This window comes from Rhinoderma darwinii, chromosome 1 (assembly GCF_050947455.1).
Source record: "Rhinoderma darwinii isolate aRhiDar2 chromosome 1, aRhiDar2.hap1, whole genome shotgun sequence".
NCBI classification, from domain to species: Eukaryota; Metazoa; Chordata; class Amphibia; order Anura; family Rhinodermatidae; genus Rhinoderma; species Rhinoderma darwinii.
This window is the reverse complement of record NC_134687.1, coordinates 7976178-8115560: the sequence shown is the minus strand read 5'-3', so window position 1 is coordinate 8115560 and position 139383 is coordinate 7976178. Positions and strand designations below refer to the sequence as shown.

Here is a 139383-nt window from a genome sequence, read left to right as displayed (position 1 = left end):
CATTATGCTGTACCGGGGCATTAGGCTGTATGGGGGCAGCTATGGGGCAATATACTGCATTGGGCAGCTATGAGGGCATTATACTGTATGCGGGCATGTGTGGGCATTATACTGTATGGGGCAGTATACTGTATTGTGGCAGCTATAGGGACATTACATTGTATGGTGGCAGCTATGGGGGGCATTATACAGTGTGGGGGCAGCTATTTGGTATTATACTGCGTGGGAGGCACTATGGGAGCATGATACAGTGTGGGCTGAACCGGGTATGTATGGGCGGGGATTGGGTGGGATTAGAGGCGTGGCTTAAAAAAACAACTTGAAAGTTGGGATGTACGCCCTTTGGCACAAGTACTCAGTAATGACTGATACCTCAGCACCCCCCATTGCTTCGCTCCTGTCCAGCACGGCCCTGATTGGGTTGATCGGGTCTGTTTTCCCATTTAACTGGCGCTTCTATGACTGAAGAAATATGCAGGGAAAAGATAAAAATAAATATATAAAATCAGATCTTTCCTAACCTTCTGGAGTAAGGCTATGTTCACACAGAGGTTTTTTTGCAGGCAGAAACTCCAAATTCCGTCTGGTATGTCTGTGTATCAGAGCTCTGTCTTGTAACGAGCCGTGCACCTGTGTGTCCATCACATGACCAGGGACAGAGGGTTAGGCCCCGCGCACACGACTGTATTTTTCATCCATAATTATGGACCCATTCATTTCTATGGGCTACTGACACCTTTCCGTATTTTTAGGAAAATTCTAGAACTGTAGTTTTTTTGTCTGTAATTACGGCACGGACTCCCCATAGAAGTCTATGGGCACTTCCGTAATTACTTAATACCTAATAATAATAATACTTATACTAATGATAATACCACTAATCACAACAGCGATACTAATAATAATGATAATACTACTACTAATGATAATACCACTAATCACAACAGTGATACTAATAATAATGATAATACTACTACTAATGATAATACTACTAATCACAACAGTGATACTAATAATAATGATAATACTACTACTAATGATAATACTACTAATCACAACAGTGATACTAATAATAATAATAATACTGCTACTAATGATAATACCACTAATCACAACAGTGATACTAATAATAATGATAATACTGCTACTAATGATAATACCACTAATCACAACAGTGATACTAATAATAATGATAATACTTCTACTAATGATAATACCACTAATCACAACAGTGATACTAATAATAATGATAATACTACTACTAATGATAATACCACTAATCACAACAGTGATACTAATAATAATGATAATACTACTACTAATGATAATACCACTAATCACAACAGCGATACTAATAATAATGATAATACTACTAATGATAATACTACTAATCACAACAGTGATACTAATAATAATGATAATACTACTACTAATGATAATACCACTAATCACAACAGTGATACTAATAATAATGATAATACTACTACTAATGATAATACCACTAATCACAACAGTGATACTAATAATAATGATAATACTACTACTAATGATAATACTACTAATCACAACAGTGATACTAATAATAATGATAATACTACTACTAATGATAATACCACTAATCACAACAGTGATACTAATAATAATGATAATACTACTACTAATGATAATACCACTAATCACAACAGTGATACTAATAATAATGATAATACTGCTACTAATGATAATACCACTAATCACAACAGTGATACTAATAATAATGATAATACTGCTACTAATGATAATACCACTAATCACAACAGCGATACTAATAATAATGATAATACTGCTACTAATGATAATACCACTAATCACAACAGTGATACTAATAATAATGATAATACTACTACTAATGATAATACCACTAATCACAACAGTGATACTAATAATAATGATAATACTACTACTAATGATAATACCACTAATCACAACAGTGATACTAATAATAATGATAATACTACTACTAATGATAATACCACTAATCACAACAGTGATACTAATAATAATGATAATACTACTACTAATGATAATACCACTAATCACAACAGTGATACTAATAATAATGATAATACTACTACTAATGATAATACCACTAATCACAACAGTGATACTAATAATAATGATAATACTTCTACTAATGATAATACCACTAATCACAACAGTGATACTAATAATAATGATAATACTACTACTAATGATAATACCACTAATCACAACAGTGATACTAATAATAATGATAATACTTCTACTAATGATAATACTACTAATCACAACAGTGATACTAATAATAATGATAATACTACTACTAATGATAATACTACTAATCACAACAGTGATACTAATAATAATGATAATACTACTACTAATGATAATACCACTAATCACAACAGTGATACTAATAATAATGATAATACTTCTACTAATGATAATACCACTAATCACAACAGTGATACTAATAATAATGATAATACTACTACTAATGATAATACCACTAATCACAACAGCGATACTAATAATAATGATAATACTACTACTAATGATAATATTACTAATCACAACAGTGATACTAATAATAATGATAATACTACTAATGATAATACCACTAATCACAACAGTGATACTAATAATAATGATAATACTACTACTAATGATAATACCACTAATCACAACAGTGATACTAATAATAATGATAATACTACTACTAATGATAATACCACTAATCACAACAGTGATACTAATAATAATGATAATACTACTACTAATGATAATACCACTAATCACAACAGCGATACTAATAATAATGATAATACTACTACTAATGATAATATTACTAATCACAACAGTGATACTAATAATAATGATAATACTACTAATGATAATACCACTAATCACAACAGTGATACTAATAATAATGATAATACTACTACTAATGATAATACCACTAATCACAACAGTGATACTAATAATAATGATAATACTACTACTAATGATAATACCACTAATCACAACAGTGATACTAATAATAATGATAATACTGCTACTAATGATAATACCACTAATCACAACAGTGATACTAATAATAATGATAATACTACTACTAATGATAATACTACTAATCACAACAGTGATACTAATAATAATGATAATACTACTACTAATGATAATACCACTAATCACAACAGTGATACTAATAATAATGATAATACTACTACTAATGATAATACCACTAATCACAACAGTGATACTAATAATAATGATAATACTACTACTAATGATAATACCACTAATCACAACAGTGATACTAATAATAATGATAATACTTCTACTAATGATAATACCACTAATCACAACAGTGATACTAATAATAATGATAATACTTCTACTAATGATAATACTACTAATCACAACAGAGATACGAATAATAATGATAATACTACTACTAATGATAATACTACTAATCACAACAGCGATACTAATAATAATGATAATACTACTACTAATGATAATACCACTAATCACAACAGTGATACTAATAATAATGATAATACTTCTACTAATGATAATACTACTAATCACAACAGCGATACTAATAATAATGATAATACTACTACTAATGATAATACCACTAATCACAACAGCGATACTAATAATAATGATAATACTACTACTAATGATAATACTACTAATCACAACAGTGATACTAATAATAATGATAATACTACTAATGATAATACCACTAATCACAACAGTGATACTAATAATAATGATAATACTTCTACTAATGATAATACTACTAATCACAACAGCGATACTAATAATAATGATAATACTACTACTAATGATAATATTACTAATCACAACAGTGATACTAATAATAATGATAATACTGCTACTAATGATAATACCACTAATCACAACAGTGATACTAATAATAATGATAATACTACTACTAATGATAATACCACTAATCACAACAGTGATACTAATAATAATGATAATACTACTACTAATGATAATACTACTAATCACAACAGTGATACTAATAATAATGATAATACTACTACTAATGATAATACTACTAATCACAACAGTGATACTAATAATAATGATAATACTTCTACTAATGATAATACTACTAATCACAACAGTGATACTAATAATAATGATAATACTACTACTAATGATAATACCACTAATCACAACAGTGATACTAATAATAATGATAATACTACTACTAATGATAATACCACTAATCACAACAGTGATACTAATAATAATGATAATACTACTACTAATGATAATACCACTAATCACAACAGTGATACTAATAATAATGATAATACTACTACTAATGATAATACTACTAATCACAACAGTGATACTAATAATAATGATAATACTACTACTAATGATAATACCACTAATCACAACAGTGATACTAATAATAATGATAATACTACTACTAATGATAATATTACTAATCACAACAGTGATACTAATAATAATGATAATACTACTACTAATGATAATACCACTAATCACAACAGTGATACTAATAATAATGATAATACTTCTACTAATGATAATATTACTAATCACAACAGTGATACTAATAATAATGATAATACTACTACTAATGATAATATTACTAATCACAACAGCGATACTAATAATAATGATAATACTACTACTAATGATAATATTACTAATCACAACAGCGATACTAATAATAATGATAATACTTCTACTAATGATAATACCACTAATCACAACAGTGATACTAATAATAATGATAATACTTCTACTAATGATAATACTACTAATCACAACAGTGATACTAATAATAATGATAATACTACTACTAATGATAATATTACTAATCACAACAGCGATACTAATAATAATGATAATACTTCTACTAATGATAATACCACTAATCACAACAGTGATACTAATAATAATGATAATACTTCTACTAATGATAATACTACTAATCACAACAGTGATACTAATAATAATGATAATACTACTACTAATGATAATATTACTAATCACAACAGCGATACTAATAATAATAATAATACTACTACTAATGATAATACCACTAATCACAACAGTGATACTAATAATAATGATAATACTACTACTAATGATAATATTACTAATCACAACAGTGATACTAATAATAATGATAATACTTCTACTAATGATAATACTACTAATCACAACAGTGATACTAATAATAATGATAATACTTCTACTAATGATAATACTACTAATCACAACAGCGATACTAATAATAATGATAATACTACTACTAATGATAATACCACTAATCACAACAGTGATACTAATAATAATGATAATACTACTACTAATGATAATACTACTAATCACAACAGTGATACTAATAATAATGATAATACTACTACTAATGATAATACCACTAATCACAACAGTGATACTAATAATAATGATAATACTACTACTAATGATAATACTACTAATCACAACAGTGATACTAATAATAATGATAATACTACTACTAATGATAATACCACTAATCACAACAGTGATACTAATAATAATGATAATACTACTACTAATGATAATATTACTAATCACAACAGTGATACTAATAATAATAATAATACTACTACTAATGATAATACCACTAATCACAACAGTGATACTAATAATAATGATAATACTACTACTAATGATAATACTACTAATCACAACAGTGATACTAATAATAATGATAATACTTCTACTAATGATAATACCACTAATCACAACAGTGATACTAATAATAATGATAATACTTCTACTAATGATAATACCACTAATCACAACAGCGATACTAATAATAATGATAATACTACTAATGATAATACCACTAATCACAACAGCGATACTAATAATAATGATAATACTACTACTAATGATAATATTACTAATCACAACAGTGATACTAATAATAATGATAATACTTCTACTAATGATAATACCACTAATCACAACAGCGATACTAATAATAATGATAATACTACTACTAATGATAATACCACTAATCACAACAGTGATACTAATAATAATGATAATACTTCTACTAATGATAATACCACTAATCACAACAGTGATACTAATAATAATGATAATACTACTACTAATGATAATACTACTAATCACAACAGCGATACTAATAATAATGATAATACTACTACTAATGATAATATTACTAATCACAACAGTGATACTAATAATAATGATAATACTACTACTAATGATAATACCACTAATCACAACAGTGATACTAATAATAATGATAATACTACTACTAATGATAATACTACTAATCACAACAGTGATACTAATAATAATGATAATACTACTACTAATGATAATACCACTAATCACAACAGTGATACTAATAATAATGATAATACTACTACTAATGATAATATTACTAATCACAACAGTGATACTAATAATAATGATAATACTACTACTAATGATAATACCACTAATCACAACAGTGATACTAATAATAATGATAATACTACTACTAATGATAATACCACTAATCACAACAGCGATACTAATAATAATGATAATACTTCTACTAATGATAATACCACTAATCACAACAGCGATACTAATAATAATGATAATACTACTACTAATGATAATACCACTAATCACAACAGTGATACTAATAATAATGATAATACTACTACTAATGATAATATTACTAATCACAACAGTGATACTAATAATAATGATAATACTTCTACTAATGATAATACCACTAATCACAACAGTGATACTAATAATAATGATAATACTTCTACTAATGATAATACTACTAATCACAACAGTGATACTAATAATAATGATAATACTTCTACTAATGATAATACCACTAATCACAACAGCGATACTAATAATAATGATAATACTACTACTAATGATAATACCACTAATCACAACAGCGATACTAATAATAATGATAATACTTCTACTAATGATAATACTACTAATCACAACAGTGATACTAATAATAATGATAATACTTCTACTAATGATAATACCACTAATCACAACAGCGATACTAATAATAATGATAATACTACTACTAATGATAATACCACTAATCACAACAGTGATACTAATAATAATGATAATACTTCTACTAATGATAATACTACTAATCACAACAGCGATACTAATAATAATGATAATACTACTACTAATGATAATACCACTAATCACAACAGTGATACTAATAATAATGATAATACTACTACTAATGATAATACCACTAATCACAACAGAGATACTAATAATAATGATAATACTACTACTAATGATAATACCACTAATCACAACAGCGATACTAATAATAATGATAATACTACTAATGATAATACTACTAATCACAACAGTGATACTAATAATAATGATAATACTACTACTAATGATAATATTACTAATCACAACAGTGATACTAATAATAATGATAATACTACTACTAATGATAATACCACTAATCACAACAGAGATACTAATAATAATGATAATACTACTAATGATAATACCACTAATCACAACAGTGATACTAATAATAATGATAATACTACTACTAATGATAATATTACTAATCACAACAGCGATACTAATAATAATGATAATACTACTACTAATGATAATACTACTAATCACAACAGTGATACTAATAATAATGATAATACTACTACTAATGATAATACCACTAATCACAACAGTGATACTAATAATAATGATAATACTACTACTAATGATAATATTACTAATCACAACAGTGATACTAATAATAATGATAATACTACTACTAATGATAATACCACTAATCACAACAGTGATACTAATAATAATGATAATACTTCTACTAATGATAATACCACTAATCACAACAGCGATACTAATAATAATGATAATACTGCTACTAATGATAATATTACTAATCACAACAGTGATACTAATAATAATGATAATACTACTACTAATGATAATACCACTAATCACAACAGTGATACTAATAATAATGATAATACTACTACTAATGATAATATTACTAATCACAACAGTGATACTAATAATAATGATAATACTACTACTAATGATAATATTACTAATCACAACAGTGATACTAATAATAATGATAATACTACTACTAATGATAATACCACTAATCACAACAGTGATACTAATAATAATGATAATACTACTACTAATGATAATACCACTAATCACAACAGCGATACTAATAATAATGATAATACTACTACTAATGATAATATTACTAATCACAACAGTGATACTAATAATAATGATAATACTACTAATGATAATACCACTAATCACAACAGTGATACTAATAATAATGATAATACTACTACTAATGATAATACTACTAATCACAACAGCGATACTAATAATAATGATAATACTACTACTAATGATAATACCACTAATCACAACAGCGATACTAATAATAATGATAATACTACTACTAATGATAATACTACTAATCACAACAGTGATACTAATAATAATGATAATACTGCTACTAAAGTGTTTCCCCTTCTGAACGCACGAGACTTCCATGATGGGGGCAGATCTGCACAGGCATCCCTATGTATGGGACATTTGCCTCCTTTCATCCCATATGTAGTGCAGGGCCAGGCCATCTGATACTTGGTTCTGTACCCGTCATAGCTTTACTTTCCATAAATACCCTCAGCTGTTGTAAACTGCAAAGTCATTTCTGTATACTGTACTCCCCCGTCAGAAATCCCCCTACAGAATCCCAAAAAGCCTCTTACCCTGGAAGACCACCGAGCAGTATGAATCGCTGATGTCGGTGTCAGGAGTCTGCACATTCTCAGCGTGGAGGATGAATACTCTCAACATTGCAGCTGATTATGGCAGCAGCAACGTCGTTCCTGACTGCACTGAGCTGGGAGTGGTCGTCCCCCTCCTCTGTCCCAGAGATACGTCCGTGCTCATCTGCTCTGTCACACAGCCGGCCTATGACCGCTCAGCGGAGCAGGTGTCGAGCCCACTCACACTAAAATAGACATCAGCTCCCTTTATAACGCTGCACTCATGGGGCCCACAGCTACAGGGACACATTCTATAAAAATGAACAATGCAAATTGGCTGCGTTTCCAGGAATTACACTATGTGAGAACCTACAGTCTCCTACATATTCACAACATTTCACTGCCTACCAGTGGGGTCCTTATCACTATATACAGGAAGATGTATAACTTATACCAGCTGTACATATATAATTATATACAGAAGATACCCAGGTTATACCAGCATGCTACATATCACTATATACAAGAAGATGTATAACTTATACCAGCCGTACATATATAATTATATACAGAAGATACCCAGGTTATACCAGCATGCTCCATATCACTATATACAAGAAGATGTATAACTTATACCAGCTGTACATATATAATTATATACAGAAGATACCCAGGTTATACCAGCATGCTCCATATCACTATATACAAGAAGATGTATAACTTATACCAGCTGTACATATATAATTATATACAGAAGATACCCAGGTTATACCAGCATGCTCCATATCACTATATACAAGAAGATGTATAACTTATACCAGCTGTACATATATAATTATATACAGAAGATACCCAGGTTATACCAGCATGCTCCATATCACTATATACAAGAAGATGTATAACTTATACCAGCTGTACATATATAATTATATACAGAAGATACCCAGGTTATATCAGCATGCTCCATATCACTATATACAAGAAGATGTATAACTTATACCAGCTGTACATATATAATTATATACAGAAGATACCCAGGTTATACCAGCATGCTCCATATCACTATATACAAGAAGATGTATAACTTATACCAGCTGTACATATATAATTATATACAGAAGATACCCAGGTTATACCAGCATGCTCCATATCACTATATACAAGAAGATGTATAACGTATACCAGCTGTACATATATAATTATATACAGAAGATACCCAGGTTATACCAGCATGCTACATATCACTATATACAAGAAGATGTATAACTTATACCAGCTGTACATATATAATTATATACATAATATACCCAGGTTATACCAGCATGCTTCATATCACTATATACAAGAAGATGTATAACTTATACCAGGTGTACATATATAACTATATACAGATGATACCCAGGTTACACCAGCATGCTCCATATCTCTATATACAAGAAGATGTATAACTTATACCAGGTGTACATATATAATTATATACATAATATACCCAGGTTATACCAGCATGCTCCATATCACTATATATACATGAAGATGTATAACTTACACCAGCTGTACATATATAATTATATACAGAAGATGCCCTGGTTATACCAGCATGCTCCATATCACTATATACAAGAAGATGTATAACTTATACCAGCTGTACATATATAATTATATACAGAAGATACCCAGGTTATACCAGCATGCTCCATATCACTATATACAAGAAGATGTATAACTTATACCAGCTGTACATATATAATTATATACAGAAGATACCCAGGTTATACCAGCATGCTCCATATCACTATATACAAGAAGATGTATAACTTATACCAGCTGTACATATATAATTATATACAGAAGATACCCAGGTTATACCAGCATGCTCCATATCACTATATACAAGAAGATGTATAACTTATACCAGCTGTACATATATAATTATATACAGAAGATACCCAGGTTATATCAGCATGCTCCATATCACTATATACAAGAAGATGTATAACTTATACCAGCTGTACATATATAATTATATACAGAAGATACCCAGGTTATACCAGCATGCTCCATATCACTATATACAAGAAGATGTATAACTTATACCAGCTGTACATATATAATTATATACAGAAGATACCCAGGTTATACCAGCATGCTCCATATCACTATATACAAGAAGATGTATAACGTATACCAGCTGTACATATATAATTATATACAGAAGATACCCAGGTTATACCAGCATGCTACATATCACTATATACAAGAAGATGTATAACTTATACCAGCTGTACATATATAATTATATACATAATATACCCAGGTTATACCAGCATGCTTCATATCACTATATACAAGAAGATGTATAACTTATACCAGGTGTACATATATAACTATATACAGATGATACCCAGGTTACACCAGCATGCTCCATATCTCTATATACAAGAAGATGTATAACTTATACCAGGTGTACATATATAATTATATACATAATATACCCAGGTTATACCAGCATGCTCCATATCACTATATATACATGAAGATGTATAACTTACACCAGCTGTACATATATAATTATATACAGAAGATGCCCTGGTTATACCAGCATGCTCCATATCACTATATACAAGAAGATGTATAACTTATACCAGCTGTACATATATAATTATATACAGAAGATGCCCAGGTTATACCAGCATGCTCCATATCACCATATACAAGAAGATGTATAACTTATACCAGGTGTACATATATAATTATATACATAATATACCCAGGTTATACCAGCATGCTCCATATCACTATATATACATGAAGATGTATAACTTACACCAGCTGTACATATATAATTATATACAGAAGATGCCCTGGTTATACCAGCATGCTCCATATCACTATATACAAGAAGATGTATAACTTATACCAGCTGTACATATATAATTATATACAGAAGATGCCCAGGTTATACCAGCATGCTCCATATCACCATATACAAGAAGATGTATAACTTATACCAGGTGTACATATATAATTATATACAGAAGATGCCCAGGTTATACCAGTGGGGTCCTTATCACTATATACAAGAAGATGTATAACTTATACCAGCTGTACATATATAATTATATACAGAAGATACCCAGGTTATACCAGCATGCTCCATATCACTATATACAAGAAGATGTATAACGTATACCAGCTGTACATATATAATTATATACAGAAGATGCCCTGGTTATACCAGCATGCTCCATATCACTATATACAAGAAGATGTGTAACTTATACCAGCTGTACATATATAATTATATACAGAAGATACCCAGGTTATACCAGCATGCTCCATATCACTATATACAGGAAGATGTATAACTTATACCAGCTGTACATATATAATTATATACAGAAGATACCCAGGTTATACCAGCATGCTCCATATCACTATATACAAGAAGATGTATAACTTATACCAGCTGTACATATATAATTATATACAGAAGATACCCAGGTTATACCAGCATGCTCCATATCACTATATACAAGAAGATGTATAACTTATACCAGCTGTACATATATAATTATATACAGAAGATACCCAGGTTATACCAGCATGCTCCATATCACTATATACAAGAAGATGTATAACGTATACCAGCTGTACATATATAATTATATACATAAGATACCCAGGTTATACCAGCATGCTCCATATCACTATATACAAGAAGATGTATAACTTATACCAGCTGTACATGTATAATTATATACAGAAGATACCCAGGTTATACCAGCATGCTCCATATCACTATATACAAGAAGATGTATAACTTATACTAGCTGTACATATATAATTACCCAGGTTATACCAGCATTATCCATATCACTATATACAAGAAGATGTATAACTTATACCAGCTATACATATATAATTATATACAGAAGATACCCAGGTTATACCAGCATGCTCCATATCACTATATACAAGAAGATGTGTAACTTATACCAGCTGTACATATATAATTATATACAGGAGATACCCAGGTTATACCAGCTTGCTCCATATAACTATATACAAGAAGATGTATAACTTATACCAGCTGTACATATATCATTATATACAGGAGATACCCAGGTTATACCAGCTTGCTCCATATCACTATATACAAGAAGATGTATAACTTATACCAGCTGTACATATATAATTATATACAGAAGATACCCAGGTTATACCAGCATGCTCCATATCACTATATGCAGGAAGATGTATAACTTATACCAGCTGTACATATATAATTATATACAGACGATACCCAGGTTATACCAGCATGCTCCATATCACTATATACAAGAAGATGTATAACTTATACCAGCTGTACATATATAATTATATACAGGAGATACCCAGGTTATACCAGCTTGCTCCATATCACTATATACAAGAAGATGTATAACTTATACCAGCTGTACATATATAATTATATACAGAAGATACCCAGGTTATACCAGCATGCTGCATATCACTATATACAAGAAGATGTACAACTTATACCAGTTGTACATATATAATTATATACAGAAGATACCCAGGTTATACCAGCATGCTCCATATCACTATATACAAGAAGATATATAACTTATACCAGCTGTACATATATAATTATATACAGAAGATACCCAGGTTATACCAGCGTGCTCCATATCACTATATACAAGAAGATGTATAACTTATACCAGCTGTACATATATAATTATATACACAAGATACCCAGGTTATACCAGCATGCTCCATATCACTATATACAAGAATATGTATAACTTATACCAGCTGTTCATATATAATTATATACAGAAGATACCCAGGTTATACCAGCATGCTCCATATCACTATATACAAGAAGATGTATAACTTATACCAGCTGTACATATATCATTATATACAGAAGATACCCAGGTTATACCAGCATGCTCCATATCACTATATACAAGAAGATGTGTAACTTATATCAGTTGTACATATATAATTCTATACAGCAGATACCCAGGTTATACCAGGATGCTCCATATCACTATATACAAGAATATGTATAACTTATACCAGCTGTACATATATAATTATATACAGAAGATGCCCAGGTTATACCAGCATGCTCCATATCACTATATACAAGAAGATATATAACTTATACCAGCTGTACATATATAATTATATACAGAAGATACCCAGGTTATACCAGCATGCTCCATATCACTATATACAAGAAAATATATAACTTATACCAGCTGTACATATATAATTATATACAGAAGATGCCCAGGTTATACCAGCATGCTCCATATCACTATATACAAGAAGATATATAACTTATACCAGCTGTACATATATAATTATATACAGAAGATGCCCAGGTTATACCAGCATGCTCCATATCACTATATACAAGAAGATGTATAACTAACACCAGCTGTACATATATAATTATATACAGAAGATACCCAGGTTATACCAGCATGCTCCATATCACTATATACAAGAAGATATATAACTTATACCAGCTGTACATATATAATTATATACAGAAGATACCCAGGTTATACCAGCATGCTCCATATCACTATATACAAGAAGATATATAACTTATACCAGCTGTACATATATATATATACAGCAGATGCCCAGGTTATACCAGCATGCTCCATATCACAATATACAAGAAGATATACAACTTATACCAGCTATACATATATAATTATATACAGAAGATACCCAGGTTATACCAGCATGCTCCATATCACTATATACAAGAAGATGTATAACTTATACCAGCTGTACATATATAATTATATACAGAAGATACCCAGGTTATACCAGCATGCTCCATATCACTATATACAAGAATATGTATAACTTATACCAGCTGTACATATATAATTATATACAGAAGATACCCAGGTTATACCAACATGCTCCATATCACTATATACAAGAAGATGTAAAACTTATATCAGCTGTACATATATCATTATATACAGAAGATACCCAGGTTATACCAGCATGCTCCATATCACTATATACAAGAAGATGTATTACTAACACCAGCTGTACATAGATCATTATATACAGAAGATACCCAGGTTATACCAGCATGCACCATATCACTATATACAAGAATATGGATAAATTATGCCAGCTTTACATATATAATTATATACAGAAAATACCCAGGTTATAATATACAAGAAGATATATAACTTATACCAGCTGTACATATATAATTATATCCAGAAGATACCCAGGTTATACCAGCATGCTCCATATCACTATATACAAGATGTATAACTTATACCAGCTGTACATATATCATTATATACAGAAGATACCCAGGTTATACCAGCATGCTCCATATCACTATATACAAGAAGATGTATAACTTATATCAGCTGTACATATATAATTATATACAGAAGATACCCAGGTTATACCAGCATGCTCCATATCACTATATACAGTAAGATGTATTACTAACACCAGCTGTACATAGATCATTATATACAGAAGACACCCAGGTTATACCAGCATGCTCCATATCACTATATACAAGAAGATGTATAACTTATATCAGCTGTACATATATAATTATATACAGAAGATACCCAGGTTATACCAGGATGCTCCATATCACTATATACAAGAATATGTATAAATTATGCCAGCTTTACATATATAATTATATACAGAAAATACCCAGGTTATAATATACAAGAAGATATATAACTTATACCAGCTGTACATATATAATTATATCCAGAAGATACCCAGGTTATACCAGCATGCTCCATATCACTATATACAAGAAGATGTATAACTTATACCAGCTGTACATATATAATTATATACAGTAGAAACCCAGGTTATACCAGGATGCTCCATATCACTATATACAAGAATATGTATAACTTATGCCAGCTGTACATATATAATTATATACAGAAAATACCCAGGTTATACCAGCATCCTCCATATCACTATATACAAGAAGATGTATAACTTTTACCAGCTGTACATATATAATTACATACAGAAGATACCCAGGTTATACCAGCATGCTGCATATCACTATATACAAGAAGATGTGTAACTTATACCAGCTGTACATATATAATTATATACAGCAGATACCCAGGTTATACCAGTATGCTCCATATCACTATATACAAGAATATGTATAACTTATACCAGCTGTACATATATCATTATATACAGAAGATGCCCAGGTTATACCAGCATGCTCCATATCACTATATACAAGAAGATGTATAACTTATACCAGCTGTACATATATAATTATATACAGAAGATACCCAGGTTATACCAACATGCTCCATATCACTATATACAAAAATATGTATAACTTATGCCAGCTGTACATATATAATTATATACAGAAAATACCCAGGTTATACCAGCATGCTTCATATCACTATATACAAGAAGATGCATAACTTATACCAGCTGTACATATATCATTATATACAGAAGATACCCAGGTTATACCAGCATGCTCCATATCACTATATACAAGAAGATGTATAACTTATACCAGCTGTACATATATAATTATATACAGGAGATACCCAGGTTATACCAGCATGCTGCATATCACTATATACAAGAAGATGTATAACGTATACCAGCTGTACATATATAATTATATACATAAGATACCCAGGTTATACCAGCATGCTCCATATCACTATATACAAGAAGATGTATAACTTATACCAGCTGTACATATATAATTATATACAGGAGATACCCAGGTTATACCAGCTTGCTCCATATAACTATATACAAGAAGATGTATAACTTATACCAGCTGTACATATATAATTATATACAGAAGATGCCCAGGTTATACCAGCATGCTCCATATCACTATATACAAGAAGATGTATAACTTATACCAGCTGTACATATATAATTATATACAGAAGATACCCAGGTTATACCAGCATTCTCCATATCACTATATACAAGAAGATGTATAACTTCTACCAGCTGTACATATATAATTATATACAGAAGATACCCAGGTTATACCAGCATGCTCCATATCACTATATACAAGAAAATGTATAACTTATACCAGCTGTACATATATATTTATATACAGAAGATACCCAGGTTATACCAGCATGCTCCATATCACTATATACAAGAAGATGTATAACTTATACCAGCTGTACATATATAATTATATACAGAAGATGCCCAGGATATACCAGCATGTTCCATATCACTATATACAGGAAGATGTATAACTTATACCAGCTGTACATATATAATTATATACAGAAGATACCCAGGTTATACCAGCATGCTTCATATCACTATATACAAGAAGATGTATAACTTATACCAGCTGTACATATATAATTATATACAGAAGATACCCAGATTATACCAGCATGCTCCATATCACTGTATACAAGAAGATGTATAACTTATACCAGCTGTACATATATAATTATATACAGAAGATGCCCAGGTTATAGCAGCATGCTCCATATCACTATATACAAGAAGATGTATAACTTATACCAGCTGTACATATATAATTATATACAGAAGATACCCAGGTTATACCAGCATGCTCCATATCACTATATACAGGAAGATGTATAACTTATACCAGCTGTACATATATAATTATATACAGAAGATACCCAGGTTATACCAGCATGCTCCATATCACTATATACAAGAAGATGTATAACGAACACCAGCTGTACATATATATAATTATATACCAGAAGCTGCCCAGGTTATACCAGCATGCTCCATATCACTATATACAAGAAGATGTATAACTTATACCAGCTGTACATATATAATTATATACAGAAGATACCCAGGTTATACCAGCATGCTCCATATCACTATATAGAAGAAGATGTATAACTTATACCAGCTGTACATATATAATTATATACAGAAGATACCCGGGTTATACCAGCATGCTCCATATCACTATATACAAAAAGATGTATAACTTATACCAGCCGTACATGTATAATTATATATAAGAAGATACATAACATTGTATACAAGAAGACGTCTAACTTATACCAGCCGTACATATATAAGTATATACAGAAGATACCCAGGTTATACCAGCATGCTCCATATCACTATATACAAGAAGATGTATAACTTTTACCAGCTGTACATATATAATTATATACAGAAGATACCCAGGTTATACCAGCATACTCCATATCACTATATACAAGAAGATGTATATCTAACACCAGCTGTACATATATATAATTATATACCAGAAGCTGCCCAGGTTATACGAGCATGCTCCATATCACTATATACAAGAAGATGTATAACTTATACCAGCTGTACATATATAATTATATACAGAAGATACCCAGGTTATACCAGCATGCTCCATATCACTATATACAAGAAGATGTTTAACTTACACCAGCTGTACATATATAATTATATACAGAAGATACCCGGTTTATACCAGCATGCTCCATATCACTATATACAAGAAGATGTATAACTTATACCAGCCGTACATGTATAATTATATATAAGAAGATACATAACATTGTATACAAGAAGACGTCTAACTTATACCAGCCGTACATATATAAGTATATACAGAAGATACCCAGGTTATACCAGCATGCTCCATATCACTATATACAAGAAGATGTATAACTTATACCAGCTGTACATATATAATTATATACAGAAGATACCCAGGTTATACCAGCATGCTCCATATCACTATATACAAGAAGATGTGTAACTTATACCAGCTGTACATATATAATTACGTCCCAGATCAAGGCCTAATTGTAGGAAGGACAGGATTCTAGATGTAGAACTTACCATAGGATCAATACTACACAGTTCACAATAGAAAAAACAAGTCGTTCATGTACGGTGGTACACCTTGGTTAATTAAGGCTATCTGGCCTTCAACATTGTCTGGATGACTTGCTCAGAGAGACCTTGGGCTCTCAGAACCTCGGCTTCAACAGCCATGCTGTTAAATGCTTGTGATACAATGCAAGGTGAAATAGCGGAGTTTTTGAAAGGAGTTCGGGTTGAGTTGAAAGATGCCAACAATAGTCTGCAGGCAGGTAGACTATGTTAGCAGAGCAGGCCTGGCAATGCCAGTCTGGAGCCACCAGTATTGTGGTCTCTTGAGCACCCTGGGCAAGAGCGAAAGGGGAGGTAGGAGATACAAAATGGAGAACTCGTTTCACAAGCACGACGATATGATGGCCCTGGGATCCCTCGTCTTGGTCAAGTAGGTTGGAACCCTGTGGTTTAGATGTGAGGCGAAGAAAACCATGTCTGGGGTGCCCCTCTTTTTGCAAAGGTGATGGAATACAACTGGGTGTAGAGACCACTCTCCTGGGGCACAGTTGTCCACTGGTATGTGGACCGCTGACAGCGCTGGTACATGACACTCCACCCATAGAAGAATCTGAGAGGACTCACTCAGAGGCAATTGATTCCTGGTGCAGCCTTGTTGGTTCATATAAGCAACTGCCATGTAGTTGTTGGTCTGGAACCTGACCGGGGACCCTAGAGAAGGGGAGTCCAATATGAAAGAGGGCCAGGAAGATTGACTTGAGTTCCAAAAAGTTGATCTGTAAGGTTGACTTGGTCCACCAAGTCCTGGACCGTTTGGAGACCAAGAATTGCACACAACCCGGACAGACTGGTATCTGTTGAGAAGCCACTGGAGAAGGAAGGACCATTCCAGCTTTATTGCCCTCGAGGTCTCGCACAGCCAAACCTCTGGAGAATCCGAGAGGGCAGGGAAATCAACTTGTTCAAAGAAGGATGGCTCTCTGGAGGGGCCTGGAGTGGGATTGTGCATACGGAACTGCCTCGAATGTCGATACCATCCTGCACAGCACACGCATGCAGAAGCGGATAGAGAAAGAGTTCCGTCAAAAGAGGGCCACTTCTGCCTAAAAGGTCTTGATTTTGTCCTCCACAGATCTGGTGTTGAAGATCATTTCCAGAAACTCCATGTTCTGAGAAGGGACCAAGGAGGATTCGTCCTTGATTATCCAGCCAAACCTTTCCAACATGTAGTGATGTGGAGACTGTGAAGATTGTCCTATCTGGCGGGGGCCTTCACCAACAGGTCATTCAGAGATGACATTGACTACCCTAGCGCAAAACCCCAAGAGAGTTGCCGGGAGCTTGGTTTTCTTCTTAGAGCCTTAGCAAGCCCGAAGGAGAGGGCGACATACTGGAAATGTTGAGACTACTGCAAAATGAAAGAAGCACTGGTGGGTCCTTGCGATAGGGATGTGGAGGTATGAATCGTGAATGTCAATGGACGAAAGGAACTCACCTTGTTCCAGAAATGCGACTAAATCTGGGCTTGAAGAAAGGGCATCTGGGCTCGGTGGGGAGACCAGTTGTAACGTCCGAGGTCGCTGATCACGTAATCCTCCCATCCTGTTGAAGCCCTTCTCTCCAGAGATGTCTGCACATGCGGCTGTCCTGTTCCGCAGCCACCACCAGGGTGCGCTCGCGAGCTTAGTCCAGCCTTAAGGAGCTAGAGCGCACACGTGTGAGATTGAGCTGATGGCTCCCAGATCACCCTGGACTATAAGAATGGCTCTGCCCCTCCCTGCATTGCCTGAGCTTTGTTGTCGTTACCCTAGTCTGTCTTTGCAAATGGTCTCCTCCTAAGTGTTTTCCAATTCCCAGTGTTTCCCGTTCCTGCTACCTGTAACCTGTATCCCGTGCTATCCTGGTCCAAGTGCCGTATTGAGTTGAAGACGTGCTGCGCTGAGTACCACGCCTCTCCTGCTACACCACGCCTGGTGCCTGCCTGATGCCTAGTCCCAGCCGAGCCTGTCTTGCTACTGTCTGAGCTACCACAGGTACCCTATAAGAACTATAGACTGTGACCTGTGTCCTGTTGACCAGCTGCCATACCGTTAAGGCGGTACGACCCAGTGGATCCACGTACCAAACGTGACACCAGTCTTCTTCGTCTCTAAGAAGAAAATGAGACGAGTTAGGAAAGGCCAGAAACCTCTTGTAGCGGAGGGAACACTGATGGCGGGGGCACTTCTGAGGCAGAAGAGTACTCTTACCGCCAGTAGCCTCAGAAATAATCACGTCCAAGTGTTTTCCAAAAAGTCTGCCACTATCAAAGGGTATGCCTACTGTGGCTTTTTTGGAAGCTTGATTGGCCGGCCAGGATTTTAGCCAAATAGAATGCCACGTGGCAAACAGATTAGCTGATGTACCGGCATTGAATCAGGCTGACTCAAGGGAGGCCTCAAATAGGAGGTCTGTGATGTCCTGTTGTGGCATACAGTGAAGGAAATAAGTATTTGATCCCTTGCTGATTTTGTAAGTTTGCCCACTGTCAAAGACATGAACAGTCTAGAATTTTTAGGCTAGGTTAATTTTGCCAGTGAGAGATAGATTATATAAAAATAAAAAAATAAAAAAATCACATAGTCAAAATTATATATATTTATTTGCATTGTGCACAGAGAAATAAGTATTTGATCCCTTTGGCAAACAAGACTTAATACTTGGTGGCAAAACTGTTGTTGGCAAGCACAGCAGTCAGATGTTTTTTGTAGTTGATGATGAGGTTTGCACACGTTAGATGGAATTTTGGCCCACTCCTCTTTGCAGATCATCTGTAAGTCATTAAGATTTCGAGGCTGTCGCTTGGCAACTCGGATCTTCAGCTCCCTCCATAAGTTTTCGATGGGATTAAGGTCTGGAGACTGGCTAGGCCACTCCATGACCTTAATGTGCTTCTTTTTGAGCCACTCCTTTGTTGGCTTGGCTGTATGTTTCGGGTCATTGTCGTGCTGGAAGACCCAGCCACGAGCCATTTTTAATGTCCTGGTGGAGGGAAGGAGGTTGTCACTCAGGATTTGACGGTACATGGCTCCATCCATTCTCCCATTGATGCGGTGAAGTAGTCCTGTGCCCTTAGCAGAGAAACACCCCCAAAACATAATGTTTCCACCTCCATGCTTGACAGTGGGGACGGTGTTCTTTGGGTCATAGGCAGCATTTCTCTTCCTCCAAACACGGCGAGTTGAGTTAATGCCAAAGAGCTCAATTTTAGTCTCATCTGACCACAGCACCTTCTCCCAATCACTCTCAGAATCATCCAGATGTTCATTTGCAAACTTCAGACGGGCCTATACATGTGCCTTCTTGAACAGGGGGACCTTGCGGGCACTGCAGGATTTTAATCCATTACGGCGTAATGTGTTACCAATGGTTTTCTTGGTGACTGTGGTCCCAGCTGCCTTGAGATCATTAACAAGTTCCCCCCGTGTAGTTTTCGGCTGAGCTCTCACCTTCCTCAGGAACAAGGATACCCCACGAGGTGAGATTTTGCATGGAGCCCCAGATCGATGTCGATTGACAGTCATTTTGTATGTCTTCCATTTTCTTACTATTGCACCAACAGTTGTCTCCTTCTCACCCAGCGTCTTACTTATGGTTTTGTAGCCCATTCCAGCCTTGTGCAGGTCTATGATCTTGTCCCTGACATCCTTAGAAAGCTCTTTGGTCTTGCCCATGTTGTAGAGGTTAGAGTCAGACTGATTCATTGAGTCTGTGGACAGGAGTCTTTTATACAGGTGACCATGTAAGAGCTGTCTATAATGCAGGCACCAAGTTGATTTGGAGCGTGTAACTGGTCTGGAGGAGGCTGAACTCTTAATGGTTGGTAGGGGATCAAATACTTATTTCTCTGTGCACAATGCAAATAAATATATATCATTTTGATTATGTGATTTTCTTTTTTTTATTTTTTTTTATTTTTTATATAATCTATCTCTCACTGGTAAAATTAACCTAGTCTAAAAATTCTAGACTGTTCATGTCTTTGACAGTGGGTAAACTTACAAAATCAGCAAGGGATCAAATACTTATTTCCTTCACTGTACCTTCCAAGATACCACAGCATCTCCTTTGAGGACTAGCAGGGGACCCGGAAAGGGAACCTGAAGAGGAGCAGGACTTGTGCCTAGTACTTCCGTCCGTTATGGATCTACCACGAGAAGTAGACGATGTAGTGTCCATCGGTCGGGAAGGAGAGACATTGTGCTCGGCCGCTATCTGGGAAGGCAAGCTCTCCAAAGACTCAACCGTGGTTTGGAAGAGTCTGAACACAAGTGATGCCTTAGCAAAGAACCTGGCCAATTTAAGGGGTGCACATCCCAGGGTTGTAGCATCCTTGGTGGTCCTGGGTTGCAGACACTGTGGGCAGAATGGGGTAGAATGGCTGTATGAAAACTTTTTATTACACCTGACAAACTTATAGTACGTAACCAGGGCTACCTGTGCCAGTTGCCTCATGGGATCCTCCCGACATGTCACATGGGAAGAGGGACAGAAGAAAGACAACTAACAGAGAATTAACAGTGTCTGAGGGAAGTGAACCTCTGGAGGGTGCTGCAACAGTGATGAAAAAATAAAAAAGAGACATGAGAAAAAAACAGATAATGCAGCTCTTAGGCTAGCAGACCCCAGGTGCTGTGTACCGCCCGTAAGACTGGGGTCGATCTGAATATGGCCCATAGAAAACAAGGTGAGGCAGAAGCACTCCTGGAGATGGCACCGTCACCCAGAGTGAAGAAAAGTGATGCCACAGGATGGAAAAGACAAACTCCCTAAAACCTAGCGGACTGGTTTCCATCCCGTTCCTAGAGCCCGCCTCCTGTGGAAAGCCTCCCTTCAGGGTGGCCAATGTAGCAGTGGAGAGAGGGGGCAGCGAACATCAAATTGTGCAGCCTAGGTACTCCGACTGGGAAAGGCGCAAGGGACCGAGTTAAAAGTCCAGGCCAGGGCGCTGACTGAACAAGCGGCACAAAATGGCACGCGTTCAATCACCACCAGGAAAAGGCAGAAAATGGGCAATGCCAACTATGGAAGGGTCCTCGGAGAAAAAAACTTCCCTAGAAAAACTGGTGCCAGCCTGTTCCCAAGCCGACAAAAGGAATTCATTGCACCAATAACGAACATGGTTCTTACATAGATCAGGATCTCCACTGTCAAATACATAATCCCCCACATAGACAGGCTTAGGTTTCTAGTAGGGTGGGGAGGGAACTGCCTGGTTTCCCGGGCCCCACATTGAGTTGGTGAACAGGCTGACAACCCACTAGCGCTAAGGATAGAGAAGAACTTTAAAAAAAAAAAAACGGTAGACCTGAGAATAAGGCCATGTCTGCCTCCTACAGACATTAGACTATAACGTATTTGGCCAGTGTCTGTGTGGGAGGGTACAGCCTGCCTGGGAAAAGCCAAGACTTTTCCTACCTAGTGTCAGCATCCTAGTGGCAAGGGCCTATACCCGTGGTGCTGTGCCATTTATGCTAGCTGAACATATACAACTATATACCATTAGTTTCTCTGGTTATACCACATCTGCACTTTTTCTTTAAAAATAACTATGACCAATTTAAGCTACATCTAGTGCGAAATTTTGATAGAATGATTATCAGTGCGGTGATGCATTAGACAGGATCAGAGCGCTGTTTTTTTGTAAGGGCATGACCACATGTGGCGGATTTCCTCCGCAACTGTCCGCATCAATGTTGCAGATTCTGCTGCGGATCTGCACAAAATGTGCAGTAAATTGATGCGGACTAGCTGCTGCGGACTGCGGTAAAAGTACTTCCCTTCTCCCTATCAGTGCAGGATAGAGAGAAGGGACAGCACTTTCCCTTGTGAAAGTCAAAGAAATTCATACTTACCGCCCGTTGTCTTGGTGACGCGTCCCTCCTTCGGCATCCAGCCCGATCTCCCTGGATGACGCGGCAGTCCATGTGACCGCTGCAGCCTGTTATTAGCCTGTGATTGGCTGCAGCCGTCACTTAGACTGAAACGTCATCCTGGGAGGCCGGACTGGAGACAGAAGCAGGGAGTTCTCGGTAAGTATGAACTTCATTTTTTTTTACAGGTTGCTGTATATTGGGATCGGTAGTCACTGTCCCGGGTGCAGAAACAGTTACTGCCGATCGCTTAACTCTTTCAGCACCCTGGACAGTGACTATTTACTGACGTCTCCTAGCAACGCTCCCGTTATTACGGGAGCCCCATTGACTTCCTCAGTCTGGCTGTAGACCTAGAAATACATAGGTCCAGCCAGAATGAAGAAATGTCAAGTTAAAAAAGCAAGACGGATCCGCAGCACACATAACATGTGCATGACAGCTGCGGACTTCATTGCGGAATTTAGAATCTCCATTGAAGTCAATGGAGAAATTCCGCCATGAGTCCGCCACTGCTCCGCAACAGACAGAGCATGCTGCGGACACCAAATTCCGCTCCGCAGCCTATGCTCCGCAGCGGAATTTTACGCCTCGTCTAAACGAACACTGCTAAATTAAAGTGTAAGTCAATGGACAAACGGCTCCGCTGCGGATTAACGCTGCGGAGTGTCCGCAGCGGAATTTAAGTGAAATTCCGCCACGTGTGAACCCAGCCTAAGGGGTGAAGACTTTCTGTTGGATATAACCTAGAATGTGGAATATAGAGGAGTTGCAGCCTTTCAAAACAGTAGCCCAGTGAACTTATAGCCAGGGTCATGTCAGCATGAGGACTCATTTCATATGGCCCGACAGTAAAGCTTTGATGTTTCCTATTGTGTATCAGCCATAACATTAAAACCACCTGTCTAATATTGTGTAGGCCCCCTTAGTGCCACCAGGGGAGCTCTGACCCATCGAGTCATGGACTCCACAAGACATCTGAATGTGACCTGTGGTATCCGGCACCAAGACATTAGCAGCAGATTCTTTGAGTTGTGAGGTGGGGCCCCCACGGATCGGACTTGTTTTATCAGCACTTCCCTAAGACGTTCGATCGGATTGAAATCTGGGGAATTTAGAGTCAACACCTTGAACTCTTGGTCATGTTCCTCAAACCTGGTTGTCCACATGATGTAAAAGAAAACGGGATTCATCAGACCAGGCCGACTTCTTCCAGTGCTCCATGCACCAGTTCTGATTCTCAGGCGCCTACTGTACTGCTTTTGGCAGTGGACAGGAATCTGCGATGCTCTGCATGTTCTGTCATAGTCCGAATTAAAAAAAATTCCAGCAAGTTGTGCCATAGTAGCTCTTCTGTGGGATCGGACCACATGGGCTAGCCGTCGCTCCCTGAGTATCAATGAGCTTTGGACGCCCACGATCCGGTCACGGCTTCACCGGTTGTCCTTCCTTCGACCACTTTTGGCATGTACGAACCCCTGCATACCGAAAACACCCGACAAGACCGGCCGATGTGAAGATGCACTGACTCAGTTGTCTAGCCATCACAATTTGGCCCTTGACAAAGTCGCTCAGATCCTTACGTTTACCCATATTTCTTGCTTCTAACACATCAAGAACACTGTTCATTTGCTGCCTAAAATACCCCCTTCATGGCTCAATGTAACCAGATCATCGTTATACACTGCATCGGTCAGTGATTGTAATGTTATGGTTGATCGGTATATATGCACATTCAGCCCTAAATAGGTTGTCCCAGAATTAAAAAATGATCATCTATCCACATGATAGGTGATCGTTTTTTGAGCGCTGGGGTCCCAACCCTTCAGATCCTCCTCCCAGCACTCCCCGCAGCGCTGTACTCTGCTGTTTTTATCATTCCCATAGACTTTGAGCGGAGCTGCAGCACGCATGCTCGACCGCCACTCCATTCAATGTACTCATCACTGCGGTCGAGGAGTAAAGAGGAACGGGAGGTTCGAGATCCGCGGGCAATTAGTGAGGGTCCAAGCGATAAGAAAACGATCACCTATCTTGTGGATTTGTTATATTTTTGATTCTGGGACAACTCCATTTAGCATGTTTTAGGATTTGTAATGAAGCCCAAAGCGATGGGCTCACCAGCAGACGTTTTCTGGCCTCAGCATGCACATTCATCGTCGTCCCCATAAAGGGTTTCCCAATTGACTGCGAAGTAAACGCAGCTGCAAAACACAACCGATCCAATCTGTATAAAATCCACACATTAAGGCCCCATGTACACGACCGTAAAAATTCTCTGTAATTGCGGACCGCAATTACAGACCCATTCAGTTCTATTGGTCGCAGACACCTTTCCGTATCGCTATGGATGGGTGTCCGTGCCGTACAACTGTGCTGGGAATTATGGCGCATGTCCGTTCGTTCGTGTTTCACGGGCCATGCTCCCATGCTTTGTATGGGAGCACGGCCCAAAAATGCGGCAGCCGTCAGCAGCCAGCCGTGCCCGCAATCACGGCCGTGTGCATGGGGCCTCACAGAGTCCACTTAGCAGAATCCGTGCCGACACTACCACAGAACATTGAGCCTCTTAACATCAGGTTATGTGTACAGTATATGTACGTGAGATATATGTCACAAAATATAAATACTTAGTATCACATACTGGTCACTTGGTGTCACACCGTGTGAGACGATAAAGAGGCCTCTCCTACAAAGCACGTCACTCCACAGAACACGCCACATAGAGAAGCGTCACTCCACAGAACACGTCACATAGAGAAGCGTCACTCCACAGAACACGTCACATAGAGAAGCGTCACTCCACAGAACACGTCACATAGAGAAGCGTCACTCCACAGAACACGTCACATAGAGAAGCGTCACTCCACAGAACACGTCACATAGAGAAGCGTCACTCCGCAGAACACGTCATATAGAGAAGCGTCACTCCACAGAACACGCCACATAGAGAAGCGTCACTCCACAGAACACGTCATATAGAGAAGCGTCACTCCACAGAACACGTCATATAGAGAAGCGTCACTCCACAGAACACGTCACATAGAGAAGCGTCACTCCACAGAACACGTCACATAGAGAAGCGTCACTCCACAGAACACGTCACATAGAGAAGCGTCACTCCGCAGAACACGTCATATAGAAGCGTCACTCCACAGAACACGTCACATAGAGAAGCGTCACTCCACAGAACACGTCATATAGAGAAGCGTCACTGCACAGAACACGTCATATAGAGAAGCGTCACTCCACAGAACACGTCACATAGAGAAGCGTCACTCCACAGAACACGTCACATAGAGAAGCGTCACTCCACAGAACACGTCACATAGAGAAGCGTCACTCCACAGAACACGTCACATAGAGAAGCGTCACTCCGCAGAACACGTCACATAGAGAAGCGTCACTCCGCAGAACACGTCATATAGAGAAGCGTCACTCCACAGAACACGTCATATAGAGAAGCGTCACTCCACAGATCACGTCACATAGAGAAGCGTCACTCCACAGAACACGTCACATAGAGAAGCGTCACTCCACAGAACACGTCATATAGAGAAGCGTCACTGCACAAAACACGTCACATAGAGAAGCGTCACTCCACAGAACACGTCATATAGAGAAGCATCACTCCACAGTACACGTCATATAGAGAAGCGTCACTCCACAGAACACGTCATATAGAGAAGCGTCACTCCACAGAACACGTCATAGAGAAGCGTCACTCCACAGAACACGTCACATAGAGAAGCGTCACTCCACAGAACACGTCATAGAGAAGCGTCACTCCACAGAACACGTCACATAGAGAAGCGTCACTCCACAGAACACGTCATATAGAGAAGCGTCACTCCACAGAACACGTCACATAGAGAAGCGTCACTCCACAGAACACGTCACTCCACAGAACACGTCATATAGAGAAGCGTCACTCCACAGAACACGTCACAGAGAAGCGTCACTCCACAGAACACGTCACATAGAGAAGCGTCACTCCACAGAACACGCCATATAGAGAAGCGTCACTCCACAGAACATGTTATATAGAGAAGCGTCACTCCACAGAACACGTCACATAGAGAAGCGTCACTCCACAGAACACGTCACAGAGAAGCGTCACTCCACAGCACACGTCACATAGAGAAGCGTCACTCCACAGAACACGTCACAGAGAGAAGCGTCACTCCACAGAACACGTCACAGAGAGAAGCGTCACTCCACAGAACACGTCACATAGAGAAGGGTCACTCCACAGAACACGTCACATAGAGAAGCGTCACTCCACAGAACACGTCACAGAGAAGCGTCACTCCACAGAACACGCCATATAGAGAAGCGTCACTCCACAGAGCACGTCAGAGAAGCGTCACTCCACAGAACACGTCATATAGAGAAGCGTCACTCCACAGAACACGTCACATAGAGAAGCGTCACTCCACAGAACACGTCATATAGAGAAGCGTCACTCCACAGAACACGCCACATAGAGAAGCGTCACTCCACAGAGCACGTCAGAGAAGCGTCACTCCACAGAGCACGTCACATAGAGAAGCGTCACTCCACAGAGCACGTCACATAGAGAAGCGTCACTCCACAGAACACGTCACATAGAGAAGCGTCACTCCACAGAACACGTCACATAGAGAAGCGTCACTCCACAGAACACGCCATATAGAGAAGGGTCACTCCACAGAACACGTCACATAGAGAAGGGTCACTCCACAGAACACGTCACATAGAGAAGCGTCACTCCACAGAACACGTCACATAGAGAAGCGTCACTCCACAGAACACGTCACATAGAGAAGCGTCACTCCACAGAACACGTCACAGAGAGAAGCGTCACTCCACAGAACACGTCACATAGAGAAGGGTCACTCCACAGAACACGACATATAGAGAAGCGTCACTCCACAGAACACGCCACATAGAGAAGCGTCACTCCACAGAGCACGTCAGAGAAGCGTCACTCCACAGAACACGTCATATAGAGAAGCGTCACTCCACAGAACACGCCACATAGAGAAGCGTCACTCCACAGGGCACGTCAGAGAAGCGTCACTCCACAGAGCACGTCACATAGAGAAGCGTCACTCCACAGAGCACGTCACATAGAGAAGCGTCACTCCACAGAACACGTCACATAGAGAAGCGTCACTCCACAGAACACGTCACATAGAGAAGCGTCACTCCACAGAACACGCCATATAGAGAAGGGTCACTCCACAGAACACGTCACATAGAGAAGCGTCACTCCACAGAACACGTCATATAGAGAAGCGTCACTCCACAGAACACGCCATATAGAGAAGCGTCACTCCACAGAACACGCCATATAGAGAAGCGTCACTCCACAGAACACGCCATATAGAGAAGCGTCACTCCACAGAACACGTCATATAGAGAAGCGTCACTCCACAGAACACGTCACTCCACAGAACACGTCATAGAGAAGCGTCACTCCACAGAACACGTCACATGGAGAAGCGTCACTCTACAGAACACGTCACATAGAGAAGCGTCACTCCACAGAACACGTCACATAGAGAAGCGTCACTCCACAGAACACGTCACATAGAGAAGCGTCACTCCACAGAACACGTCACATAGAGAAGCGTCACTCCACAGAACACGCCACATAGAGAAGCGTCACTCCACAGAACACGTCACATGGAGAAGCGTCACTCCACAGAACACGTCACATGGAGAAGCGTCACTCCACAGAACACGTCACATAGAGAAGCGTCACTCCACAGAACACGTCACATAGAGAAGCGTCACTCCACAGAACACGACATATAGAGAAGCGTCACTCCACAGAACACGCCACATAGAGAAGCGTCACTCCACAGAGCACGTCAGAGAAGCGTCACTCCACAGAACACGTCATATAGAGAAGCGTCACTCCACAGAACACGCCACATAGAGAAGCGTCACTCCACAGAGCACGTCAGAGAAGCGTCACTCCACAGAGCACGTCACATAGAGAAGCGTCACTCCACAGAGCACGTCACATAGAGAAGCGTCACTCCACAGAACACGTCACATAGAGAAGCGTCACTCCACAGAACACGCCATATAGAGAAGGGTCACTCCACAGAACACGTCACATAGAGAAGGGTCACTCCACAGAACACGTCACATAGAGAAGCGTCACTCCACAGAACACGTCACATAGAGAAGCGTCACTCCACAGAACACGTCACATAGAGAAGCGTCACTCCACAGAACACGTCACAGAGAGAAGCGTCACTCCACAGAACACGTCACATAGAGAAGGGTCACTCCACAGAACACGTCACATAGAGAAGCGTCACTCCACAGAACACGTCACAGAGAAGCGTCACTCCACAGAACACGTCACATAGAGAAGCGTCACTCCACAGAACACGTCACATAGAGAAGCGTCACTCCACAGAACACGTCACAGAGAAGCGTCACTCCACAGAACACGCCATATAGAGAAGCGTCACTCCACAGAACACGTTATATAGAGAAGCGTCACTCCACAGAACACGTCACATAGAGAAGCGTCACTCCACAGAACACGTCACATAGAGAAGCGTCACTCCACAGAACACGTCACATAGAAGCGTCACTCCACAGAACACGCCATATAGAGAAGCGTCACTCCACAGAACACGTTATATAGAGAAGCGTCACTCCACAGAACACGTCATATAGAGAAGCGTCACTCCACAGAACACGCCATATAGAGAAGCGTCACTCCACAGAACACGTCACATAGAGAAGCGTCACTCCACAGAACACGTCACATGGAGAAGCGTCACTCCACAGAACACGTCACATAGAGAAGCGTCACTCCACAGAACACGTCACATAGAGAAGCGTCACTCCACAGAACACGTCACATAGAGAAGCGTCACTCTACAGAACACGTCACAGAGAAGCGTCACTTCACAGAACACGTCACATAGAGAAGCGTCACGCCACAGAACACGTCACATAGAGAAGCATCACTCCACAGAACACGTCACATAGAGAAGCGTCACTCCACAGAACACGTCACATAGAGAAGCGTCACTCCACAGAACACATCACATAGAGAAGCGTCACTACACAGAACACGTCACATAGAGAAGCGTCACTCCACAGAACACGCCATATAGAGAAGTCACTCCACAGAACACGTCATATAGAGAAGCGTCACTCCACAGAACACGTCATATAGAGAAGCGTCACTCCACAGAACACGTCATATAGAGAAGCGTCACTCCACAGAACACGCCACATAGAGAAGCGTCACTCCACAGAACACGTCACATAGAGAAGCGTCACTCCACAGAACACGTCACATAGAGAAGCGTCACTCCACAGAACACGTCACATAGAGAAGCGTCACTCCACAGAACACGCCATATAGAGAAGAGTCACTCCACAGAACACGTCATATAGAGAAGCGTCACTCCACAGAACACGTCATATAGAGAAGCGTCACTCCACAGAACACGTCACATAGAGAAGCGTCACTCCACAGAACACGTCACATAGAGAAGCGTCACTCCACAGAACACGTCATATAGAGAAGCGTCACTCCACAGAACACGTCATATAGAGAAGCGTCACTCCACAGAACACGCCACATAGAGAAGCGTCACTCCACAGAGCACGTCAGAGAAGCGTCACTCCACAGAACACGTCATATAGAGAAGCGTCACTCCACAGAACACGTTTCCGCTCCAGAGTCCAGTGGCGGCGGCTTTACACCCCTCCCGTCCATCTGACGCTTGGCATTGTGCTTGGTGACGTTTCTGCACTTGCTCCTCAGCACTCTGCCTCCCGCCCTGTAATGTTATGTGGTCTGCACTTCGTGGCTGAGTTGCTGCATTTCCTTCCACTTTACAATAATATCACTCACAGATGATGGTGGAAAATCCAGGTGGGAAGAAATTTCCGGAACGGACTTGTTACACCGGTGACGTCCTATTACAGGAGCGCGCTGGGTCAGTGATCTCTGTACTACGACCCGTCCGGATGTTATACACCGGGGGGGGGGACGGACGGACGACGGGGACTGAAGTTAACACCGGAGCATGCGGGGGAGGAATACTTTTGTTCGTATAGTTTATATACTGAACACAAACGTCCACTTTTAGTTGCATTGTAACTTTATCACTACATTCACAGGACAGATCAATGAAAGTTTAATAGGTTACATTTATATAGACATAGATCCTAATTCCCAGTGTTTGGCTGAGGTGGGGTGATCTACTGCTGGACCATAGGCCCCCCCCCCCCCCCATTATCGTGATGGAGCCCGGTCCCTCCAGAATATCATCTGGTAGGGTTGAGCTGCAATACCGGACGCAGCACACGGACAATAATGTTTAGACAATAACTGTCCCGCTCCCTTCTATCGGCGTACACCCGCTGTAATTCCCTTTCACTTTATGGAAAGTTTAAGAAAATTGAAAGTGAAAGCGTCAGGAGAAATACACACGCGAGGAGGAGGAGGGGGGGGGGGAGGAGGTGGAGGAGGGGGGGGGAGGAGGAGGAGGAGGAGAAGCTGCCGGGACAAGAAAGATGTGATTCACCATCAGTGTAAGGAGTCGGGGTGAAGAGGTCGGACGACACACCAGACAATTGAACACTTTTCTATTTATTTAGAAACTCACTTAGTTACAGCTTTTATTTTGCACATTTTTGTGGCTTTTTTATGCAGGAGAAAGTAAAATGTGCGGCAAAAATAATAATAATTCCCATATATAAGTGTGCCCTAAATTCAACTGTAACTAAGCCGAGGAGTATTAAAGCCACTCGACGGGCGCCCGGAGGCACAAACTATACTTATTATAAAATGATCCTGTTTAAAAACCAAAAACAATAGACGAGGAGACTTTTCTATCCTATTTTTCAATCAAAATACAAATTGGTGATGACTTTCCGGATGAGGGACCGCGAAGTAAAAAAAACCAAAAAAAACCTCAGCGGCTGAGGGCAACAAAGTGTTAATAATATTAACTCTGAAAAGCTTCATGAAATTTACAAATAAAAATCCTGGGGGGGGGGGGGGGGGTTTAGGGGTGATCAGCCCTGACCGAAAATAATCCAATGATGACAGTAATTGAGGCGCGTCAGAGTCCCGGACTAGAACCCCGTTTTCTGCTCTCAACAATGAAATAGTAACACAAATGTAACATGAGAAGCTTCCCTGAACCCGTGTAGGGCTGCGTTCACACGCTTAACAAAAACCGCTGTAACATACGGGAGCTGTTTTCAAGGGAATACCGCCTCTGATTTTCAGCCGTTTTTTTTACGCATCACGTGTTTTTTGATGCGTTTTTTTACAGCCGTTTTTTCTAATGCGACAATGAAAAACGGCTCAAGTGATGGCGGTTTTTTACGCGCCGTTTTTACTGTCTGCGCGTAAAGAGCAGCCCCGTGGGAACGAAACGCCGTTTTTCCCATTGAAATCAATGGTTCAGTCCCCGTATTTTCAGCTGTTTTTCAGGCCGTGTGAACATACCCCAAGAGTCTCCTCCGGCAACGTCTCATAGAATAAAAAATAAAAATGAAGGCTCCAGTAAACGGTTCTGGCCTACGCTAGCGCTTTATATGACAACAAACGTCTATCCTAAGAAAATGTACACAATGGACCCGATAATCCGTCTGACTTCACGATGCGCCGCCGACATATCACGTGCTGGAAGATTTCAGTTCAGGCGAGGAGTCCAGCTTGGCCAAGCGTTTCTAGAAAAAAAAGAAAAGAAAAATATTAAACTAACATTTCACATTCGGCTTAATGGCAAATATGAATGTAGAAGCTGCTTAACCCTTAACCCGTCAGTGACCACCAATACGCCTTTTCACGGCGGCCTCGTGTCCCGCGCAGGCTGGAGCGGGTGCCCGGCTGATGACAGCGACCGCAGCATTTAAGTAGCTTACAGAGGGAGGAAGCTCTCGCTGTCACCCATCAGCGGCCTGCAAATGCAATAGCGGGCCTTCGATGGTGTGTCATGGCAGCCGGGGCCCTAACAAAGGCCCCCAAGGCCGGGCCTGGTAATATGCCTATTAGGCCGTACCAGACAGACGCACATCCTACTAGATTGCCAGTCACGTTTACACTATACTAAGTATACCAAAGCATTATTTATAGCAGCGATCAAAAGATCGCACAGTGAAGTCCCCTAGTGGGACTAAAAAAAAAAAAAAAGTAATAAATATTAAATAAAAATTAGTTAAAAAGTGGTTTTATTTTAGTTAGGCCTCATGCACACGAATGTAAAAACGCCCGTAACTACGAGCCGTAATTACGGGCACAGACTTCTATTGGCCACGGGTACCTCCCCGTATGCTTACGGGAAGGTGCCTGTGCCATTGAAAAATATAGGACATGTCCTATTGCAGGCCGTAATTACGGAAGCGTTGCTAGGCGACGTCAGTAAATAGTCACTGTCCAGGGTGCTGAAAGTTTACTGATCGGCAGTAACTCTTTCAGCACCCGGGGCAGTGACTACCGATGGAGCGAATAGTATTAAAAGTCAACTTACCTGCTTCTTCCTCCAGTCCGGCCTACCGGGATGACGTTTCATCCCATGTGACCGCTGCCGCCGGTCACATGGGCTGCCGCGTCATCCAGGGAGGTCGGACTGGATGTCAAGAGAGGGACGCGTCACCAAGACAACGGTACGTATGAACTTTTTACTTTCAATCGCTGCAGAAACTCTGCCCGAAACGGCTGCCCCTTCTCTCTTTCCAGCACTGATAAGAGAGATGGGGCTGCCGATTAGTGCAGAGAATACGGGTCCGTAAATACGGGTTGAATACGTGTGACAAAGGGCTCGTATTTACGGGAGGAAAAAAATACGTTCGTGTGCATGAGGCCTAAAAGTGTAAAAAAAAACAAAAAAAAAAAACAAAATTACACATATATGGTATCGTCGCGTCAGTAATCACCAAAACAATAAAGTTAACATGTAATTTAAACATCAAGGTAAACATCAGAGCCCTCACGATCACAGGGCGCCGATGGGTTACTTTTTAACCATAACAAAAAGGTCCCCATGTCTGCCCTCTGTCTGTGCCAAGGCTGGGCGATCAAATTAATTTGATCGATCCACCGTTGAGGCTTCTGACTAGGGATGCACGATTCATCGAAACTTCGATACGGTTTCGATACCATGCACCCCCAAACGTTTCGATACCGTCATTTCATGTATTGCATTGTAACACATGAATGTATGAGAGCGGGGCAGCGGCTGTGTGACACATGAATGTATGAGAGCGGGGCTGCGGCCGTGTGACACATGAATGTATGAGAGCGGGGCTGCGGCCGTGTGACACATGAATGTATGAGAGCGGGGCTGCGGCCGTGTGACACGCGAATGTATGAGAGCGGGGCCGTGTGACACATGAATGTATGAGAGCGGGGCTGCGGCCGTGTGACACATGAATGTATGAGAGCGGGGGCTGCGGCTGTGTGACACATGAATGTATGAGAGCGGGGCTGCGGCTGTGTGACACATGAATGTATGAGAGCGGGGCTGCGGCCGTGTGACACATGAATGTATGAGAGCGGGGCTGCGGCCGTGTGACACATGAATGTATGAGAGCGGGGCTGCGGCCGTGTGACACAGGAATGTATGAGAGCGGGGCTGCGGCCGTGTGACACAGGAATGTATGAGAGCGGGGCTGCGGCCGTGTGACACAGGAATGTATGAGAGCGGGGCAGCGGCCGTGTGACACATGAATGTATGAGAGCGGGGCTGCGGCTGTGTGACACATGAATGTATGAGAGCGGGGGCTGCGGCTGTGTGACACAGGAATGTATGAGAGCGGGGCTGCGGCTGTGTGACACATGAATGTATGAGAGCGGGGCTGCGGCTGTGTGACACATGAATGTATGAGAGCGGGGCTGCGGCCGTGTGACACAGGAATGTATGAGAGCGGGGCTGCGGCCGTGTGACACATGAATGTATGAGAGCGGAGCTGCGGCCGTGTGACACATGAATGTATGAGAGCGGGGGCTGCGGCTGTGTGACACATGAATGTATGAGAGCGGGGCTGCGGCTGTGTGACACATGAATGTATGAGAGCGGGGCAGCGGCTGTGTGACACATGAATGTATGAGAGCGGGGGTGCGGCTGTGTAACACATGAATGTATGAGAGCGGGGCAGCGGCCGTGTGACACATGAATGTATGAGAGCGGGGCTGCGGCCGTGTGACACATGAATGTATGAGAGCGGGGCTGCGGCCGTGTGACACATGAATGTATGAGAGCGGGGCTGCGGCCGTGTGACACATGAATGTATGAGAGCGGGGCTGCGGCCGTGTGACACGTGAATGTATGAGAGCGGGGCTGCGGCCGTGTGACACGTGAATGTATGAGAGCGGGGCTGCGGCCGTGTGACACATGAATGTATGAGAGCGGGGCTGCGGCCGTGTGACACATGAATGTATGAGAGCGGGGCTGCGGCCGTGTGACACATGAATGTATGAGAGCGGGGCTGCGGCCGTGTGACACATGAATGTATGAGAGGGGGGCTGCGGCCGTGTGACACATGAATGTATGAGAGCGGGGCTGCGGCTGTGTAATATATGAATGTATGAGAGCGGGGCTGCGGCTGTGTGACACATGAATGTATGAGAGCGGGGCTGTGGCTGTGTAATATATGAATGTATGAGAGCGGGGCTGCGGCTGTGTGACACATGAATGTATGAGAGCGGGGCTGCGGCCGTGTGACACATGAATGTATGAGAGCGGGGCTGCGGCCGTGTGACACATGAATGTATGAGAGCGGGGCTGCGGCCGTGTGACACATGAATGTATGAGAGCGGGGCTGCGGCCGTGTGACACATGAATGTATGAGAGCGGGGCTGCGGCCGTGTGACACATGAATGTATGAGAGCGGGGCTGCGGCCGTGTGACACGTGAATGTATGAGAGCAGGGCTGCGGCCGTGTGACACGTGAATGTATGAGAGCGGGGCTGCGGCCGTGTGACACGTGAATGTATGAGAGCGGGGCTGCGGCCGTGTGACACGTGAATGTATGAGAGCGGGGCTGCGGCCGTGTGACACGTGAATGTATGAGAGCGGGGCTGCGGCTGTGTGACACATGAATGTATGAGAGCGGGGCTGCGGCCGTGTGACACAGGAATGTATGAGAGCGGGGCTGCGGCTGTGTGACACATGAATGTATGAGAGCGGGGCTGCGGCTGTGTAACACATGAATGTATGAGAGCGGGGCTGCGGCCGTGTGACACATGAATGTATGAGAGCGGGGCTGCGGCCGTGTGACACATGAATGTATGAGAGCGGGGCTGCGGCCTTGTGACACATGTATGTATGAGAGCGGGGCTGCGGCTGTGTGACACATGAATGTATGAGAGCGGGGCTGCGGCTGTGTGATAGTCATTGCCCTCCTCCCGAGTCATGACAAGTGCGCGCCGTCAGGATGATGTGATGTGACCAGCGCTGCACTAAAGACAGAACACGGCGGGCGCGCTGCAAAACACCCCCATGTTCTTTCCTCAGTGCCTGAACCGCCGCTCATTAGTGCAGCCCCGGCCGCATCACCTCATGTGACCGCGCATGCATTACGGTCAGGAGCGGGGCAATGACTGTATTACTCAGCCGCAGCCCCGCTCTATAACGGCGGAGATCAGAGAAACCTCTCATCTCCGCCGCTATTCTCCTGAATGCTGCGATCAAAGCGGACTTCAGGGGAAAATGAGAAGGGGGGGAAGCCCCTGGATCGCGTCACAGGAATCCCTGTGACGCGATTGAGGGACATACCATATATGGGCAGACAGCCCAGGGTCCATTGAAGGCCCCCAGAGCGGTCTGACCATATTTCCTGTTAGTACACAGGCACTTAGGACAGACCTCAGTATGCTCTATCAGTATATAGATATATGCCTGTGTACTATCAGTATATAGATATATGCCAGTACATTATAGTTTAAAAATAAAGTAAAAACATAAAGGAATATTAAAATAAATAAAACACACACATGCACCTTTCTTACCATAAACATTAACAAGTCTCAATACATAAAATATACACATATTCGGTATCGGCGCGGCCGTAATAACCTGCACAATCATTTTTTAGCGTCATTTATGACGTGTACGCTGTAAAAAAAATAAAATAAAAACTTCTTTCTATCACTTATTGTGAGGCGCGAGGTGCGATGATGAATTTAACCTCCGTGTGCCTCACATTAATAGTAATTAACCCCGTCATGTGCCTTACATATTATGACTGAGAAACATGATGGGATTGATTACTTTTAGTGTGAGGCACATTCAAAATTCTTCATCGCACCTCGCGCCTCATCGGAAAATGGAAGAACTTTTTTTTTATTACTGTTGGCGAAGTATCGTTTTGGTATTGAAATCGCAATACTACAAAGTATCGGTAACGAAGTCCAAATTGTGGTATTGTGACATCCCTACTTCTGACTATTCTGTTATTTGACAGAATTATTGAATCAAATCCCTAATGGCGCCGTCCCACATGATTTATAGTATTTTGCAATTGCAATTACCTGTAGAAAAAAAGGTAACGTATTTATACCGCACGGTGCATAGCGCAAAAAATAAAATAACCCCAGAGAACAATGGCAGATTTAAAAAAATAAAATGACTACAACTCCTATAGCAATCATGACGGAAAAGTAAATTTAGTCGTAGCTTTGAACAAAAATACACTCGGACTCCGTACAGCCTCAAATGACTGATAACAGAGAATCAATTTCATTCCACTGCATAGTAAATAAGCATATGACGCCGTTTAAGTACAGTGCCCCTACAGCACAATAAAGTTGGCCTTAAACAAGATGGTTTTCATTACGTGCCCCAACTAATCTATAAATAGGATGGTATATCAGTTAGGGGATGGGAATAGACAGCTTACAGAGACCTCAGGGTAGCAGAGGAACTAATGAGTTCAAAATAAAATACAAGCAATCTGACTTCCCCTTCCAGTGGGTAGGTGGGGGATAGTGGAGTGCCCTCTTACATATGGAGTAGGAGTGTCAGACATCTTGTGTGTAGTCCCGGCTTTAGTTGGTGTGAAATGCTGCAGTGCCATCTAGTGGTGAATGTGTAACATAACCGCAGAATATGAACATCATACCTCAACTGCTTGGTAATGTTTCAAAGTTCTGCAGTGCTTCAGCTTCGACGAATCATCCATGTAAAAGAGTGAACACAATTCACAGAAATAACCGGTTTTAGGTACGAGAAATTCCAACCCTGCAAAACAATAAAATAAAGACTTTATGTTCACCAGCTTCTGCTGTCTGGATGACCAGGCACCAAAATGAACATGGGCAAATCCAAGAAACGTTAATGTACAATTGCTGTAGAATAGCGGTAAATGAAGTCCAAGAATAAATATAATTACTTCACGTTATTGCCCTCCTACGCGGTTATGCGCGTTTTTTTCCTAACACAGGGGTGAGGAGATGGGCAACTGCACATATAATCCCGTCAGCTCCATGACATGAAGACCCGTCCGCTCCATGACATGAAGACCCGTCCGCTCCATGACATGAAGACCCGTCCGCTCCATGACATGAAGACCCGTCCGCTCCATGACATGAAGACCCGTCAGCTCCATGACATGAAGACCCGTCAGCTCCATGACATGAAGACCCGTCAGCTCCATGACATGAAGACCCGTCAGCTCCATGACATGAAGACACGTCAGCTCCATGACATGAAGACACGTCAGCTCCATGACATGAAGACCCGTCAGCTCCATGACATGAAGACCCGTCAGCTCCATGACATGAAGACCCGTCAGCTCCATGACATGAAGACCCGTCAGCTCCATGACGTTTATGGGCATCTGGACGGGAGAGATTATTGGTCTCAAGTTCTGGCGATTACGTGAAGATCCGTGCATGTGGACTTAAGTGTCATGTATGAACTCTGCATATCCCGTACTTTTATTTGTTAGGATGTGTTGCGCATCGCACTCTACTCGGGTAGGACTATTAGCTACAAACACACGAACAGCCAAAAATGGAGGCAAACTCATTCTAAGAAGCAGCTAAAATGTTTTTTAAAAGGAAGACTCACACAAAACGGATAAACTTAAGGTCTAGCGTGGAGGCTGTGGGCCGAGTCACATGATCAACGGGACCAATAGAGGCAGCGGCGCTCCCTCTTCCTATACACAGCGTTCATTGAGCGCTGTGTAAAAGAGATCAGAGAAGATAGAAGCAGCGAAAGCTTCTATCCTCTCCTCAGGGTCCCGGCAGTCACTGACAGCCGGAGACCCGACATTCAGCTGCCAGATCGCATGGGCAGCAAGCTAAAACCCGCGCCTTAAACCGTTTATGGCGCGGGTTTTAAGGACCCTGACCGCTGGCTGGAAATACATAGCTAGTGGTCGGGGACCGGTTAAATAACTTGACAGAATTGGAATACTCGAGGGGTATAGATCTTTTTTTTTGAATGTTAGCAGTGGGTGTTATTAAAGCGTTTCAACCTCTGCATCATACAAAACTCATTGCACATGATGGGCCCCGACACCCTAAAGTGATGGGAGAGATAAAAGCCGTAAAACTTACCCATTAAGGGCATGACCACACGTGGCGGATTTCCTCCGCAACTGTCCGCATCAATGCCGCACAGAATCTGCGTTGCAGATTCTGCTGCGGATCTGCACAAAATGTGCAGTACATTGATGCGGACTAGCTGCTGCGGACTGCGGGAAAAGTGCTTCCCTTCTCCCTATCAGTGCAGGATAGAGAAGGGACAGCACTTTCCCTAGTGAAAGTAAACGATTTTCATACTTACCGGCCGTTGTCTTGGTGACGCGTCCCTCTTTCGGCATCCAGCCCGACCTCCCTGGATGACGCGCCAGTCCATGTGACCGCTGCAGCCTGTGCTTGGCTGCAGCCGTCACTTAGACTGAAACGTCATCCTGGGAGGCCGGACTGGAGACAGAAGCAGGGAGTTCTCGGTAAGTATGAACTTCTATTTTTTACAGGTTGCTGTATATTGGGATCGGTAGTCACTGTCCAGGGGGCAGAAACAGTTACTGCCGATCGCTTAACTCTTTCAGCACCCTGGACAGTGACTATTTACAGACGTCTCCTAGCAACGCTCCCGTCATTACGGGAGCCCCATTGACTTCCTCAGTCTGGCTGTAGACCTAGAAATACATAGGTCCAGCCAGAATGAAGAAATGTCATGGTAGTAAAACCAATACGCTCCGCAGCACACATAAGATCTGCGGACTTCATTGCGGAACTTAGAATATCCATTGAAGTCAATGGAGAAATTCCGCCATGAGTCCGCCACTGCTCCGCAACAGACAGAGCATGCTGCGGACACCAAATTCCGCTCCGCAGCCTATGCTCCGCAGCGGAATTTTACGCCTCGTCTAAACGAACACTGCTAAATTAAAGTGAAAGTCAATGGAGAAACGGCTCCGCTGCGGATTAACGCTGCGGAGTGTCCGCAGCGGAATTTAAGTGAAATTCCGCCACGTGTGAACCCAGCCTAATAGGTCTAAGCAATTAATCGAAATCCAACACAATTAAATAGATGTCATCTTCCCAATTTCAGTTTTGTCAATAATTTTATCCCGGTTCAAAATGTATCTGCATCTTCAGGATGCAGATACAGCTGAATCTAATGGTCCAGCACTATGTATGGCTGGACGTGAGGCAGTGACGGGGGGCAGCTATAGGGACGTTATACTGTATGGAAGTCAGTTATGGGGGCATTAAAGGAACAGTGTCACCCCCAAAAAAAAAATTATATCAGTTTGATGTTAATGTTTTATTAAAAACTTTTATATTTATTTGTGTTTTATTTTTTCACTTTTTCTTCCCTATGGGTGCTGCCATTTTTTTTTCCATTTCTGTATGTGTCGATTAACGACACATACAGACATGGAATACGGCAGCTCCAGTCCCATAGTGAATGCGAACGGGGCCATCCACTATGGTGTACGCCGTCTGTGTGGGAACGGCGCATGCGCCGCTCCCACACAGTCCAAGTTGAACTGTGCGCCGTCCGGCGCCATTTTCCTGTGGACCGGAAGTCGCGGCCGGACAGTAAGATTACTACTTCCGGTCGCGGCTTCCGGACTTGTGCAAATGGAGCAGCGGCAGCAGACGGAGCGGACGGGCCGGAGGGAGCGGCGGCGACTGGAGCAGGTAAGTTATTTCTATGTATGTTCGTGTTTCAGTGTGTTTACTACTGTATGTAAACCTACTACACTGTGTGTTAGCTCAAAAAATGGCGACACACAGTGTAGGAGGTTAGACCGTTCAATCCCCTTGTTTATCCCGGCACTAGCCAGGATAAAGGAGGGGGGATTCTGAGAGCTCACTAGAGCGAGGGATTTTTTCAAATTTTGCAGCATAAAGCAATGTGGTTGCTTTACCACATGCAATGCTGCAATTTTGGGAATTGCTTTATCTAGTGACCAGCAATGGGAAATATTATCAATTAGAATCTTGACTCGTGAAAAAAATAAAAAAAAATTAGAGCAATGTTTAATCACCTACACACTAATTGTTTAACTAAAAAAAAAAATACATTTTTTGCTAGCAACACATTCCCTTTAAACTATGTAGAGGTAGCTATGGGGGCATTATGTGTGGGGCAGCTATGGGGCAATATAATGTGTAGGGGCAGTGTCTAAGTATATTATATACAGTAGGCTCAGGGGATAAATATTAATTCAATGGAGCAGCATGTAAATAGGGGCGTGGCATGCAAAAGGGTGTGGCCTAAATAATTGTAATCGAGGTTACATGTTCAATTAATCGTGATTTGGATTAAGGTCATAATTGCCCAGCTCTACCCGCGACCAGTCCTCCAGCTCTACCCGCGACCAGTCCTCCAGCTCTACCCGCGACCAGTCCTCCAGCTCTACCCGCGACCAGTCCTCCAGCTCTACCCGCGACCAGTCCTCCAGCTCTACCCGCGACCAGTCCTCCAGCTCTACCCGTGACCAGTCCACCAGCTCTACCCGTGACTAGTCCTCCAGCACTACAGCCAGGCTGTTCCGGTCATCGTAGGCTGTAGAAAGACCTGAGCGAATATCCCGGTTATTGTATCCCCAGAAATAACTCACCGACTGGGGAGCTGTTGAAAGGTGCCAGTTTTGTCATTTCTGCAGGTGGCGATTCCACTTTCGTCTTCTTGGCCGGAGTTTCAGGTTTCCCGTCAGCTGAACACAGAGACAAAAGGCAGGAGAGTGAGAGTCCACACAATATATAACATATCAGGATCCTGACCATGGCCACAGGTTATACTATGGAGCTTCTGTAAACTAGAACCGACTTAACAAGATCACTTATCAATCTTGTGTTATTTTATTTTGTTGGGTAGTTGGGAAATTAGGCTTGTCGCCTGAGGGCGACACTTTCTTCTCCTGTTCACATGTGTGTCCTAGTTTCCATACATAACGGATCCACGACTGATACTACCGAAACCCAACGGACACCTGGTTAAAATTTACGGAACCTGACGGACCCCATTATAAAGGGAATAATAGTGCTGTATACAGTGACAAACTCCCATTAATTATATTAAAGGTTGGAGAACGGATTACAGATAAGGGAATCTTTCCTAGATCTAGAGACGTCTCACCGGACTCTGGTTTATCTGGGAGTGCAGAGTCTTCTACATGGTCAGGTGTCGCCTGGTCGCGGTCCTTACAAAGCTTCGCTTGAGACCTTGTTGGCGTTTTCTTTGTTGCAGCTCCTTTACTTGCGTCAGGTGGGGTCTGCTGCGAGGAGTCGGTGTTGCCTTGAGCACTTTGAGGGAGCGGTCTTTTTCGTGGCCGCCCTCTTTTCGAAGGTGGTGCTAAAAAAAGATGGAAAATGTTGATTTTGTTTCATATAGAGAGATCATTAAAATTAGAAATGATTGCTATAGTGTTGCTTTACAAAATCTTAAACCAGTGGGTGTGGTTTATTCTGAAGACCCCTCGGTGTATTTTAGAAACTTAATGAGTGCAAACCCTTAAAATAATGTGAAGAGGTTTACTTACTTCCCCCAGAAACAGCGCCACTCTTTTTCATGGGCTGTGTGTGGTATTGCAACTCAACCCTAAATCACTAAAATGCAGCTCAGCAGCGATACCACACACAGACCATGGACAAGAGCGGCGCTGTTTCTGGGGGGGGAAAAAAAAAATCTAATCTCATGCAAACCCTTTCAATATTTTATTCCTATATCTTAAGGAGGCTCTGTCACCAGATTATCAAACCCCTATCTCCTATGGAATGTGATCGGCGCTGCAATGTAGAGAACTGCAAAGTGTTTTTTTTTTTTTTTTAAAACGATCATTTTTGCCCAAGTTATGAGCAATTTTATGTTTATGCAAATGAGCTTTTGAATGGAAAACTGGGCGTGTTTACTCGTTTTACCAACTGGGCGTGTATTGTGTTTTTACTAACTGGGCGTTGTGAATAGAAGTGTATGACGCTGACAAATCAGCATCATACACTTCTCATCGTTCCCACCCAGCTTCTTTCACTGCAGACACACAGTGTTACGTCACTCACAGGTCCTTCAACATTGTTGTTGGACAAAGAATATACATGGGCTCCAGGCGTCCAAAAGGTTAATATGCTCGTCTCTAGGGAGTTTGCTATGCTTACCTGCACATACCCTGCACTGTACTCTCTGACGCCTGGTGTTGATGTGTCTTCTCTCTTCCGACGCCAAGGTTGAAGGACCGGTGGGTGACGTCATCATTCCCAGCCAGCTTCTTTCACTGCAGACACAGCGTGACGTCACCCACAGGTCCTTCAACCTTGGCGTCGGAAGAGAGAAGACACATCAGCTCCAGGCGTCTTAGGGGAAAGTGCAGGGTATGTGCAGGTAAGCATAGCAAACTCCCTAGAGACGAGCATATTAACCTTTTGGACGCCTGGAGCCGATGTATCTTCTCTGTCCGACGCAAAGGTTGAAGGACCTGTGGGTGACGTCACGCTGTATTTCTGCAGTGAAAGAAGCTGGGTGGGAACGATGAGAAGTGTATGATGCTGATTTGTCAGCGTCATACACTTCTATTCACAACGCCCAGTTGGTAAAAACACAATACACGCCCATTTGGTAAAACGAGAAAATACGCCCAGTTGTCCATTGAAAAGCTCATTTGCATAAATATAAAATTGCTCATAACTTGGGCAAAAATGATCGTTTTTAAAAAACAAACAAAAAAAAACAAAAAACTTTGCTGTTATCTACATTGCAGCGCCGATCACATTCAATAGGAGATCGGGATTTGATCATCTGGTGACAGAGCCTCTTTAAGATGATTTTTCTAGCCCCTATGTGAGAAGAGCTGCTCTGCTTTCTTTCCCATCACAACCATTTTCGTAGATATCCCTACAGCAAAGGAGGAGATATTTACATGCTTGTGCTAGAAATATGAATGCTGGATCCCTAATGGTTAAAATGAGCATTAGTTACCCCATAACTGATCTCCAACATGCGGCTCTCCAGCTTTTACTAAACCACAATTCCGATGCCCTGCTGGGTGTAGTAGTTTTGCAAGAGCTGGAAAGACTAAGGTTGCAGATCAATGCCCAATAATAACACGGAGCACCGCAGAAGAAGTGTTGTCATGGGACGTGAGATTAGAAGACTTACATCAGCCTTACGAGAATTCAGCACAGTACAAAAAACAAAAGGAGAGATAGAAAAAATAAAGACGGACTTGCAGAAATCAGATACATCATCGAAACATGTAGGAAAATATGGTAGTCCGTGGTGGTGGAGGGGCCTCATGTGTTTTCTCACACAGCTATTCACTTGAATGAGTGTTGCAATTCCCAAAAGTGCTTAGTAGAAGTGGAGCTATTGCTATAGCGTGTGCCCCTGTGTATGTGTGTGTGTGTGAAACTGGTGGGGGCCCAAGTGGTTGGACCCCCACCAGGCAATGTCGTCATATGTAATAGATGTCATCACCGCCTATAGGGGGCAGTCTGGTCGTTCAGTGGGTGGAAGCTTGAGGACATAATGACATACTTCCGGTTTGCCGATAACACGCTCTGTAACTTACTAGGTTCACAGACTTTGCTGCTGCTGTTGGTTTCTGACGGTTTACTTTCCACACCTGGTTTGGACTTCTCATTCTCCTCGGCTTTCACCTCAGATTCTTCCTCCTCTTCCCCGACCTCATCCACGGTCAAGAACTGGTGCTCAATATCCGCAAAGGACATGTCATCGTCGTCTGCTTTCACCTCATCCAGAGTCAGTAAAGGCGGCTCCGTGATGTCTCCTTGGTCTGCGTTGACCGGGACATCCTGCAGGATCTCATCTTCAGTTTCTAGTTCTTTATCGCCGTCCTCCTCTGTATTCTTTGCAGCTTCCGGCAACTTGCGGTCTACATTTGAAGGCTCGGTCGCTGCTTGTTCCTCGTCTTCCTCATTGACCTCGTCCAGTGTGACGAGCCGATCTTTGTTTAAGATCTCTGGTATTTTTGAGGACCGTTGCCCTGTGGCAGAGTCATGGGCATCGTCCTCATCACTTATCTCATCTAGGGTCATCAACATTTGTGCCTCTTTGGCGTCGGCATGTGGGCCAACCTCCGCGTGCACTTCATCTAAGGTCACCATGGATTGGGCGGTCTGGTCGGCTACATTTTCCGGAGTGCAGTTATTTTCTTCTTCATCACCAACTTCATCCAAAGTGACAAAGGAAGGCTTGTGTGAATCCGTGCTCATCACTCTAGATTTTTTTGTGTCCGAGGGAACAGGGTCGTTTTCTTTCCGCTTCCCTTTTCTGGCAGCTTCAGGCTCTCTCCTCTGCTCTCCTGCTCTTTTCTTGGAGTCTCCGCGCTCCTCTACGATCTCATCAACTGTAACAAATTCATCCATATTGAATGGGAAGTTTTCTTCCTCCTCCTCCTGCAAAACCAAACAGGAAGAGAATAAATATCATCAATTTAGCATAATTGGAGGCATTTTCTTATGTTCCCAGGACAGTTGGTCCTATATGATGTTGGCTGCTTTCAGGCCACCCCATATGACTTTCGTTTAGGGTTTGTCAAGCCCTGAGCTAATCACCATGGAGACTAGAAAATCGTCCCCGGCGGCCAGGCGTATGTCCCTTATGCACTTAGTTGGTGGGTATCTTCAATCGGTGCTGAATGCTGTCCCTGACATCAATGACCCTCCCCTTTGCTTTGACTACTAATGATAGGAGGGATCAGGACCGCAGGGATTACGAATGATAGGAGGATCAGGACCGCAGTGACTAGCAATGATAGGAGGGATCAGGACCGCAGTGACTAGCAATGATAGGAGGGATCAGGACCGCAGTGACTAGCAATGATAGGAGGGATCAGGACCGCAGTGACTAGCAATGATAGGAGGGATCAGGACCGCAGTGACTAGCAATGATAGGAGGGATCAGGACCGCAGTGACTAGCAATGATAGGAGGGATCAGGACCGCAGTGACTAGCAATGATAGGAGGGATCGGGACCGCAGTGACTAGCAATGATAGGAGGGATCAGGACCGCAGTGACTAGCAATGATAGGAGGGATCAGGACCGCAGTGACTAGCAATGATAGGAGGGATCGGGACCGCAGTGACTAGCAATGATAGGAGGGATCAGGACCGCAGTGACTAGCAATGATAGGAGGGATCAGGACTGCATTGATGACTAATGATAACTGATCAGTGAATATCTCCACTTGAGAGAAGACTTCATTACATCTCATTACAAGGGGACTGCAGGGACACTACGCTACACAACTGATGTCCATTGTGGACAAAATAAACCTGATGGGCTGGTGTAGGTACCTGTAAGGGTTAGGTAATCACAAGGGTGTCACGTTACTAAGAGGGGGAGACAATCTAAAAAGGATCACCAAAAACTGTTGAAGTGTTCATGTTTACCCGGCACCCCCGTCCCCCCCTACAAAGTGTGGTCTATCCCGAGTGCCGAGTGCCGTCAGAAAGTGATCTCATGACCGGTCGCCTGCAGAAGGTAAGCTGGAGGAAATCTAGATCAGGCCGGCAAAGGGAGAAATCATGTAGTGCGAGCGCAAGTTATGAACCAACCCCCCCCCATAGAAGCGTTCACTGGCTCACCTCTTTAGATCTTGGACTTCGATTGTTGCTCTTGGAGTTTCGAGCGTAACGTGATGAACTCTGTAGAGGAAAACACTAATTACAAACATGGCATACATATGCACTTTTTATTTTTTTCCCAACCTATATTGTAATTCCCTCCCTCTTCCTACAGTACCCACTGAACGGAGCGCCACTACACGTAAAGATTGCTGCGGTGCTCAAGTATGAAATCTTGACAGGGCCATTTATTTCCAAAGCACTGCGAGAGGAAATGTACTATTAACCAGTTCAGGACCGCGCTATTTTGAGCCTTCAGGACCAGACACCGTTTAGCCATTTTTAGCACGTGTTAGTTAAATGGCTATAGCTTTTTTTATTTGTTGGGCTAACGACGTGATTTTTGCGACGTTTTTTCCGTAGACAATGCAGGTTTCTTTTTTTATCATTTTTACACACACTTTTTTTGGTTTTTTAGAATTTTTATTGATAAAGTTTGAAAATAATAGTAAAAAAAATAAGCTTTTTTACGTTTCAGCTATTTTTTTTGGGTAATAACATAGTTTTACCCTAAAATAGACCTTTTATTTGTGATCGTCATTGTCTACCGTAAATTTTAATAGGTTACATGTCTATATTAGGGTAATTGGGTCAGCGCTAGAGTTACAAAAATGATTGGCGGGGGAGGGGAGGAACGTTTGTTTTTGGGGTGGGTATTGTGTGTATTTATTATTCAATTTTTTTTGCACACTATAGTCTGTCCCTCAAAGGTCAAAAAAGACCTTTGGGGAACTTTATATATGTTTTTTCTTTCTTTTATACCATCTTTTCCACTGTAACTGGAGCTGCACAGCAGGGAAATCAGCCTCTCATAGTGACGATTGTCACTAATAGGGCTGTGCTGGGTCTAGTAAGACCCAGCAGCAGTCTGTCAGTAACGGCACCCGGCGATCATGTGACCAGTCACATGATCACCGGGAGGAATAGAGACAGCGCCGCTGCTGCTGTCTCTATTCCTATACACAGCGCGCATTGAGCGCTGTGTAAAAAGACATCGGAGAAGACAGAAGCAGCGAAAGCTTCTATCCTCTCCTCAGGGTCCCCGGCAGTCACTGACAGCCGGAGACCCGATATTCAGCTGCCAGATCGCGCGGGCAGCAAGTTAAAACCTGCGCCGTAAAAAGTCTATGGCTCGGGTTTTAAGGACCCTGACCGCTGGCCGTAAACACACCCAGCGGTCGGGAACCAGTTAAAGCGGCTCGGTCACCACATTATAAGTGTCCTGTCTCCTATACAAGGAGATCGGCGCTGTAATGTAGTTGACAGTAATGCTTTTTATTTAGAAAAACAATCTATTTTAAACCACTTTATTAGTGATATTTAGCTTTATGCTAATGAGCTTTCTTAATGCCCAAGTGGGCGTGTTTTTACTTTTGACTAACTGGGCGTTGTACAGAGGAGTGCATGACGCTGACCAATCAGAATCATGCACTCCTCTCCATTCATTTACACAGCAGCATCGCGTTCTTACTAGAACGCGATGTGCTGCCACATACAGAGACATTAACGTTAATCAAGTGTCCTGATAATGAATATACATCACTACCAGCCTGGACGGCATGTGTATTCAGAATCCTGACACTTCAGAATCTCTTCTGTGAGATTTCCAGCACGGGAAACGAAATCTCACGAGATTACGATGTAAACGAGATTACGCGTGGCTTGCTGGAATCTCACAGAAGAGATTCAGAAGTGCCAGGATTCTGAATACACATGACGTCCAGGCTGGTAGTGATGTATATTCATTATCAGGACACTTGATTAACGTTAATGTCTCTGTATGTGGCAGCACATCGCGTTCTAGTAAGAACGCGATGCTGCTGTGTAAATGAATGGAGAGGAGTGCATGACGCTGATTGGTCACTGATTGGTCAGCGTCATGCACTCCTCTGTACAACGCCCACTTGGTCGAAAGTAAAAACACGCCCACTTGGGCATTAAGAAACTCATTAGCATAAATCTAAATATCGCTAATAAAGTGGTTTAAAATAGATCGTTTTTCTAAATAAAAAGCATTACGGTCATCTACATTATAGCGCCGATCTCCTTGTATAGGAGACAGGACACTTATAATGTGGTGACCGAGCCGCTTTAAAATCACTGCCTCTTCAGAGCATAGGAGAATCTAGAAATCCAAGTCCAGCAGCTTTACTAGCTGCATAATTCAGAGACTTGGTTGGGGCCACACTTCAGCAATGTCAGAGTCTGATGGAAAGCTACCCCTCCCGGTTAGACTTGTATAACTTACGCTGCCCTTGGTTCGGTCGTCCTTCTTGCTGCTTGACCTGGCATCTTTTTCCCGTAGCTTGGGTATATCCTTGGAATCTCTCTCGGGCTGAGAAGAGACATGCTTTCCAGCAGCTTTCTTCTGAGAAAAGCTGGATCCTGATTTGGTATGACTGGAGGCGCTGTCGGATGGGCTAGACCTGTTGCTACTTGGCCTTGGGGTGCCACTTTCATGCCCAGATGATCCCCTTTCCCTTGTTGGCCTCTTTCTGGACTCCATAGCTTTTGCATTAGCCTTTTGGCTATCCAATGTGACGGTCACCGAGAGCTCCCCCTTTTGGGGGTTGTATTTTGTAGTCCTGACCATGGCTGCACTTGATGTTGCAGCCGTCTTGTCTTTTTCTGGTACCTCCAATTCATCTTTAGCTGGTAGGGGATGCCCAGGTATCTCCTCGCTGGGCTGCGATGTCACCTCAGTCTTGAGTACTTGCTCACCGGGCTTTTCTTCTACAGACTTAAGCCCTTCATTATCAGCGCCAATAGTTTCTGTCTTTATTTCTTCACTCTCTTCAGACTTGGCAGGAGGAATATCTGCCTTACCAGCAAGGCCGAATCTTGAATCTTTGGTTACCTTCACGTTGGAGAAATTAGCAGAGGGATCTTGGACTTTATCTGGGGAACGTCTTTCAATGTCCCTATTCTTATTTCCTACACTTCCAGGTTTTGGTGGCTGACTGGGCTCAGAGCATTCATTCTGGGCATCTTCGTCTGTCTCTTTCCCATCAGAATCTGGGCTGTCACTTCCACCCTCATCAGCAGGCATCTCTGTATCAAGAAGCTCGTCAGTCTCAGTGACTACTAGCGGAGCTTGTGGACCTTGCTTGGTGGCCATGAATACTTGCTGCTGTTCTTCAATTTCCTCTTCATCCGATTCCACCGATACGAGAACTTCCAATTCGTCCGACACTTGAAGCCGACACACTGGATGAGGTTCGTGACATTGAGTCTCTGGTTCTGGTTGTACGTACAGAGGTGACATGTCAGGGGCTTCAGGTGCTTCTGCTGCCTCTTCTTCATAGTCATCATCTTCAGTTGCCACCATGTATGTGGAAGGAGGCGGTTCAGAGCTTGGGGGCTGGGCAGGGGGCTTAGCAGTGGACTGGGCAGGGGGCTTAGCAGAGGACTGGGCAGGGGGCTTAGCAGAGGACTGGGCAGGGGGCTTAGCAGAGGACTGGGCAGGGGGCTTAGCAGAGGACTGGGCAGGGGGCTTAGCAGAGGACTGGGCAGGGGGCTTAGCAGAGGACTGGGCAGGGGGCTTAGCAGAGGACTGGGCAGGGGGCTTAGCAGAGGACTGGGCAGGGGGCTTAGCAGAGGACTGGGCAGGAGGCTTAGCAGAGGACTGGGCAGGAGGCTTAGCAGAGGACTGGGCAGGAGGCTTAGCAGAGGACTGGGCAGGAGGCTTAGCAGAGGACTGGGCAGGAGGCTTAGCAGAGGACTGGGCAGGAGGCTTAGCAGAGGACTGGGCAGGAGGCTTAGCAGAGGACTGGGCAGGAGGCTTAGCAGAGGACTGGGCAGGAGGCTTAGCAGAGGACTGGGCAGGAGGCTTAGCAGAGGACTGGGCATGAGGCTTAGCAGAGGACTGGGCAGGAGGCTTAGCAGAGGACTGGGCAGGAGGCTTAGCAGAGGATTGGGCATGAGGCTTAGCAGGGGGCTTAGCAGGGATTGTGTCCGGCACCACAGCTATTTTATCAGAAGGGGGTGCTGGTGCCTCCTTGGATTCTGCTGTGTCCACAACAATTACGGGCTGGCTGACAGCAGGGGAGGGCTGGGGTTTAGGTTTCTTATCTATAGGCTTTGATCGTTTCTCTTTCTCCTGGTTGGGTTTTGTGGATTCGGCAGCTGCTGGCTTGGATTCAGTTTTCTCTACATCGCTTTCCGTGCTGCTGGGCCAAACAAAACAGAGAAGTTAGACATGTTCCATTTTATTTTTTTTTAAATACCCTTAAAGTTCTTTTTGATGGTTAACTAAACGTTCGACAAACTTCTGACATGTCTTAGTGACATGTCGGAAGATTTGGTTGGTGGGGGTCCAAGCACCGAGACCCCCACCAATTGCTAAAACGAAGCGGCAGAAGCGCTGGTGTGTTTAGTTTAGGCTTTTTCCGGAAATCAATGTATCGGTATACAGACTCAATAGAAGGTCTATGAGCCCGTACTCCGATACATCGGCTTTCCGGAAAAAGACATTTGTCTTTTAATGATGGAACGTATGTTAAAACATTTTTCAAGAAATCAGCGTACGTCATCCATGAGGAGAATATGGAAGGGCAATTGTTTGCATTCAACCTTTAGGTCACACCATATATTTACCTTTGTGTCTCCAGTTCAATAAAAGTCAAATATTCATCCTATAGAGATAAAAATAATAATAATAAATAAATACAAACTCAAAGAAAAAAAAAAAAAATATATATATATTTATACAAAGACTGTGACACGGTAAAACGTGTAGGGTCAGGTATGGTTTATTGCTGAATGTTCTTACTTCGGCTAGCTTAGTCTTGGAGGGGAGGGAGCACTGTATGACATTGTCCCCAATGCTGCATGGATACTGGGACAGAAAGCTATGCATTGCTTTGGCTGAATTGGCATTATGCAAGTGAAGTATAGCCTAAAAATATAAAAGAAATAAGGAGGAAAAAAACCAATAAGAATTCAGTACATAAAAGGCATTTACTGACATAAAACGCAATCAATAGTCAAGCTTTAAAGGCTATGGACACAGAAGAATCCTCTTTTGCACGGCATGCACTATGTATGGGTTAAAAGCATTCATTGTGTTTCCTAAAAAAAAACAATAAAAAGACAAAAACACATTTGCACCGTTTCCCTTCTGCAGCTTGCACATATACCAATACATTGCCTGATGCCGTTCTGTCAGATGGGCTCCCTGTCGGCTCACTCCCCAGACCCTCCCGTCGTCTTTGATTTGTCTTTACTGCACCTCTTCTTTACAGCGGAGGGTCTGTTCACATCAACGATCGGGCTCTGTTCAACTCAGAGGGACTGATGAACGGAAAGCCAATCGAAAACTATAGCTTCAGTTTGTTTGCCGGTTTCAATTCCGTAAAGTGTCCAGGTTTTTTTTCCAACGAAACAATAGCGTACTCTACTACGCAATTTTTTTTTCCCCCCACTGAAACAAACAAGACGGAAACTTTACGGAACGGAAACCAACTGCAATGGAAGTATTACCATTGAAATCAATGGTAATGCAAACGGAAGCTATAGTTTCCGTTCATCGGTCCCTCTGATGGAAAGATTGAACGGCGCCCAAACGCCGATGTGAACCGACCCCTGGACGAAGAGAATTCAGGAGGGTCCAGAGAGGACACAACTGATGTGAGCGTGTAGATTTATGGGGTAGATGGCTCTCAGCTCTCTCATGTGTTTGGCCGGCTCTAAATGTCCACAGATCTACCACATAAAGCTTGTATGGAGATTCAGTATCAGCACTCACCTTCTTCTTATTACTGAGAAACACATGGTGCTCAACTTTTCCAAAACGAAGTCCAACACGAATGATCTCAAAATCTTCTAGATCCTTTTCGGGAAGGTTTGTGAGATAGACAAACTTTTCATAAATTGAAGGTGTAATCTGTAGGGGGAAAACAGTGGATTGTAAATTAGTATTACTGATGGGAGCAAAGTAAGAGCGGAGCGATCAGAAAACAAAAAAATATTGTTTTGAGGGTGGGGGGGGGGGGGGGGGGGGAATCAGAACACTGGTAGGACAAGGGGCATTCACGAAGAGATATTTCCCAGGATATGTCCTAATGGAGCATGTGGACTTTAAATCCCAGGAGTCACGATTCCTTAGGACAGCCAGTTAAGACTTTTTCTAAAATAAATTACTGCAAAAGAAGTGTGAAATTATTAATTTACCTTGTAAGGAGACTGTTCTATGAGATCAGCAAAGATGCGGTCCTAATAATGAGGTAGGATATAAAAAAAACAAAAAAAAAAAAAAAAACTTTAGAAGTTGCCCAATAAATCACAGAAGAAGCAATAGCAAATTGAAGGACGAAAGGGAGGAAGACTTTTACATGTGAGGACCCTTTCTATTAAAGGCTTGGTCTACCAATTGCTTTACCTAAATGATAAAAGTAAGGAACATGGTCTAGATTAAAAATATATAATTTTGTGTTTGCAGCCGAAATGCAGACCTGTGTGTCTCCATGGTTACAGACCCAGTGTAGTCAGATCTTGCAGTCGGGTCCACTACTATAAGTGCAGCACCGCACTAGGCAGAGTTGGTTGTGGGTCTGGATCATAGACACACATTTTTAACAACATTTTTTGCAAAGTTGCTTCATTTTGAGAGAAAAAAAGTTTGCACAGGTGGATATGGTCCAGACATTCTCTGTAAGGAAGAGCAGCTCTCACTTTGGGGGACTGCCAAGTACATTGAGATCAGTGAGTCCAATGTGATTAAGATACAATGGCTTTCTATCCATAGTCTTAGAATGTCACTGCATCATACAATGGTGTCCACGTCACGCCACTATGGATGCAATGTCATTGTAGTCCAGTTATCAAATGTCAACGTAACTTATCTTACAGTGTTAATTCTTGCAACCTTTCACAATTAAAGCTAGGCCGTCATAAAAAAAAAAAAAAAAAAAGCAATTTAAGACCTAAAACAGGCCCATGTGGCACTTAGAAATTTGTGGGAATCCATGGGAACCTCCATACAGCAGTGGTGGGACAGTCCACTTTTTATTTCATTTATTCTGATGCCGGCAGAGCGCGATGGAGAACATTTGTCAATAAGGAGTCTAGTAGGCAGAAATGGGGCCAAATTTTATGGCATAATATATTTGGCAGAACTCGCTTGACATTCCTTTTTTTACCATTTGCCCTATTTAGCGGCTGCTCAGCCAGAGCCCTTCTATCGTGTCACCGTGGTGCATTCTATATGCATCTTATCTTTTCGGACTGGGAATACAGAATCGGTATTGAACATGATTTCCAATACTTGTCTGTTCTGCTGTTCATTTCACTAGACGCGCCTGCTCACCTCATCTTTTAGGTCCTTGTACCTTTGAGCGATGCATATGGTTAACAGATTCCCACTGAGGTAAGTTGGGAAAACATTGTAAAACTTGATCATGGAATCCACAGAACTTCTACTGGTCAACTCCATGTATGCCTGTAAGTACATGTATAACAGAAAAAAATATAACACCAAGGGAACGATCGCACATTCAGTGTTTGAACATATTATTGTATTTGGCCGCAGTTGGTGATTGGTCAGCGAGCCACAACTAAATGAGTTAATAGTCCATAATATAGCTGAGATGGTCACAGCAGCACAGAGGATGTAAGTAGGGGAAAGAGTGTGCCGAGTGCTGCATGTGACTGGGTCATGCCCTAAGTAGCGGAATTAAGACAAGTGGGAGGTCACATACTGGGCATGGGAGGAGCGGGGGCCCCAGCAGCACAGAGTGTTTGAGGGGAGCAGCGTGCTAATCTTGTGAGACGGAGCGTATGGTCCACGCATGATGTGGTTAGTGAGGACAGAGCGGTGTGTAACAGGAGGGGATGCAGGTTGTTTTAAGTCCCAATCTATTCTCTAGAACAGATAGGGACAATTGTATTGAGGCAAGACTCACCTTTTTGTGGTTGGCAACAATTAGAACGTCATTTACTCCTCCAAAAGGTTTGGCCAAGTTGGTAATTTCATCCACCGTGTACTTCCCTTCAGGCAAGTTTGATATAAGTATGACACATTTATCATTATCCTGTAAAGAGAAGTTACCCCTAAATTAATCAGACCTCACACAAGCGTTGAGTGAGAGAGGAAGGAAGAAAGGAAACCTGCCTTCAGCGGTGGATCGTCCAGCTTGTAGAACTTGACAAAGCCGTCAGGAACATCTGGAATAAGAACAAAACATCTACTGGTCAGAAAGAAAACATCAACCACAAGGCATTAGTGAAAGCTGCTACAATGTATCCTAACACCAGCCTCCTGACAGACAAACTCATCCAAAAAGTGCCCACGTCAAAAAAACAACTGTTACTTTATTTTAAATAGAAAGTGTCGGATGAAAACCAACAAAGTAAAAAGTTATTGTTCCCGTGTCCTGAGCGCTAAATCTCTCTCCTCTCATAGTTAACGCAGTGACATTCAGCCCCACCACGATCCTGGTCATCTCACTCGCTACATTACCTTTTCAGAAGTCTGGAGAAGCCGAGTGAAACCCCCTATGGGAGCTGCACTGGCGGCCATTCAGGCTGCCACCCAGCTTTCCCTGTATCTGATAGAACTAAAACATGGCTGAACTGAAGATGTTCAAAAAATGGCCAGATGTTGAAGACACGATCACATATCTATCTGTCCCTGTTTGAGAGGGAAAGGTTTTAACCAGTTAGTGACCGCCCCATCGTGTTTTTACGGCGGCCACTAACGGGCATTATTCCGATGCCATAGACTTTTTACGTCGCTGCATCAGGATAAATAAACAGAGCAGGAGCCGTTCAATCTCCGTACGCTCAGCTTCCAGAGGTAGCTGAGGGCTGGGGGCGTCCCTGCTCTGCTGGGTGAGATCGATATTAGTATCGATCTCACACGTTTAACCCCTCAGATGTGGCGCTCAATAGCGAGCACCGCATCTGAGTGGTTTTGGAGAGAGGGAGGGGGGGAGCTCCCTCTCATCCCACCAACACGATCGCAGAGTGTCTATGTCTCCAATGGCAGCCGGGGGCCTAATAAAGGCCCCCAGGTCTGCCTGTAGTGAATGCCTGCTAGATCATGCCGGAGGCCTACCAGATGCCTGTCCGTTTTGACAGGCATAACACACTGCAATACAGAAGTATTGCAGTGTATTATAAATGTGATCGGATAATCGCATATTAAAGTCCCCTAATGGGATAGTAAAAAAAAAGTTTAATAAATGAAAAAAAAAACACTTTTGCAAACGGTTTTATTATTAACAAACAAAAGTAAAAAAAAGTTCCACATATTTGGTATCGCCGCGTCCGTAACGACCCTGACTATAAACGTATTACATCAATTAACCCGCACGGTGAACGTTGTAAAAAATAAAATAAAAATGCAAAAATTGATGTTTTCTGTGAATCCTGCCTTAAAAAAAAAAAAGTGATAAAAAGTCGCACCTACGCCAAAATGGTACCAATACAAACCAGAAGTCGTCCTGCAAAAAAAAAAAAAACCCTCATACAGCTGCATCGGCGGAATAAAAAAAAAAAAAAAAAAAAAGTTACGGCTCTTCGTTAAATGGTTTTAACTTTGTTGGGCTAGCGACGTGATTTTTGCGATGTTGTTTCCGTAGACAATGCAGGTTTTTTTTTTTTTTTATCATTTTTATACACATCCTTTTTGCCATTTTAGAATTTTTAGGCTTAAACTTTGAAAATAATCGTAAAAAAAAAAAAAATAGGCTTTTACACGTTAACAGTTTTACCCTGAAATAGTCCTTTTATTTGTGATCGTTAATGTCTACCGTAAATTTTATTTAAGATATTACATGCCTATTTTAGGGTAAGTGGGTCAGCGCTAGCGTTACGACAATGATTACTATGGTCTGTCCCCCAAAAGGTCAGAGAAGACCTTTGGGGGAACTTTATATATTTATTTTCTTTTACACAATTTTTTTCTAGTTAGTTAGACCCAGCAGCAGTCGGTCACTAACGGCACCCGGCGATCATGTGACCAGTCATATGGTGCAGCCTCTGTTCCTATACACAGCGTTCATTGAGCGCTGTGTAAAAGAGATCGGAGAAGACAGAAGCAGCGAAAGCTTCTATCCTCTCCTCAGGGTCCCCGGCAGTCACTGACAGCCGGAGACCCGACATTCAGCTGCCAGATCGCGCGGGCAGCAAGTTAAAACCCGAGCCGTAAAAAGTCTATGGTGCAGGTTTTAAGGACCATGACCGTAAAGACACAGCCAGCAGTCGGGAACCAGTTAAGGAAAGGGGAAGACGTCTTTTTAGCGATGTGTTGAAAAGGAAAAAGTGCATATGACTAAGGAACATGCGTATATGTGGGTGTCCGGACCATTACCGATGTCATGTTTGGATTTCTCCTGTAGCTTCTTGTCTGCTGCTTCTTTCTCTGGGGCATCTGCAAAGAGACATTTGTCATTTTTATTTATAAAAGTGCCTGCTAAACCCCCCTCACCGTAACCCACAACAACTATCCTTATTCACAAGCTCTAATCCCATCAACCACTGACAATACCTAATATTGGTCAAATATCATCGAAATGACTCGTTCAACAAGGAGAGGCCCTTACCTTTGCCTTTAACAGGAGCTTTAGGATCAGATTTAGCTGAGGGAGTAAAAAGAGTCAGAATGTAAATATCATCAAACATCAAAGTGTAACATTAGTAACAAAACCAGGCAGATAAAACTACAGGAGGAGAGAAGACAAAAAAAGAAGAAGGATTAACATTCAGCTCGGCACCTACTAGAACAACAAGGGTCCATCAACCTCCAGAAGAGGGTGGAATCACAAACATCCTCAAAACGAGGAGTTTGTAACGTTTTCCCCTCGTTCTCTCTTCTAGGATCCTTTCCTGCTTTACACAATAAAGAACAGGGAGTTACAATATTTAGGGTCCTTTAAAAAGGATTTATCAGCTTTCTGGACAGGTCTGTTTTAGTAAATACTTGCCTTCCCTATAAAACACATTTTTTTGGGTTTTAGATCCCTGCATTGTTCTGCCCCTCTGTTATTCCTCCAGGAAATGTAGAAATAAAATTGACAGCTGGGTGTTGGCATTACCCTTGTCAATGGTGCGGGAACCCTAAACAGTCTGATATTGTCCATTCAGAACTGTTATTTCATGGGGAACACAGTTATTTACTAAAACAGACATGTCAAGAGAGCTGAACCCACTGACAAAGGTTGTCCCATCTGGATTACCCCTCCGCAAACTAAAGCTGCCCTGACCTTTAGCCGTCTGTCACAGGTTCAGGTACAAAAATCCCGGGGGGACAGAGTGTCCCTTGAACCGAGCGAGAATACAGGGTTGTGCCAAGTCCACAGTACTGCCTAATACGGGCCCCAAGCGACCTGCTGGCCCTAGTGATGTCACATGAACGTGTCGACAGGTCCAAGGACTAGTGCACGCAGCTATGGACAGGTCACAGTGGACATGAATGGAAAACATCTCAGATTTTTATTGACCCAGAAGGCAAACATGGTCTCAAGCGGGAAGAGAAATGCATAAAGGAAACACATGCGGATTTCACTGAACAACGGCTGTGGAAAAATGTATTTTCCTCTTTTTATTTCTGCGACATGTGAACCCGGTCAAAAAGCGTTAATGAAGTTGAACTTCTAAACTGATTAGACTCTTAACTGCACATGATATCAATAAGACTTTTCCATATATCTATAGGTTTCTCATGGAGAGATGAGGAGCTGCGAGTAACGTACCGCTCGGTGCTGCCGCTTTAGTAGGTGCTTCTTTTACTCTGGAGGGGAAATAAATTGAAACAAATTGCAGATAAAAACTACCGAAAAGTGTTCAAACGCAGTCACGTGCCAATACAAGTTCTAGTACCAGGGTGTCTCAATACAGTCATGTTTCCATATTGTACAGTACGACATTAATGTTACACATCCTTTATTATAGATTTACTATGTATGTTATACGGCAGATACATCGCTGTAACACCAGTGGCATTTCTTTTACAATAAATTATACGTTACATTTAGAAGGTTTCGAAAATCAACAAAGAAAAGAGAAAATCCCAGCGGATGCCACGGTGCGATGTACTTACTTTTCACCCTTTTCTGCACTCTTCGTAGGTGCCTATAAAGACAAGCGAGGCAGAAGATGAGACAGTTCATGTCTTCACATTATGACGCATATCATTTCAGTACTAAACTTTCTCTCCTACTTTTTAAAAAGGCTTTCTGGTGTGGACAGCTCCTCTCTTAGGAAATAGAGGGAAGGTGGTGGTGAAGCGCGGGGTGGGGGGGTTAGTGTTCTCAGGGGTTTCAATTATGTAAACACGTCGAGGTTAAGGCCCAACAGAGCAGCACTGACGCGGCCACATCAGCTTGCAAATTGCTCATTAAAAAAAGGCTGTCCACAAGATAGATCATCCGTATATAATCGGTGGGGGTCCGACACTTGGACCCGGCACCGCTCAGCTGCCGGATGTTATGTAGTGTATGCAGTATGTGTAGCCGGAAACAGATGGCTCCCGACTACTGCATAGTGGCCGTGCTGCAGCCCAGCCTCCGCTATTCTGTGACCGGAGCCATCTGCTTCCAGCATCGACATTCGGTGCCCGGAGGTAGCCGAAGCATCTGATCGGTGGGGGGTCTGCCATACAGACCGTCGGATGCTGCTCCATGGGGCCTTACCCTAAAAAGATGCCCATTGAAAAATGTGGGTCTCGTTGTTCCAGGGAACGGGAGACTTTGCTAAGTAACCCTGCAGGCAGTTGAGGGGCCCCCTGCAATCAGCTAGCGGTCGGGAAACCTCAGAGAAAGAAAGCCGATAAACCCCCTTTGAACAGTAACAAATAAGAATTACAGTTTTGATTTACAATGAGCAATAAAGCACATTTTTAGACCATGTTTTAGTATTTCAATCCTCGACAACCGCCAATTAGAAAGCGGAAGTCATTAAAAACGATCCACTTAGCAGCGCTCATGTGCCTTACAACAATATAGGATGGACAGAACGCCACGTAACCTGCCCACTTATATCAGACCACTCATTGTATTGTGCATGACAAGACGGTGCCACACAGTATCAGTCATAGAAACCTCTATGTAATCACTCACTTTGCTCTGGCCGGCCAGTGACACGGTGACGCGCTGGTTGTTTATCATGACCGGCGTGGTCTCGCTGAATTTGACCGCCGCTAAAGCTGCTTCTCTGAAGTTGGTTTCCAGGAACGCCTTAAAAACAGCAGTAACGGGTGAAGGTTATTTCAGTGCGATTGAACGGCTATATAGATCATGTTATATCTGGTAGTGGTAAGTGGACTGGTCTTACCATTGAATTTCACTCAAATAAAAAAAAAGCTGTAGAGTAACGGAGATACACGTGATTTTTATTTTTTAACTCTGCGTGGATCGACCTACCTCGTTTTTCGAGCGAACAATAAAGATATCAGAGACTTTCCCGAAGGGCTGGACAATTTTCAGGATGTCTTGATCGGTGTAGCCACTATCTGGTAGGTTGGTGACGTGGACAACCTTGCCAGAGTTTACACCTGTAAACTGCTCAAGTAAAAGTCAAATTCTGGTGTTAGAAAAATAAAAGTAAATAAAGCTGAAAGTTTTAAAATCGCTTGATCAATACACTGCGGCCGTTAGAGAAAGGCGTCAGCGCCCGAGCCGGCTCCAAACATACACCAGTGGCATCCGCTGTACACGTGGCGATGTCGCCAAGCTGTGTACGCTGTAATTATATAGCATGCACCTACATAACGCGGGACCTCCGGCATGCAAATGATGGCAGCATTGGGGAAGCTCTTTAGTAAACGCGACAACAACTTTATAATGATTTCGAATTTGCATAAAGCGGTGTGAAAAGGTCGGGCGCTCGGTTCTCCGGGATTTAAACACTGATGTCCTATCCCTGGGAATGGCCATTATTGGTTTACCTGTGGGGGTCTGAGCCCAGGGACTCCCGCTGATCAGCCCAATGAGACCAACGTAGACCCCGGGGGTCGGACACCCACCAATTACGCGTATATGCAGCCAACTCTCAGCTGCATAGGAAGGACCGAGGGCGTTGTTACATGTAATGTAAGGGCCTTGGATAGAGTTCAGGGCTGCATGGAAGGCCCCCACAGTATAAAAGCGTGTCCACTACCGCTGTAAGGAAAAGGACGCTGTCATGGCTACGTCCAGACCCGTTTAATGTCTCTCCTGTACATTCAGCGTGCTTAGTAACCTTTGCATAAGTTTGTATATTCGTACATCCGGTTTAGACTAATTCTACTTTCATGGGGAGATATTTGCACATGGCCGCAGCCATTCAGAGAACTGCAGAGTGATGTACAATGGGGATAAGGTTTATATTCCAAATTAAAGACGGCCATACCTTATTCAAGGGGTTGGAGGTAGCTTTGGGTGAGCCGGGAGCCTTGCGATTAGAAGCGGGCTGTTTGCTGGGCTGCGGTTTCTTTGCGGAGGCGGCAGCGCTGACCGTGGTCTTTTTAGCCCCTGTGCTGACAACAGGCTTCTTGTAGTTGGAGCTGCCAGATGTCGGTTTTTTAGTAACAGAACTGGTAGAGGCCGGCTTTTGTTCCGTATTACTACTATTGGGTTTTTTATCGGAGTTACTGTTGCTGGGCTTCTTGGAGGAGCTGCTGGAGCTAGATGTACTCGACGGCTTCGGAGCAGAGGTGCTTGGCTTCTTTGGAGAAGATGCACTACTAGCCGGCTTCTTATTGGTGTTGGAAGGCTTCGCTGGCACTTTCTTTCCATTGCTTGACGGCTTTGCCTTTTCGACACTTTTTGTTTTAGTGCACTCTATGAAATTTTGCACCGCTGCATCCACAGCCTTCTTATCTGCAAAAGAATAGTCATTAAACTTACGAAACCGTCAGCACTGCCAAGTATCGTACGCTCAGATATTGTCTCACCGGGAGAATTGCTACGAGAGGAGCGCTTGTATTTTTTTGGAGAGCGTGAGCGATGGGGAGATCTCGCCCCCCGACGTGGACTATGCGACCTCCTTGGGCTACGCCGAGATTTACGTGGACTTCGGCTCCGGGACCTTCTCCCAGAGGATCTTGGGCTGCGTGAACGGGATTTACGCGCTCTGTGCCTCGACCCAGACCTTCTAGATCTACGAGGGCTGACACTCTTCGACTTGGATTTCTTGGAGGTCGATTCATCTTTTTTGCTTTCCTTTCTAGAGTAACAAAAAACATTATCAGATACCAGATAAAATTGAAAACGAATGTGAAATGGAGAGGTGGACCCTGGATGTTATTACCTCACAGAAGGGTGGAGGTGCGGGTTCCAGTCAGGATACCTGTTTACAATATAGAAATCAACATATTAAAAGTGAACTCTTCATTGACAACAAGCACTGGCATGAGGTCCTGGAGGGGACTTAAACGCTCAAAACATCGAATGCATCAATTAACCAATAAACACTTTGTTGAGATTTGATCCCTAATTCTAGCCGGGGGTGACCACATTAAAAGAACTTTTTTATTTTTTAATGAAAAGGTATAGATGGCATGCACTATCCACATACACTATCTGGCCAACAGTACGTGGACCCCTGACCATCAAGCTTACATGTGCTTATTGGACATCCTATTCCAAAGCCATTCTGGGAAGGCTTCCCACAAAGTTTTGGGGGGTCTGTGGGAATTTGTGAGGTCAGGCGCTGATGTTGTAGGAAAGTCTCGTTTGCAAGTGGCGTTCCAATTCATCCCAAATACGTTGGATGGGATTGAGGTCAGGACTCTTTGCCGCAACTCAAGTTCCTCCACACGAGACTCCTCACCCCATGCCTTTATGGAGCTCTGGGGTGCAGTCATGCTGGAACAGGAAGGGGACGAACTCCAAATTGTTACTAGAAAGTTGGAAGTTCCAATTGTGTAAAACGTCAGCACTGAAACGACGGGGCCAAACCCGAGACCATTACCCCCGTGTCACAGTAGGCACAATGCATTCTGGTAGGTAGTGTTCTACTGGCAGCCGGCATACCCAGATTTCTCCATCAGACTGCCAGATAGTGAGACAGGATTGATCCCTTCAGATGCCACGCGGCTCCTGCTTTACACCACTCCAGCCGCCGCCTGGCATTGTGATCTGAGGCTTGTGTGCAGCGACCATGGAAACCTATTTCATGAAGCTTCGGACGCACAGGTCTGGTGTGGATGTCACGTCTAGAGTCAGTTTAGATCTCTGTAGCGAGTGATACAATAGAGGCTATTTTTGTGCACCACGCGCTTCGCTCGTCGGCCCCGTTCTTAGTTTGTGTGGTTTACCGCTTCATGGCTCAGCTGTAGTTCGTCCTAGATGCTTACACGTCACAATTATTGCACTTACAGGTGACCTGGGCAGATCTAGAACTTCATGATTGGACTATGACCGTGCCGCATAAGAGTCACTGATCTCTTCAGCACGACCTATACTACAAGCACGGTCTATGTAGATTACATGGCCGTGTGCTTGATTTTCTGCACCGGTTTGCAATGGGTGTAGCTGAAACACCCGAATGCCTCATGCACACGGCAGCGTGCGCCGGCCAAGTCCCGTCAGTGATCGTGGAATGATAGGACAAGTTCTATCTTTCCATGGATCGGGTCAGTTTTCACGGTCCCGATTCACCAGCTAAAGCGAATGGGTCCGTGAAGACTATCAGGTGCCACTCGGATGCCGTTAAAGACGGACCGAGTGGCACATCGGTCGTGTGCAACGGACAATGAGGATCTGTCACTAGTTTAGTGATGCCCCATCTCCTAGATAATCTAATAGGCGCTGTCACACGGATAATGCTAGTGAAAAGTGTCCCAAAAAGTTTATTTTAAACGTATTCTAAATATGCAAATGAGCCTATACTTGACAAGTGGGTGTCAACACCAGCAATTCCCCGGAGACGGAGCCTCCTCACAGCCGCCTGTCCCATCAGCATGAAGCTGCTTCACTGTGTGAGAGACTGAGGCTGAAGGGGAGGGGGATCACATAAAAACAGCCATATCTCCGGCTGTGGACCACCTAGACCAGTTCTGGTGTCATATGAAAGAGGAGACTCTAATTTTTCATATGACACCAGGACTGGAATGGAAGCTGTATACTATATGATCGCGGTGTTGCTGGGCAGGGAAGGGGGAGAAGCTGTATGCCGATTGGACAGCGTCATACAGAAAACTATTACACCGCTATTACAGAGAAAAGAAGAGTAACCTCCTATTTGGCTATTAGAGCCACATTAGCATATTTAGAAAAATGTTCATAACTTTGCAAATAAAGGTTTTTGAAAAAAATAAATACACTAATAATCAGCATTTTATAGCTCCTATTATAACAGTTAGGAGAGAGGGAATTAATACAGTAGTGACAGATCCTCTAACAATAAATTAGGAGAGGTGTCCACATATTTTGTGTCACAAAGTGCATCTTTAAAACGATCAAAACGGAAGAGGCTGAAAATCTGCACAACCCAGCGAGCATCGGAGACGCGGTGATGACAAACAAGACTGTATAGGTGGAAGGGGGTTATTAGATGTTGAACTGATCATCTTCTCACTCATTTAGTAGAGGGGGGGGGGGGGGGGGGAGACCATGTGCAGATGACAAACAGGCTGTGATTTTTCTTCCAGTCGTCGCCTGCAGCTCTCCCACCCCCTTCCCGACACAGAGACAAAACCAAGTAGTAAATCTTTACATCCGGCTTCCCAACGTCACACGAGCGCAGCTCCCCAATATCGCAGTTTTGATCCTGTGATTTGAACGATCCTGGGCTTTAAAAGAATACTTGAATAATATCTACCTTTAGCCCTTCTGTTCTAGTTGCGGCAGACATAACCCACAGAATAATTGTCATTACTGCTGCTGCTCCGGGCAGAAAGGATTACTACATTATACAGAAGCAATGTCAGACGGGGCAGTCGGGCACCGATGGTCTGCGTCTGATGAATGGAAGCCGTGAAGAACATGTGAACAGAGCCTAAGACAGGCTCCGGGATTGATCATGTTTGTCCAGCATGACCAGGACACGCCAGAGCCTTGTATGCACCTGGTCTATGAAAGCCGACAACACAGCACAGGTCCCGAGGCCGTCGTTCAGGAAACCGGTCTTCCAAAATTTGCTCTACTTCTATTAAACAACAAGCTGGCAGCAATGAACAATGTTTTATCTTACTTTTGGCGCAGGCTCCGGCAGTTTTCGGTGTGGGATACGTAATTTTGGTGTTTAATCCAGGTCTAAACAAATAGGGAGAGGAAAAAACAGTTATGATGGGCCTGACAGCTCGCACCTTCACTGGTTAATACACAACATTAAATTCATAAGGAACTATGATCAGGTCAATACAAAAGACAACATTCTGCTTTGTTTAAATCAAACACCGAAATAAAAACCGTGTATAAGGACAATGTATGTCCAATTAAAAACTAATCAATTTTCACTACGAAAGAAAAAAAAAAAGGCCTAATCTTGTTGAGGGTGCAGAAAAAAAACAACTATATCATATACACGCACACACATACGTATGTACACCTCTCCAACAATGGTTTGCAGGCCTTCGAGGACTGTTTAAGGACTAATAACTGTTATACACAGGATGCAGTAACCACGTCCGGGATTACCCTGTTGGCTGTGACATCTCCCAAACTTACCTTTTGGAATAACCATAACCACCCCTCCCCCCAAATCTTGGCACAACACTTCAATAGTCTCTATAAAATGTGTAATAGGATGGTGAATCTGAGGTGAGCGGCTTCTTATATGGTCTTCGTCGAGGTCGTCCAAACACTGATGCGTCTCATGAGGCCACGATATAAAAGGCGTAGGAGAAAACCGCACTCACTGGCCCGTCTTGCTAGTCCTTCACATCTTCTCTTCTTTCTTGACTTGCAAGTCGCGGCGTCATCACTTGCATCACTTCCAATTGCCTTCATTTCGGACCCCCCCCCCCAACATGATCTACTTTATCCCACAATGACCGATTTAATTTGGCAACCATTTCCAGTACTACTCATCCGGACCCTTACAACCCTCGTATATATATCTTTTCAGTGGCACAATAAAAATTCTCAAAGCAATATGCCCAACTGGGTCAGAAAAGAACGTACACGATATAGGTAGGTCTATGATGTGCGTTGTGTATGGGGAAAGTGGCCAGTACAAGGTCAATACACAAACACGTGCCTTATATCATCTTAATAAAATAGTGGACGCATGTCCCACTGGATAAAGCCCAATTATATGATGGACAAGTATCAGGGGCCACGAGCTGTAAGTGTAGAGCATGCACACATTGACGTTATATACATACAAACATGAAAAACACTCACCTCCAGGTGTCTACATTCTATGTTACACAGAGAACAGATATGGGGAAAGATCCGAGGAGTAGCGGCATAGTAATCATTCATCATTGAAGGCGTCGGAAGCTTCTTCTTTTTCTGAGTTTCTTCTGGAGACAAGACTGGCACCGAGCTGCCTTTCCCGGTGTCAGGCGTTTCGGTAGGCGGCTGGACACCGGTCACGACCTGTGCCGCCGGCTTCAAGTCTGTTTGAGCAGGAGCGGCAATTTCAGGGATCGCAGCGGCAACCGCTTGAAGACTGACCACCGGTTTCTCTACATTGGAAACGGTCACAGAGACGGCAGCAGGGGCATTAGCGCTTTCATCAACTAAAGTCTTGTTGTTGGATATATTAAGCTTTGAAGTGGGCCACACGGGTTTACGGTTCTTCGATATTGTGGGAATTTTGTTGTCCATTCCTTTTTCAGGAGTCATCTTGGGCTTCGTATTGCTAGGTGCTGGAGTCGCCTTGGGAATTTGTGGAGGTTTCTGCTCAGTTCTTGGTGGGTCAGCGGACTGTGCAGGGGTGGCGGGGTTATTATACTGGTACTTGCTTGAATGTCCATAATCTATGACTTTATTTTGTGCTGCTTCGTTTGCAGGTCGTCTTCCCGGAGCCTGATCTGGTGCAGAAGGAGTTCGATTCATTTTACGTAATCGGATGTCTCTCAAGATGCTCGGCATGTTTGATGGCGTCAGCTGATCGTCTGGATAGCGGCTGAGCTCTTCTAGGTCTTCGTTTGACAAACCAAAGCTTTCCAAAATACTTGAAGCGCTTTCATTCGTGTAGCGATTCTGGGGGTTTGAGAGGCGATCAAGTGACGTACCACTCGGGATGGATTTCATTCCCATATCTTGCCCGGCATTTCCAAATCCAGTGAGGTTGCTCCATTGTTTTTCCTTCATGAGATGTGCAGGTTCCTGTAAAGGGACTTTAATATTCCCAATCATGCGATCGGAGGAATGTGTCAAAACACGATTCACTATTGAAGGAATTTCTTGACTCTGGGACGGCATTCTTGGTTGTCCTTGTTGATGCATAGGAAGACTTGGGCTTGAAAACCGCTGGGGCAAGCCTTGCTGACCCATGAGTCTATCAGAAGACATATGCATAGGTGCTCTGATCGGCATACTTTTTATTCCAATCGGGTCTGTGTTTCCTCCAACAAAGGATCCAGGACTGTCCATTGGTCTCATGCCAAATCCTTGACTTTTCATTTCTGGGCGGAAATCCATTCCCCCTCCTTGATTCATGTTAGGAGGATTCATTCGATTCATATTGGGCTGATTCATTCCAGAATGGCCGATGTTTTGAGCACCCATTCCAGGATGGCCCATATGTTGCTGGTTTATACCAGGAAGGTTCATACCAGAGAGATTCATGTTTGGTTGGTTCATTGGAGACATGTTCATTCCAGACATGTTCATTCCAGGCATATTCATTGCAGGCATATTCATCCCCGGCATGTTTATACTGGGCAGGTTCATACTGGGTAGGTTCATAGAAGGCAGGTTCATACTAGGCAGGTTCATAGAAGGCAGGTTCATACCAGGCATATTCATAGAAGGCATGTTCATACCCTGTTGATTCATAAGACCGTGGCCCATTGGCCTCTGCCCAGGGAATCCTCCGCGGTTAAACATAGCGTGAGCAGTACTTAATTTCAACAAGGCTTGGTTTAACAAAGCATGAACTGGGGAAGTACTGTTCGAAGTGACGGAAGTTAAATGATGAAGAGCCAACTGAGTCTTAATGTGGGCAAGCTGCAAATGAGGAAGGCTCAAGAGAATTGGACTAGAAATTCCAAAGTTCAAGGTATTCACAACTGGAGCGCAATTTTCCAAGAACAACACAAAGCTGAAATTTAAAACACAGATATTAGATTTTATATCTTTTCAATCTTCACACAGTGGGTACAACCAGAGATGGAAATACTGTAAGAAATAACAGCCCATACACAAAGCCGGCTTGTAGTAAACACTTAAACCTCTCACTGGAGGTCCTAACCAGCTTTCTCAGGAATGAAGGTTAATATATATATATATATATATATATATATAAAAACAACACTTAAGATTGTGTAATGAATCAGCAGATAGAGTATGCTTGCACAAACACATTATAGACCTTAACATCTCCTGCTGCACTCTGTGTCTAATAGAGAAAGATCGGCACGTACCGAAGAACAGATTCCGGGTGATCGACGATTAAACAAAACTTTACTATCCAGAGACACTTTCTGAAGGAATAACTACAGTATAGTATAATGACCGGCTGCCACCCTCCTGCTCTCTCATCCTGCTGGCCTTTACATCTGATCTGGAGGATGGTCGGAAGAAATGGCTCAATTGTCTGTCCAGACGAGCACGTCAGTGTCGATAGATCAGCCCAGTTTTCACAGTAGAAATACATTTTCATCAGTTGGAAACGATAGGGCACTTATGATTGACTGTCTGGTAATGGCCATTTAGTTCTCTTACATTGCATATTTCAATCAGAACCCCCACCCAGTTATTATACGAAATGATATATCACCCATGAAGTTGCCTGCAGCATGTCAAATAGTTTTAGTGTGTTGTAGACATGGCTGTGTGTTGGTTATAGAGGAGGGGTCTGCATAGCTCCTGCCATCAGCCCTCTGTGTTTTCTCGTTATATCAGATCACTTGTATAAATAATAAGGCTATAGGAGGAGAAAAAATATATATGATGGCATTAAATATGAAATTCTCTCGGACTTCAGCAGGTAACTATTACTTTTTCGGTCAGGAAATATTGTTTCCACGATCAGGGTCGAGGGACAAAAAGGGATGTGATGCCGCCAAGAAACGAAATGATCACCCCAAATAAGTCGGATGAACTTCAATTAACCCAGAGGAATATTTTTTCTAAACTAACATTTTTTAACCAGAACGTCACTTGCAATATCAAAACATCCTTAAGGTGTAATGCCAGGAAAACAGGTAAAATTTGGTTTCAGACCACCCCTATGTATTGCAGAATACACCCCAAAAATATTAAGGGTAGGGATTAACATAGCGTTTATTAAAAACCGGGCAGCTATGCACGCAATGGCCAGCACAAGTATTACCGCCTTCCTACTAGAGGACGTATTCTAATCAGGTTCTAATTACACACTTTTTTTCTAGTGTATTTAAAGGAATACAAATCTTGAAATATTGCAGTTCTCTCACTGGCCACTAGTGAAGTCACAATAGGCTGATATTTCCTGTTCTCTGTGGCTCGCTTGTCAGCTTTGCTGCACCGACTACACCGGACGTACCGGTATGAAGAGCGTCTCCAATATTGCCACAAGGGAGGAATTTACAAATAAAAGGCTACAACACTTAAAAATAAAACACACACACATCATTTATCATCTATAGAGTTGTATTCATTTTTAGTTTCATTAATTTATGACACATTCTCTTTAAACCCCTCAAGATCGCCCCCAGTCACAGATTAAACACGATCATCAGTAACGCAGCAGTGAGAACTGATAACGCGCACACATCAGGGAGCGGATGATTATTTCATTTATTTTCAAACCCCTGGAGTGAAGTTTCTGTCAACACTTTTAGCCCCAAAGGGGGTGCCAGATGACCGCGCTCTGCTATTTCCAGCCAGCGGTCATTGTATTTACTGAAAAGCAAAACATTACTTGCATCACCAATGTGAACATCTAACGGCCCGTTCACATCAGCGTCTGGCTTCCGATCATGGGCTCCTTTCTGTCGGAGGAACCAACTAACGGAAAGCCAAATGGTAACCATGGCTTCTGTTTGAAGTACCATTTATTTCAATGGTAATGCTTCTGTAGCAGTTGGTTTCTGTTTGTTTCCGTTCCGTAAGGTTTCCGTTTTCTTTGCGGAAATAGCACAATGGAACGGAAACCAATAGCAACGGAAGCATTACCATTGAAATCAATAGTAATGGAAACAGAAGCGATGGCTTCCGTTTAGCTTTCCTTCATCGGTTCCTCCGACGGAAGCCCGGCGCGGACGTGAGCCACCCGTACATATCAGTCAGTCATTTTACTATGGCAAACACACTGATCTCAAATGTGTGTGAGAACATAGAGAACTTATAACAAAAAAAATAAATAAACCTGATGAGACTTTGCCCCCCTCCCCACAAAAATTGGTACCAGGAGAATGGCAACGATGTAACAAAAATATATACATGTATACTTATTTGAGCTATAACATATAAGACATTGTAAGGCTGTGTTCAGATCTTGTTGCCTCCTGTTGGGGGTATATAGGTTTTTCCCAGGGTACACCTCTGTATAGGCATAGTGGCATACGTCGCTCATAGGCTCACATGGTAAGAGGTCTAGAGCGATATACATTTTCCTGCCCGTGTATAGGAAAGTGTAACAGACTACGCTTTCCTGTAGGGAATAAAAAGTTAAAGGAATAAGGAAAGTAACGGGCAGTATGGGTAATTTTGGCGCACACGCCAACGTAATGTAAAAACACTAAGAACAGAGCCTTACGCTGCGTTAAACACTAGGCGAATATCAATAACGGTTTTGCCGTTTACACACATCAGTATTTTTGCATTTTTAAAAAGTAAATTTTAGGCTCCATCTACATCACATATTTGCTATACGTTCAGCGTATGCGCCGGTAAAATCTCTCGATGTACTAACCATTAACAGTGACATCTGTCACCCAAAAAACAGAACGGGATGCGTTTAACTCACACAGCGGCGTCCGTCACCCATGTTAGAAAAAACATTTGCCATATTGTATACATATTCCGTTGTATGGAATTTTATCGGCCCGGAGGCTTAAAGGACACTTTTAGCCTCCATCGGGCTAATAAAACTTTGTGGTTTTGGCGTGTACTTCAGGAGCTTTCCTGGCGTACACGCTAAAAGTAAAAATCACAAGCATTATGTGAACCAGATCCTTAATAGCACATTCTGTGCCGACAGTTTTTCATGTTCTAGAAATACAAGCGGTACCGGAGACGGTCGAGGCGATCGTAAGGCTACTGAACCGTCTACACCAATTTGGTGGCAGCTGCAAACGTCTGGGCGAATTGGTTACATGATGGGGACGTCACATTATGGGGAATCGCAACACCTTCTAATACTAGATTTTCTTGTCGCTGGATTTCTCTCACGGGATCAGATACGATGTTGAATAAAGCCTAGGAGAACCTTGCTATCAAATACAAGCGAGCAGCTGAATCAACGACTCTCGCAGGCTTGGGAAATGAATGGATTCCATGTAAAACGACATTTCCAGCATCACGACACAGGGGACGGCTACGATCATGTTGTATACGTCACGTTTTTTCCACTAGACTTAGATGCAAGAACGGAGGTTTTTAACCAAACTCGTAGCGATTGACGGCAAAACGCATTTCTAGTTTGATTCTTGATCCTCTTCACCTCTGAAACACGGTTTTCTTGGCACAACTACATTTCCCTCATAATCCCGCTGCGGACGCCAGACATCCGGGTAAGAGGTTAATAATCTTACACAGAACGTGTGTTTTCACCTTATTGATTTGTTCTGCGACGTGTCTTAGGGATCAGCCTCCTCTGGATTAACCCTTCCAGTCTTCGCGTCTCCGAACATTTCAATGCCTCAGCTTTCAGAGACTATTCCAAGTCCCTAAAGAGTTTGCGGACATATTTACACGGCCGTCCTTATCCCCATAAGATTCAAAGTCCGAGGTGGCAATAACGCCTGGACAGGGAATGTCAGACTTTACAATATCGATGTCACTGCACACAAAGCTGCAAATAACAGTTTATTGACCAGCAGCAGCCTCTTTGGTAAATTGGGAGTTTTTTACTTTGACTGCGATCTCTCTTTTTTTTTTTTAAGGTCGCCATCACTGTTTGTCTGCCATTTTGAACTGCATGAAAAAAAATGCTGTATTTTTCTTTAAATGTGACATGCGTTCTGGTGGCAATTTTGGTTTTGCAACATTTTAAGTCCTATAGAAAATATGGGAACAACAAAAACACCATAACCAGAGCATGCGGTTTCGAAAAAAAAAACAAAAAAAAAAACCACACACCGACGCATGAAGTGAGACCGAAATGCCACAAGCAAATATTCAATATTTCACTAAATCCGACTGCAGCATTACTTTACAAAAAAAAGGTTACAAATTTGCAATGAAAACCATTGCCCGTGAATCCAGCCTAAACATTGTGGTGGTAAAAATCCTTCCAGTTCAGCGATCGTAGTGGCCTAAATAGTAGCAGGTCATACATTTTTATTGAAGTGCACGGTTGGTCATTATTTGCGCCCCCTCCCTCCGCCCTAGGCATCCGCTTCACTTTGATCGCTCGAATATGTGGTTTAGCAAGATGCTGTACAGTACTAAATCAGAGTTTCGGGGGGGGGGGGGGGGGGGGGCGGTTTGTACAGTATTTAAAGAGAACCTGTCAGCAGTTTTGAGGTCTCAAAGCTGCTGATCGGGTGACATAGGGGAGGGGAAGGGCGTTTTAAACTTTCCTTCTCTACTCTTGATGTTTAATTCCTCCAGTGCGCTGATCGAGTCCTGCTTCCGTGGCAATTGCGATGTGCAAAGTGCTCCTGCACTGCACGCTGCAAGACCCATCCCCTGCATTGACGGCGCCGGTGGTCTCCTGATTGACTGTTCTAGTGAACAATCACAGCAGAGTGGTACTCGCGACCGCCGTGCCATCGGCATTAAAAGTCTGTTTTTCGTCATGCAAATTACATGACCGAGGGGAAAAAAAACAATTTGCTCCTCCTCCTCCCCAATATCACCCTGTCAGCAGTTTTAAGGTATCAAAACTGTCGACAGGTTCCCTTCAAAGGGAACCTGTCACCAGCATTTCACCTATTAACCCAGCAATACCTGGTGGTAATGGGTGAAAAGAGCTTTAGTATCCAGTTTTTTAGTGTTCCCACACCGTAGGCTAATGAGCACAAGAGAGTCAAATCTTCATTCAAGTCTTTGAGTTGACCCCGCCTCCTTACATTTGATTGACAGCTCCTCGCCTTCCCCAGCACACAAAATCCCGCGCTTGTGAACTGATGTCCTATTCTGGTGTGCGCTCAAAAGGGACACCGGATTATTATGATAAAAACTGCAAAATGTTTGTCGGAGGAGTTTAGGAGAGGAGATAACGGCAATGAACTTTTGATAGCATTGGCCAGCGAGGGGTAAGTAACGTTCAATATGTGAAATGCTGGTGACAGGTTCCCTTTAAAGGGAATGTGTCGCTAGAAATATTTTTTTTTTTTTAGTTAAACAATTAGTATTTGAGTGATTACACATTATGTTTTAATTTTTTCACAAGTCAGGAAATATTATAAATTAGATTCTAATTTATAACATTTCCATGTGCTGGCCACTAGAGGGAGCAGTTCCCAAAATTGCAGCATGGTCAATGGTCAATGTGGTAAAGCAACCTCATTGCTTTATACTGCAAATTTGGGGTAGACACACTCTCTCTAGTGTCCTCACACAATCCCCCCTCCCTTATTCTGGTTAGTGGCAGGAGGAGGGGGTTGAATTTTCAAACCTCCTACACCGTGTGCCGCCATTTTCTGAGCGACTGCACAGTGTAGGAGGATTAGATACAGTGGTAATCAGACAGTATTACACATCACATACATAACTTACCTGCTCCTGCCGCCGATGCAGACTCCGCTCCTATTCCTTGAACATATGGCCGGAAGTAGTCATCTGACTGTACGGCAGCAGCTTCTGGTCCACATGAAAATGGCGCCGGATTTCGCTCTGCTAACGAGCTTCGTTTGAGTCTGTGTGGGAGCGGCGCATGCGCCGTTCCCACACAGGCGGCGTACGCTGCAAAGAATGGAACGCTCCCGTTCGCATTCTCTATGGGGCTGTATGTGCCGTATTCCATCTCTGTATGTGTCGTTAATCGACACAGAGATGAAAAAAAAAAATGGCAGCCCCCATAGGGAAGTAAAAGTAAGAAAGAAAAAAAAAAGTAGAACACAAATAAATACAATTTATTTTAATATCATACTAAAAGCAATATGATAAAAAAAATAATACATTTCATGACACCTTCCCTTTAAGTAGTAATATACAGCGTCCACCAGTTGTGTGCAGTCGAAATAGTCGATGTCAGGCAGGAGGAGGCACATTTGAAAAACACAAATAATGACCCTGAATCCCAATAAAAAAATATATGATCTTTTCCTATTTTAGATAATGACCCTGTGATCCAGTTTTAGGCCCCACGCACACGACCGTGCTCGTAATTACGAGCATGGCCGGCCACGGGCAGCCAGCCGTTATTCCGAGCCGTGCTCCCATTATAAAGTATAGTAGCACGGCCCGTAAAAGAAAAAAATAGAACATGTTCTATCTTTTTCAACGGCACGGGCACCTTCCCGTGAGAAAACGGGAAGGTACCCGTGGCCAACAGGAGTCTATGGGCCCGTTATTTCGCGTCGTAATTACGACCCGTAATAACGGGTGTTTTTACGGTCGTGTGCATGAGGCCTTAAAGAGGCTCTGTCACCAGATTTTGCAGCCCCTATCTGCTATTGCAGCAGATAGGCGCTGCAATGTAGATTACAGTAACGTTTTTATTTTTAAAAAACGAGCATTTTTGGCCAAGTTATGACCATTTTTGTATTTATGCAAATGAGGCTTGCAAAAGTCCAAGTGTGCGTGTTTAAAAGTAAAAGTACAACTGGGCGTGTATTATGTGCGTACATCGGGGCGTTTTTACTACTTTTACTAGCTGGGCGTTCTGATGAGAAGTATCATCCACTTCTCTTCACAACGCCCAGCTTCTGGCAGTGCAGACACAGCCGTGTTCTCGAGAGATCACGCTGTGACGTCACTCACAGGTCCTGCATCGTGTCAGACGAGCGGGGACACATCGGCACCAGAGGCTGCAGTTGATTCTGCAGCAGCATTGGCGTTAGCAGGTAAGTCGATGTAGCTACTTACCTGCAAACGTCGATGCTGCTGCAGAATCAACTGTAGCCTCTGGTGCCGATGTGTCCTCGCTCGTCTGACACGATGCAGGACCTGTGAGTGACGACACAGCGTGATCTCTCGAGAACACGGCTGTGTCTGCACTGCCAGAAGCTGGGCGTTCTAAAGAGAAGTGGATGATACTTCTCATCAGAACGCCCAGCTAGTAAAAGTAGTAAAAACGCCCCGATGTACGCACATAATACACGCCCAGTTGTACTTTTACTTTTAAACACGCCCACTTGGACTTTTGCAAGCCTCATTTGCATAACTACAAAAATGGTCATAACTTGGCCAAAAATGCTCGTTTTTTTAAAATAAAAACGTTACTGTAATCTACATTGCAGCGCCGATCTGCTGCAATAGCAGATAGGGGCTGCAAAATCTGGTGACAGAGCCTCTTTAATAACAAAAACGGCTTTATAAACAGGATTGTGGGGGTAAAAATCACCCCAATTTGACAGTTAGGGTACGTGCACACAAAATCGGGTGAAAATACAGAGGCGATTTCAAGGGAAAACAGCTCCTGATTTTCAGACGTTTTTTTAAGCCACTCGCGTTTTTCGCTGCCTTTCTATAGAGTCAATGAAAAATGGCTCCAAAAACGGACCAAGAAGTGACATGCACTTTTTCGCGGTTGTCTTTTTACGTGCCGTTTTTTGAAAACGAGGCGAAAAAAGCTGCCCCGTCGGAACAGCACGCCATATTTCCCATGGAAATCAATGGGCAGACGTTTGGAGGCGTTCTGCTTCAGATTTTTCAGGACATTTACAGCCCGAAAACCGGCTGAACACACTACATGTGCACATACCCATACACTTAGCTTTAGGGCTTATTCAGATGAAGGTATAATGTAGTCTGTGGGACGGACGTTTTTTTAGCAGACGCAAGTATTTCTATGGGGCTGTTCACACGGCCGTTGTTTTAATAGTCCGTGTGAGGGGCCCGTGAAAAAATAAATAAATCGGACATGTCTTATTTGTCCGTTTTCACAGTGCGCTTAATAGAATCTAGTCTATTGAGGGATCCGTAAAAACAGATCCTGCACAAGTGCGACTCGGACAAGAAAAACGGCAGAGTTTACGCTCGTTCGTGTAAATAAGCCCTTAGTGTACGATCTATATAATATACTTATAGTAATTCTCAGCATAAATAGGGAGCTTTTAACATCACATACGCAAATTACATACCATTCAGCCATTACACTAAAACCAGTGACCGGCAGAGAGAACAACAATTACCTTGTTATAATGGCGCCTGACAAGCGGTGGGACTTGTTAGGCGGCCCATGGACACCCGAGGCTCATTGATGTGCTTGAGGATTATAGGTTAGCCCGTCTGGACCGATCCCACAGAAGAGCTACAGTACCACAAATAGCTGATAAAGTTGCTGCTGGCTCTGATAGAAAGGGGTCAGAACACGCAGCTCTCTGTATATGGGACCGCGTAGTCGCAGACCGGTCAGAGGGCACATGCTGACCCCTGTCCTCCGCAGAAAACGCCTATAATGGGCACGTGATCACCAGAGCTGGAGCAATGGAGGGCGCCGGCCTGGTCGGATGAATCTGGTTTTCTTTTACAATGTATGACCGGCCGGGTTCGTGTGTCACTTACCTAGGGAAGAGATGCTACCAGGATGCATTATGGGAAGACGACAAGCCGGCGGAGGCAGTGTCATGCTCTGGGCAATGTTCTGCTGGGAAACCTTGGGATTCATGTGGATGTGACACGGCACCTACCTAAACTCTGCCCCCTTCATGGCACGGCTATTCATTAATGGCAGTGCCCTCTTTCAGAAGGATAACACCCCTGCCACACTGCAAGCATTGCTCAGGAATGGTTTGAGGAACATCAAGGAGTTCAAGGTGGTGACTTGGCCTCCAAATTCCCCAGATCTCAATCCATCCGATCATCTGTGGTAAATGCCGGAATACAAATATTCCAATCCACGGAGGCCGCACCTCACAATTTACAGGACTTAAAGGGGTTGTCCAGAATGGAGACTCTTTTTTTTATACTGATGACCTATCCACAGGACAGGTCATCAGTATATTATCGTGGGCGTCCAACACCCGGACCCCACACCAATCAGATGTTCCGCCTGCCTCCGAAAGCTATTCAGTGGCCAATGCCGGAAGCAGAAGGCTCCAACAACTATATAGCGTCCGTGACGGGTTACTGCAGCTCTGCTCCTATTCTCATTGTATACTGATTGGCAGCGATGAACTCCTCACGTGTAGGATCTCCCACCGATCATATACTGATGACCTATACTGTGCTCATCAGTATAAAAAAAACAAAAAATAAACAGCCCCAAACCTGGACAACCCCTTTAACCCCTTCAGATTTTCATTTTTTCCTCCCCACCTTCCAAAAGCTATAAGGTCTTTATTTTTCCGTCGATGGGCTTGATTTTTGCGGGACGAGTTGTAGTTTTTCGTAGCACCATTTATTTTGCCATATAATGTACTAGGAAACGGGGAAAAAATTATTTGTGGGATAGAAAATGAAAAACACAGCGATTCCTTCATGGTTTTTTGCTCGCAGTTTTTACGGAATTCACTGTGCAATTAAAACAATACGTTAACTTTATTCTGCGGGTCAATACGATTACGGCGATACCAAATATATATTGTTTTTTCTGTATTTTACAAGTAAAAACCCAAGTGTAAAAAAGAAAATTTATTTTGCGTCGCCAAATTCCGAGAGCCATAAGTTTTATATTTTTCCGTCGATTAAGCGGTACGAGGGCTTATTTTTTGCGGGATAAGCTGTAGTTTTTAATAATACCATTTTGGGGTAACATGCGACGGTTCAATCACTTTTTATTTCATTTTTTGTGGGAGATGAGGTGACCAAAAAAAAGACATTCTGGCGTTTATAATTAATTTTTTTACAGCGTTCACCGTGCGGGTTAAATAATGACATATTGTAATAGTTCAGACTTTTACGGACGCGGCAAAACAAATTATGTTTATTTATTTACAATGCTCTAGGGAGAAAATGGGAGTTTTTTGTTTTTTTAACTTAATATTTTATTTTTACACAAAAAAAACTCATCTTTACTTTTTTTTTTTTATTAGTCCCCCTAGGGGACTTCAACCAGCGATCGCTCAATTACTTGCATGAGGTCAACCTACACTATATTAGGCCGGTGGTGGTTTGACGTTATGGCTGATCGGTTTAGACTTCTCATTGGCTGAAAATAGTCATTCAAAACGTTGAGGCGTATTCTTGTTCTGCTGGAAAATACTTTGTACGACCTCCAATCACAGTATAACAAACGTGTACATATTTAGCCACCAGTTTGCACGATGTTGGGAAGCCTGGTACTCTATTAATGCCGTATTTTCTTGTCACCTTTTACAAAACATTGCAGCAAATACGCGTTACAGCCTAAGAGTTGAGGCCTTGCGCACACAACAATGAAGTGGGCATGGACCAGCATGGCAGCTGCCGGAGTGCCAACGAGCCTGAATTAAATAGAGAATTGTTGGCATGGCCTCTAGAGTAACATGGTATGTGATGGAGCAGGCCACTTATTTTCTGATGGACAATGAAAGGTACACAGAGGTTACAGTAGGGGTTTGTGGATCGGTGCTGTATTCAGTGTCAGCGTGCCACAGAGCGCATGAGCCCTTGAATTCAGAGACAGTTTATGCGCCAATTAGACCAATCTAGGTACCTATGAGGGACTTGTCCAGCCCTGACGTATATTATGTCTTTATGGATATTTAATGAAATATATATTTTTTCAAAACGGCCACAAAAAAGAGGTGCAGGACACTTCTTGGGACGTTTTTGGAGCGGTTTTTCATGGACTATAGAAAACAGCTCCAAAAACGGCTGTAAAAAAAAAACGCAGCGAAAATCGCAAGCGGCTTAAAATAAACGTCTGAAAACCAGGAGCGGTTTTCCCTTGAACAGCTCCGTATTTTCAGACGTTTTTGAGTGTGTGTGTGAACATAGTCTTAATGTGCAGTAGTTTGTTATCTTTGCGGCACGCGCAGCAGGCCGCCCTCCAGCCGATGATAGACATCTCTCCCTATTCCTGTGCATATCGGAGGCTGGAGGGCGCGGGGAGGGTGGATATCATTGGACGCCAGGCCCACAGCGTGCGCTGCAGAGATAACACGTACGTTCTCACAAACTACAACACATGACCAAATAAGTGTCACTCTGCTGAAATCTGTGCTTGTTACTACTTTATTCTGCCCTCAAGACAGGGCCGAGACAAGTGTCTGACAGATCCGCAAAAAATTAATTTGACTATAATCAAGAACGAGCTACAGATCCCCCTGAAGGTGTATTATTTGGCTCGCGGTAGAAGGTGATTTTCTTGGCATTCTCCTCTGGTTTGGTGGATTTGCTCACTTTGCACTCTGTTTTTCTTCCTCCTTTATATCTGCCGGGCACTAGACAACACTTCCGCTGGAACTCACTCACCCCAAGCCGCATATAGACGTAGGAAGGCCCGTGATACCGGGTGGAAATACTACAATCCGTCCAGCTTTAGTGTCCCGCGACCGCAGATGGAATTTCTCTAGGGGGAGGGAAGCTGCAGGGCACGCTCCCCCAAATGGATGCCGGCCGGCAGGAAAACCCCCGATCCCGACCACCATTGTTAAAGCCTGTATAAAAAGGGTTTTTTCTTCAAACCTCCCCCCCCTTCCAGGTAAAGAGGATCCTCTCCATCCTGACCCCGTAGGGAGGTGGAGGCGTTTTTACCTGTCCCTACAGAGGTCTAGCGATCATCCCCCTAGTGTACCATCATGGTGGACGAAGTGGAAAGGTCGATTCCAACACATTGGGTGGGAGGTTATCTGACTGACGGGACCCACAACAGGAACACTGGAAATCTTTACATGAGCGACTAATCGCCTTCTTTATAGAACGCCAACACACTGTGGCGGAGCTTCACAATCACATTATCGAAAAGTGAAACTTTGCCAAAAATACTTTGACCTGGTCACAGAACAAACAAATTTCCACGTATGAACTCCAACATGATAAGCGGTGTTCACGTCAACCCTTCCCTAGTCTGGAAATACACAGCCTCTGTGCCGCCATACGGGATGCATTATATGGAAACAATCTTCCTTAGGCGATGTTCACACATTGAGGATTCTGCAGAGATTAAGGTGCAAACTCCACGTCTAAATCCTGACAATATCTGCAGTGAATGTGAATTTATGCCCCATGAAAAGGTTTATTATTGTCGCGGATTCCTTTCAGAAAAGTCACATATTAACTTCATCGAATACCGGAGCGGATCCACGTGCATATCTGCATGCCAATTGCGACATCAGTTTCAGCTGCGGATTGTCTTGGAAGTCCAGAGCAGATTTTCCTAGGGCAAACCCGTAGCGTGTGGACATACCCGTCTACCTCCGTACACACAGAATCCAACAGAAAAAAACTCCGGATGCATTTGGAGGTGCCGTGAGGGCCCACACTGAGTTTTACAGACTCGTGACACAGCCGTGTGAAGAGCCCTTGTACTACTGGTCATAAACATAGATCGCCGCGAAACCGCATGGAGAAATGGCCGCCTGACACCTAGAACATCACTCACTTCCAAAGCATCAGACAGGCTAAAATTCAACTTGTCCAATTATTAACTAATGGACCAGCCGCTGGCCTCACATTTTCTGAGTATTCCCATGGAAATCAGAAAAAAAATAAAAAAAATATATATTACATGAAGATTTTGCTGCGGATCGGACCCCTTTGGATTGCAAAACTAACAGAATAGGAACGCTGCGGATATGAAACAAAACAAGGGGAAAAAACTGCCAGCATGCCCTTAAGGCCTCGTTCACACAGAGTTTTTTGCAGGAGGAAAATTCTGCCTCAAAATTCCGTTTGGGATTTTGAGGCAGATTTTGTCCTTCCTGCACGTCGTTTGCCGCGATTTTCACCCGCAGCCATTGAGTGCTATGGCCAAAAAACTCAGCGAAATACGCTCTCTCTGCCTCCCATTGATGTCAATGGGAGGTTAGAGGCGTAAATGCGCGAAGATAGGGCATGTCCCTTCTTGCGCCGGCGAGCGGTTTTACCGCTCGTGGGAGAAAACCGCCCCCGCCTCCCATTGAAATCAATGGGAGGCATTTTCGGCCGGTTTTTGACGAGTTTTTCGGAGAGGTTTCCGCTCCAAAAAGCTCTTCAAAATACTCCGTGTGAACATACCCTAAATGAGTATCAGAACCCCCCACATAAATACGGTTTTGAAGATTACAATCATGTATTGTAGTTTGTCGCAGATTTCTGCCTCCTCGGATCTGTCCAGCGCGGGCGGCATCACCAGACAAACCTCTTATATTAGGACGTGTGACCGTCTCCACCACTACTATGGACCTAGTCGGAGGAGTCGGATATTGAAGACGATGCAATGCATGTTCCCGTACAGCTCCTGCTCACGATCATTTTGGAGCTGTTCACACAGTTTGCTTTTTTTTGCAGGCGGAAAAAAATCTGCCTCAGAATTTCTTCATGGAAAAAACAAAAACATCTACCTCCCATTTAAAATCAATGGGGGGGGTGGCATGATTGCGGCCTTTTTTTGGCGCCGATTCAGACTTGGTTTCTGCTTCTAAATCGGAGCCAAAAAACTGCGCGGACTGACGCTTAGTGTGCGGTTACACGTGCAGGTCTCGATCACCGTTTATTGGAGGAGAAAGTATAAAGTACAGATTATACTTCTCTTTTTTTAATCCACTTCTGGTTTTGACTTAAAAAAAAATTGCACAACAAGAAAAAAAAAACGATCAAACCTGCGAGTAGCGGCAGCCGGACACCCAGCAAGTTACCGCTGACAGGGACCTAAGGGATGTCCTCATCTAAAGGGGTTATGCTCTTGTATCGCTGGTTCCACCAATGAGGAGATGACCACGAGTCTTATTAATGGGCTTCTCCCAGACTTATATGGAAGGCCGAGCCTTAGAATAGGTCATCGGCATGTGATGGGGGGGGGGCTCCCGGCCCCCTCACTGATCAGCCAGCGGATGTCGCAGCGGGATCCTCAGGACCGGCACCGTACGCCGTGTCTGTGATTGCAGATCCGGTCCCAGTCAAGTGCAACCCCAGGAACAGCCGCTACGAATGTGTAAGGTCCTCTCGCCTGGAAACCACTGAAGAGGCCGCGGCGTTACTCAATGTGGCCCCTCCAGTCGGCTGATCGACCGGAACTAAATGTAAAATGTATGATCCAGCATAAAGATATACCAAAAAATATCCCGTTTCCGCATCAAACGCAACCTAAGGCCTCATGCACACGAGCGTGCTTTTGCGGCCACAATTCCCCCAAAAATCCACTGGAGAATTGCGGCCCCATTCATTCCTATGTGGCCATGCACACGATCGTGGTTTCCATGGCCCAGGAGCCCGGACCGCAGAAAGAACGGACATGTCTTATTACGGCCGCGTTCTGCGGTCCGAGCTCATAGAAAATACTGGTCGCGGAAAGACACTCCGCCGCCAACCGACCCGAAAATCCCGGCCGTGCACATGGTTACAGTCGTGTGCATGAGGCCTAAGAGCGGCCGGTCAATACATTACACGGCCGGCTATTCTCCTGAATACTTCCTATGCTATGGTCCTCAGTACGTGTGACAAACGGATTAGATTGTAAGCTCCTGGGCCAGGGACTAATGTTCACAGCTCTGCGCCATATAAATAACGGGAATGAATACAAGACGCGGTTACGGACACAATTATTCGGACACATCTTATATGAATATAACATCACTAATCAGGTTACTGAGAAGAATATTGAACCCCGGATTCACAATATCGGGGGTGGTGGGGGGGGTCACATGATGATACTGAGCCGAGTAACGAAGCGTTAACCCTCAATCACGGCGGTTACTGGAAAGGCGCAACTGGCACAATAAGAGTTAATTCTGCAGCCATTAACCTTTAAATGACTGAGGGATCGCAGCCCAATAACGAGAACAGTAAATCGCACGACTTCCACGGTAAAAATTATCCACCGAAAAATCGTGCACAGCGAAAGTGAACCATGAACAGGTCCGGCAGACAAGGGACCGCTCGTCTCCGCTCACACAATTATTCGGCAGAAACCGCATCGGAATCAGCGCCAAAAAAAAAAAAAGCCGAAGCCGCCCTCTATTGATTTCAACGAGAGGCGGGTGGTTTTTGGTTTTTTTTCCCCCACGCAGCTCTTTTCAGAACATTTTTTTGCTGCATTTTTAGTCCACGGCCGCAGGTGAAAAAAACACCACAAAAAAGCATTCGGTCCTGTTCACACAGAGTTAATTGTGAGGCAGATTTTGACCTGTTTCAGCAACAAAATCAGCGTAAAAAAAAAACTTGGTGTGAACTGGGCCTTAAAACAAAGCTGGCAGTTCAAAATACGCATCAACGTCCGGCAGGTATTTTGAGGAAGATTTCTTCTGCCTACAAAGAACTCCGTGTGAACTGCGCCTTACAGCCGAAAAGTGTCTCCGTGCACGATGGGAAATATTAACCCTTCCTCTGCCCTGTGTGGTCAAAACCACGAGCGGGAGACAAGTAGTTAATAACCGTGGAGTCATGATCCCCCTCAGCCGCAATTTAACCCTCGCCGCCCCATTAGAGAAATTAACTTTGAGAGTCACGAGTGATATAGCGGACACGCTGCGGTTGACGTCCCCGCACAGAGACGGCCGCCGCCATCTTCCCTCCTCCTCACACGCAGTCTGGTGGTTTCCGGCCGCGTCTGTGTCTCCGCTTACCTGCGTCTCCTGGATTGTCCTCTACGTCCTCCTCGTCACCCTGTCTCACGATAACTTCCCGGGATTAGCCGCTCCGGTAAGTGACACTGGGCCGATCCCACCGAGTACTGACGGAGATCTTCTCACCGCTCCACCGTCGACCCTCCGACGTGCTCGCCGCCGCCTCTCAACGCCCTGACGTCATTGTGCTCCCTCGGCCACGCGCGCCGCCTCGCGCCTTGATCGCGCCTCCCTGTGTGGCGCCAATTTTTACCTCAGACCGACTGGCTGTGGCGTTGTGTGTGTGTGTGAGGAGAATAGTGTCTGATAAGTTATATATTGTGTGATGTAGTATTATAATATTATCATCATCACCATTAACCACATTTTTGTACCTTTTGTATGTTTTTTTCCCCCACCTTTATTAGGGGTGAACTAATTGGCGCGGCCTGGAGCATCGATCGGGAGACCATTTTGTCTGGTTTGCGATAACCATTTAAATGGTGGTTGTTGGAAGCGGAGTTCTTTCTTGTCTCCCAATATATTCCGTGAGAGAAAAGGAAGACGAGAGCCTCTTGTCTGTGCCCCCCACCAAGGTTCCCGATCAACATCGTCCTCCTCTGCCTGATCCCTAAAAATGGCGCCCGCGTGCGCAGCAGGGTTGCCAGCCCGATTTTTTTTTTTTTTCTTTTTTGCGACAATTTATCCAAAAATTACGGACAGAAGACATTTTATAGGAACGTGTTGGAAAATCATAGTGAAGCGTAAAGATTGTAAGAAACACTGATCTACGGCCGCGTGTCCCGACACCGCTAAAATAATGATCAGACGACCGCGGTATTCATCTGTGTGACGGCCGTTAGATCAACAGCTGTCACACGGACGCATGTATTTCAATGGGGCCGTTCGCACGTGCCGTGAAGGGTCCGTTCAAAAATATATCGTCCTATTTTGTTCCGTTTCCACGGATCCCTCGATAGGGCCAAGTCTAAGGGGATCCATGAAAACGGGATCGGAGGGGGGGGCAACTTGGTTTTACGGACATTGGAAACTACGTCCAATTTTGACGGACTGTCCGGGACATTATGGTCAGTTGGCAGCCCCATTGGGCAGGAGATGCCTTGCCAAAGCCGTCTGAGGCAGCAGATGGTAAATAGAAAAGATGAGGGACCAATCTCATTGGTCCCTGATGACATGATCATTGTGATATACCGTATATCATGATATTTACGAAACACAGGACTCGGGCTGCGTCTTTCTCCTCGCAGTAGTTCTATGAGACGAGACACTAAATCCAGGCCCCGCGGTGTCAACGTAGAAAAACACCGCAGACTCGTCACGTCTGTGCCCCCTGATCTCCTATACACATCCCCCCCCCCCCTCCGATAACACATGGGATCAATCCTTTTTTTTTTATCGTCCGGCAGCGTCCGGTTAATTGTAAATTGTATTAGCCGTTTTTACGTCCATCTTTTTTAGTTAGTGGCTTATCTTACGTTCACTGATTTTATAGGGTGTCCGGTTATTTCCTGGTGTTCTGCAGGCTAACTTTTTTTGTCTTTAACGACTTTTGACGGTAGGCGTGCACGTCCTTAATCTACAGCGATGTTTCGACCCCAGTTGTTTAACCCTTTGATCGCCGAGATCAGTGATCACGGCATGATCCAAGGGAACTCCCCTCTTTTTGTTCGTGTCACTGGAAACCCAGTGATGTCATCAGAGACCAGGGAATCCCTCTGTAGTCGGCCCCGGGAATCCCAGGGCTGTCTGTTCAGTTTGTCCTGCTGGTAGGGCGCACTATGTGCCCCAGGAGTGCTCGTCTTTCTCCAGTTCCAAGAGCAGGTTATTGAGCGTCTCCTATTTGACTGCACAATCCTACGAGTCTAAGCATGTGCGAAGACTTGCAGTGCGCCACTTTCACCCCGTCCCTGCCACCAAGACACAAAAATATATCCCAAAAAGATGTCGGGTTTGTAGTAAGCATGGAAGGATAGGTAAGATATACCCACTTTTCCTGACACATGTGTTCATCTCAATCAGGCCTCTGCTGCTATCCCTGCATTGAAATGTACCACACATTTTACAATTATTAACCCCTTTAGCTTAGTTTGGGCCTTAAAGGAACAGTGTCACCACAAAAAAAAATTTCATGTCAGTTTAATGTTAGTGTTTTATTAAAAACGTTTTTATTTATTTGTGTGTTTGTGTGTTACTTTTTTCTATTTTTTCACTTTTTCTTCCCTATGGGGGCTGCCATTTTTTTTTTCCTTTTCTGTATGTGTCGATTAACGACACATACAGACATGGAATACGGCAGCCACAGTCCCATAGGGACTGCGAACGGGTCCCGTCCCATCCACTTCTGTGTACGCCGTCTGTGTGGGAACTGCGCATGCGCCGCTCCCACACAGTCCAATTTGAAATGCGCGCCGTCCGGCGCCATTTTCCTGTGGACCGGAAGTCGCGGCCGGACAGTAAGATTACTACTTCCGGTCGCGGCTTCCGGACTTGTGCACTTGGACCAGCGGGAGCGGACGGGCCGGAGGGAGCCGCGGCGGCAGGAGCAGGTAAGAGATTTCTATGTATGTTCGTGTTTGTGTGTGTTTGCTACTGTATGTAAACCTACTACACTGTGTGTTAGCTCAAAAAATGGCGACACACAGTGTAGGAGGTTAGACCGTTCAATCCCCTCGTTTATCCCGGCACTAGCCAGGATAAAGGAGGGGGGGATTCTCAGCTCACTAGAGCGAGTGCTTTTTTCCCAATTTTGCAGCAAAAAGCAATGTGGTTGCTTTACCACATGCAATGCTGCAATTTTGGGAATAGCTCCATCTAGTGACCAGCAATGGGAAATATTATAAATTAGAATCTAATTTTATAATATTTCCTGACTCGTGAAAAAAAATAAAAAAAATTTGAACAATGTTTAATCACCTACACACTAAATGTTTAATTAAAAAAAAAAAAACATGTTTTGCTGGCAACACATTCCCTTTAATGCTCAGAGCCCATTTTTCAAATCTGACATGTCACTTTATGCGGTAATAACTCTAGAATGCTCATACCTATCCAAGCGATTCTGAAATTATTTTCTTGTGACACATTGGACTTTATGTTAGTGGTAACATTTGGTCGATATATTCAGTGTTTATTTGTGAAAAATAGCAAAATTTTGAAAAAATATAATTTTTCTTAATTCAAATATATCTGCTTGCAAGACAGATGGTAATATCACATAAAATAGTTACTATTTCACATTTCCCATATGTCTACTTTATGTTGGCATGATTTTTTGAACATTGTTTTCTTTTTCTAGGACGTTACACGGCTTAGAACATGAGCAGCAATTTCTCATATTTTTTACACAAAAGTATTTAACATTTCATGAAGAAAATTTCAAAAGCCTCTTTTTTTTTTTTTTACATACCAGTTCAGTTCTGAAGTGGCTTTGAGCGCCTTCTATATGAGAAACCCCCATAAAACGCCCCATTTTACAAACTAGACCCCTCAAAGTATTCAAAACAGCATTTAGAAAGTTTCTTAACCCTTTAGGCGTTTCACAGGAATTTAAAGCAAAGTAGAGGTTACATTTACAAATTTCTTTTTTTGTCAGAAAATCCTTTTTATTCAATTTTTTTCTGTAAATCAGAAGGTCTTACCAGAGAAACGCAACTCAATATTTATTGCCCAGATTCTGCAGTATTTAGAAATATCCCACATGTGGCCCTAGTGTGGTAATGGACTGAAACAGGCTTCAGAAGCAAAGAATCCTAGTGGATTTTGAGGCCTCCTTTTTATTAGGCACCATGTCAGATTTGAAGAGGACTTGTGGTGCCAAAACCATGTAAACCTACCAAAAGTGGCTTGGCAAACTACACCCCTAAAGGAATTTATCGAGGGGTTTAGTGGGCATTTAGACCCCACAGGTTTTGTGCTAAATTTTGTGGAATTAGGCTGTGCAATTTGAAAATCAAATTTTTCCAATAAAAGGTACAAATTTTTAGTTTTTACAAGGAATAAAGGAGAAAAAGCACCCCAATATTTGAAAAGCAATTTCTCCCGATTACAGCAATACCCCACGTGATCATAAACTGCTGCTTGGACAGACGGCAGGGCTCCGAATGGTAGGAGCACTATTTGGCATGTAGATTTTGCTGGATTTGTTTCTGGGCGCCATGTTGCATTTTCAGTGCTTCTGAGGTACCAGTACAGGGGAAAATCCTTAAAAGTGACCTCATTTTGGAAACTAGACCCCTTGAGGAATTCATTGTAGTTTTCATGGGGTGCATGCGACTTTTTGATCAGTTTTTATGCAATTTTTTTAAAGAGGCGTGGTGACTAAAAAACAGCAAATCTACTATAGTTTTTTATTCCATTTTTTTACAGCGTTCACCGTGCGCTATAAATGACATTCACTTTATTCTGCGGGGCGATACAATTACGGCGATACCAGATGTTTATAGTTTTTTTTTATGTCTTATGGTGTTTGCACTATAAAATACTTTTTATAAAAAAATAATTTACCTTTTGTGTTGCCTTATTCTAAGGGCCATAACTTTTTTATTTTTCCATCAAGAAAGCCGTGCGAGGACTTGTTTTTTTGCATAACGAACTGTACTTTCGATCAGGACCATTTTTAGGTACATTCGACTTTGATCTCTTTTTATTCTATTTTTTGGGAGCTGAAGTGACCAAAAAATTGTAATTCTGGTATAGTTTATTATTATTTTCTTTTACGGCGTTCACCGCGCGGGATAAATAACGAAATATTTTTGTAGATCAGGCCATTACGGACGCGGCGATACCAATTATGTTTAGTTTATTTATTTATGTAATTTTTTTTAATAAGAAAGGACTGATAAGGGAAAGTTGTTTTTTGTAACTTTTATTACATTCAAACTTTTTCTTTAGACGACTTTTTTTATTTTGTCCCACTAGGGGACTTGAAAGCAGGAGGCGTAGTGCAGTGTATTAGCCCTTATGCACACGACAGGGTTTCCCGGCCGTCAAAAAACGGACGTCACACGGCTGCAGTAGGAACAATAGAGCTCTAATGGGGCTATTCACACGACCGATTTTTTGACGGCCCGGGAAAACCGGGCGTAAAAAAATGGGACATGCCCTATTTTCGTCCGTTCTCCCAGCCGCCCAGCTCCCATAGAAGTCTATGGGGCCGGGTAATACACGGCCATCACTGGAATGTTCTCCAAGTGACGGCCGTGTCTTCCGTCGCTGGCGCTCTCTCCTCCCCACAGTGCGAAGTGCATGTGAGGAGGAGGAGGGTGGTATTTTTTTTGCTCCCTGTAGGAGCGGAATCCCCGGCCACAACTTCAGCAAAGCTGTAGCCGGGGATTCCATTCCAGGAGAAGTCCCTGACTTCACTGTCCATATGTGGACACAATGACGTCAGGCACTTCTGAAGCGGAATCCCCGAACCTGTGGCCGGTGTTTCTGCTCCAGGAGAAGTCCCTGACTATATATGGACAGTAGTCAGGGACTTCTCCTGGAATGGTGACGCTATCTACAGACGGGGGTGCCATCTATGGGGGGGGGGTGCTGTGTAGAACTACATGCAGGGGGCTGTGTGGCATAACATACGGGGGGGAACTGTGTGGCATTACCTACAGGGGGCTGTGTGGCACTACCTACAGGGGGGCTGTGTGGCACTACCTACAGGGGGGCTGTGTGGCACTACCTACAGGGGGGCTGTGTGGCACTACCTACAGGGGGCTGTGTGGCATTACCTACAGGGAGCTGTGGCACTACCTACAGGGAGCTGTGGCAGTATCTACAGAGGGCAGTGTGTGGCATTATCTACAGAGGGAAGTGTGTGGCAAAAATGTACAATTGAAATTCATCCGATTTTAAAACGGACAAGGAAAAAAAAGGGTGCGAAACGGGTCAAAATCGGCTGGGAAAAACGACCCTGTCGTGTAAATAACGCCTTAGCTCTTATTCACACGACAGGGTTTCCCAGCCATCACACGGCTGCAGTAGGAGCAATATACCCCTAATGGGGCCGTCAAAAAATAGGACATGCCCTATTTTCGGCCGGCCGCCCGGCTCCCATAGAAGTCTATGGGGCCGGGTAATACACGGCCATCACTGGAATGTGTCCCAAGTGACGGCCGTGTCTACCATCGCTCGCTCTCTCCTCAGAGTGCTTGTGAGGAGGAGGAGTTTGTGCCATTCGGATGAAGCGCTGTATGCTGCAGGTAAGTTTCTACAATGTGGGGGTGCCCTTATACAGGGGTACTGTGTGGCAGGTCCGGGGTGTACAGCAGGTGGAAGGGGGCGCTGTGCTGGCTCGCTTCCCCTGCTTGTTTTAAAAGCGCCCTGGCCCGGCGACACTTCCCATGGCCGATGGCGCCGCTAGCAGCTGACACTTTTAATAAAAGGTAATCAATACATTTTATGTATCCCAAAATGGTTAAAAAATATAGCTCAATAAGCAAGCCCTCATACCACTACGTCGAGACATTGAGTACGTAGCTTGAAAATCTCTTCAAAATCTTTTCAGACAAGTGTGTAGCTCTGAGATCCAAACATGTAGCGATTAAAAATATATCTCTAGATAATCTCTTGAATGGAGCGATTTTTGAAGAGATTTTCAAACTACTCAATGCATTCCTATGGACAACGATTTTTTGTAGTGAGATAATTATCTCTAGCCTAATGCATTTCTATGGACCGCAAATTATCGGTCACTACAAAACAAAAGTCTACGTCTAGCCACAGCCTTTATGGCATAGATCAGAGAAACCTATGATCTCTGCCGCTAACCATCGCCATGCCACGATTATTGCTGTTTGCCGAATTCAAAGGGATCACCCTTTGATTGCTTCACAGGGAATCCCTGTGATGCGAACAAGGCCCACACCTAGTATGGGCGGAAAGCCCAGGATCTATTAAAGGACCACAAGCCTATCTGACCATATTTCCTGTTAGGGCATACATAGGTAAGCTGTCACAGTCACAGGGTATGTGGACCTGTCACGGATTTGTTGCAGATTTTTACCACGGATTTCACCTTGTGGGCTTGTCCACACGTAGCGGAATTGCAGACGGAAAAAATGCAGCGGAATACAGTAGCAGTAAAGTGGATGAGAAAGAACAAATCTCATCCACATGCTGCGTAAATACTGAGTGGAAAAACCGCTCAGAAATTGACCTGCAGTGCGAAATTTTATTCCGCAGCCTGTCAATTGTATTTGCGTAATCGCTGCATATTTGCTGCGCGTTTTCCCCATTGAATTCAATGGGGAGGTAAAACCTGCAACAAATAGCAGTTGTAGCGTCTTTTGCAGCCGCAAGTAACGCAGCTCTAAAAATAATACACTATTGTCACAATCTAGGGGTATGTGGAGCAACTAGGCCGCTGCAACGTAGTGGTGAGGCAGCTGGCCAAGTCACAGTCTATGCACAGTCTATATAAAAGTCCATAGCACGAGGGTACCTGAGATCGTCCAGACAGTGGAAGAGGCTCTGGCACGGATGGGGCTAGATGTGGCGGGTTGCGCCAGATGTGTATAACAGGTGTGGCAGGTTGCGCCAGACGTGGCGGGTGATACCAAAGGCTGGCAGATGACACGACATGGCGTATAACCGCATGCGGCACGACACAACTCCAACACTAGACAGGCTCAGGAATAAAAACAGCACAGATACAGGTAGCAGGGCACGGGAACACTGGGAGCAGGATACCACTAAGGGACCATTTGCAATACAAACATGGGAAAACGACAATAATGCTCAGGCAAGGAGGGGAAGGGCGGAGCCCTTTTTTTAGTTCAGGGTGGTCTATGGATAGGTTAGGGAAACATTAGAGAGTGTGCGCGCTGGCCCTTTAAGGCCGGGGACGAGCGCGCATGCGCACCCTACAGTCCAGGACGGGAAGGCCGCGCCAGCTTGTGTCTCCCGGACGGGAGATGCTGGCAGACGGCCAGGAGGCTTCGGTCACGGCTGTTCGCCGAAGGTTAGCAGTGGCTGTCCTTGGCCGCAGTCGTAACATCAATACTTACATAGGAGTCTGTGTTTCTTCCTCCAGGCTGGCCTCCTGGGATGATATTTTATCCCATGTGACTGCTGCAACCAATCACAAGCTGCAGCGGTCTCCTGGAATGAAACGTCATCGCAGGCCGGTTAATGCAGCAGTTTTCCACAGCGGACATTCTGGGTGAAAAACTGCACCACAGTTGGTGCGGTTTTTCGCCCGGAATTTCCTGCGGCGCACAGGGCGGTGTGAAGGATGATTTATTTGCTTCTATTCTCTGTATGAAATTACATTGTGAATTATCAAGCAGGATGCCGAATTACTAAGATATGTAATATGTGAAAGTGATGATAATGTGTAAATGATTTAGTTTCGTGCAGCAGCGTCTTGTCTGGAGTTCCCATCTTGGTTTTTATTGTAGTGAATAGAAAAGTCATTGTTCCTTTAATACAAGTAATGTTGATTTCGTATGTTTTATCTTTGACCTTGGTTCCCATGCGAAGTTGGACAGGGAGGGAGATGGGAGGGTGGCAAGTATTCGTGAGGCAAGGTCTCCCCCATCTCCACGAGGACATTCTGTCCAAAAGAGATTAGACACCTGCAAAACCTGATGTGTGAAGAATTATAATGATGTATCTGGGATGTATTTTATTGTATGCTTTTTACTGAATAACAAATATTGTTACATTGTCTCTGATTGGTTAACCTCAAGCCGACACCCCTTCTGAATTTCAGTTTAACAGTTTGAGTCTGGTAATAAATCCTTCAGAGGAGTATTTTTGAACATATCAGCAGCGTCTGTGTGTTTTCTTCTCGTCTCTCGATATATATCGGTGAAATATCCTAATTAGGATACTGAATAATGGAGTCTGGCCTTGAGAGTCTGTTTGTACTCGTATAAATTTCAGTCTAATATATTTTGAGCGATGGATTTCCACGACAGCGGATACACTGTGTGCTTTTACGCAGCGTATCTGCCCAGTGTGAACCTGCCTTTAGAGAGCATTTGGGAAAATCTTCACCAAAATCCGCATGTAACACATGCTGATATCTGCACAGATTTGCTGTGAAATCTGCAGCTAAGAAAAGACCTTAGAAGGGTATGTTCACACTTAGTATAAGGGCTGCAACTTTTTCCGTCCGGATTTGCAGGCAGATAATCCGCAGCGTATTACATTTTAACAAATCTCATCCACATGCTATGGAATAAACCCTCACAGAATGTGTATGCTGGGGATTCGCTACATATCTGTTGCAAAATTTCCTCCTTGAGTTCAATGAGGAAGTAAAATGATGAAACAAATGCCATTGTTTGCGGATTTTGTTGTGTATTTGCAGAAAATTTTGCAGGTTAAAAGAAAAAAATAAAATAAAGTCTATACTTACATCTCGTGGAAAAGTCTGCGACGTATTCGACCCAGGAAAATCCAGCCAAACAGGTGCACCAAATCGTACTTTGATTTGGTACGTATATTGGAACTAATTGACCGGTGCGGAAACATCCCACCAGAAAAAATCCTAAACTAACCTCTACTAGCATTGCCATAGCAACGCGTCCCTGCTCTTCCGACTGCATTTGGTGCGAATATTTGGCTGGATTTCCCTGCGCGTTCCAAGTTGTATCTGGCCCATGTGAACATAAACTAAGCGTAATAATAATACACACTCAAGGAAAATACTATGGTTATCCACTCATTTCTTGAAAGATTGAAGCGTCTCCTCCCTCACCTCAATAGAAAATAGTAGCAACTAATTGATAGAACAATGTCATTTGCTGCAAAACATAGAACTTATTACTATCTAGAAGCTTATAAATGTGCAGTAGTCCAGAAAAATAGTCCCATGCTGGATTAATGTCAATTTGCCTCAACGTCCAAGGCCAACGTGTTAATGTCAGGGCTCCACCATCCGTGTCCGAAGATAAGCTTAGGTCTTCAATATCAGCCATGTCCAGGGGGTTCACGATTTCTGATAATTTTGCACTTTAGAAGTCCTAGGGATCTCAGATTATCTGAATGTTAATGTATATTTAGTTTTTAAACATAGAAATAACTTTTAGGATAAATTACTTTAAAAGGAGAAATCATTTTTATGCGACTAGTCCTGTCTTGAATCTCAAATGAATCCTTCTACCAGATGTAGAGTTACAGTTATACACTTATATTTACTGAAGATATGATAGAATCTCCGGTGCCTCGGTGGGCACGGTGATAACCATATAAGTGGTGGACTTGTAGAGCACTCCTTCCACATATGTGCACTAGTCAATAACTGGGGGATCCTCCATTTCCATGGTGTGGGCTGCTAATTGAAGCAGCGTGGACTATGCTTGGGACTCATGCTGTTGAGTTGGGGAAGGTGCTGGGTTATGCTCGGACATACACCGCGCCTGTTTCCCCCATCCAGATATCTGCATGCTGCCTCCTACCGTCACTGAGCTTACCCTATCGTTGCTGACCCCTTACTTCCTAAAGATGTTCGGGGCGGTAGTTGGCACAGTGATCCATGCGCTTGTCAGGCGGGCTCCAGTAGATGCGTCTAGCATACCGCGCATCAGACAATCTAGAAAACTTTTTTTTCTTCGTAAAATTATACATAGCTGAAGCGGCGCTAGATGCAAATGACACCATGACTGTAAATTTGTGTCGCCATTTGAACGTTCTAGGGCACATTTGCGACCATTTTGATCGCCATCTGAAGCCCTGATAAGCAATCTGCACTTATGAAGCTCCTTATATTGGGGCGGGACCAGTGATAGACGGGTGCAATTTAGGGATTTAAAAAAAAAGCTGTGCCTTCAAATTTATTACAACCAACTGGACACTGTGAACAAGCTGCTGTAGGTGCCAGGGTCCCATGAACATGTCCCTTCAGTGCGTCAACTGTAATATTGTGCATTCGACAGTCACTATGCTGAAATTCATAGCCCGAGGTGGGGTGCATTCCAAAAACCCTGAATTGGGTTCTCCAGACAACTTGTCTCACCCCTGGAGTACTGTATTTTGGGCTAGATGTTCCCATATGGTGTTACCTTATTTATTCTGTAGGATTTCCGACTTCAAAACCAGTCACCCTTGCTAATAGTTTAGGTGAGAAAAACTTTCCTACATAGAGTTTTTTGTCTTAATCTGTGTACATGGATGTGATTTTTGGTTTTTCCCTCCATTGACATTCATAAGTCATTAGATGGACCATGGTCCAATTTTTTTTGTCATACAGCACACACTGAGTACGTACATAAACATCTGGTGACACACGGAGATATGAGAAACCTCCAAAGGTTAATCGCCATATTATGGCTCTTTACCTCTTGGAACAGGTATGGAGCTGGCTATGCAATATTTGAATACAATCGTAACAATACGTAGATTATTTGCTCACCAAAATATAGGCTTACATTCTACTTCAAGGACCAGCCGTATACTCTACATAAATGTTTCTATTTCACCCGTCTCTTTCCACGCACCAGCTGATGAACGATCGGACGTGCTCAGTTTAAAACCATTCACAGACAATGAATGGCTAAAAGAAACCCAACATTATCCCCTTCCCGCAAAACGACGTGTCTGGTACGTCCTAGTGTGTGAGGGGGGGAGGGGTGGATGTATGGAGCGCGCTCACGTGCTGAGCTTGCTCCATGCGCTGCGGGTGACGGCTGTGTTTTATAGCACACACCCGGATCTAATGTCCAGAAACAGCGATCTCTCTGTTCCTGGCTGTTTAACCCCTTAGATGCTGCGACCGCAGCATCTGAGGCATTGAGAAGGTGGGGCGGCCCCCTCCGACAGCTCATCACCCACCCCACCCAATGAGATTGGGAGGTGACGATGGTTGTCATGGCAGCCCAGGGGCCTAACGAAGGCCACCAGGACTGCCTTCACTCTGCCTCGGCTAAGCAAAAGTCTGTAAAAATAACAATATACTGCACTACGTTAGATCGCTGGTTCAAGTCCCCTAGAGGGACTAATGAAATGTGTAAAAAAAAGTGAAATTAAATTTTTAGTAGTGAAAAAAAAATTCAAAAATAAAAAGTTAAAAAAAACTCCCTTTTCCAATTTTTCCTCTAAGGTAATGCAAAAATTAAGAAAAGTTAACAAAATTGGTATGGCTGCGTCCGTTAAAGTCTGAACTATTAAAATATAACATTATATAATGTGCACGGTGAACGCCGTAAAAAAGAAAACATTTAAAACACCAAAATCATTGTTTTTTTGGTCAACTTAGCTCCCAAAATTCTTGTAATAAAAAGTGATCAAAAAATTATATGTACCAAAAAATAATGCCGATAAAAACTACAGCTCGTCCCAGAAAAAATAATCACTCACTCTCTCCCAGCTACATCCCCACTATAGTCTCCTCACTCTCTCCCAGCTACTTCCCCACTATAGTCTCCTCACTCTCTTCCAGCTACTTCCCCACTATAGTCTCCTCACTCTCTCCCAGCCACTTCCCCACTATAGTCTCCTCACTCTCTCCCAGCCACTTCCCCACTATAGTCTCCTCACTCTCTCCCAGCTACTTCCCCACTATAGTCTGGTCACTCTCTCCCAGCTACTTCCTCACTCTCTCCCAGCTACTTCCCCACTATAGTCTCCTCACTCTCTCCCAGCTGCTTCCCCACTATAGTCTGGTCACTCTCTCCCAGCTACTTCCCCACTATAGTCTCCCCACTCTCTCCCATCTACTCCCCACTATAGTCTCCTCACTCTCTCCCAGCTGCTTCCCCACTATAGTCTCCTCACTCTCTCCCATCTACTTCCCCACTATAGTCTGGTCACTCTCTCCCAGCTTCTTCCCCACTATAGTCTCCTCACTCTCTCCCATCTACTTCCCCACTATAGTCTCCTCACTCTCTCCCATCTACTTCCCCACTATAGTCTGGTCACTCTCTCCCAGCTTCTTCCCCACTATAGTCTCACTCCCTCCCAGCTACTTCCCCACTATAGTCTCCTCACTCTCTCCCATCTACTTCCCCACTATAGTCTCCTCACTCTCTCCCAGCTGCTTCCCCACTATAGTCTCCTCACTCTCTCCCATCTACTTCCCCACTATAGTCTGGTCACTCTCTCCCAGCTTCTTCCCCACTATAGTCTCACTCCCTCCCAGCTACTTCCCCACTATAGTCTCCTCACTCTCTCCCATCTACTTCCCCACTATAGTCTCCTCACTCTCTCCCAGCTGCTTCCCCACTATAGTCTCCTCACTCTCTCCCAGCTACTTCCCCACTATAATCTCCTCCTCTCTCCCAGCTACTTCCCCACTATAGTCTCCTCACTCTCTCCCATCTACTTCCCCACTATAGTCTGGTCACTCTCTCCCAGCTTCTTCCCCACTATAGTCTCCTCACTCTCTCCCAGCTACTTCCCCACTATAGTCTCCTCACTCTCTCCCAGCTACTTCCCCACTATAGTCTCCTCACTCTCTCCCAGCTGCTTCCCCACTATAGTCTTGTCACTCTCTCCCAGCTGCTTCCCCACTATAGTCTGGTCACTCTCTCCCAGCTTCTTCCCCACTATAGTCTGGTCACTCTCTCCCAGCTTCTTCCCCACTATAGTCTCCTCACTCTCTCCCAGCTACTTGCCCACTATAGTCTCCTCTCTCTCTCCCAGCTGCTTCCCCACTATAGTCTCCTCACTCTCTACCAGCTACTTCCCCACTATAGTCTGGTATAGTATAGTCTGGTGTTTTTTTTAACATTACTTTATTTATTTATTTTTAACTTATTTTTAAACTTTAATGTACTGGTATATATATCTATATGCCAGTACATTAGCCTGTGTACAGATAGTACACAGGCAGTTGTAAGGGCATACTGAAGTATGCCTTAACAGGAAATATGGTCAGACAGCCATGGGGTCCTTCAATGGACCCTGGGCTGTATGCCCATATATGGTGTGGCCCCCGATCATGTCACATGAATTCCCTGTGACGTGATCCAAAGGGCATCCCCCCTTCTCATTTTCTCCTGAATGCTGCAGTTAGCTTTCATCGCAGCATTTATGTGGGATAACGGCGGAGATGAGCGGTTTCTCTGATCTCCGCCGTTACAGTGGAACTGTGGCTGTGTTACAGCCATTGCCCCGCTCCTGACAGGAAGTGCGCGCGGTCAGAATGAGTTGGTGCGGCCGGCGCTGCACTAATGAGCGGCGGTTCAGGCACTGAAGTTAGAACGTGGGGGGTGTTTTGCAGTGTATCCGCCATGTTCTGTCTTCAGTGCAGGCAATCATTAGTGCAGCGCCGGCAACATCACCTCATCCTGACGGCGCGCACTTCTTGTTAGGACTCAGGAGCGGGGCAATGGCTGTGTTACACAGCTGCAGCCCCGCTCTCATATATTCATGTATTACCATACTAAGCCGTGCCGCCACACAACTTAGTATCGAAATACATGAAATAACGGTATTGAACTGTTTGGGAATGCAAAGTATCGAAACAGAATCGAAGTTTCGATGCATCGTGCATCCCTACATGCACAGTTACATTTGTGGTGGCCGTGCGAGGTATTCCACCACTGTCCCATTCAGTTGTCCCATTCATACAAGCGCCGCATCCCCTTCAAACATCTGATAGGCGGGGGTGCCGAGAGTCAGACCCCCACTGCTCTAATATCTATGGCCTCTCCTAAGCCATCAATTTTAATAACCCGGATAACCCCTTAAAATAAGGACATTTATCAGACGACCCTAAAGTGTTAAAGCAAAGGGACGTGTGGACGGTGCATCATGAAAAAAGAACTGTCAGTCAGTAACTCTTCCAGTAAGTGGCGGTGACTGGGCGCGCCACCTCATGAATAACGTCCTTTACCGATGTACCATGGAAGCAGTTTACAGTACTCCTAAACTTCCAGTTGTTTCTCACTCTCTGCTTTATCCTTTTTTGTGCATCCTTAGATATCATTGTTCAAAAGCTATGGACATCTTTGTACTACTTTTTTTTTTATTATTGCATTTTATCCAACTTTTTTGCAAATTGTTGTTATTACAAGTTTTTAGCGTTTCTCTTCTGCAGCTTGTATGTATTGTAATACATAACAAGCTTCTCAGTGCCGTTCAGAGTTCATTCCGACAGACGAGCTCTCATTCAACACTTCATTCCGACAGACGAGCTCTCATTTAACACTTCATTCCGATAGGCGAGCTCTCATTCAACACTTCATTCCGACAGACGTGCTCTCATTCAACACTTCATTCCGACAGACGAGCTCTCATTCAACACTTCATTCTGACAGGCGAGCTCTCATTTAACACTTCATTCCGACAGGCGAGCTCTCATTCAACACTTCATTCCGACAGACGAGCTCTCATTCAACACTTCATTCTGACAGACGTGCTCTCATTCAACACTTCATTCCGACAGACGAGTTCTCATTCAACACTTCATTCCGACAGACGAGTTCTCATTCAACACTTCATTCCGACAGACGAGTTCTCATTCAACACTTCATTCCGACAGACGTGCTCTCATTCAACACTTCATTCCGACAGACGAGCTCTCATTCAACACTTCATTCCGACAGACGAGCTCTCATTCAACACTTCATTCCGACAGACGAGCTCTCATTCAACACTTCATTCCGACAGACGAGCTCTCATTCAACACTTCATTCCGACAGACGAGCTCTCATTCAACACTTCATTCCGACAGACGAGCTCTCATTCAACACTTCATTCCGACAGACGAGCTCTCATTCAACACTTCATCCCGACAGACGAGCTCTCATTCAACACTTCATTCCGACAGACGAGCTCTCATTCAACACTTCATCCCGACAGACGAGCTCTCATTCAACACTTCATTCCGACAGACGAGCTCTCATTCAACACTTCATTCCGACAGACGAACTCTTATTCAACACTTCATTCCGACAGACGAGCTCTCATTCAACACTTCATTCCGACAGACGAACTCTCATTCAACACTTCATTCCGACAGACGAGCTCTCATTCAACATTTCATTCCGACAGACGTGCTCTCATTCAACACTTCATTCCGACAGACGAGCTCTCATTCAACACTTCATTCCGACAGACGAGCTCTCATTCAACACTTCATTCCGACAGACGAGCTCTCATTCAACACTTCATTCCGACAGACGAGCTCTCATTCAACACTTCATTCCGACAGACGAGCTCTCATTCAACACTTCATTCCGACAGACGAGCTCTCATTCAACACTTCATTCCGACAGACGAGCTCTCATTCAACACTTCATTCCGACAGACGAGCTCTCATTCAACACTTCATCCCGACAGACGAGCTCTCATTCAACACTTCATTCCGTCAGACGAGCTCTCATTCAACACTTCATTCTGACAGAGGAACTCTCATTCAACACTTCATTCCGACAGACGAGCTCTCATTCAACATTTCATTCCGACAGACGAGCTCTCATTCAACACTTCATTCCGACAGACGAGTTCTCATTCAACACTTCATTCCGACTGACGAACTCTCATTCAACACTTCATTCCGACAGACGAGCTCTCATTCAACACTTCATTCCGACAGACGAGCTCTCATTCAACACTTCATTCCGACAGACGAGCTCTCATTCAACACTTCATTCCGACAGACGAGCTCTCATTCAACACTTCATTCCGACAGACGAGCTCTCATTCAACACTTCATCCCGACAGACGAGCTCTCATTCAACACTTCATTCCGACAGACGTGCTCTCATTCAACACTTCATTCCGACAGACGTGCTCTCATTCAACACTTCATCCCGACAGACGAGCTCTCATTCAACACTTCATTCCGACAGACGAGCTCTCATTCAACACTTCATTCTGACAGACGAACTCTTATTCAACACTTCATTCCGACAGACGAGCTCTCATTCAACATTTCATTCCGACAGACGAGCTCTCATTCAACATTTCATTCCGACAGACAAGCTCTCATTCAACACTTCAGATGAGCTCTCATTCAACACCTCATCCCGACAGACGAGCTCTCATTCAACACTTCATTCCGACAGACGAGCTCTCATTCAACACTTCATTCTGACAGACGAGTTCTCATTCAACACTTCATTCCGACAGACGTGCTCTCATTCAACACTTCATTCTGACAGACGTGCTCTCATTCAACACTTCATTCCGACAGACGAGTTCTCATTCAACACTTCATTCCGACAGACGAGTTCTCATTCAACACTTCATTCCGACAGACGAGTTCTCATTCAACACTTCATTCCGACAGACGTGCTCTCATTCAACACTTCATTCCGACAGACGAGCTCTCATTCAACACTTCATTCCGACAGACGAGCTCTCATTCAACACTTCATTCCGACAGACGAGCTCTCATTCAACACTTCATTCCGACAGACGAGCTCTCATTCAACACTTCATTCCGACAGACGAGCTCTCATTCAACACTTCATTCCGACAGACGAGCTCTCATTCAACACTTCATCCCGACAGACGAGCTCTCATTCAACACTTCATTCCGACAGACGAGCTCTCATTCAACACTTCATCCCGACAGACGAGCTCTCATTCAACACTTCATTCCGACAGACGAGCTCTCATTCAACACTTCATTCTGACAGACGAACTCTCATTCAACACTTCATTCCGACAGACGAGCTCTCATTCAACACTTCATTCCGACAGACGAGCTCTCATTCAACACTTCATTCCGACAGACGAGCTCTCATTCAACACTTCATTCCGACAGACGAGCTCTCATTCAACACTTCATTCCGACAGACGAGCTCTCATTCAACACTTCATTCCGACAGACGAGCTCTCATTCAACACTTCATCCCGACAGACGAGCTCTCATTCAACACTTCATTCCGACAGACGTGCTCTCATTCAACACTTCATTCCGACAGACGTGCTCTCATTCAACACTTCATCCCGACAGACGAGCTCTCATTCAACACTTCATCCCGACAGACGAGCTCTCATTCAACACTTCATTCCGACAGACGAGCTCTCATTCAACACTTCATTCTGACAGACGAACTCTCATTCAACACTTCATTCCGACAGACGAGCTCTCATTCAACATTTCATTCCGACAGACAAGCTCTCATTCAACACTTCAGATGAGCTCTCATTCAACACCTCATCCCGACAGACGAGCTCTCATTCAACACTTCATTCTGACAGACGAACTCTTATTCAACACTTCATTCCGACAGACGAGCTCTCATTCAACATTTCATTCCGACAGACGTGCTCTCATTCAACACTTCATTCCGACAGACGAGTTCTCATTCAACACTTCATTCCGACAGACGAGCTCTCATTCAACACTTCATTCTGACAGACGAACTCTTATTCAACACTTCATTCCGACAGACGAACTCTTATTCAACACTTCATTCCGACAGACGAGCTCTCATTCAACATTTCATTCCGACAGACGAGTTCTCATTCAACACTTCATTCCGACTGACGAACTCTCATTCAACACTTTATTCCGACAGACGAGTTCTCATTCAACACTTCATTCTGACAGACGAGCTCTCTGTCGGCTCACTCTCCAGCCTCTCCTGAACACTCATTTAAGCTCAATTCTGATCAAATTAAAGTTTATTTGTTTTTATTTATCAAGGCCTAAGTAACAGTATCGTGTACTTTTCAGCAACGTCTATAAACAAAAACGCTGGTCACAACAAAAATAGATAAACACACACAACCGATTTCAAAACCTGGGACACTTTGAATAGACGGTACTCGAGTTTAGCATTCTACTAAGGCCTCATGTCCACTTCAGTTTTTTTAACTGATAGTACCCTGACACATTCATTTCAGTGGGGTCATTCACACTTCCGTTGTTTTAACGGAACCGTGCGGCCGTTCCGTCAAAGGTAGGGCGGGTCCCACTCCTGTCCGTTTTTGACGGAACAGTCTCGGCCTTTTCATTGAATTTGGTCCATGAAACAACAGACTGCACATGGAAGCCATCCGTGTGCGGCCCGTGTTTGAAGGAACCGTCATTAGCAGCTGTACAACGGACGACGGAAGTGTGCATGAGGCCTTATTGTCTCTCAGACACTGAAGCACGGTTTGTACATAGGCACGATGTGACTGGACATTTGAGTAGAATGTTGTCTAGGTACACGACCACACAAGAGCTGAGCAAGTGTCTAAAAATGCAATATACAAATTCCTGGAAGACAGCAGGAGCGTTGCAGTCTTATGACAAGACCAAAAACAAGTTGTAGGCTCCCTTCAGATTCAGTTTCATGAAGATCTTAGCCCCCTTCAGACCGCAATGGACCGCATGCAGATCTCTAGTTGTCAGTTTCCCGGTTCCGTGACCTCTTGCGCCAATAAGTATGAATTTGGTGCTGCTGCGTCGTCTTGTAGCAGAGTGTCAGTGGGGACAATGGTCAGAACAATCACATCAGGACAGAAGTGTGGACCCAGTGTATCACTATTAGATTTGGCTTGGGCTAAACCAGGGGGTAATCTTCACCTTAAAGCGCCCGGTCTTCCACTCTTCGCCCTGGTGAATGCATTTCTAATTGTAGACCCTCAGATCCAGCATTGTGAGGACCCTAGCAACCTAAAGAAGATCAAATTCCAAAATAAGGGACAATTCATTTTTTTTCCCCCCCACAGTAATCAATATAAGGATAGAGGGACTCGTCCTTTTTTTGGACAAAGAAAGATCCCACACCAGCAGCAGAGGACGCCTTTTGGATAAATCTTCTCACAAGGTTTTCCTTGGTGTACTAGGATATATTATGGACAACAATGCTGACCCCGCTAGAGTTACTAGAAAAAGCAGAGTGATACGTATGGCTCATCCAAGTGCTAATCTTATCTTTGTCAAGATGAGTTTCTTGGAGACATAAAATTGCTGGAGCATGTGCCCGTAAACAAACATAGCAAAGCGCTTAGTCAGATCTCCCAAACCTCGCACGTTCCAGCTTACAATTTAAAATTCTTCAGCCATTCCCATATAAGAAACTCCCGACCTTCCTAGATTACATTCCGTCAATTTCACACCCGGCCACAGGAGGGCAGCATAATACCTTGCATAATTTCACAACATTGGAAAGGAACACATTGCACCACATACACATTTCCAGGACAGTAAAGAAAAGAAAAAGGACATCACAACAGCAACAAAAACTTTCATCGTGGTGCCCACTTCAACATGCGAAGCGGGGTAGGACACCAGTTCCTCTCGAAACCGAGCAGGAAAGCTCAACAAGCAGAGAGTCAAAAAGTGCTATCTAGTATCCCGCCATGTAAAGGATATTCTGGCTCAGTATTAAGGCACCTCCTGATCCCCATTCGTTACTTCCAAAAGGACGTCATTTCAAAAATTCCTCCAACAACGATCTGCCATATGAGCACCTCTCCTCACGTCTCCGCAACTGCTCGTTGTGGTCTAGCCAGCGAGCCGCATCTCTGGGGTTATCAAAGAAGTGCGTGCTCTCCGATGCCGCAATCCTCAGCCGAGCAGGGTACAGCATAGAATAGGGAACCTCCAGAGCCCTCAGATGCTTTTTTATTTCCAGGTGTGGGTGGGGCTCCCTGTCGTAAGGGTCGGGTAGGGACTTATAATGGAGAAAGAACATCTGTGTCAAATAAATTCTTGAGCCAGTCCTCAAAGTAGGTAGTAGGGTTGGGTCCCTCTGTTTTTTCAGGTATTCCCAGCAATTACATTGATTTGAATGGTAATTCTTTTGTTTCAATTGCTTTCCGTTTGTCTCCGTTCGCTACATTTCCGTTTTTTGTCACGGAAACAAAAGTTCTACAGACTGCATTTTTGCTTCTATCAAAAAAAACAAAACGGAAACCTAGCGAACGGAGACCAATGGAAAACAACTGAAACAAAAGAATTCGGGCCTGTTCACATCACCGTTCATTTCCGTTCCCGGGTTCCGTCAGAGGGTTCCGTCGGGTGAACCCCGCAACACTACACTATTGATTCCGTCTGAAAACCGGAAACTAGCCGGAATGGTGACGAACGGAAAGCATTAGTGATGTTTCCGTCACCATTGAGATCAATGGTGACTGAAACGTAAGCTGTGCTGTCAGTGTCACTTTCCGTTGCTGGGTTCACCCGACAGAAACCTCAGACGGAACCCCGGAACGGAAGCCGAACGGTGATGTCAACAGGCCCTTAAGCCCCTTTTACACCGACCGGTGCAGCGGGCGCCGATCAACGAGACTTCGTTGATCGGCACTCGTTTGCTCCTGTCACGCGGAGCTATGGATGGGGACGAGCGGTCGTTACTCTGATCCCTCGTCCCCGTACATTATTATCATGTCGGCAGCGCGTCTCCCCGATTACACACCAAGACGTGCTGCCGACAATGATAATCTTTCACTTTTTTAAAACGATGAGACCAGCAGATGATGGAGCGTTTGCGCGTTCATCTGCTGATCGTTCCCCTGTTTACACAGGACAATTATCGGGAACGAGCGTTATATGAACATTAGTCTGCCCGATAATTGCCCCGTGTAAAACCCCCTTTAGCCTATCTGAATGCTGTGTGTGTTTTGTCACATGACTGATGGCATCTTTATTCCTATTCAGTTAGCCCATGGATGCGTCACACAGGATATTTACACGAGCGTGGCGCATCTCAGATGTGAAAAACTGCAGTTTTTCACGTCTGAGGTGCATCCGTGCTCAGCGCTGCGAGACGCGATGTCTCCCATCCCCCATAGAATAGAGTCTATGGAGGGATGCGTGAAGTGTGAAAAAATAGGACCTGTCCTAGTGTCCCACGGACCCTTCATACGCTCCATTGAAACAACGGCTGTGTGAACGGCCACATTGAATTACATAGGTCCGAGGGACGGCTGCTGTTTCAATGGCCGTGGCACGGACGTTCAACACGCTCGTGTAAATAAGGCCCTACTCTGTGGGCTATAACATTCTGCTGAGAAGAGACAGGGGACTAATGCACTGCTATAAGAAAGGTATGTATGCTAGAAAACTATTCTATGAATAAATAAAAAAACGCACAACCCCTTTAATTAATTTAGAGTGCTGCCTGTCCTTTCAAAGTTTCGACTTTCTACGGTTGCTCCATCAGAACTACCCTTTCTTTTAAGCCCTATTGGGGCATTTGGTCCCCTGCTATAAGCCAAAGTGGAGATCCGCTGAAAAGTGGTTCTCACTCCGCGTAACCTTGTATTAGATGGTCGCCCATTCACTTGGCAATGCATTTATAGGGGAACCGCCGGGGCTTTCAGTCGGAGAACAGAGCATTTGTAGTCGATCAGCAGTTCAATGTTGAGTTCGATTATAGGCAAATTGAACCTAAAAATTAAACCATCCCATGGACAATCGGAACATGTACAGCATTACAACAACCTTTATTTAATTGGAACATTACTATATGGTAATGCACACATGACTACAAGCTCACACACCCCGCTCGCTTCTCCTCCGTCCAACAGTGCTGCCAAATTCCAAGTACAAGAAGAACTTTAGCAGCCGGGTAAGATAAGCTTTTCTCACCCCGAGGGCACACACATAGAGAAGGTCATGTTGGCAGCCATGGTAAGGACATATTTCCAATTTTGAAACTTTCGACATGTAGACATCCTGTAAGCTCGCTATAATAGTCTTGTGGTTTTTGTGTGACTGGTGTCATGGCTTTAGAGACAATCTTAGCAGTTATTGTCCAGGGCTGCCGAAGCTCAGAAACATTTAAGTTGTTTGATGGCCAGGAAATATTAGAAAGGGATTTCCACCTCGCCCAAAAAAACCAGCTCCAGTTACAAACAGCCTCTCGTGGGACAGTCTGTGTATTTCCATCAGCTCACTCATCCCCCCCGATGTCCATGTGACCAAGTCACAAAACGAACTCCGCACATTACAGCTCCCTGGTTCTTCACACTGAGAGATTATCATCCTGACTGGCACAGGCGGTCTCTATCACAGAATAGTACATTCAGAAAAAGCTCTGGTGTAGCCCAGACATCCGGGTCATTGACGACTATTCTATGAAAGAGACAAAACTATCTATTTCTCTTTTTTAAATTTTTTTATTTTATTTGATATATATGTTACAACTGACCGTAACGGTCGAAATCAATCAAACAAACCCACAAAAAAAAAATAATATAAAAATAAAATAAAATAATGAAATAATAATAATTTAAAAGGAAAGGGAAAAAGAGAAAAAGAGAAAAAAGAGAAAAAAAGAGAAAAAACAACGCCCCTTCTGATATTATTAGCCTTACCTAGTTCTCATTAATTCTATGGTAAGAACAGATTGCAATCATTCTCATCAGTCTTTGTCCTCAATGGGGCTTTATATTGAACAGACTAGAGGAAGAAACCCACACAATCTTTGGGAAACTTATAGGGGGAATTTATCAACCTTTATACGCCAGGAAAGTTGCAATTTGAATTGAAAATTGCTACTTTTGGGCATTTTACGTTGCTTTCACCAATTTCGGAAAAATGGGTGTGTCAGGGCCCGACAGATTTATTATAATTTACACCAGAAAACGCCTTGCGGAAATCTGCGCAGCTCCTAACTGGCATAGATTTCACTCTGACGGGCATTGCAAGGTAGAAGCCTGTGCTGGGCCCTGTACCTTGGCCCCTGATTAGACTACCCCCTCCTTCTCCATTGGACAGTAAAAATACATATATATATATTTACTTCCTCGCTTCTCCCCCCCCCCAAGTTCCCCTCAGGCTCTCACTGCGGCTCATACAGGGAGCTTATGCCGGGCAGCATCAGCTTTAAGAAATCTCCCGCATTTACTCCTCTCATTTGTTGATTTGGTACTGGGACCCAGAAACCCAGTTCTGTAAGATAACTATGCTAGACACTGACAGACAGCATTAATTCCCAACAGGGGCAGGTAAGTGGGTAGACCTCCTGATGTAGGTTCACACCACCAAACCCTCTTGCCATTCTAGTAAAGGAGTTTTGTCAGTTTTTCACTCCATTTTATCATTTTTTGTAGGAACTCAAGATGGCATCACCCACTTTGTTTGTTAAAGGGGTTGTCCACTATTGAACAACTGATGACCTATCCACAAGATAGGTCATCAGCATATCATCGGTGCGGGTCCGACACCCAGACCCCCCACCGTTAAGCCGCATCAGCTATCTCCGGGCACCGGATGTTATTGCCCATTATGAAATGTGTTAGCATAGTGGCCGTGCTTCCGAACTGCATCTTTGCTCCTATTCACTTGAATACTGTACGGCAGCTCGCCGCTATTCAGTGGCTGGAGCCAACTGCTTCCGGCATGTACGGTGCTCAGAGGCAGCTGGAGCGGCTTAACGGTGCGGGGTCCGGGTGTCGGACCCCTACCGATAATGTACTAATGACCTATTCGGTGGATAGGTCATCAGTTGTCCAGTAGTGGACAACCCCTTTAATGTTGCATTGAGAAAGAGGAAACCCAGCAGAGGCTCCCACCAAAATGGGGATGGGACTGGTCTGAATAAAGACCCTTCTTTTATCAGTGACTGTTTGGGCAGCCTTTAAAAGGGTTGTCCAGGCACGGGACCGTTTTTCATACGGATGACCTATCCATAGGATAAGTCAACAGCATTTGATCGGTGGAGGTCGAACACCCGGACCCTGCACCGATCAGCTGCTCCAACTACCTCCGGGCGCCGTATGTCTGTGCCGGAAGCAGGTGGCTCTGGTTACAGAATAGTACTGCAGCTAATATCCTATTCATGTGAATAGAAGCAGAGTTGCAGTCCTACAGCACGGCCTCTATAAAGTGTACGGAGCCATCTGCTTCCGACACTGAACTCTGCATACCCTGCATAACATCCAGCAGCCTAAACAGCTGATCGGTGTGGGGTTCGGGTGTCGGACCCCCACCGATCATATACTGATGACCTATCCTGTGGATATGTCATCAGTATATAAAACGGTCCAATGCCCGGACAACCCCTTCAAAGTAAGCAAGCCACTGATTCATTATATCCAGATAAGGATAATTATTTTTGGAATTTTTAGATTGTCATTCATTGCCTGATGGGCAAGTAGAAGGTGGAAATAATTTTACTTTTAAAAATGGTAGAATATGATAGCTTTCATGGCGACACTGATTGACAGGACTCTCCTCCTGAAGCTCCACCGACAAGTCCTTTTCAGAAGGACTGCAATTTAGCAAGCCTAAACTTGGGTTTGAAGGGGCTTTACAGAGGACACTCTCCACAAGGCTGGTGAAGCCAATCAAAATGAGAGCTGGCACAAGACTTAGAGCAGGAGAAAAGGCACAACTTGTCATGGTCTACAGTGGATTGTTGGTCAAAACAAGACCTGGGAAGTGAAGGAGTAAGCGAAGAACTAGAAGTCTGAACAATATGGCTGTGCAAATCATAAGTATGAAGAAAAGTCAGAAGCAGGTCAAGTCAGCTAGATCAGAGAAAGCAAACATTTCAGGAAAATGTAAAAGACTAAAATTACAATGAAATTCTAGCAACGTAGGTGAGGGGCACAAACTTGGTGCATAGATGGCCAATTTGGAATCATGACTCAAAGCATAAAGTTGTTCATCAGGATGCCGAGAAAGTAAGCCTGCCAGATAGAGCAACAAGCAAGGAGAATTGTAAATGTACAGATGTTGCCATCAAGACAAGGTAGCCATTCATCCACCGAAATATAATGTGTATGGGCACAGTAGGCTCTATTCACCCGACAGGGTCTGTGTGTTGGCCGTTTTGGTCCGTATTTCTCGGCCATTTTGCATCCGAACCGGGCCGTATTTCCGTTTTTAACGGCCATGTTTCCGTTTTTAACGGCCGATTTTGACCCGTTTTGCATCAGTTTTTTTCCCTGTCCGCTTTAAAAACGGATGAATTTCATTTTTGTGCCACACATTTCCCTCTGTAGATAATGCCACACACTGCCCTCTGTAGATACTGCCACACAGCCTCCCTGTAGGTAGTGCCACACAGCCCCCCTGTAGGTAGTGCCACATGGCCCCCCTTTAGGTAGTGCGACATGGCCCCCCTTTAGGTAGTACCACACAGCCCCCCTGTAGGTAATGCCACACAGGCCACCCTTGTAGATAGTGCCACACAGCCCCCCTTGTAGGTAGTGCCACATTGCCCCCATGTAGGTAGTGGCACACAGCCCCCCTGTAGGTAGTGCCACACAGCCCCCCTGTAGGTAGTGCCACACAGCCACCCTTGTAGGTAGTGCCACACAGCCACCCTTGTAGGTAGTGCCACACAGCCCCCCTTGTAGGTAGTGCCACATTGCCCCCATGTAGGTAGTGCCACACAGCCCCCCTGTAGGTAGTGCCACACAGCCCCCCTGTAGGTAGTGCCACACAGCCCCCTGTAGGTAGTGCCACACAGCCCCCTGTAGGTAATTCTACACAGCCCCCCTGTAGGTAATTCTAAACAGCCCCCTGTAGGTAGAACCACACAGCTCCCATGTAGGTAGTGCACCACAGCCCCCCTGTAGATAATGCCACACAGCCCCCTTTTACATATCACCCCCCCCCATAGATGGCACCCCCTACCTTCCTATAGATAGCACCACTGTAGGGGACCATTCCAGGAGAAGTCCCTGACGTTACTGTCCATATATGGAGAGTGAAGTCAGTGACTTCTCCTGGAGCGGAAACACCGGCCACAGTGCCGGGGATCACGCTTCAGGAGAAGTCCCTGATGTGACTGTCCATATACCGTCAAAAAATCGGCCGTGTGAATAGCCCCATTTGTGGCCTATTGTCTCTACTGCGGCCGTGTGACGGCCGTTCAAAAAATGTCCGTCACGCGGCCGGGAATCCCGGTCGTGTGAATAGGGCCTAACTGATTCTCAACATCTGCTGCCAGGGGAAATAAGGATCTGGCATGTTGGATTTCAAAATGCATCATTGTTTCCCAAGAGATAATCTCTTCCTGAAGCTTATCCCCCTCTATTGATGTAAATATGCCCACTGGGCCAATCAAAGCATGCATGTATATGGAGCAGTATGGGGACATATAGTAGATCTCAGATTGCTATCATGTGTATGGCCGGTTTCTGCAGCTACATTTTACTATGAACAGATTATACACGGAGATGCTCGTCTATTTAACTTTAGAACATTGACCATTAGGCCGGGTTCCCACGGGTCAGATACGCAGCGTGAAAGTCATGCAGCATGTTCGAACTGGAACCCGCAGTACATTCCATCCGAAAAATCGCACCACTTTGTGGTGCGGTTATTCATACGGAATTTCCGCTGCAGAAAGCAGCGCTTGAAAAAAACAAAAACGTCCATACTGACCCCCTCCCTCTTCTCTGCGCATAGTCTGGCCTCCTATGACGACGTTGCAGGCCATGTGACGCTTCAGCCTGTGATTGGCTGCAGCGGTCACATGGGATGAAACGTCATCCAAGGAGGCCGGACTGCAGGAAGAAGGAGGGCATTCTAGGTAAGTATGATTTTTTTTTTGTTTCGTATAGTTGCAATTTTTGCGGCATAATTGCTGCAAATACGCCGCAAAAGTCGCAACACTTTGGTGTTGGTTTTGTATTCCGGGATTGGCATCCCTATTGAATTCAATGGGGAAAACGCAGCATAAATTGACATGCTGCGGAATTAAATTCTGCACCGCAGGTTAATTTATTAAAGTTTACGCTGCGGTTTTTTTCCGCAGCGTGGGCACGAGATTTTCCAAATCTCATCCACTTTGTTGCTACTTTAAATGCTGCGGTATTTCCGCACAGAATTCCGTTGCGGAAATTCCGCGTCATGTCAATTTATGCTGCGTTTTTGTTGATTTTCCGTTGCGGGTTTTCCCCATTGAATTCAATGGGGATGCAAATCGCGCAATACAAAGCCAAGCATTGCGACTTTTGCGACGTATTCGCATTGTTTACGCTACAAAAATCGCAACGCCGGAAAAAAACCCAACAAATATACTTACCCTCTTTCCTGCAGTCCGGCCTCCTGGGATGATGTTGCATCCCATGTGACCGCTGCAGCTAATCACAGGCTGCAGCGTCACATGGCCTAGAACGTCACCCAGGAGGCCGGAGCGGACGTCAGTGGAGGGAGGGGGTAAGTATGTGCGCTTAATTACACAGCAGAATTTCCGTCCGAAAAATCGCACCACATTACGGTGCGATTTTTCGGACAGAAAGTCCTGCGGTTTCCATGTCGGATACGGTGCGTGGTTTTTACGCAGCATATCTGTCCCGTGGTAACCCGGCCTTCATGTTCTGAAACACAGCACAGCTCTTACATCACACCAGAAAACATGGACAGCAGATATGCATTTAACCCCTTCCCGCCCAATCACGTACATTTACGTGATTAAAGCTGGTGGCTTACCGTCTTTTCACGTAACTGTACGTCATGGAGATGAAGCTGGCTCAGGAGCTGAGCCAGCGACATCACCGCCGGGTGACAGCTGTATGTTACAGCTGTCACCCTGAGGTATCAGCCAGGACCGGAACTAGCATCCGATCCGGCCGATTAACCCCTCACATGCTGCGTTCAATAGAGATCGCAGCATGTGAGGAGTTTATAGCCACCGGCACCCCAGCAACGTGATCGCTGGGTTGCCGGTGGCTGCAAAGGCGATCGGAGGGCTAATGCTTACCTCCCGATCAGCCTGTAACGGAATCCTCCTATGCCCCGTCGTCGGCGGGGCCCAGGAGGCTTCCGGTACCATCGGCAAGATGGCGCCGGCTCAGCTTCCGGCTCAGAAGCTGAGCCGGCGTCATCAGCAGTGGGTGTCCGCTGTATGTTACAGCGGACACCCCGATCTATCGCTAACTCCGATTCCTGGCATTAACCCCTTCGATGCAGCGATCCATTGTGATCGCTGCATCCTAGAGGTTTGTAGCAAATCGGCAGCCTTGCCACGCGATGGCAAGGCTGGCGACTGCTACTATGGCAACAGGAGCCCTAACAATGGACTCCTGTCTGCCATTACGTAAGCTGATTAGGCCCCGCCCAGAGGCGGAGCCTGATCGGCTGGCTGTCAGTGAACAACTGACAGTTCCAATACATTGCACTACATAGGTAGTGCAATGTATTAGAACATCAAACAAACAGTTGGACATTCAAGTCCCCTAGTGGGACTAAAGAAAAGTGTAAAAAACAAAAGTGAAAAAAAAAGTAAAAATAAAAGTTTCAAGTAATAACACAAAACACAATCGCCCTTTTTCCCTTATCAAGTCATTTATTATTGAAAAAAATAATAAAGCCATACATATTTGGTATCGCTGCGACCGTAACGACCTAAAATATAAAAATATTATATTATTTATCCAGCGCAGTGAACGCCGTAAAAAAAAAAACCTCAAAAACACTGCCATAATTACTGTTTTTTTGGTCACCGTCTTCCAAAAATTGAAATAAAAAGTGATCAAAAAGTCGCATGTATCCAAAAACGGTACCTATAAAATCTATACCTCGTCTCGCAAAAAACAAACCTTCACACCGCTCCATTGACGAAAAAATGTAAAAGTTATGGCTCTCACAACATCGCGACAGAAGAAATACATTCTCTTTCCAAAAGTAATTTTATTGTGCAAAAAGTTATAAAAAAGTTCTATAAATTGGGTATCGCCGGAATCGTACTGACCCGCAGAATAAAGGCAACATGGAGTTTATAACGTACGGTGAACGCTGTATATAAAAAAAACAAGCTATGGCAGAATTGCTGTTTTTTTATCACCTTGCCTCCCAAAAAAAGGATAACAAGTGATCAAAAAGTTGCATGTACCCCAATATGGTACAAATAAAAGCTATGGCTCGTCCTGTAAAAAAAGAGCCCTCATACCACTAAGTCTATGAAAAAATAAAATAAGTTAAGGCTCCAATAATTCAGGAAAGAAAAATATCCAGTTGTGCCGGCCCGAGGGGAACATTTCTTCTGTTTCAAAAGGCGATGTATCAAGGCACTAAAATTAGGGAACCAGGAAGGGGAGGGCCCAAACATATCTGCTGGAAGCGAGGGCGCCCGTATTATACCAGGACAACACTTTCCCGGCAAAATTCCCCAAACTGCAAAGGTGCGGAGTGTGGACCAAAAGGGGGATAAGGAAAGACGCCATATATCAGTGCGACACCGGCCTGTGCAGGAAGGATCGATCACAGCGTAACACACATCTATGGATCATTTTATTATATTTTTTACCTTATTATTATACCACCTGACTATGCCCAGATGTACTCTGCCGAGCTCACATATGCCCCACATTATAAACGGAAACAACAGTGATACTCCAAACAAAACTATTACCAAGCAAATTCCACACTCCAAAAGCCAAATGGCGCTCCCACCGATCTGAGCCCTACAGCATGCCCAAACAGCTGTTTATGTCCACATATATGGCATCGCCATACCCGGGAGAACCCTTTTAACAATTTTTGAGGTGTCTGTCCCCAGTGGCACAAGCTGGGCACGACATATTTGACAATGAATTGGTATATCTAGGGCAAAATTTTAATTTGTACCTTCGGGAGCGCAATCATTTATGGAAAAGACACGTGGGGTGAAAATGCTCACTACACCCCTTAATAAATGCCTTGAGGGGTGTAGTTTCCAAAATGGGGTCACTTCTCAGGGGTTTCTTTTATTTCACATCTGAGCCTCTGCAATTGTGAACCAATACTTTATGTGTCGCCAAATTAGGCCTCAATTTTACATGGTTCTCTTTTACTCCTGAGCGCTGTCGAATGTCCAGACAAGAGATTAGGGCCACACAGTGGCGTAACTACCGCCGTAGCAGCAGTAGCGGCTGCTACGGGGCCCGCGGCATGAGGGGGCCCGTGTCGCCCGCCGGCACGGGCCCCCACCATGGCCGGAGGCTCCGCTAGCAGCCGCTATGGCTGCTACAGCGGGACGCCACTGAACACTACGGCAGAGCAGGGAGGTATCTCCCCGCTCTGCCATTAACTGGTTCCCGACCGCTGGCTGTATTTTAACGGCCAGCGGTCAGGGTCCTTAAAACCCGAGCCATAGACTTTCTACGGCTCGGGTTTTAACTTGCTGCCCGCGCGATCGGGCAGCTGAATGTCGGGTCTCCGGCTGTCAGTGACTGCCGGGGACCCTGAGGAGAGGATAGAAGCAGCTTTCGCTGCTTCTGTCTTCTCTGATCACTTGTACACAGCGCTGAATGCGCGCTGTGTACAGGATTAGAGACAGCAGCAGCGGCGCTGTCTCTATTCCTCCCGGTGATCATGTGACTGGTCACATGATCGCCGGGATGCCGTTAGTGGCAGACTGTTGCTGGGTCTTACTAGACCCAGCACAGCCCTATTAGTGACAATCGTCACTATGAGAGGGCTGATTTCCCCTGTAACAGGGGCTGCTGTGCAGCTCCAGTTACAGTGGAAAAACATGGTGTAAAATAAAGAAAAAAAATATATAAAGTTCCCCAAAGGTCTTCTTTGACCTTTGGGGGACAGACCATAGTAATAAAAAAAGAATAAAGTAAAGTGCAAAAAAAATTTAAATAATAAATACACATAAAATACCCACCCCAAAAAAAAAACGTTCCCCCCCCGCCAATCATTTTTGTAATGCTAGCGCTGACCCAATTACCCTAATATAGACATGTAATATATAAAGATTTACGGTAGACAATGACGATCACAAATAAAAGGTATATTTTAGGGTAAAACGATGTTATTACCAAAAACAAAAAATAGCTGAAATGTAAAAAAGCTTACTTTTTTACTATTATTTTCAAACTTTATGAATAAAAATTCTAAAATAGCAAAAAAGGTGCGTATAAAAACGATAAAAAATTAAACCTGCATTGTCTACGGAAAAAACGACGCAAAAATCACGTCGTTAGCCCAACAAATAAAAAAGTTAGAGCCATTTAACTAACACGTGCTAAAAATGGCTAAACGGTGTCTGGTCCTGAAGGCGCAAAATAGAGCAAAAGACATGTATAGGGGATAGTCAGAGGTTTGTCATGGAGAAGTTCAGGGGCTTTCAGTCCCCCGTTCTCCCTATCGCTGCCAGAGATCACACATGTATCCCCTGTCCTGTGGAGAGGGGATACATGTATTTTGTAGGACACACTGTAGGTCGCATTTTTTGGGAGGGGGGACGCTGTATGGCGTTCCCTACAGGGGGAGGGGGGAACGCTGTATGGCGTTCCCTACAGGGGGGCTGTATGGCGTTCCCTACGGGGGGCTGTATGGCGTTCTCTACAATGGGGGGCTGTATGGCGTTCCCTACAGGGGGGGGGGCTGTATGGCGTTCTCTACAGGGGGGCTGTATGGCGTTCTCTACAGGGGGATGTATGGCGCTATCTACAGAGGGGGGGCTGTATGGCGTTATCTACAGGGGGGGCTGTAAAAAAGGCACTATCTACAAGGGGGGGGGGGTTGTGTGACACCCAGGGGAGGGGGGGCCCCAGTCATATGTTTGCTATGGGGCCCAGTCTTTCCTAGTTACGCCCCTGGGGCCACATGTAGGGTGCTTCTAAAACCGGGAAACACCACATAAAAATTGAGAGCTGTCTGTTATGGTGGCACAAGCCGGGCACCACATAGTGGCGTATCTAAGGAAAAATTCCCATTTTCACTCTCCCACATCGTGTGCACACGAATTTCTGCAAAACACCTGTGGGGTTAACATGCTCACTACAACCCTAGTTGAATACCTTGAGGGTGTTGTTTCCAAAATGGGGTCACTTCTGGGGGGGATCCACTGTTTTGGTTCCACAGGGACTTTGCAAATGCAACATAGCGACCAGAAACCAAATGCAGCAAAATCTGTACACCAAAAGCAAATGGCGCTCCTTCCCTTCTGAGCCCTGCCGTGTGTCTAAACAGCAGTTTATGACCACGTGTGGGGTATTGCCGTACTCCAGAGAAGTTGCTTTACAAATGCTGAGGTTCTTGTTTTCCTTTTTTTGTTGAGAAAATTAAAAATTTGGAGCTAAAGCTACATCTTATTGAAGAAAAATGATTTTTTTTATTTTCACTTCCCAATTCTAATAAAATCTATGAAACACCTGTGGGGTCAAAATGCTCACTAGACCCCTAGATGGATTCCTCAAGGGGTGTAGTTTTCTCAATGGAGTCATTTTTTTGACGTTTTCACTGTTTTGGTCCCTTAGGGGCTTTGCAAATTCGACATGGCCTCCGCAAACCATTCCTGCTAAATTTGAGCTCCAAAAGCCAAATAGCGCTCTTTTCCTTTTAAGCCCTGCCGTGTGTCCAAACAGCTGTTTATTACCACATGTGGGGTATTGTTTTACTCGGGAGAAATTGCTTTACAAATGTTGTGGTGCTTTTTCTCCTTTAGTCCTTGTGGAAATTAGAAAAAATTAGCTAAACCTACATTTTCTTTGAAAGAATGTAGATTTTCATTTTCATGGCCCATTTTCAATAATTTCTGCAAAAAACCTGCGGGGTCAAAATGCTCACTACACCCCTAGATGGATTCCTCAAGGGGTGTAGTTTTCTCAATGGAGTCACTTTTTTGGCGTTTTCACTGTTTTGGTCCCTCAGGGGCTTTGCAAATTCGACATGGCCTCCGCAAACCATTCCTGCTAAATTTGAGCTCCAAAAGCCAAATGGCGCTCTTTCCCTTCTAAGCCCTGCCGTGGGTCCAAACAGCCATTTATTACCACATGTGGGGTATTGTTTTACTCCGGAGAAATTGCTTTACAAATGTTGCGGTGCATTTTCTCCTTTAGTCCTTGTGGAAATTATAAAAAATTAGCTAAACCTACATTTTCTTTGAAAGAATGTAGATTTTAATTTTCACGGCCTACTTCCAATAATTTCTGCAAAAAACGTGCGGGGTCAAAATGCTCACTAGACCCCTAGATAATTTCCTCAAGGGGTGTAGTTTCCCAAATGGGGTCACTTTTGGTGGATTTCCACTGTTTTAGCACCGAAAGAGCCCTGCAAACCCGACATGGAGCCTAAAATATATTCTAATAAAAAGGAGGCCCAAAATCCACTAGGTGCTCCTTTGCTTCTGAGGCCTGTGCTTCAGTCCATTACCACACTAGGGCCACATGTGGGGTATTTCTAAAAACTGCTGATCCCGTGCAATAAATATTGAGTTGCATTTCTCTGGTAAAAACTTCTGTGTTACAAAAAAAATAGATTAAAAATGAATTTCTGCAACAAAAAAAAATGAAATTTGAAAATTTCACCTCCACGTTGATTTAATTTCTGTGAAACATTTAAAGGGTTAAGAAACTTTCTAAATGCTGTTTTGAATACTTTGAAGGGTGAAGATTTTAAAATGGGGTGACTTTTTTGCGGTTTCTAATATATAAGGCCCTAAAAGCCGCTTCACAACTGAACTGGCCCCTGCAAAAATAGCCTTTTGAAATTTTCTTGAAAATGTGAGAAATTGCTGCTAAAGTTCTAAGCCTTGTGATGTCATAGAAAAATAAAAGGACGTTCAAAAAACGATGTAAATCTAAAGTAGACATATGGGGGATGTTAATTAGCAACAATTTTGTGTGGTATAACTGCCTGTCTTACAAGCAGATACATTTACATTTAGAAAAATGCACATTTTTGCAATTTTTCACAACATTTTGGTGTTTTTCACCGATAAATATTGAAGTTATCGACCAAATTTTTCCACTATCATAAAGTCCAATGTCTCACGAGAAAACAATCTCAGAATCGCTTTGATAGGTAAAAGCATTCCGGAGTTATTACCACATAAAGTGAAATATGTCAGATTTGAAAAAATGGGTCTGGTCCTGAAGGCCAAAATGAGAGTAGTAAACAGAAGAAAAATATGCAGGTTACACACAACTTTTTGGTGGCGCTGCATTTAATATATCTCTTAGTAAAGGGAATATAGAACTTAAAGGGGTTGTCCGAGATACCATCATATTTTCAAAAACCCCTTTAATGCATGTAAGTTATAAATGTAAATACATTTGTAATATACTTATATTTTCAAAGTGGCCCCGTTTCCAGATCCTGTCGTGGAGAACTTGACGGGTGACGTCACTCTCTGCTCTGCCGCTTTGTTGATCTTGAATTCTTTTCCGGGTATACGACACGTCACTTGTGACGTGGTGTATATCGGCTTGTTCTGTTGTAACGTGCATGCATTGAAATGAGGTTTTGGAGGTGGAAACCGCCTCAAGATGGGTCATGCCGCTTCTTTTTACCGCGACACGTTTTTTTTACTCGCGGTAAAAAAAACTCGTCCAACTCCCATTGAAATCAATGGGAGGCATTTTCGGGCGGTTTTTAAGGAGTTTTGCGGAGCGGTTTCTGCGTCCAAAAACTCAGTGTGAACAGGGCCTTACTAATAGGGAGGGGTCCTGTTAACTCAATGTCCTTAAAGGGGTTTTCCCAATTTTGATATTTATGGCATATACAACATTATATGCTATAAATGTCCGATAGATGCAGGTCCCCTCTGGGAGCCACACCTATCTCTAGAACGAGCCCCCTAAACCCCATTGGACCTTCCTCTGCTCCCGCTACCTCCCAGCCACTTCCTTGTTAGTTGGTCGGGAGTTGCGGAAACAGCCGAACTCGCTGAGCTACGCTGTTTCCTTAACTCCCTTAGTAGTGAATTGGAGTTACGGAAGAAGCGTAGCACTGCAAGCTATGCTGTTTCTGGAACTCGGGAGCAAGGTTTTCATAACTCCCGACCCCCTAATCAGGAAGTGGCCGGGAAGCAGCAAGAGCCGAGCAAGTTAGAACGTCCAAAGTGGAAAACTCTTTTAATGTATATTGTGCCTGTAAGTGGTGTACTTACCTGTAGTGCCGGGGGGCAACGCAGGGACACAGGCCGGTCTGTAGCTCGGGAGTTCGGCTCCCGAGCAGAGGAGCGTCTTGGGCGTCAAGGCAACGGCCACTCTGCTGACAGCCACGACGCATGCGCTCTGGTGGTGAAGCAGGGCGAAGTCTCACAATGCGAGGTTGGAGGAGGGGGATGCCGACACGTGTACGGAGGAGGAAGAAAACCGGTAGTGCAGCAGAGCAGGAGGAGCGGGCGGAAGTCCAGGAGAGCGACGCAAAAGTGAGGAGGAGAGGGAAAAGAGGAGAGTGGCATGCAGGAGGGAGAGAGAGAGAGACCAAGGGGGATCGGTGCCCGGACGAACGCCAAGGGGTAGGCCCACAGCTTGGGCTGCCTGATACAGCAGGGCAAGAGGCTGCTGGATGAGTGTCCTTCTGGAGCAGCATCAGAGGAGGGATCGTGGCAGTATCAGAGGACCGTATGAGCGGAGCGTGCCTCCCTGCAGCAGTTCCAAGAGCAGAGGCTGTTGCAGCCGCAGAGGACTGACCAAAGCAGGAGCGGAGTGTGCCATCAGCATCCACTACAGGTACCGGTCAAAGACTGTAAACTCCCCGACAAGGGCCCTAGGTACCAGTACCCATATTACAGCCAGTGACCATCCAAGTGAAGTGACGTCCCTCGTGCATCCTGGTCACAGTGTGCATAGAAGATTAGTCCTGAAACCAACAGATGACTTAGCCTGAACTAGGCCCAAGAGCAGTCCCGCTACCTCATTACCTGTGCCAGTGTCCCTGCGTTTACTCCAGCGTGTATAACTTCTGTAATCACAGCCTGTAATAATTGCTTTGAACTGTTATTGGCGAATAATATCGTTGGATCAGGAGCGGACAGAAGGAACGGTCAGGTTGACGGAACTTTATTGGACTATTAACTGGACTTTGTGCAAACGTTAGTGTTAACCTCACCTGTTCAGTTGCGTCCTAGGTGGTCCAACGTTCGGACCGCCGACTGAGGAGAGAGAGGGTTTGTCACGAACGGTAGCGGATAGCTCCACAAGGACCCGTGGCGGTGCCAGTAGGTACGGGTAATCAGATGATTCCCACGACGCGACCCCCGGGCCGAGAGTGTGACTCTAGGCTGACAGTAGTGGGTAGCTCCCACTGTGACTGACAGCGGCGTGCTCACTGCCAAGCTTGGCAACGTGGGTTCAGGCACGACCACTCTCCGGGGGATTTCCAGGGGGTTCGAAGTCCCTAACCTCAGGATTCCTGTCCACTCCATAGAAGAGAATTTCCTGTTACCTGTTCATTACAGTAAAGAAGTTGAACAAAAGAAGTTGTGTCTCGTCCATTGCATCGCCGAGAGCGGTAATTCTCCCTACATGCCTGTAATTGCTGTTTAAATAGAGGTTCAAGTTGCATTGTCTTAAAACGTCAGCACTGGCTGTATACACTTGAAGTCCTCGTCTGGTGCAGTAATATGAGATGTCCTATTACTATTCTCATGATTTTGCAAACCCCTAAGCATTAGCTAAGGCAGGTGTTTAGTGCACAGAGTGTTTAAGGCTGTGTTCACACGTCGTGGTCAGTTTGCATTTTTTGGCACGATTTGGCATGAAAATCACAGCAAAAAAAAACACAACATGTGAACCCAGCCTGGGAACCTGATCTGAGGATACCTATTTGATGTCGATCACCTGAGGGTGATCCAGTGTTAGAACTAGGGGCATAAATAGAATAGACTGGGCCGCATAGCAAACTTTTGACTTTGTCCCCCACAACTAATGCCCCTCTACTCCCACTACCCCCGTCCTCCCGACAATGAACATTTATCATCTAGTTACCAAATTGTAACAGTTAAAGAGGACCTGTCACTAGGTTGTATAAGTTGAACTGGTTAACCCCCCTAAATAGCGCCGTCTCGCTGATTCCAGCGCTTTTTTGTTTTTTTTCTTAAAATTCCCCGTCGTTCCAGAGATATGGCCACTGTTGTGTTGGCTCCCTATATACATGAGGGTAGTTCACACCCTGTTGGCTATCTACAGCAAATTAACATATAGGAAGCCAACACAACAGTGGCCATATCTCTGGAATGGGGGGGTCTAGGGAAAAAAAACGCGCTGGAATCAGGGAGACAGCGCTATTCACGTCCGATAAACAGATCATATTATATGACTTAGTAACAGGTTTTCTTTAAGCTCTGATATTTTAACATTTTTTAGCACTTAATTATGCTATTTCATAGTCATAATAGTTACAAAAAAAACATACCTGAAACTCAAAGCACCGTGACAGGAAAGACTTGTTTCCATCTGTTCCTGCTATATTTGAAAGTGTAAAGGAGGGGGGTGAGAATAGCCTCTTTTGTTATGTTACAGATATCCCTGCATGCTGTGAGTGCCACACACAGTCCCCCTGTAGATAGTGTCACACCCCCTCCTTTATAGTACCACCCACAGCCTCCTGTAGATAGTGCCACACATAGTCTCCCTGTAGATAGTGCCACACACAGTCCCCCTGTAGATAGTGTCACACACAGCCTCCTGTAGATAGTGCCACACATAATTTCCCTGTAGATAGTGTCACACACAGCCCTCCCTGTAGATAGTGCCACACATAGTCTCCCTGTAGATAGTGTCACACACAGTCCCCCTGTAGATAGTGTCACACACAGCCTCCTGTAGATAGTGCCACACATAATTTCCCTGTAGATAGTGTCACACACAGCCCTCCCTGTAGATAGTGCCACACATAGTTTCCCTGTAGATAGTGTCACACCCCCTCCTTTATAGTACCACACACAGCCTCCTGTAGATAGTGCCACACTTTGTCCTCTGTAGATAGTGCCACACATAGTCTCCCTGTAGATAGTATTAAACCCCCCCTCCTGTGGTTAGTGCCACACATAGTCTCCCTGTAGATTGTGTTACACACAGCCTCCTGTATATAGTGCCGCACTTTGTCCCCTGTGGATAGTGCCATATACGGCCCCCTGTAGATAGTATTAAACCCCCCTCCTGTAGATAGTGCCACACATAGTCTCCCTGTAGATAGTGGCATACATAGTCTCTCTGTAGATTGTGTCGCACACAGCTCCCTGTAGATAGTTGCACAAAACCCTGCTTGTAGATAGCATTACAACCCCCTTATAGATAGAAAACGCCACACACACACACACACACACACACACACACACACACACACACACACACACACACCTCTCCTTGTAGATCGTGCCACCTTCCAATGTAGACAATGCCACAGCCCCCAATGTAGACAGTGCTAAATCCCCCCCTTCGTAGATAGTGCCACCCCCCTTGTAAATAGCGCCACACTTCCCCTTGTAGATAGCACAACATCCCCCTGTAGATATTGCCAAACTCCCTCCTTGTAGATAGTGTTACACACCCCCTTGTAAATAGCGCCTCACACCCTCCTTGTACATAGTGCCCCTCCAAACAACTAAAAAAAACTTGTACTCACCTAGCCTCGTTCCCATGACAGAGTCCCACAGCATCCTCAGATCCTGTCCCGGCGTCCTATAGGCTGCAGGCCTAGCTTGGCCTGTAGCCTATTTAACGGTGAAGCAGGGAGCTGATAGCTCCCTTCTCCGCAACAGTGTTCATTTGTATCTGCATCCTGAGGATGGAGTTGCAATTAAGGCTAGCGACGCCACTGAGGGGACCCTTATGCCCCGTAGCAGCCGTTATGGCTGCCATAGCGGTAGTTCTGCCACTGGGTAAAAGCTAATTTGAGAAGGTATTGGGTGATCTTGTGCTTGGGAAAACGGCACTATTTGTCTAGGCACTCTGATATGATTCAGTACGGCACTAAGTGGACACCGTCAGATTTATATATCAAAACTGTCGAACATAAACATTAAACCTAAGCTCTGTTTAGGCAACAAGAACAGATTTTCTGTTGGACAGATTTGAGGCCCAATAAATGAGTGAGGCCCAACGTGTGCCTCCTGAGCACTTGGACATGACATGCACGCGTCTATAATAATAGGTGGCGCTCTCTCGGGGGAACGTGCACTATTTATCTCAGCGCTCGCTAGCAAATCAAAGAAGCAGCAGCTAATTATAACCAATGCACCCTCTTAGCCGACCTGACCCCAGAACAATTGTCCACTTGAATGGGAGACTTCCTGAAGCGAATATATATATACATACAGTATATATTCCGACAATGAAAAAATATCTTATCTATTTAAGCAAACATGACGAGTACCGTTTTTCTTATTAATGACTGACAGCGGGATATTCCTGTTCACATCTTGTTATATCCAGTCTCGGAGTTTCTCCTCCTGGTGACACAACGCTCTGGAAGCAGCACATTTCTGAATAATTGAAGGGCCCGCTGTCAGACACATGACTGCATAATCCAGCGAGGTATTTCAAGCTGTCTGCGGGGTTATTTTAGGGTCTTGGGTCACAAGTCACGTACTGGCATCGCCTCACAATCGAATAAAATAACTCGGAAAAAAAGCTTGTCTGATCCGCAGCAACATCGCTGTGCATGAGGCTATGTTCACACGCACACGGACTATTTTCAGAAGTTTTTTGGGCTGTATATGCCCCGAAAAACGGCTGAAAATACGGAGGCTGAACAGCTCGAAACATCTGCCCATTGATTTCAATGGGAAACACAGCGTTCCGTTCCGACGGGGCGTTTTAAAAAAAAAAAAAAAAACACCCCGTAAAAAGAAGTGTCACTTCTTGAGCCGTTTTTGAAGCCATTTTTCATTGTGTCAATAGAAAACATCTCCAAAAACGGCCGTAAAATCTGCATTAAAAAAACGCGAGATGCTTAAAAAACTGCTGAAAATCAGAGGCTGTTTTCCCTTGAAAACAGCTCCATATTTTACAGCCGTTTTTTGTTTGCCATGTGAACATAGCCTTAGGCCCCATGCACACGACCGTGTTTTTGCGTCCGCAATTCCCCCGCAAATCCACGGGAGAATTGCGGACCCATTCATTTCTATGGGCCCATACACACTATCCGTGTTTTCACGGGTCTCCGCATGTCCGCAAATCCGTGCCGCAGAAACTCAGGACATGTCTTATTACGAGCCGCAAATTCGATGCGGACATGCCAATAGAAGTCAATGGGCCCGTGGAAATTGCGGATACACCTCCGTGTGTCATCCGCAGTTTGCGGATTTGCGGAAATGTTGCTAGGCGACGACCGGGAATGAGTTGTGTCGTCATCCTGTTTTAGCTAAGCTTTTTTTTTTTCATCCGCATTTTGCGGATTACATACGGATGAACTGCGGATGACATTTCACGGAACACGGTCCTGGAATTTGCGGACCAGAAAAACACTACGGTCGTGTGCATGAGGCCTTTGGCTATGTTCACACGGCTTATTTTCAGGCTGATTTTGGAGCAGAAAAGTCTTGTTTTATGGTCCAAAATACGCTTAAGATAATCCTGCAAACTGTTTCCCATTGATTCTAATGAGAAATGTTTGTGTTGTTCGCATGATGCGTATTGTCAGGGTATGTTCACATGCTAGCTGTCAATTACGTGTGAAAAGACAGACTGTTTTCAAGAGAAAACAGCTGCCTCGTTTCACACGTAAATGCTCCTCCTCGCATTTTGCGAGGCGTCTGAGACGCTCGTAAATCTTGAGCTGTTCTTCATTGAGTTCAATGAAGAACAGCTCAAATTACGTGGCAAAGAAGTGCCCTGCACTTCTTTGCCGAGGCAGTCAATTTACGCGTCGTCGTTTGACAGCTGTCAAACGACGACGCGTAAATGACAGGTCGTCGGCACAATACGTTCTTCAAACCCATTCAAATGAATGGGCAGATGTTTGCCGACGTATTGTAGCCCTATTTTCAGACGTAAAACGAGGCATAATACGCCTCGTTTACGTCTGAAAATAGGTTGTGTGAACCCAGCCTGATGCTGCTGAATTCCAAAAACACCTCGTAAAAAGCCTCGCAAGGCGATGTTCACATGGCAAACTAAAAACATCTGTAAAATACGGAGCTTTTCAAGGGAAAGCAGCCTCTGATTTTCAGCAGTTTTTTAAACATGTCGCTTTATTTTGAAGGCGTTTTTCACGGCCGTTTTTGGAGCTGTTTTTCTATTGACCCAATGAAAAATGGCTCAAGAAGCGACATGCACTTCTTTTTTACGGGGCTGTTTCTTACGCAACGTTTTTAAAAACGGCCGCGTAAAAAACGCCCCGTGGAAACGAAACGCCATTTTCCCATTGAAATCAATGGGCAGATGTTTGGAGGCGTTCAGCCCCCGTATTTTCAGCCGTTTTTCGGGGCTTTTACGGCCTGAAAAATGGCTGAAAATAAGCTGTGTGAACATACCCTAAAGAGAAGTAGCAGGTCACTTCTTGAGGCGTTTTTAGAGCTGATTTTCCATTGACACTATGAAAACGCCTCAAAAAAAGCCTTGAAAACCTCTCCGTAATTTTCAGCCACTTCTTTCTACGTCTGAACATATCCCCAAAGTACGTAAGAATCTACTGGGAATGGTAATTAAATTACTGGATCAACACTAACAACTAGATCATCAGGGCTGATCACTGGATCACCACCGGCTCTAGCATTTAATAACAGCGTTGCCTGGCACCAAGTTGACTTTTCTCCATGTGACTACGATCACAATATCGAATAATCACCCGTAAAGACGCATCATACACTTCATTAAAGGGGTATTCCCAAAATTGACAATTATCACTTATCCACAGGATAGGTGATATTGTCTGATCGCCGGGGGCCCCACCACTGGGACCCCCACCTATCGCAAGAACGAAGGTCCCGCACCCCCTGTTCCTTTTCACTACTAGAAAGCGGTGAGGACATTGTATGGAGCGGCAGTCGAGCATGCGTTCTACCGCTCCATTTAAAGTTTGTAGGAATGACGGAAACAGCCGAGAACAGCGCTGGACTGTTTTTGTCAGTCCCATAAACATTGAATGGAGTGGCGGGCGTATACTCGACCGCTGCTCCATGCAAGCTCCTTCTCACTGCGGGGTATCAGTGATGAGGAACATGAGGTTCGGGACCCCCTTTGTTGCAATCAGTGGGGGTCCCAGCGATCAGACAATTATCACCTATCCTGTGATAATTGTTGATTCTGGTACAACCCCTTTAACCCCATAACGACCGGCGTATAGTGTTTTTACGTCGGCCGTTCAGAGTAGTTCTATCTATCGCCATATTTAGGCCTCATACTCACGGCCAAATTCCGCCTCCGTTTTGTACGGAGCAGTAATAGGGCTCCCCTCCGAGTTTATTCGTATGCTTTTGATTTAGTACGGAGGCATACTGAGTTTTTTATGTTCTATTTCTTAAAAATCGTGACATGTATGAAGTTGTTTACTGTGTGCACAGGGCCCAATTGCATAAAAAAACACAATATGATTTAGGTCTCATTCACACGGCAGCATTTTGGTCAGTATTTTGCTTTAGTATTTGAAAGCCAAAAGCAGGAGTGGGTCCAAAACACAGAAGAGGGGCCATTAGGCGATGTTCACACACTTAGCAAAAACTAAAAATCAGGACTTAAATAAAGAGTGTGAAATCCTGGTAGTGTGAGGAAAAAATATCGGTGAAAAAGCCTGATTAAGGCCATGATTAAGGACGCGTGCAGCGTCTGAAACGCGTAGGCTTTTTCACCGATATTTTTTCCTCACACTACCAGGATTTCACACTCTTTATTTAAGTCCTGATTTTTATCAAATACTTTTTGTCCATTAAACTTGGAACTTCGTTCCATTTTATTCTACAATCCACGCTGGATCCAACCCTCCCTCCTTCCATTGTTGAACTTAGCAAAAACCGTCTGAAAATATGGGGCTGTTTTCAAGGGATTTTCGCAGCGTTTTTTACGGATGTTTTTGGAGCTGTTTTTCAATGAAAAACGGCTCAAGAAGTGACATGCACTTCTTTTCACAGGGCGTCTTTTTAAGCGCCGTTCTTTGAAAATGAGGCATAAAAAAACGCCCCGTCGGAACAGAACGCTGTATTTCCCATTTTTTCGGGACATTTATGGCCTGAAAAACGCCTGAAAATAGCCTGTGTGAACATACCCTCATACGTTCCATTATACTTTTTCTCTATGTAGGTTCAACTCCTAGTTTTGGCTTACAAATACTGATGCAAAATACTGACCAAAATACTGTCGTGTGCATGGGGCCTTAGGATAGATTTTCACGTTTTGGTCAAAATATTTTTTTTTTTGCTATTGGCTGGAAAAAAACCAACACGTGGCATTTTGCCTTGATTTTTGCAATATCCACGTTTTGCCACGTTTTGCCATGATTCACGAAAACGTATTTTGACTGCGATTTGTGATCCCTGCCTCAGGCATCAATCACACGACCGTTTCCGTTTTGTGGACCGCAAAACACGGATCCTCGTGTCTTTCGTGTGCTGTTCATTTATTTTTATGTGGACCCATACACTAGAATGGGAGAGATAAACCGCAAATACGGACAAGAATCGGACCTATTTTATAATTTGCGCAATGGACACACAGATCCGCAGCAAAAACAGATATTTGCACGGCCCCATAGAAATGAATGTTTCGGTACGCTAGAAAAAACCCGGATAGGATACTGAATAAAACATTGGTCGTGTGCAGATTACGTTGCAGATTACGTTGCAGATTTGCTTTAAAATCCACGATAAATTCTGCAAAAAAACGAAATAGCGGTTAAACCGCGTGCGGTTTTCCCAATGTGGTCCTAACGGCTCCTCAGAGATTATTTCACAGGTTTTTTTATTTCCACAGTACAAAATATCATCGGTCGTTATTTTTACCAGATCCATGTATTGTTTTTTGTTCAGTTCCATGACTTTTATCTTCATAGTTGTACGTCCACTTATGTTCTAGAACTTTACATGGCGTGTCCTAAGAGGACGACCAACCTACCAGCTGTAGTAGTGGTCCTCGACCCTCGACCCCCGACCCTGCTACTCAGTGATAGATAAACTGACAAATTCTTACAAAGGGTAGGGGGGTGTATTGGGATGATCTGGCTGCCGCATTCGACTTCCAACAGGATAAATTACTTTGTGTTCTGCTCCACCCCTGAACTCCCACCTCGCACACAAACACATACCCCTTCTATGGTATCCAGAGGGAGTATTTTCTTAACCCTTTAGGTCTGCATCAGGGCTCCGCTCCATCGGAGCTTTCCATCGGAACGGAGCCCTGACTGACACAAACTGCAACCGTAGGTGTCCGTTTCCATCACCATTGATTTCAATGGTGACGGATCCGGTGCCAAAGGTTTCAGTTTGTCTCCGTTGTGCAAGGGTTCCGTCGGTTTGACGGGATCAATATCGTAGTTGACTAAGCTATTCATCCCGTCAAAACGACGGTTTCAGTTTGTGTCAGTCAGGGCTCCGTTCCGAAGGAAAGCTCCGACGGAACGTTGGAACGGAGCCCTGACGTAGATGTGAACATAGCCTTAGACTGGATTCACACGAGCGTGTTCGTTCCATGATATTCGGACCGTATGTCGGCAGTATTTCCCATACCGAACACACTGCAGGGAGCCGGGGTCCTAGCACCATACTTACCTATTACGCTAGGAGTCCCTGCATCACTGCAGGAAAACTCTCCCGTACTGTAATCATGTTTTCAGTACGGGACAGTTTTCCCGCAGCGAGGCAGGGACTCTGGGACACTTCAGGGATAACGACTCCCCAAAGTGTGTTCGGTCTGGGAAATACTGCCGACATATGGCCCTTATATCACGGACCGAACACGCTCGTGTGAATCCGTCCTTAACGACATGTCACGTAAGGGGAATTATGGAGCGGGCTCACTGGCTGAGCGCGCTCCATACTCAGCGGGTGACGCCTCACTGCAACGGGCGGAATCAAAGATCACTTTGAGTCCGCCCGTTTAACACCTTACATGCCGTGGTCAATCGCGACTACTGTATTTAAATTGTTATAATCAGGGGGGCGTCCTCCTCCAATGCGCCATCGCTCCTCCACAATGAGATCGGTGGGTGACAATGGTTGTTATGGCAGCCTGGGGGCCAAATGAAGGCCCCCAGGTCTGCCATCTTTGTACTCATTTGAAGCTCTGCCTCCGGCTGTGAGTATCATGATATACTGCAATACATAAGTATTGCAGTATATCATGCAAGTGATCCAATGATCGCTGGTTCAAGTCCCCGAGGTAGATTAGTAAAAAACTGTTAAATAAAGTTTTTTATTATAATGTTCCAAAAAATATATATATTAAATGTTTAAAAAAAAAAAACAACCTTTTCCCATTTTTTCCCCTAAAGCAATGTTAAAAAAAATCTAAAAGTTAATATAACTGTTATCGCCACGTCCGTAAATGCCCGTACTATCACAATATAGCGTTGTTTAACCTGCTTGGTGAACGCTGTAAAAAAAAAAACAATTATATATATAAAACATGCAAATTGCTGTTTTTTGGTCACCTTAGCTCTCCAAAAAAATGGAATAAAAGTTGCATGTGCCCCAAAATGGTATCGGTGAAAACTACAACGGACAAGCCCTTCTACAACATCCTCTTTGAGTCCCGTTTCTGCAGTCCTGCATGTTATTGTCGTTTGACCCCTGCTTCACTGTGAGGGTATGTTCACACGGCCTATTTACGGACGTAATTCGGGCGTTTTTGCCCCGAATTACGTCCGAAAATAGCGCCTCAATAGCGCTGACAAACATTTGCCCATTATAAGCAATGGGCTGATGTTTGTCTGTTCACACGCGGCGTAATTTACGCGCCGCTGTCAATTGACGGCGCGTAAATAGACGCCCGCGTAGAAGAAGTGACCTGTCACTTCTTTGGCCGTAATTGGAGCCGTTATTCATTGACTCCAATGAATAGCAGCGCCAATTACGTCCGTAATTGACGCGGCGTTCAAGCGCCTGCACATGCCGTAACGGCTGAAATTACGGGGATGTTTTCAGGCTGAAACATCCCCGTAATTTCAGCCGTTACGGACGCCCTCGTGTGAACATACCTTGAGGGTATGTTCACACGGCAAACAAAAAACGTCTGTAAAATACGGAGCGGGGAAACAGCCTCTGATTTTCAGCTGTTTTTTAAGCATCAGGCGTTTTTTAATTAGTTTTTTACGGACGTTTTTGGTGCTGTTTTCCTATTGACCCAATGAAAAACGGCTGAAGAAGTGGCATGCACTTGTATTGACGGGGCTTTTTTTTAAGCGCCGTTTTTGGAAAAGGTCGCGTAAAAAATGCACGGTGGGGAGGGAAAGCCGTTTTCCCATTGAAATCAATGGGCAGATATTTGAAGGCGTTCAGACCCTGTATTTTCAGCCGTTTTTCGGGGGGTTTATGGCCTGAAAAATGGCTGAAAATAAGCAGTGTGAACCTCCCCCAAGGGTATGTTCACACAACTTATTTTCGGGCCGTAAATGGCCGAAGAATCGGAAGCAGAACGCCTCCAAACATCTGCCCATTGATTTCAATGGGAAAAACGGCATTCTGTTCCGACGGGGCGTTCTTTTACGCGGCCGTTTTGAAAAACGGCTGCGTAAAAAAAGGCAGCGAAAAAGAAGTGCATGTGACTTCTTGAGCCGTTTATGGAGCCGTTTTTCTTCGACTCCATAGAAAAACAGCTCTAAAAACACCACGAAAATGCGAGTTGCTAAAAAAACGGCTGAAAATCAGGAGCATTTTTCCCTTGAAAACATCTCCGTATTTTCAGAAGTTTTTTGTTAAGCGTGTGAACAGAGCCTAATCCCTAATTCTAGATTCTTGTAGAAGTCAGTTCTTAGGGTTAACGTTAAACATCCCTACAATGTGGTCCACCAAGGACATCAGAGCCGAGGTCTAGAGACCCGAATGAATCTGTACAAGTTTTTGAAATAAGTGAGATTTCTCCTTTCAGCACGAGGGGGCTCAGTGTCATTCTAATTGTGACACGCGGTCTCTGGTGATGAGGACGGCCGTGTAAGAGGAGAAGGAATTAATTAACCGCACTCGGCACAACTTTTGGTCAAAGCCCCTCTAAGATTTCCCTATGAAACAGACACAGTAATCTACAGAACTAACGGATATTCTCTAAATATAGAAGAGGGAGACCGCATGTCAGCAAATGTACTTCATATAACGCAACGTGAATTAACCCCTTCATATACCGCAATTAACATGTGAATTAACCCCTTGTCGCCAAAGCCATTTTTCATTTTGATTTTTTTCTACTCACCTTTCAAAAACGATATTTAGATTTTTTTTTGTCAATCTAGCTGTATGAGGGCTTGTTTTTTAGGGATGAGATGTCGTCACCATTTATTGTACAATATAATGTATCGGAAAACTGGAAAAAAAGTTTTTGGGGATGGATTAGAAAAAAAATAGGGATTCCTCAATACGATTATGGCGATACCAAATTGTAATAATTTTCTTTATGATTTATTACTTTTACAAAGAAAAAACTATTATGAAGTAAAATTAGTTTTGTGTCGCAATATTCGGAGAGCCAGAACTTTTGTATATTTCCGTCGATGGAGCGTTGTGATGACTTGGATTGCGTGGGACCGCTGTAGTTCTTTTGCGTTGTTTTTTTGCAGCGTTCACCGTGTGGGATAAATAATGTTAAATTGTAATATTTCAGACTTTTACGACTAACAATTATTGTTTTTTCTTAATTATTACTTTAGGAGAAATCATTTTTTATTTTTTTTTGTACATTACTAAAAACTGAATGTAACAATTTTTGCAATTTTTTTTTTTTTTTTTTTAGTCCCCATACTTATTTATTGCATTGTATTGTGATTTTTACAGTCTCCTGTTAAGGAAATCAAGATGGCAGACCTTGGGGCCTCCGTTAGGCCCTCGGGCTGTTATGACAACCAGCGGCAACCCGATCGCATCATGGGGCCGATTGAGTCACAGAGGAGGCTCCATCCTCCCTCTAACAGTATAGATTCTGTGGTCACTTCTGACCACGGCATCTAAGTGGTTAAACGGCCGATGTGGAAGCTATCTATGTTACCGGCTGTTAGCGCGAGGTGTCAGCTGTAATATACAGCTGACACCTGTAGCATATGGAGCAGGCACGGCCCGTAAGCCCACTCCATACATCTTCCCACCTGCTATGATTTATAGTTACGTCAAATGCCAGTAAGGGATTAAACCTGTATCAGCAATTATCATTATCATTAGGCCTCATGCACCAGACCGTAGCCATGTGCACGGCAGTGATTTTGGGGTCGACTGGCGGCGGAGTGTCACCCGCGAGCCGCCCGCAAATCGTGGGCCATGCACATGGCCGCGTCCATTATTTTCTATGAGCCTGGACCGCATAAGACATGCCCGTTCTTTCTGCGGTCATGGCTCCTGGTCGTGTGCATGGGCTCATAGAAATGAATGGGGTCGCAATTCTCCCGTGGATTTTCGGGGGAATTGTGGGCGCAAAAGCACGTTTGTGTGCATGGGGCCTTAGAGAAATTAAACATGGCGGTATTTAATCACTTAAAGGCTATGGACACGTTCACAGATTTTTTTTTTTAAACAATTGTCATATATTTATTTTAGTAAAAAAACATTTCCAATTGGTTTAAATTAAATATTTTGCACCGTTTCTTCTGAAACTTGTATCTCTTACAATGCAATTCAATCTGCTAGACGCCGTTCGCTGCTCAGTCCGACAGACCAGCTTTTTGTCGGCTTTTCTCCGGCCTCTCTCTGCTTAGCTGAACACTTTTGTTAGCTGACATCTTATATGATTTATGTTTATTTGCTTTGGTTGTAAAGATGTCACCTTAAAATAGGGTTGATGAGAGCGTAGAGAGCCGACAATCAGCTGTTCTGTGGGACTAGCAGTGAACTGTATCTAGCAGCTTGTACTGTATTGTGGAGATGAGCCAATCGATTCTACACAAATCAAATTTGTTACAAATTTCGAATTTTCGCAAATTTTAGGTATTTTCCCCACACAAATTACTTAAAATGGCAGAGATCAGAAGACAAAAACACGGAGAAGAAGGAAACCATGACCTCGGAAGGCGGCCTGGCAGGCTACCCCATAATGCCTTACAGGCAGCTAATCATAAGTAAGGGGTAAAGGTGTGAGTCACTGAGAAGAGGAGAAGAGAATAGATGATTTTATTTACAATAATTTGATAGAGATGTTTCAGAGAGAGAGAGGAGTCAGTCAGTGTCAAGTGTTAAGGGCCAATTAGCGGGCAATCGACTGTTCATAGAACACGCATTGCCGTTAATTGCCCTGTGTAAACGGCAGCGATCAGCAGATGAACGAGCAAACGCTCGTTCATCTGCTGATCGTATCGTTTTAAAAAAGTAAAATATTATCATTGTCGGCAGCGCATCTTGGTGTGTAAACAGGGAGACGCGCTGCCGACATGATAATAATGTGTGGGGATGAGGGATCGGAGTAACGACCACTCGTCCCCATCCATAGCTCCTTGTGACAGGAGCAAACGAGCGCCGATCAATGAGCTGTCTTGTTGATCTGTGCTCGTTTACACGGCCCAGGACATTAAGTTGTGCAGGAACAGGCAGCCATTGCTGTAGGTGAGTGCTACTTCAGCTATACAATTGTTACATAAATATGTGAATTACCAATGTTTATCATTTACATATCTTCAACGATATTAATCCTGGTGCTGATAGCGTGCCGCTGACATTTTTTTACAGCTGTTTTTGGAGCTGTTTTTCTATATATAGTCAATGAAAAATGGCCCAAAAAACGGCTCAAGAAGTGACATGCACTTCTTTTTACGGGGCGTCTTTTTATGCGCCGTATTTTGAAAATGAGGCGTAAAATAACGGCCCGTCTGGACAGAACGCCGTATTTACCATTGAAATCAATGGGCAGATGTTTGTAGGCGTTCTGCTTCCGATTTTTCAGCTGTTTTTCGAGGCGTTTACGGCCTGAAAAACGGCTGACAATAGCCCGTGTGAACATATCCTAAAGCAAACTGTCACTGGCATAAGTAGTTATGGAAGTGGTGGATAATATATAGTGCTGTGAACATATTTTTGCCCACTTCCCAATTTCTTGTATTTTTGCATATTTGTCACACTTGAATGTTTCAGATAATCAAACTACTTTTAATAGACAAAGATCATTTATAGATTTAATTACAGATGCCAAATAAAGTCTTTGAAATCTACCGGTCTGGAAAGACTTAGGGCATGCCCCCACGTGGCGGATTTCCTCCGCAACTTTCCGTATCAATGCCGCACCTAATCCGGGTTGCGGATTACGGCTGCAAAGAGAAGGGACAGCACTTTCCCTAGTGAAAGTAAAAGAATTTCATACTTACCGGCCGTTGTCTTGGTGACGCGTCCCTCTTTCGGCATCCAGCCCTACCTCCCTGGATGACGCGGCAGTCCATGTGACCGCTGCAGCCTGTGATTGGCTGCAGCTGTCACTTAGACTGAAACGTCATCCTGGGAAGCTGGACTGGAGACAGAAGCAGGGAGTTCTCGGTAAGTATGAACTTCTATTTTTTTACAGGTTGATGTATATTGGGATCGGTAGTCACTATCCAGGGTGCAGAAGCAGTTACTGCCGATCGCTTAACTCTTTCAGCACCCTGGACAGTGACTATTTACTGACGTCTCCTAGCAACGCTCCCGTAATTCCGGGAGCCCCATTGACTTCCTCAGTCTGGCTGTAGACCTAGAAATACATAGGTCCAGCCAGAATGAAGAAATGTCATGTTAAAAAAGCAAGACGCATCCGCAGCACACATAACATGTGCATGACAGCTGCGGACTTCATTGCGGAATTTAGAATCTCCATTGAAGTCAATGGAGAAATTCCGCCATGAGTCCGCAACCAGTCCGCCACTGCTCCGCAACAGACAGAGCATGCTGCGGACACCAAATTCCGCTCCGCAGCCTATGCTCCGCAGCGGAATTTTACGCATCGTCTAAACGAACACTTCTAAATTTAAGTGGAAGTCAATGGAGAAACGGCTCCGCTGCGGATTAACGCTGCGGAGTGTCCGCAGCGGAATTCAAGTGAAATTCCGCCACGTGTGAACCCAGCCTTACAAAGCCATTGTGAAGGCTCAGGGACTCTGGTGAACCACAGTGAGAGCCATTATCCACAAATAGAGAAAACCTTGAACAGTGGTCGACCTCCTGGATGAGTCGTCGATGCGCTATAGGTGAAATTTTGTCAGGTTGGCCAATTCAGGGAAGGTTCTTCCCTGAATTGGCCAACCTGACAAAATTTCACAAATAGCGCATCGACGACTCATCCAGGAGGTCACACAAAAACCCAGACGGACGTCTAAAGAACTGCCGGCCTCACTTGCCTCTTTTAAGGTCAAAGTTCACGATTCCACAATAAGAAAGACACTGGGCAAAATTGGCATTCATGGAAGAGTTGCCAGTTGCTGACCCAAGAGAACACTAAGGCTCATTTTGCATTTCTCAAAAAACATCTAGATGATTCCCAAAACTTTCGAGATAATATTCTGTGGACTGATGAGTCAAAGGTGGAACTTTTTGGAAGACATGGGTCTTGTTACTTCTGGCATTAAGCTAATACCATATTCCACCATAAGAACATCATACTAACAGTCAAACATGGTGGACTTGGATAACTATTTGCCTCTAACCTGACCACCACCACCTGATCAGGACCTTCTTCCATGTTTTTATGGAGTCTGTTTCATGCTCTTTGGTGAACTCAAAACGTGTTTCCTTATGTTTCTCTTTAAAGGGAATGTGTCGCTAGAAATTTTTTTTTTTTTTAGTTAAACAGTTAGTGTATAAATGATTAAACATTGTTAAATTGTTTTTAATTTTTTCACTAGTCAGGAAATATTATAAATTAGATTCTAATTTATAACATTTCCCAGTGCTGGTCACTAGATGGAGCAATTCCCAAAATTGCAGCATTGGCATGTGGTAAAGCAACCACATTACTTTATGCTGCAAAATTTGAGAATACACACTCGCTCTAGTGAGCTCTCAGAATCCCCCCATCCCTTATCCTGGCTAGTGCCAGGAGAAAGGAGGGGATTGAACGGTCAAACCTCCTACACTGTGTGCCGCCATTTCTTGAGCTAACACACAGTGTAGTAGGTTTACATACAGTAGTAAACACACACTAAAACACGTACATACACAGACATAACTTACCTGCTCCTGCCGCCGCTGCTCCCTCCGGTCCGTCCGCTCCGTCTGCTCCCTCCGCTCTAAGTGCTTGCTTCAGAACACAAGTCCGGAAGCCGCAACCGGAAGTAGTAATCTTACTGTCCGGCCGCGGCTTCCGGTCCAAAACAAAATGGCGCCGGACGTCGCTCGGCCGAAGACCTTCAATTTGGACTGTGTGCGGGCGCATGCGCCGTACCCACACAGACGGCGTACAGCATAGTGGATGTAACGTGTCCCGTTCGCATTCACTATGGGGCTGTATGTGCCGTATTCCATGTCTGTATGTGTCGTTAAAGGAACAGTGTCATGGCAAATAATTTTTTTATATGTTAAAGATGTTAGTGCTGTAATAAAAACGTTTATATTCATTTGTGTGTTTGTGTTTTACTGTTTCTTATTTTTACACTTTTTCTTCCCTATGGGGGCTGCCATTTTTTGTTCCATTTCTGTGTGTGTCGATTAACGACACACACAGACATGGAGTACGGCAGCCACAGTCCCATAGGGACTGTGAACGGCTCCCGTCCCATTCACGTCCGTGTACGGCGTCTGTGTGGGAACTGCGCATGCGCCGCTCCCACACAGTCCTATTCGAAATTGGCGCCGTCCGGCGCCATTTTCCTGTGGACCGGAAGTCGCGGCCGGACTGTAATATTACTACTTCCGGTCGCGGCTTCCGGACTTGTGCACATGGAACAGCGGCAGCAAAGGGAGCGGACGGGCCGGAGGGAGCCGCGGCGGCAGGAGCAGGTAAGCGATTTCAATGTATGTTAGTGTTTGTGTGTGTTTACTACTGTATGTAAACCTACTACACTGTGGGTTACCTCAAAAAATGGCGACACACAGTGTAGGAGGTTAAACCTTTCAAACC

At 43.9% G+C, this 139383-nt stretch overlaps 2 protein-coding genes across 5 annotated transcripts in view; both read right to left on the bottom strand.

Annotated features, from left to right (window-relative positions):
- Nucleotides 1–8999, bottom strand: part of DYSF (dysferlin) — a 317692-nt gene extending 308693 nt beyond the window's left edge. For all 3 annotated transcript variants that reach the window (XM_075855618.1, XM_075855599.1, XM_075855606.1), the window contains exon 1: nucleotides 8904–8999. In XM_075855618.1, the coding sequence (XP_075711733.1) occupies nucleotides 8904–8991 (88 nt within the window). In that variant the 5' untranslated portion in view covers nucleotides 8992–8999. The remainder of the gene's footprint in view (nucleotides 1–8903) is intronic.
- Nucleotides 9000–33319: 24320 nt separating this feature from the next.
- Nucleotides 33320–85972, bottom strand: ZNF638 (zinc finger protein 638). Of its 2 annotated transcripts, none has more exons than XM_075855584.1 (26): nucleotides 85786–85972; nucleotides 68075–69944; nucleotides 66921–66982; nucleotides 64035–64073; nucleotides 63679–63950; nucleotides 63135–63604; nucleotides 62168–62305; nucleotides 61865–61981; nucleotides 60847–60878; nucleotides 60500–60537; nucleotides 59351–59386; nucleotides 59119–59178; nucleotides 56917–56969; nucleotides 56708–56836; nucleotides 56113–56244; nucleotides 54978–55019; nucleotides 54553–54690; nucleotides 53578–53703; nucleotides 53403–53440; nucleotides 51055–52975; nucleotides 48768–48827; nucleotides 46730–47576; nucleotides 44305–44520; nucleotides 43787–43882; nucleotides 39818–39936; nucleotides 33320–34426 (listed from the first exon to the last, which is right to left on the bottom strand). In XM_075855584.1, the coding sequence occupies exons 2-26, from the start codon at nucleotides 69728–69730 to the stop codon at nucleotides 34373–34375; spliced, it is 6891 nt and encodes a 2296-aa protein (XP_075711699.1). In that variant the 5' UTR covers nucleotides 69731–69944; nucleotides 85786–85972; the 3' UTR covers nucleotides 33320–34372. The 2 variants fall into 2 exon arrangements, with proteins under 2 accessions (XP_075711699.1, XP_075711705.1); XM_075855590.1 differs by having other exon boundaries at nucleotides 51055–52972.
- Nucleotides 85973–139383: the final 53411 nt, after the last annotated feature.

Excerpts from the sequence above, each read along its gene's own strand:
- ZNF638 (XM_075855584.1), bottom strand. The coding sequence starts at position 69,730 with ATGTTTAACCGCGGAGGATTCCCTGGGCAGAGGCCAATGGGCCACGGT. Across the intron at positions 56,970-59,118 it reads GAAATCCAAACATGACATCG|ATGTTCCTGACGGCTTTGTC; the intron begins GTAATGGTCCGG and ends TTCTTATTCCAG. Across the intron at positions 47,577-48,767 it reads GAAGTCCAAGATCTAAAGAG|GAGGAGGAGGAAGAAAACTT; the intron begins GTGAGCCAGTGA and ends TTGGTTTTGCAG.